Source organism: Trichosurus vulpecula, chromosome 4 (genome assembly GCF_011100635.1).
Source record: "Trichosurus vulpecula isolate mTriVul1 chromosome 4, mTriVul1.pri, whole genome shotgun sequence".
Taxonomy (NCBI): Eukaryota; Metazoa; Chordata; class Mammalia; order Diprotodontia; family Phalangeridae; genus Trichosurus; species Trichosurus vulpecula.
In genome coordinates this window covers 258,067,768-258,211,946 of record NC_050576.1, presented here as the reverse complement: position 1 = coordinate 258,211,946, position 144,179 = coordinate 258,067,768, and the positions used below count along the sequence as shown (strand labels likewise).

Here is a 144,179-nt window from a genome sequence, read left to right as displayed (position 1 = left end):
AACAAAATAAAATAAACAAAAAAATCCAAAGCCTTTTAAGTTTAAAAGAGGAAACGCATACATTTACTTGTCAGATCATTTAATTCCTGTGGTTGATGTGGAAGAGGAAGTATCAGGTAGTGGCCATAGTGGGGTCAAGTCCTTCCTCAGGCACATACTGGCTGTATGATTCAAGGGGCTGTGATTAGCCTCAGTTCCTACAATCTCTGGAGCTTTGGGGGAGAACTACTCGCAGCTTAGGTTTGGCTCTTGTCTAGCCTATTCTCCCTTGTTCCCCTCCCCCAAAAGGAGAACGCACAGTGTAGATCAGGCATAAACCACCTTTTCCTCCCCTCCTATTAATTATTAATTAATTAATGCTTATTACTCACAGAATCTATGAATGGGTATTGACAGAAAAACTTACACAGGAAGCAGTAATTCTGATATTCTCCTGGGAAGTTGATAACTTAAGCTATGGACACACTCAGGATCTCCTGAATTCTCAATCTCATGAAGTTGCCTCCAAAGTCAAACATGTTCGCTTCGGGATTGAAGCCCAGTCACCAATGCCCAGGGAAGAAACAGAAAACGTTAGAAGCAATTAGGTCTTTGAGATCCTGTCTCAAACTTAGCTAACTCCGTCTATGTGCTGGCTGCCATTTGTGAAATGGTAGGCTAGGGAAGGAGAATTCCTGGTCACCCTTAGAGGCTCTAAGGAGTCTCTGAATCATGTGCTGACTTGCCTTTTTAAAGGATACATGGAGGGTACCATCCAGAGTTTGCCATAGCTTATCAAGTCTTTCACCATTGCCACATATTTCCCTGGAAGTGGCCAGGGCACAGGCTTGGGGACCTGGTGTGGTACCCCTTCCCCCCATTATACCTTTACTACTTATCTCCCAGGGGTATTGTGAAGAAAGTGCTTCATAAACCTTAGCTATAAAAATGGGAGTTATTTATTATAATTGGAAATGTGATATCATTGGAGTAGGAAATGTCTAGTAAGGGAATAACTTTATATATATATTATAAATTATGCACACACATTACATATGTGTATGTATCTGTATTATGTAAGTGTGTGTGTCCATGTATGAGGGCAGGGGGTGAGCACATAAAATATATACACAGGGTGCCTGAGATACGTACGTAGACACACACATACATAATACAGATACATACATACACGATACAAAGATAAAACTGCACTCAAACATACACATACACATACACACGCAGAGTTCCTATTATTGGGGTGTTGTTTCCTCTATTAGATGCAGGCTTTCTTAGGGCAAAACTGTTTCATTTTGTTTTTTACCTTTCTTTGTAACCACAGTGTTCAGCAGTCTATGTTTAAAGAATGATAGAAGCAAAATAGCTAGCCATAAATTCCTTCTCTTCCCCCCACCCCTTGTGCATTCTCTCTCTCTCTCTCTTTCTTTCTCTCTCTCTCTCTCTCTCTCTCTCTCTCTCTCTTTCTCTCTCTCTCTCTCTCTCTCTGTCTTACTCTCTCGTTTTCTCTCTTCCCATCCTTCTTTTTAAGGTACTACTTTGAAAAATCTCTTCCACAGCTTTCTCCTAGGAGTCCCTAAACAATACTAAAGGGCAGGGAGGAATATAATTGCAAAATACAAAGGAAAGGATGCCCAGAATATCAGAGGAACATAGCCTGTTAGAACTGGAAGGGACCTGAACGATTATCTCATGCATTGGCCTCAATTTTCGGAAGAAAACTTGAGTCTAGGAGAGTCAGAGATTTGCTGAAAGATGCATGAGCCTTGTCACTTTACTTAACGCTCTCGTTTTTTGCCTCATCTCCAAGACCACCAAACCCATCCAGTCTTCATGAATAGTGGAAAGAGGGCATGTCTCGGCTCTATCGATTTCTTGAAAAACAAAAACCACCACTAGGTGGTGCCATACTATTTATAATGTGCCAGGATACACTTTTTGAGCAAAAGCAGATCTTGAAGAATAGTTAGATATTTTGAGAAGTTTTTTAAATTAAAAATGTTATTATAAAATATTATATATATTATTAAATTAAAATATATATTATTATATAAAATATTATATATATAGTGATTCTAGACATGGTATTTTGCAACATACTAGATATCCAATAGATATTTATTGGTTTTATTTTGGTAATTAATGTGAATTTTGAGAACCAGTTTCCTTCTTGAGGTAAACATTTCAGATGCTACCTGGATTTTAGTTTGAAGGTCATCATTTCAGATGGAAATTTCAATACCTTTTCACCCATACAAGTACTAACTGTTTATTTTCCATTAGTTTGTATATATTCTAGAATATCATGGTAATTTATATTAATATAACTTATATTAATATCTATACATATGTATAGATAGCTGAAGCCAAATATACGCCCCTCCTCTCCAATCTGGTATTACTTGCAGTTTTTAATTGACAGATAAAATCTTTTGTGGTGTTTAGAAATGGAAGTAGAATCCCCGAAGATTAAAAAAAAATAGCATAATTGTAATAAAAATGTGAGGATGAGATGTTAATTTAAATGTATATTATACTTTAGAGCTTACAAAACACTTTTCCTACAACCGTTTTATGAAGTAGCAGCACAAATATTAGCCCCATTTTTTTAGATGATAAAGCCGAGGCTTAAGTTGCATATTTCTCTATAGCTAGTAGAGCTCATACTCCAAGTCCACTGTGTTAGTGAAAGAATTCTTTAAAAAATAATTTTTTTTTCAGAAAATATAACATCTCTTTGTTATGCTATTCAATGTTTGTTCTTTTGTGGTTATCCTCAGAAGCTTTCCTAAATTAATTTTCATTTGGTTTCTTAAATGGAGTTTGTACTTTCAAATTCTGCATGGAAAGGTGAAGCCTGCTGAGGAGTTGAGCTTGAAAGGCTTTGAAAATGGTCAGTTTTAGCTGTTCTTAAGAGTAGAATCATGAAGGGCTTTTATTTTCATTAATGTTAATGACTCTCATGAGACATCTGGTATGAATCCCATTTCTGTGGTGCCAAACCTCCATTAGTGCCCCCGAAAAAAATCTAACCTGCCAATAACATCATCTCTCTATTTCCTAAACAAATAATGGGAATCTCACATGCCCAGATTGTGAGCACTCTGCTAGAAAACATGTGTAGGTCTTAGCATTTTTTTTTTAGTTTATATGTGTCTGAGGCTTTTAGACAAGGTGGGCAGAGAGCTGTCCGGGTCTGGTTTTCCTAGGTGACCCCAGAAACCCTGTGTGACATGCTATGAAGTAAAAAGAAAGAGCCATACTCTCTTTGCTTTTTTAATGCTGAATTCTAGTTGGCTTGTATGTAGCCAGTCTGAAGATACATTTATTCATTCAATAATTCAACAGATACTTATTAAGCATCCATTATGTGTTAGGGATACCAGTGTAAAACAAAATTCTCCTTGGTGTCAATGATCTTACATCTTGTTGCAGGGATGGGACACAGATAATTAAATATAAAAAGTAATTTCCTGGAATTAGGGTAGGGGGGGTGGCACCAGCAACTAGTAGTGGTGGGGGATCAAGATAGGTTTCCTGCAGGAGGTATCATTTGAGCTGAGTCATGGAACGAGCTAGGAATTCTGTGAGGTAGAGATGAAGAGGGAGAGCAAAAGGTCAGTTCGGTTGGAAGATAGAGTGCGTGAGTGGGAGTTTTATGAAATTCTAGGAAGTGGAGAAAAATCTACTGGAGCCAAGTTGTGAATGATTCTAAATTATTTCTAGAAGCAGTGGGGTTTATTGTCAAGGAGTAACATTTTGGCAACTTTGTGGAGTGGGGAAAGACTTGAGAATGGGGACCTATAAAAAGGTTATTGGAATAGTCCTATTGGGAAGTCCTGAGGACCAGAACTGGGTGGTACAAGGAGAGGGAAGGGGTGAGAGAGCCAGATGAGACAGATGTGGTAGAGGCAAGCTCAGGCAGACTTGGGCTAAATGATCGAACAGGGGTATAAGAGAGGTGAAAGAGTGGAAGATGGCTCTGAGGATGGTGATGCCTTCCGGAACAAAAGAGGAAAGTTATGAAAAGGGGAAAGAAAGGGAGTTCTGCTTTGGGTGTGCAACCAGGTACCCTGGAGTCTAGTAGCTTTCCACCACCACCGCCACCACCATCATCATTTATGAACATTTAATTAGAGCTTAAAAGTTTGCAAATCACTTTCCAAATATTATTTTATCCTCATAACAAGCCTTTTACAGATGAGGAAACTGAGATAGACAGTGGTTAAGTGACTTGGCCAGGTTGACACAGCTTATAGATATATTGAAGCAGGATTTGAACTCGGGTCATCTGAGTCCAGGTCTAACTGCTTTACTACCTTGGTGCCTCAGTGAGCCGTCTCCTGAGAAATAGCTGAGAGCAGCCCTGAGGTAGGATTTTGTTCTGCCACTTCCCATCCCTGGTATAATCACGAGGAGCCAGTCCTTTGGGGAAGATTCATCCTGATGGCAGCAATGAGCCTTGACCACTGCCCTAAGCTTCTGACTTAGGGGCTGTGGGAAAAGGAGAGCAATTGGTTCTCCCTTTCCCTGCTCTTCCATGGTGGCTCTTCAGGAATAAGGGCACTTGGCTTTAGTCACTAGATACCATTCCTAAGCAGAAAGATGTTCATAGTTCCTAAAGAAAGTTGAGGAAATTGTTATTGTCAGGTATACTTAAACAAGGAAGGAAGGAAGGAAGGAAGGAAGGAAGGAAGGAAGGAAGGAAGGAAGGAAGGAGGGAGGGAAGGAAGGAGGGAGGGGAGAGAGAATCTTGTGGTGTCTTATCGATTTAGTGCATTTGATTCGTTGTTATCCCAGTGAAATATTGTCCTGTTCTGTGAATATCACAGCATTGTATGGCCATAGCTTTACAGCAGCAAAGAACCAGAGAATTAGTCCACCCCTCCCCTATGTCATTTTAAAGATGAATAAACCAAGGACCTGAGAAGTTAAATGACTCGCCCCATTCATACTGAAGTATAAGATCCTTAAAACAGGAGCCTTACTCAGTAAGGACAAAGCCAAACTGAATTTTAATAAAGAAGGAAAAATCTGCTGAAAAGATGTGAAGAATGACTTTAGGTCCCAGTGGTTACTCTTATGCCATATTTCCTGTGTTGACTCAATTTAATGAAACCTCTCTTGAGTATTGACTATGCTCAGGGACCAATAAAAGGTGCTTTCCCTACAGGGATTGTTTTGCAACTTTAGGCACAGAGCCTTTGTTGTACATAGTAAATTCTTAATAAGTGTTAACTTTAATTATTAAATTTCAATAGAATAGTAATAAATTTTTGTTGGCTTTTAATAATTACTTAATAAATTATTAAGACAACATGGTGTGGTAGAAAGTACACCAAATTCAGAGGCAGAGAATCTGGATTCAGATGCTGGCTGTACTGCTTGTACCTTGAGGAATCCATATAGGTAATCGAAATGTTATTTTCTTCATTTATAAAATTGCGAAGTCAGTCTCGATAATCTTTAAGGAGTCTTAAAGTTTATGATATTATGTCACTCTGATTTAACACTTAATATTAATGAAGTTACTTTAAAAATTTTAATTTAATCATCTTCCTTCTAAAATAAAGAGAAATTCACAAATAGAGTACAGATGAAATATACATATTCCTAAATTAGATTTTGATGCTGAATGGTATTTTGTTTGACATTTCTACATACACAAGACTAACAACTCTATTTTCAATTATCCTTAAGGAGCTTGATGTGAAACTCAGCTGTGAAGGATTAGGGAAATCATGTCATCCCCACAACCCCACCATACTTGATCTCTCATTGTAGGTCTTCTACTTCAATTTTTTTTTTTTTTTTTTGCTTTTCATACCCTGTGTTGGTGCCATATAATAACCAAAGATCAGAGAACTGAAACAAAGGAGAAAATAAGCAACTGTAGAAGATAGTGGAGAGATCTTCTGACTTGGAGGGGAGGAGAGGCAACAGTTCCTGTGAAAAAACTTTGGGGGGGTTTTCGCTGACCAAAGGTTCAATATGAGTCAGCCATGTGGCAAGGGAACTATTCACAAACCAGAAACAATTGCATGAAGGGAGACTCATAGCATTTGGAACTGAAGAGGAAGTGAGTTCTAATGTACTTTGCCCTGGTCAGACTTAATCTGAAATACTGTGTTCAATCTGGAGTGCCACAGTTACAGAAGGGCCGAGACAAGCTGTCTGAAAGTGGACATCGAAGTTGAGTAGAAGACTGGACACCATGATGTATGAGTATTATTGGAAGGACTGGCTGAGTATTTTTAGCCTAGATGAGAGAAGAATTGGAGAGGGCATGATAGTTGTTTTCAAATATTTCAAAGACTACTCTATGGGAGTAAAACAAGACATGTTCTTGTTAGCCCCAAAGGCAGAAGAGGACCAGCTGTTGGGAGTTTCATAAGGGCAAATTTAGGCTTGATATTAGGGGTTGAAAAAAAAAACCAAAGCAGACTTCCCAGCACTTAGAAGGAGAATGGGCCTCTGGGAGCACCCAGAGGTAGTGAGTGGATTTTCCCTCAGTCATGTTCTTCTAGCAGATGTTGGGTGATCTCTGTTCACAAGGGTGTTACCGAGAGGATTTTTGTCTGAGGTAGGCATTGAGCTAGACAGTCTGAGCTTTTTTCTCTTTCTCGGTTACTATGTTTCACTAAAAATATAGTTACTGTATTTCATTTTTCTTTTCATAAGCAGTGACACACTCTTTCCTCTCTCACTTTTTTGACTGTGAGACTAAACACTAAATGTTTTCTCTTTCATCCTTATGCCTTCTTTCACAGTCTCATTAGCAGTTAATTGTGAGGGGCTAGCAGTACACTGGCTTATTTGCCATGGGCTTTGTCGTACAAAGAATGCAACCTGTTCTTCTTTTATTTATTTATTTATTTATTTATTTATTTATTTTTTTGGTGGGGGACACTGAGTCCTCCATCACATCCAGGACCAAAGTGTAGCAGTCAGTCATGGATTTAGTGCCCCAGCTGATCAGCTTTTACTTGTTCAGTTTCTGATCTGGAGCAGCTCATCTCCTCCTTCATGAGCCTGGTTGACCCTTTTCTGCGGGGAGGGTGAAGGGAGAAGACAGGATTTAGTGTAGACCTCAGTCAGCTTTAGCCCTTCAGCAGCTCAGGACTTCTGAACTAGACTAAGCCTCGCTTAGTAGCAGGGTTTATAGACATGCGATCACTTATATTGGTATCTCTCCATATTGGTGCCTGATTTAGTTTAACACTCATTTTATCCTTACTGTAGCTCAGAACTCTCAAACTTGCGCAATTCACCAACCTCCCTTAGTAGCAAGAATTATAGACTGTATTACATAGTGGTGCTCAATTTAGTGCAACACTCATTTGACTTTAACTCTATTATAGCTCAGAACTCCTGAGCTCAGGCAATCCACCAGCCTTTGCCTTCTCTAGTAGGGATTATAGGTGTGTCTCATCATGCTTGGTCTCTTTTTAAATTTCAAGATAAAAATATAAAAACTGATAATTGAGATAGCTCAGTAGTGAGTGTCTATTACCAGTTAAGTACATGTTACTAAATCATAAAGATTTCCTTTAATTCTTAGTTACCAACTTAGTTTTGCACCTACCAATATTTATTATGTATTCTATTGTATAATAATAATAATTATCATTATTTTAGTAGCAGCAAAAATGCAGAGAGGTAAAGGAGAAAGATGACCAGGTTTGATTCCTGGCTCTTAATTATTACTTGTGTGACAATGAGGCAGATCTTCAGCCTCCCTGGGCCCTGCTCCCTCTTCTGTGAACTACTGAAAGGCCTTTTGAGGTCCCTTCTACCCCTAAATTCCATGATCCTTTGACTCTATCAAGTTTTCAGTTACTTTCAAGTTCGTATAGATTCCATTTATAGATTCCATTTTTGTTATTTTAAAGTATAATATGATGTTCTCAACCCAGATGTAATCAAAAGAAGTATTTATTTACACTTTTTACAGAATCATTACATATAGAAAGAAGGTTTTGTAATGTCACACATCAGTATATTCATAATAAATGCGTACTTCTGACCTCCTGACACTCTGAAGTGACCGGATGCTTTCGCTTCTTGTTCGGATATTTGATTTCTTGAACAACCTCCGTGAAAACGACCGACACATGAAAAAGTAAATGATAGGGTCCAGGCATACATTGCATGCCGACAAGAAAAGTGTCATTTCTTTGCAGTAATAGAGAATTACGTGTCCCGAATCATCTAACAGCCTGTCCAAATGGCTAAATGTAAACGGTATTCGACATAAATGATAGGGCAGAAAGCATGTGAAAAAGACAGCCACCACAACTCTGATGCTTTGGTTATGCTTTCGTTTTCTGCTTGATTGACTAATAAATTGCTTGCTAGATTTCTGTATGTACCTGGATATTGCAATGTAACATCCAATCAGTATCACTAGGACGGCAACGAATAAACAGCTGTTCACATGGGTGACTGCCTCGTGCCATTTCACGCCTAGAGGACTTTTAAGTTTTGTGCATTCATTGATGGTTTCCACCGTCGGTTGACCATTTGTGAGGATTATGTTGGGTAAGGCCAGAAAACCCATGACCACCCAAACACAAGCAGACAAAACCTTTGTAAAAGTGATGCTGTACATCCTAGAATCACCAAATGGCTTCACCACCTTAAGGTAGCGATCGATGCTGATCAGTCCGAGGAAGATGATGGACGTGTACATGTTTGCATAAAAGAGAACAGATGAGTAGCGGCAGAGGAAAACGTTGAAGTACCATGGCCCGAATCCTGTATCGCGAACTATCCGGAAGGGAAATGTCAGGGTCATTATCAGGTCTGCAACCACGATGTTTTTGAGATAGAAAATGAAACTCGTTTTGTTTCTGATATGGAAGAAAATCCACACCGCAAGGCCATTGAGCAGAAGGCTTGCTACAAATATGACAAGGTAAAGAACCGGTAGGACTATGGTGACAAATTCCTTGTTAGCGGTTGTGTTCTTTGCTTGCAGATCGCTGGAGTTACTTGAAAAAGAATTGCCTTGGTTCAGTTCATCATCTGTAAAAGAACAAATAGCCCTTAGTGGTGATGGTCGTGACCAATATTGCTTTGCTTTTTTACATTGGCAGTGTCTACAATATCAGGGATGAAAAATACCCACTCATTAGATCACAACCAGGAAGCAAAGTTTTGATCGTGTCTATACTAGTGTTCATCTCAGGGCAGCTGGGTGGTGTGATGGACAGAGCGCCACAACTGGAGTCAGGAAGACTCGTCTTCCTGAGTGCAAATCTGGCCTCAGACACTTACTAGCTGTGTGACTCTGGGCAAGTCACTAAACCCTGTTTGCCTCAGTTTCCTCATCTGTTAAATGAGCTGGAGAAGGAAATGGCAAACCAGTCCAGTATCTTTGCCAAGAAAACCCCAAATAGGGTCAAGAAGAGTTGGACACAACTGAAACAACTGAACAATAAGAAGTGTTTATTTGGTTTTGTGTGTGTGTGTGTGTGTGTGTATGTGTGCGCATGAGCACATGTGCACGCTCTGGTGGCCCATCCATCATGTATCTCTTATATTTTTAGTAGATAGAGCACTGGACCTAATGTCTGAAAGACCTGAGATCAAATCAAGCCTAATATATTTACTAGCAGGATGACCTACTTGACCTCTGTTTGTTTCAGCTTCCTTATCTGTAAAATGGGGGTCATAATAGCACCTACTGGGATCCCGTGGTTATTGTGGGGATCAAATGAGATGATATTTGTATTATGCTCTGTAACCCTTAAAATTCTATGTAATTTTGTATATAAAATTCTCTATGTAAATATATATTCTCTATATAAAATTCTATGTAGTTCTATAATAATTCTATATAAATGCAAGCTATATTTCATATATAAAATATATAAATGTATTATTAAGTATTATAAATTTTATATTTTATATTTAACTACTTAGACACCTAGGGGTCGGGAGGCAATTGAACTGGTAGGAAACTTGCAGTATATTGCTCTGGACATGTTTGAGCCTTTTAGAAAATCAAGTTCTAGACAGTTATGGAGCACAGGTCCTCAGAAGCACTAATTTCTTTAATAATAATAATAATAATAATACTCTTGCTTCCGAGGGACTATGTTTACATCACTGGGCAATGACTAGCTTAGTGCTATTTCATCACTCATATATGTGTTAGAATCTGGCAAAGCTTCAGGTTTTTTATGGGTGTATAAAGTTAATATTGTCATCTCTATTTATACGTTTGAGTGTCTTTTGCATGTATATATGTCTGTGTCATGTAATGCACTAAACATTTAATGAGTGCCTATTTTGTACATGATTGTCTTCAGAAGTAAACATAAGCAGATAGTCCTTTAGAAATTTAGAAAATATGTTTTGCAGTAATCCCCCCCTCCTTTCTTTTCCCTTTCCCATCCCTTTTTTCCCTTTCCTCTCTGTCCCTCTTCCTTCTGCTTCTTCCTCTTCCTCCTCTTCCATTAATGACTCTATTTCTTCTTGACCCAACTCTTTTTCAGCGAGTTATTTTTCAGATATGGGCTGGAAGAAATAGTTACTAACAGGCAGCTTCTCTGTGTCATATTTAGAGTCATGTCTATCCATTCATTCGACAGAGATGTGGCAAAGAAGTTGTTTATTTTTTTTTCAAATTGCAAAACAGGGCCCCTTAATTTTTGCCTGAGTTGAAAATCTAGACTTTTCCTACATCATTTGTTTCCTTTCCTTTATATTCTTTCCCTCTCACTCCATGCTGTGAATTGTTTTTTTTAATAACTAGTTTCCCCAGCTCGAAGGCCCTTAACACAGGCTAGTAATTTCTCTCTGGACTATCCTGTTCTAAAACCATAGTATTAATTAGCCTTTATGAGTTTGAAATGCCTGATTCAGCTCCCATATGCGTTGTTATTCCCCATTGTGAATGTTCTCTACAATTGCCTCCTAACCCACCCTTGCTTAAGGAAGTGTCCGAGCAAGGTCTGTGACCTAAGATAGGCTTATGGTCTCCTCCCTCTGGTCCCTTCCCCCCAGCTTCTTTCTTAGTATTAAAAGTACCTTTGTAAATGTATGTTTTTACTGGACTGAGGCATTATATTAGGCTGTCAGGAAGATGGGGTTTGGAGGAAGCATGAATTAGATTATGGATTTAGTTTATCCTGGCTTTCTATATATAAACATCACCTGTTTATCTCATCCTGACCCTGGGTTCTCAGAGAACACACTCTGACAAGTCCTATGGCTCTGGTAGGCTTTGAGATTGGTCCCACGTTGGACTATAGACCTGCTGTTTGTCCAGTGACCGTTCAGAGAGAATTAACACCTGGGGGATTGATTTATTGTCTATAGAAACTCTCCTCTATGACCTAGTTAGTGACTCACCCAGGGTCACACAGTATGTGTCAGAGACAGTACTTGAACTCTCTTCATCTCCAAGGTCAGCTCTCTATATCCTGCTTCATGAGGACTTTCATTATTATTTTTTTAAGAGTTAGTTTACCAACTATCTCACTTTCTTGATTTTTTTTTTGTTCAAGAGGATATAACTTGCATGATGGCGTATTCTCAGAGCAATGCATGCAGCATTCCAAAGGCTTTTATGAAACAGCTGCTATTGTGGCAGGGATTACAGAGATAAAACAACCAAATGCCACCTGCCTTCAGGAAACTCATAGTCTACTAAGAAGATATAATACTTAAATATAATAGTATTAATAATAAGAATAATACTGATACAATATAATTAGCATAGACACCTTACAGGAGATGGTCCCTGAACTGAGTCTTGAAAGAAAGCTAAGTTCTGAGAGACTGAATTGATGTAGGAGTCCATTCCAGCCCTGGGGAAGAGCCTGAACAAAAACAGGCTGACCTTGGGTGCTCAGTGGATGGAAAGCTGGATGTGGAGTTGAGTTTGAATCTTGCCTCAGTCATTTATTAGATGTGAGACCCTGAGCACTTGCCCTGCTGAGTCCTGAATCTCTCTGTCTCTCTATCCCATTTTTAAAATGAGAAAGCTGAATTCTATGGCTTTTAAGCTTCCTTCCATCTCAAAAATCTATGAATCAAGAGAAAAATAATGGACTAAATAAGAATTGCTGACATTTGCATAGCACTGTCAAGGAAGTATTTTGTACAAAATAGTCTGACACCCTCATAGCAAAGATCCAAGCAGAGAAGGGTAAAGAAATTCATTTAAGAGGAGAGCTACCCACTCTTGGAATGGAGTTCCTGAGTTCCGACAAAGTTAGATCACCACTGTGGGTGGTCAGACAGGTGGAGGAGGAGGAGGAAGAGGAAGAGGAAGAGGAAGAAAACTGAAACAATTTTCAAAGCACTTTTTAAAAATTCTTGTTCTTAAGATATCTCAACTTTGTCACAGAGAACAAACTATTAGATGTGAAGAAAGATTATGGTCATAGAATCCATGTAAATTAATTCTATTATAACTAATGTGGGAAAATATATTTATAATTAATATAAATAAATATGAAAAAAAGTAATAGATGTGCCTGACCAGAAAAAGAATGCTGGTGGGTGGTGGTTCTTGAATCATCTTGTGGTTTTGAGACAAGTCGGTGTTGAACTTGGTTATGTCTATCTTGGTGTTATCTCCCACTGTTCTGGCAATCGACTTTCATGCGCAATGTTAACCATTAGTGTAAAGGGAGAGCTTCTGGTTAATGCAGAAGGGATAGGCCTAGACCTGACTGTTTGCTTATGTAGTCATTCCAAAATCTGCAGCTCATTTTTAGTCAAATTAGTTGTGACTTAATTTTAAATATAACATAATGAGAGAGAAAAATCATGGTTCCAGAGAAAGACACAAGAAAGAGGCTAGTTTCTAGGGATTTCTTTGGTATGTTCTCAAGGATCGGCCCTCCATTTCTTCATCCTTTTCAGCTCTCACCCTTTGTTTTTCTAAAGAAATATCTCCCCCCCATTTCTCCAAAAACTTGTGGCCCTAGCAGCTCTTATTTCCCATACTCAACTTCTCCTTGCTGCTAGTTAGCGGCGTGACTGAATAAATCAGGCACGAGTAATTGAATGGAACCTTTTTTTTTTTTTTTTTACTACCCCAGATTGTGACATGCAGTATTGTTTCCCCCATCTGTATGTAAGAGTCCTGCCCAGGTAGAAAATCTTATGATGACACCAGCCTTGGTGATTCAGTTAAGGAAATACCAGCTGCTATTTCTCCTCTCTTGGCAAATTAAACTGGTAAGCTACTTGAGGTTTCCTTTTTATCCATCATGCACATCCTGCCCGATGTTTTGCGGAGTGTTCAATAACTGTTTGCTGATTAATGTTAGTTTTATTTATTGGATTTTTGGTACTGATTCATAAAGTCAACGCTGTCAAGAACTCCCACCTCCCAGTGTGTGATCTCCCTGCACTGTTAGAGATCAGCGGCTCATATGTAACTTAATCTTAGAAAGTTGCCTGGGAGGTTAAGTCCAGGGTCATATAACCAGTTTATGGCAGAGGTGATATTTGAACTTGTTCTCTTTGTTGGTAGAGCTTTAAGGGTTTGGAGAAAGAGAGGGAGAGAGAATGGACTTTTTTTTTTTTCATTCTTCTTCCTCCTCTATCGCTGTCCAGTCTCCCAAAGTGTCCCACAAAATTTTGGGGGGAGTTCATTAACTCTACTCATGGGAAGGATTTCATTTGACTTTCTTCCCTCGCTGCAATTCTCTGAGCTACGTTAGTTTTTATTGATTTGAATATAATGCCAAGGAAGTGATAGGTACAGGATTTGTAGTGGGAAGCAGTCGTTGGTGCTGATTTTAAGAGGAGTGGGAGGCAGGGAACGAAGGATTCCTTTTCTTAAGCCATCACGTTGAAATTCAATCTTGTAGTTGGAAAAAGACCATATGGCATCGTCATATCTGTATCTGAGAGCGATATATCCTCTTTGATTATCCCCCAACCCCATGGGTGATGAATTATTGCTCATCAGGGGGTGGGGCTTTTTGGCTCAAAATGTGGAAGTATCAACAGTGTGGCTCCCTAGTACCCGATAGGGTGGGAACCAAAAGCTGAAGTAATGCAAATTATAGGGTGTTACTCATTTTGGCTTAGGAGCCTAAGCGTGAGCATTTTCTAAATAGTTACCTAGGGTGATAGGGTGACATTGTCTTTTGCCTTTCTTGGGAATCTCAGTGAATCTGGTTTTAAAAAATTAAATCTGGAAAATAATATGTCGTTGGTTGCAGTTTTAATAATGCTTCTTACATATATGATTATTTTCATCCTAAGCATTATTTTGGGGCTGGTCTGTCATGAGAAAAAAAAGTACCTTAAAATAAAGTGAGACAAGTCAAACATATCTAAATAATGCCAACATATGGGTTTGCTATTTTGATTCGGGTGTGCTTCTGGTGATTTAAAAGTTATTGTCTTAGGCTTTTATTTAAAAAAAAAAAAGACATCCAACAGTAGAAACAAGATACTTGTGGACCACATGAGACTTCCTTGTACTTTCAAGTTTCTGGTTTTTACCTGGTAATTTCCCGCGCAGCAGGTTCAGCCCCATTCTTTAGCTGGGATAGATTTTTAAGCCAAAATGCTTGTCAGGACACACACGGATAAGACTGAGTCTTGGGTTCAGCACAGGCTGTGCCTGTCTGCCCTCCTAGGCAAAAATGAAGGTGAAAAATAAAAAAATAAAATAAATATTTCAATAGGAAGGAATTTCAGTTTCTCTCTCTCTCTGCCTTTCCCCTCCTCCATCCTCCTCCCCCTTTTTATGAAAATTTATTTTCATAGTCTCTTAGGCTTAGTCACCCATCTGGATATGAAGAATGGAATTACCATGTTACTCTCCTAAATTTCTGTTCTTGTTGAGTGTTGTCTGTTCTTGCCTACCCTGGCCTGCCACGGAGCACCTATGAACTCCTGCAAACAAGGGCAGATTTCTAACAAGGCCCTGGGCCATTTTACTACTGATTTTTGTGGTTTTGTGTCCACCTTGCAATCCTATACTTAATGTTGGTCACCTTCTTACTCTTGTCTCAAAAGAGCAACAACAGCATAGTTGGAGTGACCACGGCAAGAACCAGCTGTTGACACTGTCCGCAGACAAAACTCTTTCCTCATAACACACCAGTGATGTAGTTGTATGATTATTCCCATTCCACAGATTCAAACAATGAGGTCCTGAGAAGCAAAAAGAATTGTCCGGAAACACAAGCATGATCCTGAGACGTGTGCTGGCATTTTCACTTACTTATTTCTTCTCAAATGTGAAATTCTACTTAATTTTGACTTGTGCTTGGGGCAGTCCTTCTCTATGGTAAAAATAGTGTGTGAATAGCAGGTTTGGTGTCTTCTCCGCACCTCCCCCTCCCCCCACCCCCGACAGTCTCCAGAATGAGAGTTCTAGGAGACCTTAGAAATTAGGAGTCAGTACCTCCAGTGAGGTAAGTGATGCCCAAAGAAATGGAGTCTTCTTCAAGGTTGCACAAATTACAAGTAGCCAATGTGGGCTTTGAACCCAACTGCCTTGGCTTCAGACCACTACTGGCATACAGGAGAATGACTTGGGATTGTGGAAAATAAACAGTAAATTCTCAGATATGACTAAAAAAAACCAAGTCCACAACATCTGAGATTAGTTAGCGTGGTGCCTGGCACATAGTGAGTGTGTAGTAAATGCTTGTTGCTTGGCAAAATTCCACTTAAGAGCTTAATTGTAACTAGAGGTCTGGTTTGGTCAGACCCAGAATTGCCTGGTCCCTTTATGAGAATGAAATTGGCCTCTACCAAGAAACAGTATGGACAGGATTGAGGACGGCGTAATAGTTTCAGAATCATCTCAGTTGGAGTCTTGTATCTGATGCTTAAGAATTGGGGGACCATGGTAAAGACATTTGTGAACCTCCATTTGATCATCCCTATCATGCAGATAATTATACCTATAGTATTTCTATGATGGGGTACTTATAAGGGGTCAAATGAGATAATGAACGTAAAGGGCTCTACAAATGTCACAAATGACAGTAGTTGTGGTTATTATTAGTATTATCATTGTTACTACTAGTACTACTGCACTGGATCATAGGTTCGTAATATTACTGTTGCATTGGAAGATTGAATCAGAAAAGGAATCTGTTAATACTCACACTCCATCTTTGGAAAATTTCCAAAGTCCTGACTCTTTAATGTTTTTTCATTTTCCATTCCACCCTTAATCATAGGAGGGGCAAAGTCACTATTTTTAGAAATTAAGAGAATATAAATGAAGAAGGGAACCACTTTTGGGTGGCACATTCTCACAGAAAAACTCATTCTAAGAGGAACTAGGCCCTCTTGGGTGATTTGAAACCACATAGGACTTTCATGACCCTTAATAATTTTGCTGTTCATGTGGTTAGTCAACCTTCAATCTAGCCCAATTGACCCCCCTCTCCCTTGGCATCCCTTCTCTCCTTCCCCTCCCTCTCTTCCATTCTGTGTCTCTACCTCTCTCCCCTTCTCTGTCTCTCCCTCTCCTTCTCCCTACTTCCCTTTGTCTGTCTGTGTCTCCACCAAAATTACCACAGGAAATTCTGGTGAATGTAACAGACATTTTTTTCTAGGTTGCCCCTTTGCAGCTGGCCAGGCTTTAAGAGATAATAAAATAAAGAATTTTATTGGTGAAAAAAGAGTTTTTATAATATGTCTTGTCTTCCATAGCAAATGTCATCCCCTTTCCCCTACCATCATTGCTTAAGATATTGATATGAGATTCCATGAAAGATGGGCATGACATTTTAGGTAACATTTTAGGCAACCAGATCATAAGCCCTTTTTTGAGATAAAGGACCCTATTTTTAACCCCTTCTTTTTTTCCCCTTGTGCATGGCATATTTAGGTGCTCACTAAGTGCTTGTTGGTTGACACATCTCTTCTTATTTGGGATTTTTCACTGTTGTTCAGAGTTGGAATAAGGAAAAACTGAAGTGAATTAATTTCACATTTTAGTTTTCGGTTTCTAATGAAGTATGAGAATGAAAGGGGAGTGAAAGTTGTAACTATTAGATACAAGAAATCTTGATTACTTTTGTCAGTGGATTTAAATTACCTTGAATAATTAAGCTTTGCTGGTATAGAAATGGTACTTTTAAGGAAACAAGTGGGTTTATAGTGTCTGAGAACCTTCACTAAAGGCATATAGTTCCTCTTCTGGCTTTTATCCAATACAACAAACATATAGTAAGCATCTGTTTTTGGCAAGATCATGCCAGGCACCATGGATGCTGCATACAGGGTCAGAATGGGGGAGAGAGTAATCCACCTTGACTGGAACATGGGTAGTGAAGGTAAGTAGTATGAGACAAGGCTGGAAAGGTAAAATTTGAACCCTGTTGTCAAAGACTGAATTCCAGAAATGGGAGCTATATTTTATTCAGTGAAAAATGCAGAGCCACTGTAGTTATTTTGATAACCGAATGACATAATGAGAGCTTTATTGACTGTTACTTAATGTAGAACTAGACTTGCTAAGAATTGTGTACGTCCTCAACCCTGGGAAATTTGGAAGCACCAACCTACAGAGGGGATGTGTAGATTCATGTAGGGTCTTATGTTATTCTGGTAGTGTGACACTGGTGGGGGTGGAGGGTGGGAGGTAGTAGATAGAGTCCTGGACTTGGAGGCAGGAAGACCTAAGTTCAAATCCTGCCCCAGGGCTTTTACTACCTTGGGCCTTTTCCCACTGTTGAAGGACTCATTATATTCTAGAGCCTTATGGTCACAGGATTTAGTATTGGAAAAATTTAGATGTAGTTATCAATTTCAACTTTGTTGAGGTGAGTTCAAGTGATTTCCACAAAGTCACATAGATATTAAGTTGTTTTTCAGTCGAATCCAATTCTTTCTGACCCCATTTGGGGTTTTCTTGGCAAAGATACAGGAGTGGTTTGTCATTTCCTTCTCCAGCTCATTTTACAGATAAGGAAACTGAGGTAAAAAGGGTAAAGTGACTCTCCTAGGGTCACACAGCTAGTAAATGTTTGATGCTGGATATTGACTAAGGAAGGTGACTCTTCCTGACCCTAGGCCCAGTGCTCTCTCCACTGTACCACTAAAATTTGAAATCAGTTCATTCATACCCTTCTTCTCTTTTACTGCCCCAAGATATCACTGCTTTGGGTGCTCTCTCCAGAGATGCAGGTTACAGCCCCTCTACAGGTCCTCAGTCGTGCAGCATTTTTTTTACTTTCTTTCCATCAGTTTTCCACAAGGTATTTACCTGATGTTCTAGAAGCCTTTGGTCATTGCTTAGGTACTCATATGGCAAGTAGGCTGCTGTACCCATTATCACTCACTCTTCTCTTTTCCCATCACACTTCTCTTACACCAATTGGCTCCACAAGTCACTGTTGGTAATATGTTGTAACCTATTTGTGTTCTGGGAAGGTACTATGAGAGAGAGAACACTTAGGCTTTGATGAGGTAGAGTTTTCTCTCTAACATCCTTCCCCCAAATCATACTAGCCCCCTGATTACAGAACTGCCAGAAACTTAGACGGGAACTCCCCTCTTCCCAAAGGAATTACACGGACCTGAAATAGTCTTATTTTCTTGCTTTTGCAACCATTACCAAGCATTTTAATAAGAGCTAATAGCACTCTAGGATTTTCAGATATTCTGCGTATATTTACTCATTTGATCATCACAAAATCCTTGGGAGGTAGGTCTTATTTTTATGCCCATTTTATGAATGATAAACTGATACTGAGGGAGGTGGTTAAGTTACTCACAGGTAATAATTGAGGCAGGGTTCAAACTTGGGTCTTAGTCCCCAAGACCAGCATTCTTTCTATACTAGTTGCCATTTTCCATAGAGTTCTTATAGTGTTTCTTTAAAATCTGAGAGCAAAAAATTATATTATTTTATCATTAGTTATATTTTTTATATCATTTAAGGTTCTTTTAGCTGTGTCTTTGGGGAAGGAATCTATTGGTTTTCTCTCTCTTGCAATTTAGAGATGGGAAACATCCCAGTTGATTCAGGTTCCTGGACCATTCAGGCAGCCTCTGGGATTGCTCCCCTGGTCGCGGTTAGATTGTTAGCTTCTACTTCCATTTTGGGAAATGGACTTTCTTTTCTCTATAAAGGATAAGTGTCGCATCTTGTGACCTGTGACATTTGTCCTTTAAAAATCTCCATTCTCAAGAGCACTTAAATTATGTCATTTCAGTTATTTTAGAAATAGTGTTGAGTACTAGGCATGGTTCTTAGGTGCTGAACAGAGCATAAAATTAAACATGGTCCCTTCCCACCATTGAAATCCATGAAATTACATCTTAACATGGGTGGAACAAGTGTGAAAATGGCTGTTTTGCTAAACTACAGGAAGACTCCCTTCCAAACAGGAAGAGCCAGCAGACTCATGCAGCCGTGAAATAGAAATGTGTTTATTTCTTTGTCCTTTAACACTCCCTTTATTTCAGGGTTCAATTAAGTTTGTTTGGTTTCTGATGAAAAGATCTTAGGTTCCTATGGGTTTCATTCAAAAGTCATTCCTTAGACTCTAAAATCTAAAGAGGTGTGTGTGTGTGTGTGTGTGTGTTAGTTATTATTAAAATAGTTAGTTAGTATTAAAATAGTTTAAATCTTTTGGGACTCATTTTAGCTTGGTTGCTAACTCCCATACACATCTCGTACCAAAAGTCCTGAGCTCCTAGGCTCTCATGAGGCTGAGCCACAAATATGAGACAGACCTGGGATGGGATGGATTCCTCTCATACCTGGAGTTGGCCAAGCAGTTTTTGTGTCATGTTCTATGTTTGTTGACCTTGATCAAGTAGTTAAATTTTTCTGAATCTGAGTTTCCTAATCCATAAAAATGTGGGAGCTGGGCAAGGTGATCGCAAAGGTCCTGTCCATGAGGTATTTTTGTTCCCCTTGGAGTTGGTGTTAGAAGATAGGAGATTGTGTCCAGTGTGGATGACTCATGTAACCATGGCCTTTCTTCACTTCTGCATCTGTAAAATGGGCATTGATACTTTCATTACCTACTTTACAGGTTCATAAGAATTGTAGATTTAGAGCTGAAAGAAGCCTCAGAGGCCACTTTAGTTCAATTCCTTCATTTTATAGCTGAAGAAACTGAGCTGGAGATTAAGCACTTTGCCCACGCTCTCATAGGTGGGAAGTGTCAGACATGGGAGTTGAACCCAGCACCTCTGGTTGTTGTGGGGTAAATCCTGGGTAAATTTTAGAGTATTATGTAAATGTGGGCTATCATAAATTCGGTATGCCAAGGATCCATCAATTAGCGTGAATTTAGTAGGTACCTACCATGTTGTTTGATGTTGAGCATATAGAGCTAAAGTGAAAAACAGTCCTGTCCTCAAGTAGCTTATATTCTGTTTGAGAAGATAATAGATTCATATGCAATAAATAAAAGGCAATTGGGGATGGGGGTGGGGTTGGGAGGAGGTACTAACAGTAGGCTAAATCAGGAAAAGGACAGGTGGTTTTGGTGTGGGTTCTCCGTCTATTAATCCAGATGGCCACTCAGCTGTAACTAAGTATTAAATCTTATCTCCTTTTTGGCAGTAACTTGTCTGTGGTCCCATAATTACAAAGTTTCCTGTGTGACCTTGGGCAAGTCACTTAACCCCAATTGCCCTGCCTTACCCCCTGCAAAAAAAAAAGTTTCAAAAGCAGCATTTGAATCTAGGTCATTCTGATGACCAATCCGTCACTGCCCACTGTCCTCCACTGTTAATTATTATTTTTTATTAAATTACCATCATTAAGGCTTAATAGAGTGGATAGAGCTCTGTCTGAAGCCAGGAAGACTGAGTCCTGCTCTGACACACACCAGGTGTATGCTCACGACCGATTTATTTAACCTATCAGTGCTCTGGGCAGCTCTTTAAGAAAGGGATTCTTACTTAACCATTCTACTGTCATGGATACCTTGGGCAGTTTGGTGAAGCCTAGTGATCTCCTCTCACCATATTATTTTCAAGTGCATAAAATAAAATGCTTAGCATTGCAAAAGAAACCAAGTATACTAGAATAGAGTTTAAAAAAATTTAAATCCAATTCAGAGTACAGGTTAAGAACCTCTATTCTAAGTCTGTAAGGTACAAAAGCAGGTATCAGCCTGCAATGATAAAGAAGTTCCATACTTCAGAGTTCCCTGTGTCATTGAAATCTAGTTTAGTTCCTATCTTTATCATCATCATCATCATCTCACATAGTGCTGGGTACCCAGTAGATGCTAAATATTTGTATTGATGAATCGATTAATAATGGTGCCATATTATGTAAAGATTAGTGGTACTTCACTAATGGCCCCTTCTTGCCCCCAATTTCAACATATTTTCCAATACTTAAAACTTCACGATCAGCAGAGGCTTTCCTTATATCGGCTCAGTAATTTCAACTTTCCTGAGACCCGTCTTTGAAAACTTTACTTTTATTAAATTGCAGATACCTTAACTTTTAAAAGTATCTCATTTTGGGAGATCAGGGTAAGAATAAGGAGACATGAGAGCCAGGAGAGGGAATTTCTTTAAAAGAAAACCTACTTTGTTGGCCCTTGAAGCTTACTGAAAATACATATTAGCCCTTACAGCATGGTATAGTGGATAAAACGTTATTACTTTAGAATCGGAAAAACCTTACCTTAAATCTTACCACTGATGATAACCTACCGGCTGCGTAATAGTGGGTAAGGTATAAGAGACCCTGGAATGGATGAAGTGGGAAAGGTCTTAAAAGATATTAGGGTTAGGGTCACATCTACCTCTCTCAAAGGGTTTTGTGTCCTTTAAAACACCGCTATTATTACTATCATCATCATCATCATCATTATTAGTTTAAAGTCAGTTAACTTCTCCAGGGATAAATTCCTCCATTACTTAGATAATCCTTTGCAGTTTAAGCCCTTAATTACATCTTGTTTCTTATTGTTTCATTTGCATTATTAAAGTTCATAATAAGACTTACAGTAATACTTATGTTGTAGCCTTAAGATTTGCAAAGCATTTCTAAAATGCTCACTGTACGTTTAAAAAAATCGATTTATCTTGCCTTTTCATCTAGTTCTGAGCTTTTCTAGGGCAGGGACTATGTATTTTTTATTCCTGTGCTCCTTCCATTAAGTTTGTACCCTAGTAGCATCAACTCAAATAGAAATGGAAGCCACTAAGCCATATGTAAGTCTTTCTGTGGATCACACATCGACTTAATACAATAAATATAATATATTTTAAAACTAACTTATTTTGTTAAATATTTCTCAATTGCATTTTAACCTGGCTCATGCCCCACTTAGGAGTATTGTGGCTATGTGTTTGACACCTCTGAATGGTGGCCATCGTCTCCCTCTAGGCCTTTTTAAATTTCAAAGGTACTAGTTATCCAGCATTTGGAAAACACATGGGATTGACCCACCTCCTTTTTGATGATACATCTGCTTGATGTGTTTTCCCACCTCTCACTTCTCACGCAGAGGTCATTTTGAAAAGGTCATTATTGAAACTATATTACAGTCAATTTTGTATCTAGTCTATTGCCTTTTGGGTCGCCTGTAATTTTGATTCATTGGAGATTATGGTGTCCCATTATTCCCAGCTATTCAGCATCACCATGTGAATATTAGGATTTTTTTTCTTTTGAAGATGAATTTTTGGGCCAGAGAATAATTTTGAAGCTTAAAAACACGGTATCGTTTCTGAAATGTGAGCCACCCTGATCTCTTTATCTTGTTTCATTCTAGGCCACTATGCAATTCCTGTTTCAGATATGTATTTACCAGCATAGAATGGAAATTAATTTAAAATTAATGCAGATCTAGAAAACAAACCACAAAGCTACATGAGTTTAAGGAGACCCAGGTAGAATCGCTTGACTACTGTTTTCAAGTCCACAAGCATTTAAGTGTCTACTGTGAGCCAATCACTGCATTTAGGTCTTATCTTGGAGATACAAAAGCAAAAATGAAATAGCCACTGCCTTAAGGAGCTTACATTCTGCTACATGTCACTTCCTATAAATAAAGGTCAAGGTGGGAAGCTAGGGGGCACACAGGATAGCGTGCTGCCAGGCCTGGAATCAGGAAGACCTGAATTCAAATACAGCCTCAAACACTTACTAGCTTTGTGACCCTGATCAAATCATTTAATCCTGTTTGCCTCAATTTCCTCACCCGTAAAATGAGACCACTCCAGTATCTTTGCCAAGAAAACCTCAAATGACGTCACGGAGAGTCAGACGCGACTGAAATGACTTAACAGCAACAACGAGGTGGACAGAGATGGGTCCTGAATGTGACTAAGAATGTAAGGCTGGCTTCCTTAAAGCAGTTACTCTGTGCTGATAGCATCCTACACAACTCTCCTTGATGCGTACTATGAGCCTGGGAATGGCATTCACCATTCCCTATACTCACTTTGACCTCTCCTATCTTTGCTCTCCCATTATGTGGGCCTACCTGCCTTTGAACTTTGCCTCACCTCCGCTCATTGTTCCCTATTATCTCCAGCGTCAAATAAAAAGTCCTTCATTTGACATTTAAAGCTCTTTACAGCCTGGCCCCTTCCTTACTTTCCAGTCTTCTTACACATGACACCCATTCATCAAACTCTATGATCAAGCCACACCAGCTAGGTTATTGTAACACATACGTGGTGCTCCGCGTGCTGTCTCCCTGTGTTTGTATGTTCTGTCCCTCATACCTGAAATGATTTGCTCCCTTACTTCTACCTATTATAAGTCCTGACTTCCTTCAGGAGACAGCTCAAAGGATACCTTCTTGTAGGAAACCTTTCTCAATCCCCAGATGCCAGCACCTTCCCTATCCATATATTCTGTATCTCGAATATGCCTATTTTTAAAAAACAGTTTTTGATGTCATTTTTCAATGTCACGTAATTTCCCCTAGTATTCTTCCATCTCCCCTTCCCAGAGAGCCATCCCAAATGTGCCCGTTTTATCTATACATTGTCTACCTCATTAGAATATAAGAATCTTGAGGGAAGGAACTATTGCAGTCTTTGTATTCTCAGTGCTCAGGAAATAATAAGTACTTAGAAATGCTTTTTGATGTATTGATTGAGGTGGAATTCAGAGGTCACTTACTCCATAAAGCCTTGAGTCCACCAGCTAGAAATGATCCTCACAATTCTTACAGCACTTTGATCTCAGATACACTTACATTTGCATGTTGTGTTCTGCATTATCCTCATTTGTACATCTGTCTTTCTTTGGTACCTTAGCACTAAGAGCTGGAAGCTGTTTGAGGAGAGAGCCCATGTTTTATTTCATCTTCGTATCTGCTAGTCTCTTACACATAGTAGGTGGATTGGATAGAGATTTTTCATCTTGTGCTCAGTGAGGAGTTCTTCTTCTATTGCCTAGCCTTTCTTCTATTGCCTAGTCTCCCTGAGATTTTCTCTCTTCATCTAGGCTCTAATTGCATAACAAATCCCTCCTTAATTATACAAAATAGAAAGCTCTGTTTGCGAATACAGCCCCTGTTTAATGGTGTTGAGCTTTGCTTCTGACCCTGGGAAAATGAGATAATTGAACCCTCTGGCATTTTCCTGTCTCCCTTGCAACTCTTGCCCGGCTTTGACCAGAAACAGGACTCTATCCTACCATGTTTGTTATGCCTGGATGCTAAGTAGGTTTGCTACTTAACTGCTGACCCAGGAAAGGCTCTGCTTCTCCCACATACACTTACTCTAGAGTGTGGGAGTGGTTAGCATGGACTCTGATGAATATGAATGTACTTGACTTTCTTCCCCAGATAGTTTTAAAGAAAAACTTGTATCTCCTTTTGGGTTTGGCTTGATCTGACATCTTATCAAACATAAGGTTTCAGTTTCCATTTTTCAGTCATGCTCTTTCTTATCTTTAGGTGATGACTCTAATGATTGCTAGGTGGTACAGTGGACTAAGTGCTGGACCTGGAGTCAGGAAGACCTGAATTTAAATCCAACCTCAGACACTTCCTAGCTGGGTGACCCTGGGTGAGTCACTTAACCCCTCTGACTCAGTTTCCTCATCTGTAAAATGAGGATGATAATAGCACCTACCTCTCAGTGTTGCTTTGAGGATCAGATGAAGTAACATATATCAGGTGCTTAAAGCGCCATATAAATGCCAGCCATGATAATATTGATGATGATGACATTCTATGGAACTTTGCAGAGTGCTTTATGTACATCTGATTTCATTTGTGCCTTATAACCACCCTGTTAAGATAGGAAGTCCAGATATAATTATTATCCCCATTTAAAGTTGAGGAAACTGGGACTCAGAGATTTCCCTATGGTCACATAATCAGTTCTAGAGTTGGGATTCTGGATTCAAATTCTATTCAAGCAACATTTATTAAGCCCCTTTCTTCATACAAAGACGTGGTGCTAGATGCTAGAGATACAAAGAAAAAATGAAACAGTCCCTGCTCTCAAGAAGCTTCTGTTCTGCCAGCAAGATGTCAGCAAAAATCATCACCAAGCATTTATTAGGCACTTACTGTGTGCCAGACACTGTGCTAAACACTGTGGATACAGAAAAATGGAAGAGAGGGGTGCAAAAACAATCCTGCCCTCGTGGAGTTTATAACAAAATTGGGGATACAGCATGGCCTATAACTGATCCATGTGTAGTAGATGGATAGTAGTGCAGGTTTTTCTACCTCTAAATTCTGTACTCTTACCCTGCTCTAATCTGGAGCGTAGAATCATGGGAGTCATAACTGGAATGGACTCCTCACCCCCTCTCCCCCTGTCCCCCAGTAATATACTTAATGAGTGGCTGTAGAAGAAGAAAACAAGTCTTAAGTTGACTTATCTAAAGTCATATAGGTAAAAAGTGACAGAGTTGGAATTTGAATCCAGGTTCCTTTGACTCCAAATCTAGTGTCCTTGCCTTCCCTTCCCTTCCTGATAGTAATAATAATAGCTAATATTTATATCATTCTTTTAAGGTTTACAAAGCACTTTATAAACATTATCTCATTTATCCTCAAAACAACTGGTAGGTGCTATCCTTGTTCCTTTCTTATAGATGAGGAAACTGAGGCAGACAGGTTAAGTGACTTGCCCAGCATCACACAGTAAGTGTCTGAGGCCAAATCTGAACTCAGGGTTTTCTGACTCTAGATATAGCACTTTATTCACTGAGCCACATAGCTGCCTCTGTTAATCAGAATATAAAAATAATTTTTTTTAAAAAGTCTGAAGTCTAATGGAACATAAAGTACTTGGACAGAAGACAATCCTGTAATGTCAGTAAGACATCACATTTTAATTAAAGCTCAGAGTTAAGAGATTTGCCCACGGTTATACCTCTAGTTAGTATTGGAGCCAGGAACAAAAGCAAGTTCTAGCCTGGGTCCCATGCTCTTGACTATCCTATAATGCTGCCTCCATTTGACCAATGCTCAGTGTCATTAAAGCCAAAATGCCCTAATTCTGTACAAGAGTTGATTCTATGTATTTCTTTCATTCTTATCCCCTTAATTATATTCAATTCAATAAATATTTCTTAATCATCTACTATATGTAAAGCACATTTGGGTTCTGGGAACAAAAATGTCAAGTGCATGTGAAACTATGTATGGTAAAAATGAAAATGATGCCTGGCAGCTGGCAGAATGAGGGCAGACTTCCTGCAGAACCTGTCACTTGAGCAGATTCTTAAAAGAAGATGTGGTTTCTGAAAGACAGCAATGAAGAGGAAGTGTGTCCTGGGCAAGAGAGGATGGAGGTGTAAGAATGAAGGACTAACCTGCGGACAGGGAACAGCTGAAGGCCTATTTCACTGGTGTATGTGAAGGGAAGAAATGGGAAGTTACAAAACAAATACAAAAAACACATTAAAAAACTAGCGTGTATTATAGGATGCCGTGAAAGGCACCATGGGTAAGTGTGATTGGATATGACATGTACCAAGTATAATACCAGGTAGGGTGTGATGGGGAAAGGAGAGAGCCAACCAAAATGCTCTAGGAAAATTTGAAGAAGAAATTTAAGCTGGAAGACCTCATTGAGATGGTGGCCTCTGAGCAGATCCTTGAACATGGAGAATTCTGGTAGGCAGAGTTTAGGAAGGAAGGAGCCTCAGGCAAGGCCCACACAAATACATGGAATTTAGGAGCTGGCAAACTGAGTGTGGGGGCAAGGAGTAATCCAGTTTGGCTGTAATATGCAGTGCATGATGGAGAAGATTTTGAAATAAGCCTGGAAACTTGGTTTGGAGACAGGTTGGGGAAAGGCTTTAAATACTGGGCTAAGGAATTTGTATTAAATCCTAGGGGTAGTAGGGGGGCCACTGAATATGTTTGAGTAGAGGAATAACGGGTTCAGATATTCATAAGATAGTAAGGTCGTTTCTGGCAGTTGTATGTGAGAGAAAGAAAAGGTGCCCAATAAGGAAGGCTGTTACAATGGCTTAAAGAAGAAGTGGTGAGGCCCTGGACTAGGGAGATGTCATGATGAACAGAGAGAGGAGTGGATAGAGGTGGGGCACTGTGGAAGTAGCCTGAACCGGATTTGACCACCAGTTAAACATGTGGGGGACTGTGAGGCAGTGAGAACAGAGAAGTGTCCAAGAGGATTCTTGAGGTTTCAAGCATGGGTGCCCAGGAGCATAATAGTAGCATTAGCAGAAAGGGAAATTGGGAGGTGGGACAGATCTTATTTGGAATGATAATGAGTCCAATTTAGGGTACAATGAGCTTGAAATTACAAGTTTCTGAGTTCCATCTTGGGCTCTGGGTACAGCATTTGGGGATTTGAGGTTGCCAATAAGGGGAAAGATGATGGTGGGAGGCACAAACTTGAGAGTCCTCTCCATGGAACTGGTCAGTCAAACCATCAGAGTAGATGAAATTAACATGAGAGAATACAGAAGGTAAAAGAGTCTTGGTCGTACGGGAGTTGAAAGACTTGGCTTAGGTGTGGGGAGAAGACACTGAACCGGTTAAGGAAACCAAGAAGGAGCATTGAAACCAGGAGGAGGAGGAGGACCAGGAGACAGCGATCCATAAATGTCAAAAGAGAGCAACCGTATGGAATGTTGCAGAAAAGTTAGGCATGTGCACCAAGCCCTGCCCCCTGTTTTTAGGTTACAAGCCCCAAGTGCTGCAATTAATCTTGAGTTCTCATGTATCCAGCATGTCTTCTTCCTGGCCCTCTTCCTTGCCTTTAATTATAGCTTTTAGGATTCTTCATTGTTCTCTGAGAGAGCCTCGCCAGGCATCTGATATTCCCTGACCTAGCAAGCATCCAGCTGGCCCATGTTGAGCATGTGGTCCAGGGGTGCCTCGGATGGAGCGCATTGAGGCATCAGCAGGTTGCTACTTAAAGGAAGGGAAGTGAAACACGGAGAACTCAAGGAAGGAAGGAAGGAAGGAAGGAAGACAGAACCTGAAAGGCAGACAGCCACAAACCTAAATAAATCTAATCTTCTTCTAAATTAGTTTCCCTCCTTTGACCCACATCCCTAAATGTAAATAATTCTCTTGCACCCATTTCTCTTGGTGAGTTCTTCCTTCCTTCTCTTTTAAAACTGAGGTTGCACATGCAAATCAAACTTTTGAGTTGCTATATAAATACCAGCTGTATTTACTGCCACGACTACTACCAGCACCATTACTGTTACTACCACTACCACCACCACTACTACTACTAACTGTATTTACTACCATTACCATTACTATTATACTCTACTACCACTGCTACTACTACTACACCACTACTACCACCACAACTAAATCTACTACAACCACTAAAACCACTACTACCACCATACTACTAGCTGTATTTACTACCATTACAACTACTACTATACACTACTAACATTGCTACTACTACTACCACCAGTACTACCACTAAAACTACTACTACCACACTACTACTACTATTACTACTACTGCTACCAGCTGTATTTACTGTCATTACTACTACTGCTATATATTACTATCACTGCTACTCCTACTATCACTGCTACTCCTACTACCACTAAAACTATTACTGCCGCCACCACCAATATCACCTTTCCTTTCCTTACCACCACCATCACTACCACCACCACACCATTACTACTACAACTCCTCCTCCTCCTCCTACTACTACTACTACTATGCCTAATCTCATTTTATGGCTGCTGGAAAAGTCACCTAATCTGTGTAGCCTCAGTTTCCTCATCTCAATGGGTATAATATTTTATCTGTAGCACTCAATCTCCTTGGATGGTCACAAGACTCAATGTTGCTTGTTTTTATTACCATAGAAAAGTAGCCAAACTGCTTTTTTTTTCTTCTACACCTACACTATGAAAACACAAAGGCAATGATGTTCTGAGGCTAAAGATAAAATTTATTTTCGCTCTCAACCTACACTTTTTAGGGTTAGAAAGAAACAATGGCTACTAAGCCCCTGAGGATAATGATGTAAACTCTCGGAAAAGTCAGCTAACTTCCTTTTTTAAAAAGTAGTCTGGAAGTAAGTGAACATTTGTTCCCATTGAAATCAGATGCTTTCGACTTCTGAAAGTCATTATCAAGACACAACACTCAATAGAAACTGCCCTCTTTCCATATAGATTATTTCACTCTGCTATGTAGGTCACATTCTTCTTCCAAAGGCAGCATTAATGGACCATTCCATTGCCTATTCTCTGCCAGGCAATACCATGTGAGGGTGAGCTCTGGCAGATCTTATCAAGCTAGGAAGGCTTCAGGTGTGGGCCTGGTGATGGGTGGTTTGCATGAGCACCAGCCTGGGCACAACTATTCATGAAGACTGTCTCTCTACTCAGTCTACTCTCAGAACAAGAGGTTGTGTTCTGAATTGGTCCATACTGATTAGATCCCAGATCCTTGTATTAAAGTATGTGAATTTGTACTGAAAGTACAGTGGACTATACCTTGAATCTCATGCTTTTACTTAATTTCAGCTATTGATTTTTACCCATTTTGGGTGGTGGTGATGGTGGTGGTAGAGATGGTGTCTACTAATGAAACGAGGACTTTAAAGGATTTTACTTCCCTATGATTATAATCCATAGATTTAAAGCTGGAAGGGACCTATGTCCACCTAGTCCTTCATCTTACAGCTGAAGAAACTGAGATTTGGAGAAGTGCAAGAACACACTGGGAATGTCAGAGCACAACTTTGAACCTAGGTCTTCTGATGTCAACTTAAGAGATCTTCCCAGTATGCTCTGCTGTCTCTAAGTGAAAATGAAAGTCAATTTAAAAAATTACATGTGAGTAATGTTTAATAAGTTTGAAAAATATGAATGAAGATGACCCTAAGAATACTGGCTTAGAAATACCTTAAAAAATGTCAATGTGGGGTCTGACTGGGAGCTTCAACCTTCTTCTTGTCACTTAAGAAAGCCTCTCCTTTTCTCTGACACATGCATGCATGCATGCACGCACCCACACAAACACATACATGTTTTATTTTTATATATACATACACATATATATAATACACATGTTTTGTTTATATATACATATGCATATATACATAAATATAATACACACACATACATATATATATATAACACATATATATTTGCTTTTTTGTGTTTTTCTTATTTTTAGCCAGCTTTTTCAACTGCCCAATGAAATGACAAGTTTTCAACTTAAAAAAAAATAATAAAACATAGTACGGTTGCTAAGCTCTTTGTCGTCGCTATGTAATTTTCTCAGTGACTCTTACCTGACATGTTTTAACATGATTCTGAAGAATCTGAATGAGGATTACCCTGTTCTTTTATGGTACAATGAAAAGAATGAGAAGGCTTTTTTTTTAAAAAGACATGAAAATGAAAATATTTTAGTCTTTTTTTTTTCTTTTTTTCCTTTTCAGATAAATTGCCAGTTTGGGTAATATGAGATACATTTAATTTTGGCTTTCCATTGCAAACAGTTATTAAAAAAAAAAACAACTTAGGTTTTATTCATTTGGTCAAGTATCAGTTAGTAGGAGCAAGTACCAAACCTCATTCCTTTCTTTTGAAAAGCGGACAGTGCAGTTTACATTGTAAGTTACCCTGCTTTTTTAGCTCTCTTGGAAATGGTAAAAACCCGGCAAATGGTGATTCCTGCCTATAGGTCAGTGCCTTTTCCTTATTTTGTTCTGCTGACATTCCAGCTCCTAATTTTTCACTCGGATTTAACCGCAGACCTAATTAAAGTCTTAACCAGTGCCTTAGCCACCCTGTGCAAGTCAATTTCCCCCAACCCCCCGCCCCCCCAAACCATTTACCTGTCATTGTTACCTCTTTCCATTGGCCAGGTGAGTGTCTCCAAATCATCAGGCTCGAATCTCAAGAAACTAATAAAAGCAGAAAAGTCGGTTTTTTGATAAAAAATGAAAAAGGATCATTTTCTTTTTCCTTCTGATAAGGTAGGTGCTCCTCTTTCAGTTGTCCTCTGGGACACCCTTTCAAATTCCCCAGACCAGGAACAGCTAGAGCAACTCCCTTGGTTGTGAATAGAAATGACTCACCTGTAAGCGTAGGTGAGGTTGGCAGGCTGAGAACCTCATTTCCTCAACCTGAAGGAGTACTACCGAAGGAAGGGATTAGACAGTGATTCACCTGAAGGGAGCCTATTGGATCGGTGCCCAGAATGACAGAAGCTGCCGTAAGGAGTAATGGCTGCATTTTAAAGACTGCTGAGACTTGTCCTGTCTCTTTGGTAACTTTTTTTTGGAATTCCTATCACTAAAACAGCACTTTTTAGGTTTCTGCATATGATTGCCAAACTATGTACGGAGTAACTTTTGTTAGCTACCGTTGTTTGCAAAATGTCCTCATCTCATTTTTTTTAAGCATTATAACTATTCTGTCCACTCACATACAACCTCATCATGTTTTCCTCTTCCTTCTGAAGCTCCCATCGAGTGTTCCTTTAAAGCTGCCTCCTATTTTCCCTGCAAGTAGGTCATACAACAAAAGTTTTTGTTATATAAGAAAAAAAAATAAAGCTTCAAAAAAAATCCCAAATAATCAATAGGGATTCCTGGCAAGTTAACTTCATATTTAGGACAGATAATGAAGAATTTTGAGGTGTTTTTACTATTCTAAAAAAAAAAGGAAAAATATTCTACTTGCTACCAATAATACTTGGTGACAGTTCAAATGCAGATTCATTTTTAAATGATCTCTTTTTTTTCAAACAACAATGAAAGCCAGTTATTCAAATGGAAGTCTTCAAATTCTTTTTTCGCTGGCTTATTCAATTTTCAGTGATATTTTTCCTAAAGATTTATTCTTTCTTTTTTCAGGTTTCCCTATAGTTTTTTCTAGAAGAATTTCAGAGATTACTAAAGAGCAGGTGCTATCAACATATTCAGTTTCATGCAGAAATGATGTTTCTTTAAATCATTCTTGATCTGTCTGCATGACACATTAGATCACAAACTTTCTCTGTGTGTAGTTCTCAGGGAAATATTGAGGGCAAGTTCCCTTTGGCACCTGCTTGGAGCAGTTTGCTTTCTGAAACATGATTCTCTCACATTCTTACATGAGGCACTTTCCCCAAGTTTTATTATTATCATCTTTATTATTAATTACCATGTTTCAGAAACAAAATTTATAAAAGAACATTCTGTGATCCCTTTGGGACCTAGAATTCCTTAGAAACAATGTAATAGCAAGGCATTAAAAGAGAAATTAAGAGAAAAAGACTAATATTTTAAAAATAAAATTTATTGATATCTTTTGTTTTTTATCACCTAAACTTCTCCTTATATTCCTCCTCTTTTGTATTCAGAGAACATCCCATGTAATACATTTTTTTTTAAAAAGAAAGGAATAGGGTAGGGGGAATCAGCCAAACTATATATACATATATGTTCAAAATAAGTATATATATTTTCAAAATATATATTTTTTGATATATATTTTCTATGTATGTTCAAAATGTATATATTCTATGTATGTAAATCATTCATTATATGCAGTGTTCTGTAGCCATTGATCACACACACACACACACACACACACACACACTCACTCACTCACTCTCACACTCACACTCACTTATCCATTTCAGCAAAGGAGTAGGAAATTGTTCTTTAGGGCAAGGTTTTTCAAAAAGAAAAACTCAAGGGAAGAAGATTCTGACTTGTATTTCTGCAGTACACATGTAATAATAGTAACCTAGAAAAAGAATTTGAAGAGAAAAAAGAATTCAGAAAATAATACCTTAACCCCAGGCTATAAGTAGAAATTTTATTCAAATCTGTAAGATGGGGCAGATCTATTTCCCTAGTGCAGTTTTTTGTTTTTGCTTTTTGTAGATTCATGCTGTGTGGTCTGATTCATCATCTTCACAGATCTCTGGAAACATTATCGCCCATTTAGGAGAGAAAGGTGATGCCAAGTCCTTCTTGACATCCCTGGCAAAACTGTTCTAGTGAGCCCCCAGACTGACCTTTATTTTCTCCATCATGCCTCAAGAGCTTTATGTCTTATAATGTGTCCATGTCTCAATTTATCAAAACCTGCTCTTCCAGTAAGGGTTTGATAAACTCATTCACATTTAGGATGAATGGCATCCTCCCTCTCATTTGCATTTTGATAGTGGACAAAATCCAATTCTGGATTTTCAAGAGTTAATTATGTCTATTGAGATAATACTTTGGTAGAAAGCAGAGGGACTGCCTCTTGTAGAGAACAGGAATGATACCCTTTTATGTTACAAACTCAGTAAAGCTCTTTTACTTTCCAAAAATGTGTTTGTTTACCAGATTGTTAAAGTAGTCAAAATTCAGTCCCATATTGCACATGTAGGTCAGACAAGGTCGATACATTGGTTGAGTTTTTAGTGATTACTCATCTAAGGAGGTAGAAATCGATGACCTTCGATTCCAGCACTCTAATTATATTATTAATACCAGTGAATATGTAAGGTAAGTCCTGGGGGAAGGGAGATGGAAGATTGGGGGTAGAATTGAATTTGTTTTTCTTTTTAAAAATTGATGGCTTATATTTAAATTAGCTTAATTTCTGAATATAGTCCTCCTTCTCCCCTACCCAATGCATGTTCATATGTGTGTGTGTGTATAAACACAAAGCATTTTTTTAAAAAAACAGTTCAGCAAAATCAATCAAGACGCTGTCTGATGGTATATGCACTGTCAAACTGGATTTTATTACTTTAGCAATCTGGTAAACAAATACATTTGATTAAACTGAACAAAATTATGCTTTGTGTAGCATAAAACTTTGTTAGCGTTCATTGCCACTGAAGCCAAATAATGAAAAAGTTAATCTAAGAAAGCCTTAATGTATTAATCATGCCTTGCTAGTTGTCAAGTTGAAGCTTGTTAAAGCTGATCTTCCCCAACGTTATTAAAAAAAAAAGACAGCAGCGCACGTTGAGTCACGAAAGAATCACACGGCTTTGATGAAAAGAACAGCTCTAAACCAGCCTATAACTTTCTTATTATTGAAAGAGAAAACCTACTTCTTTTTTTTTCCCTACCCTGGTGATGTTAAAGCAATTCTTCCAGGTCATAAGAACCCAGATGATTTCATTTTAATAATTATCTTGCTGCACAGTACTGTTAAATGCAGAGAAGCTTTTAAAAAGAGTCTCAGGTTTGACCATTTATTACTAACTCCAAATTTATTTTTAATATCTGTCAGCCTCCTGGGTAGTGCTATTGTGCTATTGAAATTTCTAAATTTCTTTGAATACATTCTATTGTAATTTGATTTTGTCGTGCCGAATTTAGTCTCTGGTGAATACAGAATCGAGTTCAGCCCAGTAACCACGTATTAAGTGCCTACTACATGCACTGTTCATGTTGGAGAGGTGTTGAGGGGGCGAAGACAAAATGAAATGGCACTACTCCCCAGAACCTTATCTTTCACTGGGGAGAAGGGAGATACAACACATTTGAAGATGAATAGGAGAAGGCAGTTTGATAGGAGAGAACGCTACCAGTTGGCCAGTGTTCAGGGTTGGTTTTATGGAAGAGCCGACTTCTGAGGAGAGCCTTAAGGGAAGATAAAGATTACGAGAGGCAGGAACCTGCTTGAGTGAATGAACGAGAGAAGGAATGTTGAGTCCCAGGAAAAACGAGTAGCCAGTCTGGCAGGAATGTTGTATGACGTGAAGTTAGAGCTAGATGGTGAAGGGTCCAGAATTATAAACCAAAGCAGCCGTAAGTTTGCCAAGTAGAGTTTCCGAGACAGGGGTAGTGGCCCTGGGGAGGATTCCGTTCTGGGTTGGGCACAGCAGGCATAATTTAAAGTCTCGCTTTTGGACCTGCTCCTTTTGAAATGTAAAGATGTCTCCCATATTAATGTAGGTGGAGATTCCAAGGTCTTTGGTGTTTTCTGTTTCTGCTAGGAAGAGGTGTATTAAAGAAATAGTGGTGTGTATGAGCTGGGTGATCTATGAAGAAGGAAGTTGGCCTGACTCCAGAGATCTGATATGGAAGTGTGATACTACTTATCTCCTGATGGAGGAGAGGAGGGGAGGAGGGGAGGGTACTGATGGGCTCATGGTGCAGAAGAAGACATGGCAAATACGTGCATTTGTTTAGCTTGACTATGTTTATTAGTTGAAAGGACTGTGACTTTTAAAAAATTCCATATATTTAAAAAGTCAGAAGAATCTATTTCCTTGAAGAGAAAACAAAACTGCATTAATAGGAAGTGGAAAGAAAACAACTTTCCCCAGTATGTTGACTCACTACCACAGGCTTAAAGACAAGCATAGATCTGAGTGCACCGTAACACGAAGAGGTCAGTCTGTCTTATCAACATTGACCTCAGGCATGCTACTACAACAAAGATAAGGCATTTTTAGGTAGGATAATAGAAACATTGGCTTAGAGATGGAAGGGGCCTTATAGGTCAGCTAGTCCAATCCCCACATTTTGGAGAAGAGCAACCTCCAAGAGATGTCCCACACAGGTGGTAAGTAATAGAGTCAGGATTTAAACTCAGTCCCTTTGATTGCAAAGCCAGCGCATTTTTCACTATACCTCTCTACCTTTCTGTAATTATTTATACTGTATCTGGGTCATCTCTTTCTTCTGCCATTTTTCTCCACGTGTAAAGCAATTGGAAAAATGCCCAGTACCCTCTTTCTGAGCTTTTTGTTGTCTTGAGTTGATTCAAGCCTTGTAATTATCCTGGCTATTGTGAGACAATATTGGGCCGCATAGGGACATTTTGGTATCTTTTGGAGGGGGGGGGGGGTCAGGGCAATTGGGGTTAAGTGACTTGCCCAAGGTCACACAGCTAGTATGTGTCAAGTATCTGAAGCCGGATTTGAACTCAGGTCCTTCTGACTCCAGGGCCGGTGCTCTACTCACTGCACCACCTAGCTGCCACAAACATTTGGTATCTTAGTATAGAATGTGTGGAGCCACCAGGAACTTCTTTGGCTCTGATGATATACCCCAGCCCCTTCAAGATGACTGGTCTCTATGGATCAATCTGCTTGCTGGTAATTTTTGGAAAATGAAATGGACATCATACAGGATAATTAATAAACAGTGAATGTACTGGAGAGTACTCTGAAGGTGAAAACATTTTCCCATGTGCTACTCTTATTAAACAGGAAGGTCTGAGTATACCTTTTGTATGTTTTTTGATAACTGTATTTCACTTTCTTTTATGAGCCTATGTGTTTTATTCTATACATCCAAAAACATTTTTTTTTCCTGAAAAGGGGTCTGTAGGCTTCATCATATTACCAAAGGGATCCATGAAAAAGGTTAAGGGCCTGAAGTTTAACCAGTTAGAATTGAAGGCCGCTAATAAACTATGGCCTTGGAATATATTTCTTTATACTGACTCCTCCCCAGTCCAACCTTCCCCATACCTAGAATGCATTCTGTTGTTACTCCTGCCTCTGAAATCCTTCACAGTGCTACTTAAGCACCAACTTCTACATGAGACTTTCTACAATCCTCTTCTCCTTAGAGAATAGTTGCACTTACTCTCCAATCCATATACTGATATTGATATTGTATACGTTTTAACCTGTATACATTTCTCCCGTTATAGAATGTAAGTTCTATGAGGGCTGGGATTATTCTAGTTCCATGAACGTGCTAGGCACATAGTAGGTGCTTAATAAATGCTTGTTGATTTATTGATACACTTGTGCCCATACACAGTGACTTCACAGAGGCCTAGCTTGGTGTAGCAGAAAAAGTGCTTGACTTCAAATCAAGAGAGACCTGGTCTTGAATCTCACCATAGACACTTAGCTAGCTTTGTGATGATAGGCAAGCTTACTCGGCTCCTCCAGACTTCAGTTTTCTTATTTGTAAAATAAGGATACAACCTGTAGTCCTTAACCACAGCCCTGTATGTAAAGCATTATATTCCAGAGAGAAAGTGTGATATACGAATGTCATCTATCCAAGCAAATAATTTTATAAGTGAGATGATCCTTTAAAAAATAAATTTGTAATGGTGTAGCTTCCTTCCTTCCCCTGCCCCACGTTGAGATTCTTATTCATTTAGGAAATGCTTCTAATGTTCAGTTTACTTAGTTATTTATAATTGGAGAGAGATCTTTTTGAGGCATTATTTTCTGCCTGCAAAGTGAGCTGTCTAAATAAAGGTGGTGATCTCCTAGCTATCTCTTTTGTTTGAGTTTCGTTCTGGGCGTGGCAGAAGTTCATAGACTGAATAAAAAAGATTTTGTTTTCCCAAACCAGCTTGAAATAACTCAGGCTTAAAATAACTTCAGCTTCTCCTCCTTTCTGTCCTCTTCCTCTCCGTATTTTTCTTGCCCTCTTATTAATTTTGTTTTTTTCAACCTTCATTCTCTATGGATCTTTCTATTAAGATGATGGGAGTTTTTTTAAAAAAAATAGCACATATAGTCTTCTATAAAAGGTTGACGCACTTCTTTTCTGACATGAGCTAAGCTCAGTTACTCTAAGGTTACGCCCAACCATGTAATTTTTGTTTTACTATTATGCCTATGAAATATGGAGCATGTCTGCAAGTTACTAAGTGGTACCAAAGCCAGCGAGTTTAGTTTCTGTTCTTAAGATCCTGTGTAAAGCTTACTTTACAATGTATTTATTACTGAACCTACAGCTTTTTTCTCCATGTGGGTAGTTTGGGCCAGACTTCTTTTTTTACAGGAAGGTAAAAGAAATTTATTTTGCTTTCTGACATAATGGTCTATTTGCTTAGAGCTAGAGATGAACTGTTCGGAGCCATCCCATCCCATTTTTAAAATTTTGTTTGTTTTTTTATTGCTCAGTTTGGTTTGGTGTGCTTTAGTTTTGTTTTTTGAGACTGTCCTTATCGTACTGAGGCTGGACACACAATGACCACTCATGGTCCTGACCCAACTCTGACTTACTCCACTTCTGACCTAATTCAATTCATCCCCTCCTTGGGCAGTCTGGTAACCTGCCCTTCCCAGATGTTCACCATATTGGTGCCAGGCTTAAGTGTGGACACCTCCTGGGCTTTAGATTGCTACAGCTCAAAACTCTCAAGCTTAAGTGATCTACCAGCCTGAATCTCCCCACTATTAAAGAATACAGATGTGCCCCACCATGCCTGGCCATTTACTTTGTCACCGTTCATTTGTTTCAGTCATGTCTGACTCTTTGTGACCCCATTTTGGAGTTTTCTTGGTGAAGATACTGGAGTGGGTTTGACATTTCTTTCTCTAGCTCATTTTACAGATGAGGAAATTGAGGCAAACAGGATTAAGTGACTTCCTCAGGATCACACAGCTAGTGTCTGAGGCCACATTTGAACGTAGGAAGATGACTCTTCCTGATTCTAGACCTAGCACTCTACCCACTGTGCCACCTATCTGCCCAGAGTAAGGAAGACCTGAATTGAAATCCAACCTCAACCCCTTATTAACTGTGTGTCTCTGGGCAATCACGTAACCTCTCTAAGTCTCAGTTTCCTTATCCAGAGCATATACCTCCCAGTATCGCTCCAAAAATCAAATATGAGGATCAAATAGAAACCTTCAATCTCTGTAGAGCCCAGGGAATGTAATGAGAGATGCTAGAAAAGGGCCATCCAACCTTAGGTTTTTATTGAAACAGTAGACGATATATTTTGATTTGCCATTTTAGTGAGAGCTCTGGGGTAGCTCCGCTTCATTTACTACAGCATTTATGTAAATTTCTATGCTTGTAGGCGGGCCGCATAAATCTCACTGTGGGCCGCATTTTGGATAGCGCTGGTCCAGAATGGTAAGTTTCAGTGGATCAGAGCTTTTGTTTGAAAGACTGCAGCCTGAACAATGACTACAGTTCCTCTTTTCTAGTTTCATTGCGTGAGAAATTTTTTGTATCTCAACTGCTCGCTGTAACCACTAATTTTAGTTTTAGATCTTCGTTGAAGCACTAGTTCTATGTATTCACTTACTGCCAGGAATTTCCAGTCATTCCACAAGGCAGGGCATAGTCTATCAGTTGGACCCTAAGCATCTGTGGATGCCTTGAATATATGTGTCTGGGACCTGAGGGTATGGTGCTTGATTGAGTACTCTTAGAAAAGACCAACTTGGGGGAAAAAAAACCCCACAACCCCGTGTTTGGGTCTGACTCTCTCTTCAGGGCTTTATAAATGATTGCAACTACAGTTGAGCCCAATTCTCTGAATGACATTCAGCAAATACTTCTTCAAAGAAGGGAAAACTTCAAATATGAAATACATGTAAAATGAACATTTTTCTCCCTCTCAAGTTCTTGACGAGTATATGTTACAGTTGACTAAGTTCAGCGAGAAAAAAAAAATGTGTGTGACAGAGCCTCCACAATGCATTTTTATTAGTTTTTTTAAAAAATAAATTTTATTGCAATATTTTGTTTTCATGTAGCCTAAAATTTCCCTCATATCCATTGCCCTTCTCCTGGGGAAGAAATAGGAATGGGAAGAAATACTCCTATACACACTGCTTTTCAAAGGGATGTGAGTGAGGGCAAGGTACCTGTGCAGATATTACGAGGTTTTTTTCAGTCTTGATCAGTATTGCTGATTTTTTTTCTCCTTTTCTTTATCTCTTAAAAAATTTTTACCCATTAAAGTTTACTCAAAATTCATTTATGTACTGTGGAATGCTTCCTTTGTTTTTAAACTGGATATGAAAGCCCTGAAAAAAATATACAAACTTTTCTCTGTGTGCGGTTTGTTCCAGCTACTTTTGATAGTCTCCCAAGAATCTCAGGAGTTGAATTTCTCGGAGAACATCCTTGATGCTCAGAACATCTGATTTTGATGGGTTTTTCCTTGTAGGAATTTTCCCCTTGCTGTTCTAGGTGCAGAGCAGATGGGTGGGGTCTTTCTTTATGCTACCTAAGGGCAACACCCATTTTTTAGGGTTGTTGTTTTTTTTTTCTTCTTCTCCAAGTCGTACAGATGGGTAACCCCAAACCATTGTTGGCCAAGTCACTGAAAAGGAAAAAATACACCCAGCTTTGGGAAATTGTCTGAGTTTACAGTGTTCTCAGTTCATAAAAATGATCAACGTGCTGTGTTGAGATGCACTGTGCCAGCTGAGGACACAAAGACTGAGACAAAATCAGTTGTACCCTCGTGGTGCTTACATTCTATTAGGAGATAGAAGAAAAAGTAAGTTGAGGAGGGAGAGAACCTTTGCTAGTCTGATTCTCAGAATCACGTGTTTCAATGCATATAATTAAATACTTCATAGAATTACAAAGGAAACAAATTATTATTGAAGTGCAGTAATTAAACTAGAAACAAAGTTCTCAGATCCCAGGTTAAGAACTTCTAAATCAGGAAAGAATTTCTGTAGAAATTGGCACCTAGATAGACCCTCCCAGGAAGCCACAGATTCCAAGAAGTAAATTCCAGGCAGCCCATACCAATCCTAGGAGCTTGGGATAGAATGCTTAATTGAGGAAGTAACAAACAGATCCGGTTGGCTGGAGTGTTGGAAGTGTGAAGCATAGCCATCTAAAATGAGTCTGAAAAGCCGAAGGGGGAGCCTGAGTCCAGAGGACTTTAAATATTATTAAATCTTTTAATATCATTAAATTTATTTAATTAAATATTATTAAATTTAATACTCTAATATTATTACTAAATTTAATATTTTAGTTTATGAGTTTGTATTTTCTCCTAGAGACAGGAAGGAACTAACAAAGGTGACAGATCCTAATTTTAAGCCCACTGTTAAGCCCACTATAAGCCTACTTATAGTACCTTTTTTTCCCTTTTTAATGTTTTTATTTATTTTGTTAAATGCCAATTTTTTTTTAATTTTTAAAATTTTGAGTTCTAAATTCTCGCCCTTCTTCCCACCCCTCCCCTCTCCTTGAGAAGGTGAAGTCACGCAAAGTCATGCAAAACATATTTCCGTATTAGTCAAGTTGCAAAAGAAATCATAGATTAAAAGAAAATAAGAAAGTAAAAATCACATGCTTCAGTCTGCATTCAGAATTCATCAGTACTCTCTCTGCAGGTAGATAGCATTTTTCATCATGTGTCCTTTGGAATCGTTCTAATCTACTTTTAAAAATAACTTTTTCCATGGCATTAAATCATCTCCTAGGTATACTTAAGTGAAATATGCATATATCTATTCCATGCCTGCTGTGTGCCAGGGGATACAAAGAAAGGCAAAAGGCTACCCCTGCTTTCAAGGAGCACACGGTCTAATCGGAGAGACAACGAAGCAAACAACTATGTACAAACAGGGTATATTATACAGGATAAATGGGAGATAATCTCAGGAAAGGCTCTGACATTAAAGAAGGAACCCTTAGCTCATGAAGTATCTTCCCAGATTATAACTTAACAAGGCATCCAGCCAAGTATTAAGGACTCCATTTCTAGAATTTATCTTTTGGCTATTCATCTTCTGTCTATAGTCATTTAACTATTTTTTTTTCCTAATTTGATTTAAAAATACTCTTATCAGTTTGATTTTAAATATGATGAAGTCTGTGTGAAGTGGAATATTTTATACATATATTAATTTTCTCCCTAGTGCTACATAGGTGCATTAAAGTTGCATGGGGGTAGAAACAGTGAGATGACTCAGTTCAGCACATAAATGAGGATGGGAGCTGATGAGATAATGCCATTGCATCACACCAGGTAGCTCATTTATTTGGACAAGTGTGGCTCAGATTTAATTATTTATGGTAATATTTGAAGCATACCACTAAATGTGTAATACACTTGGGAAATAAAGGGAATGTAGGCTTCTGAATGCCATACCTCATCCCAGTTATCTTGATTGAATCGCTGTGGACAGCTAGACCAGCACCATTTCTGCGGGCTTGTGACAGGGAACAGGTAAAATTTAATTAATTCTCAGGGAGAATTTTAGTGATTTCAACTTAATAGAATTGGAACATTTAATTAATGATATCATCTGCGAAGCTCCAGTAGGGGTATTTTTTAATCGTGCTGCCCACAAGGCCATTCAGTAGATGACCTCGACACATACTTATGTTACTTATTAAAAGAAATTCAAGTGTCCTCTTCATAACAGTCATCAATCAATAAAAAAATTAAATGACTCCTGTGTGCCATGTTTAGGGCAGCTAGGTGGCGCCATAGTGCATGCTTGAGTTCAGATCTGACCTCAGATATTTACTAGCTAATGTGACCCTGGCCAAGTCACTTAAGCCTGTTTGCCTCTGTTTCTCCATCTGTAAAATGAGCTGGAGAAAGAAATAACCAACCACTCCCAGTATCTTTGCCAAGAAAACCCCAAATGGGGTCATGAAGAATCAGACACGACTGAAACAACTCCACAACAATAACATGCACTGCATACTATTATTACAATAATTATAGTAGATTGTTGCCTAACACCTTAAGATTTGCAATGCGCTTTAGCAACATCTTATTTGACTCTTAGCCACAATCCTGTGAGGCATGATATATCATACCCATTTTGCGGATGGGGAAATTGAAGCTCAGAACCATGAAACAACTTGCCTGGAATGACTGGTTATAGTTACATGCTTTTTGAGTTAAGTTCTCACCTGATTCCAAGACCAGGGTTTAGTTCATTAAACTTCACTGCTGTGTGGAGCTCATTTGGTCTCTGTCTCTTTCCCAGTTAGGTAATTTTAGATTCCCCCTGACAAGTAAAGCTTGTGTCTAAGGCAGTAGCAGATATCACAATGACAGTTTATTTTAGGTTGCATTTTTTTTACACCATAAGACAAAGGCAATTTTTCTGCAATCCTTGAAATTATTTTTAGTACCTGATTGGTTAACATGTTATCTCTATGTTATTGCCGTAGACTGCTTACTGTTTTCACAGTAACAAAGACAATACAGTACCACCATATTATCACAGGCCATTGCTTTTGCCTTTGCATTCTCCAGAATATTTTACTAGTGAAGAGAAAATTTCTTTGTGCTTCTGGGTGTGTGTGTGTGTGATGGGGGGAGGAAGAAGAGAGAGAGAGAGATTTCCTAGCTTACTGATCATTTCCTTCTCTTCAGACACTAATCCATTCCAATACAATTCAACAAATGTTTATTAAGTACATAATATATACACGTTATTACATTAGGTTCTGGAGATATAAAGAAAAGCATTGAAAGACAGTCCCTGACCTTAAAGAATTTACACAGTATCTAGGGGAGAAGGGGAGAGTGGACACAAAGGATTCAACATGTAAAGATCTGAAGTTAGGAAGACTCATCTTCCTGAGTTCAAATCTGGCCTCAGATACGTACTAGCTGTGTGACCCTGGGTAAGTCACTTAACCTTGTTTGCCTCAGTTTACTCATCTGTAAAAATGACCTGGAGAAGGAAATGGCAAACCACTCCAGTATCTTTGCCAAGAAAACCCCAAATAAAGTGATGAAGAATTGGATAGGACAACAACATGTATGGTCATTTGAAGAAGAAAAGAATGCTAACAACCGGGTTGTGGGGGTGGAGAGAAAGATCAGGAACGGCTTCCCATTGGAGCTTTGAAGCGAGTTAGGGATCCTAAGAAGTAGAGGTTAGGTTAAGTCATCCATTTGAGATTTGGAGGTTGGGAATAGAATACCTGATGAACTTCTTTCTTCCTCTCAATCCCTATGTCATTATTAAGAAGTCAGCTTCCCCTACACTAGCCCATTTGGGTTTTCTATTTCTTTAAAAGCAAATAGACCATAAACGAGAGTCAGCTTGGAGTAGTAGAAAAAGCTCTGAATCTTTAATCAGAGGACCTGAGTTCAAGTCCCGAATCTTCTTCCCCTTACTGGCTATTTAACCTTGGATAAAGTCTCTTAAGCTCATTGGGCCTGTTTCCTCATCTGTAAAATGACAGGGTTGCACCCAATGACATCTAAAATCCTTTATGAATCTAACATCCCAAGGTCTAGAATTGTCCCATTTTGTGGATTACAAAAATAATAAAGGATTTGGTCTCTTCTGAAATTTCATTTCCATTCATGCATAGTACTAGAGGGGCGGGAGAGAAAGATTACAAAGCAACTGTTCCTGCCCTCAAGGAGATTAGTGTCTAATAGCAGGAAAACAACACGTGGACAGATGTGAATATAGAAGCTGGATCATATGATCATAGGTCTTGAGAGGCAAAGGGTCTTAGAAGTCAACTCCATCTCCACTACTTTACAGATGAAGTAACCTGGTCCCAAAGTGGTTCAGTGATTTGTCCAAAGCCTCACAGGTAGCGTGTGTCACCAGAGGAGGAAGGAGTTGGGGGAAGAGACCCTTAACAGCCAGAGAAATTGAGGCAGACCTGCGCTTACGGGAACAGTACGCATGTTTATTAAACAACTAGAGTGAGAAGTTTTTAGAGAAGTAATTATACCGCTGGATTCAGGGAAGTGTAGAACTGACCACAGATAACAAAGTCATTTGTCCATAACATATGGATTCATCAGAAGTGCCACCAAGGGGAAGTAACACACCAAGGGAATTTCAAAGTTTTAGAGAGAACATGATGATCATACTAGGGGTATAAATCTCAACAAACTAGGCCTCTCCCGGGTATTTTAAAGCTGTTGTTTTAAGTTGGAAGTAACCTTTAGTGGTCAAATACTCTCTTAAGAGAATGAGATCTTTTCATAGAAATCAACCCTTTCTCAGATGGAGTAACTTTTTTTTTTTCCCTCCCAAGTCTAATGAACAATTCCTTTCATTTGAATCAACCCTTTCTTCATATGTAGCATTCAGAAGTTAAAATTAACTGTATCTTTTCTGTTGCAACATTCATGAAAATCAAGTAATAGCAGAACACGTACATCCCAGTCATATCATCCCCTTCCCCCTGCCCCAACACTTTGTTTTAACCCTTAAATTCCATTTCCCCAACCAAAGCGGGCAAAACCATGCTACATTTCTTCCAAGCCCACAGGCTTGATGGGAGTTACTCACAAATCCTGTCAACTCAAAGTTATGTTATCAGTTTGACTGGTGTGATTTTCTTGGCTGGTCCTTTTCATTTTTCTCACACAGGGCAGTCTTTCTGTGAATTTCTTACATAAGAATATGTAGATCAGGGGGTCCATGCAGATGTTGGTAGCGGCCAAGAAAAGAGTGGCTTCCTTCGCCAGGAACAGCTGGTTCTGAACAGCACAGTCGGTCTTACTATTGTTGGTCTGGCTCTGAGTGTAGGGTACCCTTGCAAAATGGAAGGGGGCAAAACATACAAAGAATACGGCCACGACAATGAACACTTTGCCTTTTAGATTTTTGTTGCTTTGAGCATCTTTACTTTTGGATTTTCTGAAGGACTCATATACCTTCTTGGCAATCACCACATAAAACAGAAGCATTAGAGAAAAGACAGTCCAGAAAATAAACTGACACACATAATTGACTACTTTGTGCCACTTAAGGCCCCAGGGGCCCTTTAGGGAAGCACACTTTTTTACCGACTGCGGTGTGGCTTCCTTGTTAGACAGGATCATGTTCGGCAAGGAAAGGAAGAATAAGGAAAGCCAGACCAGTACAGAAAGGATTTGGGCAAAACCGGGCTTCTGCACACGGAATTTCCCAAAGGGCCGGATGATCTTGAGGAAGCGGTCAAAAGCAATGAGTCCAAGTAAGATGATGCCGATGTACATGGTCTCATAAAAGATCACTGCTGAGAAACGACAAACAAAAGCTCGGATTTGCCAGGGTCCAATGTTTGCATCCGAGAGAATTTTGAAAGGGAGTGTCAGAGTCATTATCAAATCCGCCACGAGGGTATTTTTAAGGTAGACAATGAAAGTAGATGAGCTGGGAATCCGAAAGAAAACCCATAAAGCCAAGCTATTCAGAAACATCCCAGCGAAGAACACAGTGGTGTAAAGGGCTGGGAAGACCAAATGAGTAATCCTGTTGTCTCTGGGGCAACGATCAGTGGAGTTGAGAGATCCATTGGTGAGCTGAAGGAATGTGGCATTCATGGTTCCCTGGGTCAGCTGTAAAAACAGCAACAAAGTGGAAGAGAAGTTAGTGATTTCGAAAGTCACATATGCGCTACAGACTGACTGCTCTTGGCTGAGTGTTTTCTGCCTTGCAGTTGAAAGGCCCATTAAACTGGAGCTGGTGACCTCAGGCACCTTCACCTTCAAAACAAGTTCTTTCTAGGAAAAGAAAATCTTGTTACCTAGCCAGGCAGCAAATATATCCAAGTTAATAGAATAAGCTGTTTAGCTCTAGTATTCGTATCTAACTTGTAGCTTTATAACTCCTCACAATGATCATTGTTAGATGTCAATATGGTCCATTTATAAGGAATAACTCCGTACTATCCCAATGACCCTGGTGAAGAAACAGCAATCCATGCAGGTTCCTCCAAAGGAGCTACATTTGTACCACCAGTCTTTGTGGATTCATGCCACCAGTCTGTGGATTGTAGAATGTTAACTCTACAACATTTTTACTTAAAGCATGTTACATACTTTATAAACATTCATAATTGCAAAAAAAGTTTTAAAAAAAGTAATCACCTTTTCTTGAAGGCGTGTTGTTTGGCTATATCACAAGGCAGCAGCGGTTTCTTCAGGGAGAGGAATGAAGTATGCAATGAAATTACTTAGTCTGCTTTCTTATACTGGGTTTCCTTCCTCATTTGTACCCATGTGTGGCCTTGTCACTGGGTCTGTTTAGTTTTTTTAAGACCAACAAAATTTTGGATTATTTAAAGAAGAATTATGCATATTTCCCATGTGCCACCAGTATCCCAAGAAATCACTAATTTTGAAGGCATTTTGTTGTCATGGGATCATGTATTAGCAATAGTTTGTTCCTATCTGACTCTCAGAGAGGGGGCACAGTAGATAAAGCCCTGGGCCTGGAATTCAAATCCAGCCTCAGACATTTACTTAACCCTCTTTGCCTCAGTTTCCTCATCTGTAAAATGAGCTGGAGAAGGATATGGCAAACCACTCCAGTATCTTTTCCCGGAATCCCAGATGGGGTCACGAGGAGTTGGACACGACTAAAATGATTGAACAACAACAACAACAACCGACTCACATATTTGTGACCAACAAAGGGGAATATCTGAACAGTCATTGACATGTAGCATTGCAAGCCTGAGTTCTTTAAGAACTCTCCCAATTTCATCCTAATTCTTATATTATTTCTCCCACACTACCCCAAAACTTTTTATCCATTCCTTCATTCATGACCAATTCTGTGCATGAACAGAAATGGAGGAAATAATAATCTTCCTGACTGGGCCCACTACAAATTTATGTTATTTAATCTCAAGCGAGCCTTCACTGCAGCAAGGCAATTCTGTCATTCCTCCCTAGTGTATTCACTATCTTAATTTTCAGGGTATCTCTTCTCTCCCCAGCTCTCCCATGGCATCCCCTACCACCTCCCTTTTTTAGCTGAGCACCTCATCACTTACTTAAGCAAGCAGCAGTAATAACCACTGAGACCATTGGTCAATAGCTCCTGCTTTCTCCCCTCCCCCACCACATCATTCATTCATATTCCCACATATTTTCCTCCTTCATCTGAGTCTCAGATGAAGAGGTATTCCTTCTTTTCATCAAAGTTGACCTCTTTACATGCACTCTTGATCTCATTGTGTCTAGTAGCTGTCATAGTTAGTCATTCCAGCCATGTCCTACTCTTCGTGACCTCATCGGGGTTTTCTTGACAAAGATACTAGAGAGGCTTGCCTTTTACTTCTCCAGCTCTTTTGACAGATGAGAATACTGAGGCAAACAAGGTAAAGTGACTTGTCCAGGGTCACATGGCTAGTAAATGTCTGAGGCCATATTTGTCTGCCTGACTCCAGCCAGGCCCAGCGCTCTATCCACTGTGCTACCTAGCTACCCTAGACTCTCTCTTTAGCAAATGGTATCCTTCCCCTTCTTTCTTATGTTCAACCTTTCCCTTTCTATCGGCTATTTCTCTGCTGCCATCAAACTTTCCTGTGTCTCCCCTGTCCCTCAAAAAACTTCCACTTGATCCTACCATCCCTGCCAGCTCTCACCCTATGTGTCTCCTCTGCTCATAGTAGCTAAATTTCTTAAAGTCATCTACATTCTTCCTCCTCATTCTCTCATTCTCTTCTGAATCATTTTTAATGTGACTCTGACCTCATCATTCAGCTTAAATGGATCTCTCCAAAGTGAAGAACGATCTCTCAGTGGCCAGCTTTAAAGCCCTTTGTTCATCCTTCTTGACCCCTCCTCAACATATGACAGTGTTGATCACTTTCTCATCCTGATTTTTTTCTCCTGTCTAGGTCTTCACAGTTCTGTTCTCACCTGGTTCTCCTCCTATCTGTGTGATTGCTTTTTCTGTCTCCTTTGCCAGCTCATCATCTGTGTTGTGCCTGCTAACCAAGGGTATCCCAAAAGGCTCTGTGCTGGGCCCTTTTTGCCCTACGCTATCTTTTCAGCTTCCATGGGTTTAATTACCATCTCCATGCAGGTGATTCTGAGATCTATATACCTTGCCTTGGCCTCTGTATAGTCACATATCTCTAAATGCCTTTTGGACATCTCAGGCTGGATGTTCCACAGGTGTCTTAAACTGAACTTGTCCAGAATCTATCTCAAAACCTTAAAACTTTTCCCTTTCCTAAACTTCCCTCATTACTGTTGATGGCACAGCCATCTTCCCAGCCACTCCCCTGCCCTCTCCTCTGCCCAGCCTCATATCTTAGGTCTCAGTCTTGACTCTTTACCATTATATCACATATCCAATCTGTAGTCAAGTCTTGTTTCTACCCTGAATATTCAGTTCACTCAAACTTTACAATATCTCTTGTATATGGCACCTTCTGTCTACTCTCACAGCTATCACCCGTGTATAGGCCCTGTTTCTCCAATATCATTTTAACTCATCCTTAACCTCACCTAGACTTGTTTCAATACTGTTTTTAACTTGCCTCCCTGCTTCATCTCTCCCCACACCAATGACCATATCACCACCCTGCTCTGAAAACTCTATTGGCTGCATTCAGAACTCTTGCATTTCCAGTCTCCCTATACTTTATTCCTCTCCATGTGCTTTTTCTGTGATCCTTCACACTCACTTCTTGCTCCATCTCCCACCTCCATTACTTTCCCTTGGCTATATCACTCATGCTTAGAATCCTCTGCCCTCTCACCTCTGCTCCTTAATTCCGTGGTCTGTTTTCAAGACTTCATCCTAATCCCACTCTCTGTAGTAGGCTGTCTCAGCCTCAGTTGCTAATGCCTTCCCTTTCAGGTTACCTTCCATCTACTCTGACCTGAACCTATTTATGCATATGGAGTTCTCCCACCCCAATCAAATGTAAACTCCCTTCCTGGTGTCCCAAGTGCAAGCCATCTCCAGTTGTCCTGATCTATATCTGGCCACTGGATCCACATGGCTCTGGAGGAGAAAGTGGGGCTGGTGACTTTGAGCAGCCTCCCTCACTTAAATCCAGTTCCCTTTCATGTCATGGTATCACCTCCCTGATGTCATGGTCCTCTTAGAGAATGAAGTACCAACAACAGTGCTTTCACACAGTGTCTAGTATATAGCCGGCATTTAATAAATGCTTGTTGATGGATTACATGGCATTGTACTGAGAACTGAAAGCTCCCAGCCAGGTTCCTATGATGCTATGCTCTGCATTCATTAATCACCATGTATAAGGTATATAAGACTTCAGGGGTTCTCTCAGCCTTTGGCAACCTTAGTTCTGTAGAATTTGTCCTTCACATCTCATCAAGCTCCAAAAAGCTAGCTTGGACTGTATCCTGAGCACAGGAAGGCCTATTAGGGAGCTCTTGTGGGAAAAGAGCAAATTGCTTTGCAGAATAAAAGGGAAGAGAAAGTCAGAGGATCTCTTAGGGAAGTGTGGAGCTCCGTAATCTGTTTCATTTTGTATTTCTTGAAAGCAGATATCAGTGGCAGTATGAAAGGGCACAGGGACTGTGATCCGACTGTGAATTGCCACCAGTTAGTACAGGAAGCGTGTCTGGGTTTGATTCACATTGTTTCAGGGATCCTCCAAGAATTTTCAGAGTGAGATTTTAGTATTTCACAAGTTACTTAAATCTTACTGATCTCTATGTTCAGCAGGATGAGGCATATAAGTGGTATAGATGGCTGCCTAGTAGGTGGGGATGGCCTTTGAAGGGTGCTATTAATGTTTGACAGTTTTTGGCCTCAAGTAATTAGGTAAAAATATTTTGGTTTAAAAATAGGGTGATAACATGACTTTTAAGCTTTTGTTCATTTTTTATGAAATATAGAATAAAATTATATTTTGCTCTGAAGGTGCTAGTTTTAAAACTCTTAAGCAGGTAAAGGAATGAGCATTGTAAGCCACCCACCCTCACCATACATCCCAATTCATTAGGTCGTTGAATGACTATAATTTCGTTCACTGTTCTAACAGGAAATCCTGTTGAAAATGCTTTCATAATTTGGAAAAAAAACGGGGAAATCACATTTCAGTCACATTTCAAAATGCCATAGGGTGGGAAATGGGCCCTCAAAAGAGGAACTAACTCAAGGGTCATTATCTACAATAGTTTTGGGGGATAACTTTTAAAGTGAAGGCATACTCAAAGTATTTCTAAGCCAGTTGGGCAGTAAATTGGACTCTTTGCTTTTATTATAACCCAGTTAATAATGACCTAGTATCTTTCTGGCAGGGGTCCTTAAAAACTGATGCATATAATGACCAGTTAGGATTCCACAGGACATAAATGCTACTTACCACCATTCAGTATCTCAAGATGCAGAATATGACATGTTTATTTTAAACATGGCCAATACAGGAATTTGTTTAGTTTGACTCCATATGTATATGCATGTATGTCTGTATCTGTATACATACATACATACATATGCACACATGTATATAAAAAAGGGGTTTTTTTCTCCCCCCCCCTTTTTAGAGGGGGAGGAGCAAATGAGAGATAGAGTGTAGATAGGAACTGAATAGTGAAGTAGAGAGTCATTGAAGCATCTTTCTTAAAGAATGTGCAGAAGAAAATAGACAGCCAGAAAGAATCACAGATGAGTAGAACTTTGAAAATTATAGGTTGAATTAATTATATATTTTAATTTTTTAAAAAATGTAGCTCCTTGAGGGCAGAGATTGTACTACAGTGCCTCTTGTGCTTAATAGATGCTTTTTGATCCATCGTTTTATGTGTATATGGGAATATAGTCAACTCACAGTTTTCCACATTTTGATGATTCATACTGGAAATTTCTAGACACCAGTACATCTTCTCTCCACTTGCAAACAGTTTACTGGGCCTAACCCTAGTAGTTCATTAGAGATGAAGGAAATGCAAACAGAACTTATATGAGCCTAAGTCGTTGACTCAATTCAGTGCGCATTCATTTAGCACCTACTGTGTGCAAGGCACTAGGTAAATCACAAAAGATAAAAGTCAAAACAATTTCTGCTTTCAAGAAACTAACATCTGGGGGGAGGGGCAAGGAAGATTAGGTTATGACAACAGAACAAATAGTTCAGTTTAAGGGCATTTGTAGAGGGAGAGAGTACTACCAGCTGGGGTAACAGGGAAAGACTTCTTGTAGGAGGCCTGACTTGAACCTTGAAAGATGGAAGGCAAGGATTCTGAGAGATTGAGATGAAGAGGGGAATGCATTTAAGCAATAGGGAATAGTTGGTGGGAATGCACAGATATGCAAGATGGAGGCTTAAGTTCACAGAGCAGCTAGTAACCCAGATGCACCAGAACATAGATGTGAATGACAGTCACATGAAATAGGGCAGAAAAGTTCATTAGGGTCAGACTGTGGTTTTGAAGGCCTTGCTAAGAAATAGCCTTGAGCCAGTGAGTGTCCACTAAAGGTCTGAGAGGGCACATGGTCTGACAAGTGCCTTTAGAAATGATTTTGACAACTACATAGAGGGTGGGTTGGAGAGAGGTGAGATTGGAAGCTTGTAATTGTAAAGAAAACAGTGCCTGAAGGAGGGTGGTGACTGAATGGAGATGAGGAATGGATGTAGAAGTCTTTGCAGTGGGAGGCTGGTGGAGTGGGGAGGCAGGAAGAAGAATCAAACAGGGCTCTGAGGTTATGAGTCTGGGTGACTATGAGGATGCTGGGCTTGAACAGAAGTGGGGAATTACCAAAGAAAAGGGTGCTACTCCCTAATGCTGAATGTGAAAGAAAGCAAGGAGGCCAGTTTTGGTTTTTGTTTCTTCCCCATCCAAGTTCAGAGATCCCTTGAAATCTGCCCATGGACTGCTGGGGGTTTTGGGGTGGGGGGTGTTGGAGGGAATCTGTAGACCCCACGTTAGAACCTCTTCAGTCTAGTTCAAGGTCAGCAAAAATAGTAGCTTGAAGTCACGATCAGAGTTGCTTCCCCATATTTTTTTAAGGGGGAGCAGCGTTAATCTTTAAAACCAATAAACAGAAATCTTTATTTAGACATTCAAAATGAAACTGCTAACCAGAGATGTCAAACTCACAAGCCCGTATGGTCCACAGAATCCTAGAATGCCTGCCAATCAGATTAAAATGTAATTGGGAAATGTTTAGCAGAATAATTAAATAATACAACAGGGATGGTGTTAATTTGTGTTTTTCCAAGTCAATGTGTGGCCCACAGAGATCTGCTTCTACTTGAGCCTGGCTCAGCTGTCAGTTAAACAAACCACTGTCAGGTCTTCTGGTGGCACCAGGATAGGCTTCTAAGGAGCTCACACCTGCTGGGCCATTGTACCCATTAAAGTGTTCACCTTGGGAGGTTCAAGGATATCTTTGACTTTATCGAGTCAGATTTTCCCATGGATTTAAATTATAAATTTTTGTTTATATTTATCTTTAAATATATAGGTTCATGATGCTATGAACCTAAAAGAAGGACACAGCCTTAATATTTGTTTTGGAAGATAGGAAGCCCAGTCCTTCTTGCTCATTCTCTCATAGGCCTCATTTGAAGATTTGGCTTGATTCATCATCAGCCATGAGTTTCACCTTTGGAACTCTGAGAGCATCACTCATAAATGTTATTGTTTTCGAAAAAAAGAGATCAGGGAGAAGTAGTTAACAGTTCAATGTAAATCAGTCATGTTACATACCTGGCTTATAAATAAGATATTTTTCAGTTCTTAAATAAAAAATAAGGTAATCCTCTGAATTCCCTTATAACCATTTTTAATAAACATGTATTTTTGTTAATATCTTTTATTCTGAAATCAACTAGATTTTCCACTGCATCTTCCCCTTCCCTCCTTTAACTCAGTGAAACAATATTCTCAGTTTAATTATTGATATCAGTAATTATCAATTGTAACAACTATCTAGAAAACTCCACAGACCTGTATTCCTTTACCTTTAATTAAAGTTTTTTTTTTCTTTCAAAAGAAAGATCATTGAAAATGGTTTCTTCATGGTACATTTTGATTTACTAAATGAAATGATTTGATTTCACTAAGAATTAAAATATTAGGCCGTTTTCCCCCAGACTATTATTCATATTAAATTGAAATTTAGATTTCAGAATTGAAATCTCATGGGCATCTGTGAAGTATAAAAGGGGACATAAATATTTTGTAGTAAAATGGCATCTAAGCCAGGGGTGGGGAACGTGTGACTTTGAGGCCATATATGGCCCTCTAGGTCTTCAAGTGCTGCCCTTTGACTGAGTTCAAGTTTTACAGAATAAATCTTTTTATGAAGGGGATTTGTTCTGTGAGGTTTGGATTTAGTCAAAGGGCCATACTTGAGGACCTGGAGGGCCACGTGTGGCCTCAAGGCCACAGGTTCCCCACCCCTGGCCTAAGCGGCACCATATTGGTGCTTAGGCAAAAGCTCAACAGTTCATATTTTTCCATCTTTTGAAAATGTACGAAGTCAGATGAGATAACCCACTGTCGTATTAGTCTAGTGAACTGATTTGTTTTTCACTTATGGTACTTAATAGGCAAATGCTTATTAAGTTGAATTATTTGACATCATTTTCAAAAGTCCTACGAATTGTTACCCATTCCTATTTATAATTTCGAATAGTCCTTTGTAGCCAGAATGGACTTTGTTTTCTTTGAATGACTCAGCTTGCCTCGTTGAGCTTCCCTGGACGCTGGGGCTTGCTCTTCCGGGGCAAGAGGCCCAGCGACCATGCCAGGGATCGGAGAGCTTCCTGTGTGATGAGTCGTGGGGCTGGCTGAGGGGAGGTGTGTTAACGTGGTCTACGCTAGGGGGAGGGGCCAAGTCAAGAACCAATCGGCCCTGGTCGTTCAGGCGGCGCTTGATGATGTCAAAAACTCTATAAGAGGGGAGAGGACAGCTTGAAGATCCTCCTTTCCTTTTCCGGTTGGAGCCAGAGAGGCCTACAGCCGAAGCTGAGCTGCCGGTAGCAGAGCTGACTAGAGGCTAGTGGGTAATCTTCTTACCATAGAGGGGAAGCATGTATACGATTTTGCCTTATACCATCCCACTTCTCTGTGGCCTCCTGGTTACCCTTGTGAGGCGGACTTATTGGGCCTGGAAGCTTTTGATGAAAATATGAAAATGGGGACGCTGGTTTGTGGGCTTGTTATTGTGGAGTGTAAATACATGCTTTAGTTCTCCTGCCTTCTGCCTAGAGAATTCCTTATATCCTGCGGTTCCGGGCCTTTTAGGCACATATGAGATTCTCTTTGAAATCATAAATTCTGCCTTGCTAATATATCCTTAAGGATTGGATGTTATGGTAAAACAACTGGTGAGGCAGATGTAGAGACACATTCAGAAATCTGAGGTTTCAGCAGTATAGGCGTCCCCTCCACCTCTGCAGTCTCCCCCTAGGAGACCTTCCATTTCTCTTCATCAGTTACTGTCCTTAAAAAAACCACATCCCAATTTTTGATCTTCTCTGAGCTCAGCTGGGTTGGTTCTTTCAGCACAGACAGTAGGTACCAGGCCCTTAAAAAAAGCCTTTCCATCTTGTTGTGAAACCTGCCAGAGGCAAACCACATTGGGTTAGCCTTTGGTTCTTCGACATCACCCCCATGCCTTGATGAGGTCTTAGAGAGGAACATTTTTGTATACACACGTATTTAGATGCAATGTTTTTACAATTAGGAAAAAATTGTAGAACAGATTCATGTGTAATTTTAACTGCTGTTTTATCATTTTCCGTTAAGCCGGCTTTACCTTTGAGTTACTTTGCATAATAGTATGTAAATAAGGAGCTAATGATGATGACAATTACCATAAGACAGTTACATTCTTTATGATGGCCAGGTGGTGCTTCAGCAGAGAAGCTGAAGAAATATTAGACAGAGAAATAGCCATGGAATCAAACATTTTTTGGAAATGAGCCAATTTTCCTAAGCATCATTAACAGTGTTTTATCCCATAAATACAGTCAGAATTATAAGCTAAAGTCTATTTCCAGTTTCAGAACACTTTGTACTTTCCTGAATTGCTTTAATGACTGAATGTCAATCTACTAGAAACACCTGTTTTCCTTCTCTAATGTCTCTGCTCCCATTAAGTGAAGGACACATTCTTTAGAAATTGAGAAGTTTATTTACTTAATGCTGATTTAAAGATAAAATTCATTTTCATTTGTGTTACACCAGTCAAGTTAATGTTCATAGTTCACTATCAGGATATGTACTATGACCTTTTTTTCCCCTTTATGACAACAAAACTACTTAAATATTTAGGTCAGTTACTGAGTTAGGAGTTAATATCTTAGCATATGGAAGTTTTGTTAAGTAATAATTATTGTTCAGAAGGTGAACCATTCTTTTTCCGTTAATAAGGGAACCTTATCAATAAAAAAATCAAAGTAGATAGTGTATAGTACTTAATTCACTATATAATCTTGGAAAAACATCTGTTTCTTTCTGTGATGCACTATGACGCTATTATACGGTAGTTTGTTACATGCCTTTCCGTTAGGTTACTTCCCTACATATTAACAATAGCTTAGAATACTGAAAAGTCCTAACTGAAGGTTAATAAAGTATTTTGTTGGCTTTTCTAAAAAATTCTTTGTTTTGGCGGATTTGGCCATCAACTCACCTACTTCTCAGTAAGCAATAATACTTTTATTTCTATAGTGCTTTTCTTCAACAAAGTTTTCTCAATGCCTCTTTATTCTATAATGGGATATCTTCTGATGGGCTGCTGTTGTCCTGCCCTTTGTTTCTGATTTCCTGGGGTGAGAACATGGTAGGAGCATTTCTGTGTCTCAACATGCCCATCAAGGAATTCCTAAAGGATTTGCAGAGGTAAAAATATATGAATGGATCTAAGCATGCATTCAAGGAAGTCAACCACAGGGTACTCTCTTTCACATAAAATAAGGTATTCTCAGCAGTGCAATCAAAAACATCTCTCGTTTGGCTTAGGGTGTAGGGAATTCTGGCAAAATGAAAAGGCACAAAACAAATGAAAAACACTGCAATGACAATAAACACTTTGATGTTTACCTTTTTCTTAGGTGCTTTGCCCACCCCCCTCGTTCTTACATAGGATCGATAGAGCTCTTTCGTGATCAGTGTGTAGCATACGATTATAATGAGCAAGTTGATCCAGAAAATGACTTGGCAGATGTAGTTGACAATTTCATGCCACACCAGGCCAAACTCTGACTTGAGAAAAGCACATTTTTTCACGTTTGAGTGCCCTGGTTTCTTATTCGTTAAGATCATGTTTGGCAAGGACAGGAGGAACATGAATATCCAAATTACAGCGGAAAGAATCTTGGCCCCAAGCAGGTTGTTGAGGTTGGATGTTTTAAATGGCCTGGTGGTTTTCTGGTAACGGTCAATGGTGATCAAGCCAAGGAAGGAGATGCTAATGTACATCGTGAAGTAGAATATGACTGAGGTGACCTGGCACACAAATGCCCTCAGCGGTCCTGCTCCCAGCTTTGCATCGCTGAGTATTTTGAAGGGGAAAGTCAGTATCATGAGAAGGTCAGAAATGACGGTGTTCTTGAGGAAGATGATGAAGTTAGATTTGCTGGGGATTTGGAAGAAAATTCCCATTGCCAGACTGTTCATGATGATCCCAACAACAAACAAGACCGTGTAGAGCAGGGGGAAAAGAACTTGGGTGATTTTGTAATCTCTGGTACAGAGACTGTAATTTCCAGTTCCATTGGTGAAGTTGTAGAGGTCACTCATTTCCCGATACTTATCTTTGGAAAGAAAAAAAATAAAAAAATATATATTCATACATATTAAATAGATCTTATATAAATATGTTATATATTTGCATGGATTGTAAACCTATATTACATGTTTACATATATAAATAGATGAGATAGGTTGTATATTTACATTTATAAATATTTATATAATATATTTATAATATATTATATATTGTATTATATATACAATATATTATATATATTATAATATATATATATTGTATTCATAAATATATATATTTAAATTACATTATATGCAATATAATATATAAATAATCTATACAAATATGATGCAGTATATAAATTTATACTAATGTATAATATATTATTTTTACATAAATACCTATTATATTAAAACCTCGTGAGTGTGATTTTGCTTAGACCTGTAGGTTTTAACTCTCCCCTTTAGCAGAAATATTTTGAGTTTAAGTTTAAAAGTTATCTATTTTTAGAAGTGGACTATCTTGTCTTTTCCTTGTCATTACATATTATTGAGAAGTGAGAAGTTAAATTCATGGTGACTGAATCGTTGATTTATTTTAATTTTTTTATTGGCAGATCAGACTTTATTTATTGCCTCGGATTATATTCCTGAGAATTTATAGAGGAAGCCATATGGTTTTTTTGTATTTCGTTACTTCAATTTCTTTTTTTTTACTAATAGTATTTAATTTTTCCCAATTACATGTAAAGATGGTTTTCAGCATTCACTTTTATAAGATTTTCAGTCCCATATTTTTCTCTCTCTCCCAATTGTTGATTTTTTTTATATACAATGTGGCAGTTTGAGAGAAAGACTTTTACAAGGAGAGTCATTTCCTATCTAATGATGATCACAGGGTGCAGAACTCTGCTTTAGAGGAAAGTTCTTTGAACTGGGATCATTTTAATTTTTTTTCCTCTCAAATCCTGAGGTTTTTTTGAGGCACTTTTTCTTTAATACATACCATTAATCAATTTTTAATTCGAAAACAGGTAAATGATGAAATAATGAAAGAATGGAACATTTTTAATTTGGAAACTCATGAATATTCTGGAGAATTCTTTGTTTACCTCATTCATCATGGAGCAAAATGCTTTCCACATATGGTTTTCTGAGTTGTCTGTCATTTGTTTTCCTCTGGACCTGTGATTTCATCCCTCTCACCCAAAGTAGTCAATACTGCCCCCTGGGGGGCATTGTAATGATCCAAGGGGCAGTAGTAGCCTCGGCTGCAATTGTACACTTAATCTGAGACCTCTTTCTTAGTTTGTAAGATTTCCAGTGGGGCACTGAGTATTTTTTTTTGAAAAGGGGGCAGTAGGGCAAATAAGTTTGAGAACCTCTTCAAGAGGTTAATGTTGAGAAATGACCCCCTGCCACTGCAGATTACCAACTGCTCAGTGATTTATAGTTACCTGGGGCACCAGCAGGTTAAGTGCCCCAGATTGTCCCAACTAGTATGTGTCAGGAGCAGAATTTGAACCCAGGTCAACCTGATTGTCTGAAGCCTGCTATACTTCTCTTCACTCTGCCCTGCTTTCTCTTAACATGTCTGCTATAGAAAACTTTAAAAGGAAAAAAAGAAAAGAATCATTTGTATGTGTAATCCGGTACCCTAGAATTGAAATACAAATGAATTTCTTCTTTTGCATAAAAAACAAATCAAGCTCACCTTTTTAAATAGCTTTATGTTTATTGATAAACTTCCTCCACCATGTGTTACTCCTTCATTTATGTGCTATTCCCATGATTCCTAATGATGAAGGTGACCCCTACGTTTCAAAGGCAGTGGGAATGTGGCATAACCTCTAGCATGTCTAATGAGGCTGGGCCATTGTTAATCAGTGTGTCAGTGAGTACCAGTATGTATCCAAGGTCAAAAAGAAACTCCTCACCAGTATGTTCAAAAGAAGATGAACTTTTAGACCACAACTCTCAAAGACCTTCTCCAAAGTCATGGAGGGAACTTACAAGCTACACGTTGAGGAAATCATGCAACTTTTAAGTCATGGGGGTTGAGCCTGTAATTTTATTGGTATAGTTAACTCCCTGAGGAGGAAACTACATCCACCAATGCAGGTCAGCATCATCTGCAAATTAGTTGTCTTGAGCAATAGTCTTCAAATGTTCTTATTCTCAGGACTCCTTTACAGTCTTGAGTATCACTGAGGACCTCAAAGAGCTTTTGTTTATATGGTTTATATCCATCTGAATTTACTGTATTAGAGATTAAGACTATTAATTTGAAAAACATTTTTTGGTTCTCTTAAATATAACAAGAGTAATAAACACACCATATCTTAACCCAAATAAGAGATTTTTCTTTAAATAAAAAAAGCAAACTACTTTCCAAAGCAAAAAAATTAGTGAGAAGGATTTTGTAGATCTTAAGATAGCTTGATTCCTACATCTCCTTCTGCATTCAATCAGTTCTTTGAGATATTGTTTTGGTTGAAGAAAATCCTGCCTCACACGGTTATGTAGTTGGAAAAGAGAGAAGTATTTTAAAAGGCATATAACATCTTAGTATTATTGCAAGAATGACTTTCAACCTCATGGACTCCTTGAAAGGGTTTCAGAAACCCTCTGTAGGTCTTTGGACCGCATTTTTGAAAGCTGTTGGTCTAGGTTACTGAGGGCATCGAGGTCAGTCAGCTGGTATGGCCAGAGCTAAAACTTGAACCAGAGGTCAGCCTCTATCCACTGGGCCTGGTGCTGATAGCCTTGAAGCATCTATCTATTTATCAGATAGTGACATATTGGGAAGTCGTAAGTTGAAGTGTTTCCTAATCTTGTAATGGTAAGATTTTATCTTTGTCCTCTACAAGAGCTTGACATTTTGCAACACGGAGAAGTCTGTTTTTTTTTTTAATTGTCGTAATAGAGAATTCTAAATCATTCTTATGTGATTTCAAGCCTAGTTTAGATTTCTAAAATTAATCCAGTTATGATAGTCACATAACAATTCTAAACAGGGATTGTTCTCAGAGCTTGGAAATACAAAGATCAATTCCTTACTGAAAAAGATAGAGTACAGCTCACTCTATGCTTCCTTGTCTTGGAGATATCATTGACATCTGTATGTGACCCTGATGGCAGAGCTTTGAACAATTCAACTTACTTAATAATGATTCCAATCAGAAGTAAATAGACTTTATATTTTTAAAAATGCATTCAAAATATTACCAACTTCCTTTATTATTTTGATGTATCAATCTCAGCCATTTTTCTGATGTTAAAATAAGCTCTTAACCTTTTAAAAGAAGACTCTTGAAGATTTCCTCCAAAACCACAGAAAGAAACACAATACAAACTTGTATTATAATTCACTTCTTTGTGTCTGCATGTTTACATCACTGTTTATCAGGTACCTTATAGAGTAGCAGTACATACAATAATAGCATATAGATATACTTGAATATATATTATATATTTATATGTTTACATCATAAAAGCTATTCTAAAACACATGTTTTATTTTTGGCAACATATATATTGCAATATACTTCTCAATAGAAAGTTACTCACTCTGGAAGAGGGCTCAGAAGGATCTGAATTTATTCAGTCACTGGATGTTAATCCTGCTTGGAGAGAAGCATCTGTTCTTTTGCTCTTTATTTCTTCCTTCCTTTTTTTTTTTTAAAGATGACAAAGCTTGTTCAGGATACAGATGTTTTCATTGGTCTAATCATGGGTGTTCTAGAGAGAATGAGATGACTTCTTAGTCTCTGAGATTACCTTTAAAACCAAATGTGCACAAGCCACACTAAGGCTTTGAGCGTCCACTGGACTGTTTGTCCCACTTCTGCTTTTATTTCCTGGAGAAAGGAGGGGTTTGGCGGGTGAATGGGTGGGGGGAAGGGAGGGAGGGAGTTGAGAGGTCATCATTGAAAAAGCCATTTGAATTCTACAAGCCTTTTACAGAGGCACTTTGTCCGGATGATTCTTCTTGTATTTAAACTCTTCTGACAGTATTTTTTTTTTCAGTTTGAAGATAAATAAAGCCCGTTTCTTCCAGTTTGTGGCCTTGGCTCTTTTAGATGATTATTTAACTGAAAGTGATGATACTGCGTTCAAATACTGTGTGATCCATTACCCTGGAGCACATAATGACATTAGCTCAGCATTAGGAGTGCTTGTGAGGGATGTTAAGTCTTTTACCTTTGGTTTGGGGCCTGGCTGCTAATGTCATTACCCTGAAACAGTGTTTCATGAGCTCTTTTATAAGCAGAACAGTTTCCCCACATTATAGCATATCAGAAGGCCCAATCACATTAGGAAAGAAAGCCTTTTCTATCATCACTGTGCTTATTGTGTAAAGAGTTTTTCTCTAGTTTGGGGGAATAGAATTTAACCATGAACACAGCATGTACTTATTTCTTTCTGTTTGCAAGGAGCTTAATTTGGGGGGGCTGGAGTCAAAGTAGGGGTGAGAATAGGGGGATAGGGATAGGATCTAGATCTAGTACCAGAAGGGCCCTTGGAGGCCTTCTAGACCAAACCACTTAGTTTATAAATGAAGAAACAAAGGGCCAGGGACTATGTGACTTATCCAAGGTCATACACGCAGTAAGCCACTATCATTTTAGGACATTCCATATTTATTAAATGCTTATTAGTAGATTAATAGGAATTAAATATTTACTAATTTTTAAAAGGGGATGAGATAGGAAGATGGGATAATTTGAAGAAAACAATGCTATTTCTTAACATAGTAAAACCTAACTGATTTGAGAGAGTTATTTCCCAATGTTAAAAGCAGAAAAGAGTTGGAGTAACCCTCCCCCTGTACCTCCACCGCCACTGGAGTAAACGAGTGGCTTTGTATTAGAAATGGATTCTTTCTAAATTTGTGTCTGTGTATATGTTGAACATGCTTCTGTAAAAACCCTTAGGATAGTCTGTTAATATTAGGCAACTGCTATTTATTGTCATGCCTTTTGGAGTCACTTGAGATAAGAAAGAATTCAGACCATATTAAGTCCATATCTTTAGTTACATAATGACTCAGTTTTGTGGTTATTCTCTAGAGGAATACATTTTGCACAAATACACAGGCACACAAAAACCACCCTGCAAAGCAGCAGCCCCCTTGCTTTCCCACCAATAATACCACTAAGTATCACACGCAAGACACCGTTGTGCGATTTGGGTTTTCGGCTCTGGATTAAGATATTTTTGACAAAGATGCAATTTGCGCTGCTCCCCTAGGATCTGCAAAGTTTCCCCCAATGTGGACCTGCCAGAGAAATAAACTGTACTGGTAGCAAGCATGTCTTCCTGGATTTAGAGTTAGAAGGACCAGGGCTAGCTTCCTGGCCCTAATCCTGAGCCTTATTTTCCACACCTATAAAATGAAAGGGTTAGAGAGGATGCTCTTTTGGGTACTTTCTAGCTCTGAATCCACGATCCTATGGGCTGATGCTTCCACACAGATCAGTACTTTCTAGCTCTGAATCTAAGATAGAACTTTATTTTCAAGTATCCATCTGATTAGACAACCCTTGGGAAATCTGAGTCTTAGTAAATAAAATGAGATTAAGTGTACCTTAAAGAGTAATTGCAAGCTCTAATTAATGTTTATAAAGTGCTTCAAGATATCCAGATGAAAGACAACACTTGAAAGAAAATCATTATAACTTCAACAAGTTTAATTTGCCAAAATGAAGTTGAGGTCTCTAAAGAGAGCTGAGATCCTTTAAGTAATCAGTTAGACTTTGTACATTTTTTCTTTATTCTATTTTATTTTTAATAGTAATTTTATTTTTTCCAATTACACATAAAGACAATTTTTAACATTTGTTTTTTCTAAAATGTTGAGTTCCCGGTTTTTCTCCCTCCCCCCCTTCCTAAAATGGAAAGCAATTTGATACAGGTTATATATGGGCAACCATGTAAAACATATTTCCATATTATAGACTTCCTTTATTGAGACTTTGATTGGTGGGAGAACCTTTCCAAATTCTTACTCTAATGTTTGAATATAGTTAATTGAGAAAAAGAACAGCAAACAGGGCTGTGCATATGTCATCTACACTAAGATTTGGTTAATTTAGTCTTTCTGACAATCACAAATCAACAACTTGTAACTATGGAATTCTCAAAAAACATTATCTCAGTTTAAAAAAAAATACCCTGTCTTATTTGAGAATACTCTTACTAAAGAGGCTCTACAATACAATGAACTGTGCATTGTCACTATTTTGGGAGGGAGGGAGGATCTGGCTTGATCAGTGTCTCGTTTCTAGTTAGAATTGAATCTTGCATGGCTACAGGATTTCAGTTCCAAGTCTGCTTCTGAAAATAACTCTACCGAGCCAAAGAAAGAAACAGAGTCTTTCCACTGCGTCTAGGGCACCAAATACTTTCTAATAAACAGAATATTTTTTCAGACTCAGAGAAAAGAATTATCTTCAATTTGACTATTGAACTTACTTGCTTCTATGGCCAGTAAAATTGATTAGAATACTGAAACCAGTCACTGCCTTTATCCTTTGGGGAAAGGTCACCTCATTTGGGGTTGCTGCTAGCCTAGGAATTTAGTTATTGAAGAAAACAGTAGCTGGTACCTGATAAATGATACCTAAAAACCTGCCAGTTTTTCAGTGATGTAGTATTTCCAGGGAAGAATCATGAGGAGCCTCAGTGGTCAGAGTGCTAGTCTGAGTTAAGAAATCTGAGTCTGCCTTCAACCAGCTTATGTGATTGTGTGTCATTGGTTCTTGAAGTCCTAAAAGCCTCTGACACAGGAGCTCTGCGGTCACGGGCAACTGACCTGAGTTTGCAACTCAGAAAAATAGGGACGATAATATCTGTAGTATCTCCTTGTGGGCAGCTAGGTGACACAGTCAGTAGAACGCTGGAGTCAAGAAGATCTGAGTTCAAATGTGGCTCCAGACACTTACTGGTTGTGTGATCCTGGGCAAGTCACTTAACCCTGTTTGCTTGAGATTCCTCAGTTGAGCTGGAGAAGGAAATGGCAAATTGCTTCAGTATCTTTGCCAAGAAAACCCCAAATGGGATCACAAACAGTTGGACATGACTGAAATGACTCAACAACCACCGCAACAGTATCTCCCTCTTATTTTGAGGGTTTTTTGAAATTCAGAGGAGGAAATACAAATAAATCACTTCACGTCACTACATATAAGTGTTAGTTGTTATCACGAAGCCATCTGTCATCTTCCCAGGAGACTGTGACCTTGGCCAGCTTGGATTTTTTCATAGCCCTCTGCCATAATAACCTTTCTTCAACACTAATACTTAATCCATTCTTCCCATTCCATAGTTATTAATGTGTATATTTTATGTGTACATGCTTGGTAGACAAGATACACATATTGGGTCATAATTTCTCAGTCAGAGGAAAGGGACTGTGCATTAGTTCATTTTTCATACCAAGTGCCTAACATAGTGCTTTGCATGTTGTTAGTAGAAAACCAGAGTCTGAATCAAATAGAAGAGAATTTATAGTTCCCTTATTCTGTGGAAATTAACCAAGCACCAATCATTCGGTAGTTCCAATGAAAAAAATCTGTATCAAATGATTTGTTCCTCAGCTAAAATCTGTAATACAATCTATCTTTACTCACTGTAGGGCCAGAAAGGTGGCTCAAGTAGGAATAAATCAAAACTTCCCTAAAGTAAAGACTTTGGGACCTTGTAAAAATTTGTAAAACTTTTGTAAACATTTTTGTTGTAAAAAATTGTAAAAATTTCATCATGGAGATTCTGATCTCTTTCATCAGAAGTCTAGAAAGGATCCTTAAACGTCTGTCTTATATTTCTGGGGCATCTTGCCTGCAGGCCAAAAGATTGCTCTAAATAATCTCTTGATGCTCATCTTAACTCATTCGTCCATGATATTTTCTCCCATCATAAAGACATAATTTCAAATGCAATCTCCTCTAATTTAAAAGATGGTGTAAAGAATTAACTGTATAGGTTTAATTGAATTTCTATACTCTGTGTTTTGAGGAATAGTTGGAATTATCCAACTATTAGTATTAATTAAAAAGCTAAGCATTAAATTGACGTTAAAAACAATAGCAATAGCAAGACGAAAATATTATAGATATGGTGGTGAAGGGGATATGTGGCAGAGGGTAGGGTTCACTCTAGGTCTCTAGTTAATTACAGAAGTATTTTATGGGTCAGAGTCTTCCTCAAACTGTACTCATACAACTGCATTGATGTGTTTTACGTCTTATCGGTCAGCCTTTTGACATATTCCTCTCACTAACAAAGACATTTTTGGTTAAATACTAATGAAAACGAAGTGATACCATAATAATCCCCCCATAAACCGAGCATTTTACACAACTGTAGGTTGAGAAAACCTTTTTAGGAATTATTTTTAGCATTTACAGGAAAGGAAACATGTGGCCAAGATGCCTGTGAAGGGACTGGGGTAATCCGTGTGGGAGAGGACAGTCCCACCTCCTGAAGTACAGAGTTGCTGTTGTCGTTGGCCCCCTCTGAGTAACACTCTTGGCTCCCCTTCCAGTCATTGCCCTTCATTCCAGCCATTTGTCAACAACAGCTGGTTCTCCTCTCTAGCCGTTCATCAGTGATGGCGATTGTAAGGGTCTCCTGATGCTTTTTACGGCTTCCACTGCCTTGTTTGAATTCTTTCAGTTACGTCCGACCTACTTTGGTTATTAATAAGCTCTTCCCCATCAGGACCTTTCCTTTTTATAAGTGTTTCATTCTGCTCTGTCAATTTTTAAATTCTTTTTTTTTTTCTTATTAACAAACACCAAAACTTGAGCATTTTTCTGTATGAGGACATCAGATGGACTTTCTTTGAAACTGTGAATCTGTATTTCATCTAACCTAAGTTTAGGCCCTGATTAATGCAAATAATGAAGTGGTCATTATTCAAATTTGGGCTGAATATTTCCGTTAAGCTAGAACCACTTACCATATTTTAGATAATTATAACTTTGTATAGGGTGAATTCAGATTTATGTGACCACTTCGGGGGATTTGTTATCCAGCAACTCCATGGTTCTGTTTGTATCTGGCCTCTTTTGAACTTCTGCTCTCTTCTATTTAAAAAATAGGTTATTCAGGTTGGATTTTTTTTAATTATTATTTTTTCATCACTATGACTACCCCCATTCCCTCTTAGAAATCACACACACACAGACACACACATACATACACACATGCACGCGCACACACTCACACAAAGCCCTATTTTGTAGCTAATAAGTATAACTGAATATAATAAAGCCATCCATTGTCCATTTCCGAAAATGTATATCACAATAATAGTTATCAACTAAATCTCCTTTGAGCCTCACAACAACTCTGGAACATAGGGAATAACATGATCACCATTTTAAAGATGAGGAAACGGCACCTGAAAGAGATCTGTTGACTTGCCAAGGGGTCACGCAGCTAGTACGTGTCTGAGGCAGAATTAGACTGGCTGCCTATCTGATGGACTTGTCATTGTGCTCTCTGACTGCCTTTATTTTCACCTCTAGTCTATTACCACCTCATTGCCTGCCATGGGGTGGTAAGCACAGTTCATCACCAGACTTCTAGAGTCACTGAATCTTTCATAGTTGTGAAAAGTTGTTTTTCTCTTTCCCACTTTTTCCCCAATATTTCCCTCAAGATTCTTGATTATTTGTTCCTCCTGATTCATTTAGTTGTTTTTGCATAATTCTTTAAAGTAACCCTTCACTAGTGAACATCTTTAACAGTCTCTCTGTGTCGCTCTCTTCTTTCCTCTGCCTTCCCACCCTCCCTCCCACTCTTTCATTTCTCAAGTCTACCGTCAGCTAACTTAGAGCCAGAGGTCCCATCTAATTGTTAGCATTTGTCAGACTTATGCCTAAGGTAACCACTTCAACTGGAAAGCAATTGAGGTACACTCTGGTAATCTGACCTTACCCCAGCAGTTTGTCTGTTCTATGCAAAGTATCACCTACTATGCTGGCAGGGGAATTTTGAGAGATGTTACAGGTACTGTATTATATCTTGGTAAATATTAACTGGAAGGCATGTTTGAGGTAGTAGAAAAGATTTAAATAAAGCTCATTTAAAAGGAGAAATTTGAAAGCAGAAAAAAATGCTTCCTTGGAGATAACTTTTTTTTAATAGATTTATGGTGGAGATTTAATAGGTATTTCCCATCAATTCAGTTAAAAATAAATTTCCTTATGTTTTATAGAGGTGAAATAGAGTGAATGATTACTCTGTGTGTCTTGGTTTCACATTTGAATTATTTATCGTAGTACCTTAAAGAGTGATGAGAAATGTGGTAGTTTTCTTCTTGGAAAAGAAAGATAATTAAAATATACTTTTATCTATTTTCTATTACTGGTAAAAGGAAAAGAAGTATATTTTCCAATTTCAAGTAGTTCTCCTTTTTTTAAAAAAAAATCTGTTTTCTATGAGTTTTGATACCATTTGGGAAGGTACCCTGAAAGACGTTATCTCATGTTGGGCACTCACTGAGAATGGAAGGCTTTTAACACCTGGATCATCTTATTGCTGTCTTTGATTGGGCTCCACAAAGAGAAAGCCCATATAATGGTCTAAAGAAGGGGTACTGGAGTATTACTTGTGAATGATCTAATATCGAATCTGCCTTCTTCTAGTAGCAGGAGTAAGGACATGATTTTATTCCCTATGGTCTGAACAGTAGTAGGTGTGGAGTTTGGGATATGAATTTAACTGTTTAGTTGATCACGCATAGCATTGAGGCTATGAAAATATCTTTGGGTTGTCAGAATAATTGATCGGGAAGAGGCCTTTAGAGAATGTATATTTGTATCTATGCCTTCTTCCTATAAACTGATCACTTAGATTCCATAAACCGTTTTTGTACCTCAGTAAAATAGAAGCCACAAGAATTCTGAGAAGAGTAGATTTGCGTTATTGAATTAGTAAATTCAGATTAAGAGCACTGCTTGTGCCTACCCATCTTAAGGGAGCGTTTCATGGTGGAAATCTTTAAATGCAGCATTCCTTGTTTTTCTGGTTTTGACGGCATGCTCTGATTTGGGGTATAAATGGAGCTTTGTCCATTTTCTTCATGTGAAGCAATTTCTTTTTTCTCTTTTCTTTGGGGAGGCTAAGAAAATTAGCTCAGGAATCAAGGAATTTGCCTTTTGGTAAGAAACAATCCCAAGTATGATGGAATCTCAGAATTTTCTTTTAAAAATAAAGATATCCATCCATTATTTAAAGGAAGGAAAAAAAGCGCCTTCTCACCTTACTTGCCAAGGTAGTGGACTAAGAGTGCTGAGCATTGTTACACTGTTAGATCATGTTGATGGGTTGATTACTTTTGCTGCTTTTTCTTTGTTTTTTTCTAAGGATAATTTCCTGGCTAGAAATTTTAGGGAGGACACATTTGGAAATAAAAACAAACACATACACTCAAACGCATATATATGACATATGTGTGTGTGTGTAAATTTGAAAAATGTTGAATGAATAGCAATTTTCTAATAGATAAGAGATGAAAAGTCCTACATTAAAATCAATATTTAGGCTCTTGACTTTTGGCTATTATTTTATTTTATCAGGCTTATAATTGTTTTTATTATGATGTGATCAGTTATTTGCAGTTCTTCTAGTGGGAGGAGAATATAGTAACAAAAACAACGTATATGCTCCTTGATTAGGGAATGGCTAAACAAACTGTATGGTACACTGGATAGAGCACCAGGCCTGGAGTCAGAAAGACTCATCTTCCTGAGTTCAAATCTGACTTCAGACACGTAGTAGCAATGTGACCATGGGCAAATCACTTAATCCTGTTTGCCTCAGTTTCCTCATCTATTTAAAAAAAAAAGGAGAAAGAAATGGCAAGCCACTCCATTACAATGGCCAAGAAGACCACAAATGGGGTCACTAAGAGTTGGACATGACTGAAAAATGACTCAGCAACAATAAATTGAAATCATGAATGTAATAGAATATTAGTGGGTTCATTGGTTTATGTATTAGAATAGGTTTTTTAATTCTAGATAATCTATTTAACTTTATAGATTTTAGTATTCTGTTGATGTGAACATACTAGAAACTAGGTCTCATGAATCTCAATGTGGGGCTGTTTCAGTAGAGTCACACACCATTTTGCCGTAGAGAGAATGGCATCATGGTCTGTCTGGTAGAGGGAGTCCTGAGGCTGGAGTCAGCCTCAAAGGGCCTCAGTTTGAATTCAGGTTCCTGTGCTTGGTAGCTGTGGACTCTGAAATAGTAATTTCCCTTATGGAGGGCTCTTTCTAATACTATTGGCCTGACTGTTAATATAAAGGAAGGGCTTTACAAACTATAGAACATTTTATTTACATTATGTAGTATCTTACAAGCGTCCTTTGGTTAAATTAAAAAAAATCCAGCCCAAGTTCTCAGTAAGTATCTAAGCCATAACAGGGGTGGGGCCACTGGCGCTTTGTTGAAATAGAGAGGTTGCTTTGGCAGATAGAAATAACTGATTTTACAAAAAATTAATTAATTAAATAAATTAAATTAAGACAGGAAGCCTCCTTCCCCAGGTGGGTCACATCCTGGATGAACTTCTCATCAGTCTGGCCTTGCTCTGCTTCTCTTATAAATCTTCCATGGCTGTGGCCTTAGTGTCTAGGGGTCCTGGTCTCCTTTTTTAGGGAGTTGTTTCAGAACCTCTCCATTTCTTGAGTATCCACAAGTCTCTCCCACTTCACAAATGAATTTGCCTTAAAAAGCAGTGATAGTGCCTCTCTTACTGTTTGTCTTGCGTGCATTTGGTGGTGCCTGCCTTGGATGACAGAATTGCTAGTTATAAAGGTGTTTTGTGTTTATTTAAGAATGCAGTCTTAGTTATTGCCCTACAAAGGAAAATAAGAGTTCTCATAATTACTATTTACTTTACGAAATTAATACTGGGCAGTATCAGTTAATGTGGAGATAATGCCATATTGTACCTAAATGTAATTTCCATAATCAGAAAGTAGCTTTTACAGGACACCTGGGCACACATGATTAAATGCCTGGATCCAAAAAGTCAGTGTATCTGATGGTTTTTTTTTTGGAGGGGGGAAGGCAGGGCAATTGGGGTTAAGTGACTTGCCCAAGGTCACACAGCTAGTAAGTGTGTCAAGTGTCTGAGGGTGGATTTGAACTCAGGTCCTCCTGATGCCAGGACCAGTGCGCTACTCACTATGCCACCTAGCTGCCCCCCATCTGATAGTTTTTGACTAGAGCAACAAGGCTGTTGAAAATGGAGGCCGGCATGTGTGAGCAGGGATTGGTGGGAGAAATGCAGTTTCACAGGTTTCCATAATGACAGCCTGGAGCTGCTGCCCTTAATGCATGCAGTGTTGTGGCTTCGGTCCACTCCCACCCCATATATAACCGTTTCCCAACACGTGCTGTCATTCACAGGATGAATCTTCAAGTCATGAATGTAACCAGCGGACAATTCTGCTGTATGGGGTTGGGAAAGAGCGGGATGAGGCAAGACACCAGCTGAAGAAGATTACCAGAGATATCCTGAAGATCCTGAACAAGAAGAGCACACCGGAATGTGGGGGTAAGATGGCCTTAGTCTGTGCTATGGGGTCCTGGATGCAGCCTTGGCCAATTTTCATCCAAGCTACTATCAACTGAGCAGGTCAAGGTAGAGAGGTAAAGTGTCTCTTCATAAGTACTTACTCTGGGCCAAGTGCTAGGGATACAAACTCAAGCACGCCAGACTACCCCTGCCTGCCCACAGGGAGCTTACATTCTGAATTACAGCTGTAGAGATGTTTTCTCTAGAACTATTGTGCCTTTCAAAAATAGACGTTGATTGCTTTTTTTATTTTTACATTGCCTACGTTTCCCCTGTATCCTCCTCCTCTCCTTCTAGAGAGCTCTCTTTTATAGCAAAGAATTAAAACAAGCAAAGAGAAATAGAAGTAAAAGTGGAAGAAGCAAAAAGGAAATCAGCAAAAACCTGTCAACACAGAAAAAAGAAATCTGACATTATATGCTGAGTTCCACTACCCTTAGCATTTAAAGGTGGCCCTTGGCCTGCAGGGAATCTTGAAAGGCCACATTCAGGAAAGGACCATTTTCAGGTGTTTTTGTCTTTGTTTTTCTAACAAAGTTTAGTCGTGTGTGTGTGTGTGTGTGTGTGTGTGTGTGTGTGTGTATACATATATATAGAGAGAGTATGTATCTGCATACACACATATACACATATATGGTTGGGTTAGGGTTATATATATATGTGTGTATATGTGTATTATATATATGTAAATGCGTGTGTGGGTGTATGAGTATATATGTGTACCTGTATACGTATAAGCACGCATATGTATACTCACACATATATCTGTGCCCACACATTTCCAGGTGCCACTGGAATCCTTGACCTTTACTAGGACCTCTGGTAAAGATTTCTTTCCTTGTATAATTCAGAATAAGGGACTTTTTGTGCTGGTTTCTTTGTTTTTAAAGACTACCTGCTTTAGTTACACTTTTTACTTTCTTATTAAACTACCAGGGTGATTATGCCGATATTGTATTTCAGAGCAAGAATACCGTGACTCCGTGTTTCTCTGATTGGTTCTAGTGCCCCAGAGATCCACGGTTGGGCTTGTCCTGAGTGAGGGAGGTGAATGGAGCTGTACAAATGGCACAAAACAGGGAGGCACACCCATAGGGTGGATGATAGAGTCATATTTTGGAAATAACTATAACAACAACAATAATAATAAATAATAATAATAATTAATATAGCATTTAATAGGTGCCAGGCACTGTGCTAAGCATTTTACACTTACTATCTAGTTTGATCCTCACAACAACCCTGGGAAGTAGGTGCTATTTTTACCCCCATTTCACAGCTGAGGAAACTGAATCAAGCAGAGATTAAGTGACTTAGCCAAGGTCACATAGCTAGGAAGGGTCTGAGGCCAGATTTGAATTCAGGTCTTCCTAACGCCAGGCCCAATGCACCACCTAGTTATCTTGGGTTTTGAAGGACCATCACATAGAGATTTAATTTTGATACAATTGATCTCCAAAGGATGGAGCCAAGAGTAGCTGTGAGTGCAATTTGCCCACACCCTGAAAAAAATTAGCTTTTTATGTATTTATTTATCTTTTTATATGTTGCCACCTGCCCCCAGTAGAATATAAATTTCTTGAGGGCAAAGAGCGTTGGATCTTCTTTTCTATCTCCAGTGGCTAGATCCTGCCCAGCACATGGTAGGTAATTAATTGCTTGTTAATATGAATTTAGCAATGGGTGAAAGTTTAGGTCAATTTAGACCTGTTGGGTGGAAGAGAATCAATTTAAAGGAAAAATCTCCTTATAAATGGAGCCCTCCTAAGTGGAACGAGGGAATGAGCTGATTGAAGAGTTCAGGGGTCCCCTTTCAATAGAGGTCTTTACATGGAAGCCAAACTCTATGTTCTGCATGTTCAGCTGGGAATTCTGGTTTAGGTGGGAATTGTATTAGTTCCCTGGTGGCTGTGTGGTTCAGCACAAGTATAATTTTCCTTCTCATGACTACAATTCCCAGTTTGAGTTTTCTCAATGAAATTCAAACATTCACGAGCTAGTAGCATTTTAGGGCTTATTCATTTCTCTTCTGCACTCATGGCTAAAATATGGTTTGGTTATAAATAAGAACCCAGACAGTGATGTCATTGAGAAGACAGTGAAAGAGTGAGCATATAGATGCTAGGAAAACAATACTTATCCTACACATTGGGCCTCAGAGGAATGGAGTTCAAAATATCTCTAGAACACCCAATGACCTTCCCAATTTTCAATCCATAAAGGATAATTTTTTAAGAACCTCTCCACCAGGTTATAATGCTTATGCTTAAAACAGAACCGGTTCATCAGAGATTCCTCCCAAATCACTCTTGACCTGAGATTTGATATACCATATTAATATACATATTAACATATTGAAATACACTTCTTTCTCTCCCCCATCACCTGGTGTCTACAGAGCTGCATCACCCCTCTGGGAGGAATATTTGGAACAAGAATGGATAAATCGTGGTCCAGATTGCCATTCTTTTTACAGTGTCCTCATTACCAAACTCCCCACCCCCCACCTTCTGACCTCCTCTGTCCAGAGCACCTCCCATTCCATTCACCCAGGTTCCACCCTCTCTGTCATCTCCAGCTCTTCACTGTCCCTTACCCTGCATATCCAGTCTACTGCTAAATTTTGTGACTTCTCCCTCTGCAACATCTCATAAAAACATTGTCCAATTAGTTGCCAAATATACTAGTGCTTGGGTCTACTTGCCCCATCTTTTACATCTGGCCTCTTCTACTCACACAGCCACCATCCTTTTCCTGACCATCATGATTTTGTGCCTAGACTACTTCAGTAACCTTCCGATTGGCCGCTAGTCTCTTCTCCACTCAGCTGCCAGAATGATGGTCTTAAGGGACAGATCTGCTTATACCACTTCCTTATTCAGTAAAGTCCAGTGGCTCCTCATGACCATCAGTCATTAAGACATTAATTAAACACGTACTATTTACCAGGCACTGAGCAAAGTGCTGGAAATAAAAGGAGGCAAAAAGACAGTCTCTGCCCTTAAGGAGTTCACAGTCTAATGGGGAAAATATCAAACAATTTTGTATAAATGAGCTATATACAGAATAAATAGGAAATAATTAATAGTGGGAAGGCACTAGAATTAAGAGGGGTTAGAGAAGGCTTCCTATTGAAGGTGGGATCTTAGTTGGGACTTGAAGGAAGCCAGGGAAGCCAGTAAACCAAGATGAGGAGAGAAAATGTTCTAAGCATGGGGGGCAGCCAGAGAACTGAGAGATGGAGTGTCTTGTGTGGGGGACAGCCAGGAGGCCATTGTCACTGGACGGAAGAGTATGTATTGGGGAGTAAGGTGTAAGAAGACTGGAAAGGAAGGAGGGGATTAGGTTTTGGAGGGCTTTGAATGCCTAACAGAGCATTTTGTATTTGCTCCTAGAGGCAGTAAGGAGCCAATGGAGTTTACTGAGGAGAGGGGTGACAGGATTGTACATGTGCTTAAGGAAAATCACTTTAGTGGATGAATGCAGGATGGATTGGAGTGAGGAGAGGCTTGAGGCGAGCAGACCCACCAGCAGGCTATTACAGTAATCAAGGGGTGAGGTGTTGAGGGCCTGCACCAGACTGATGGCAGTTTTAAAAGAGAGAAAGGAGAACATTTGAGAGTTGTTGCAGAGGTGAATCAACAGGTGTTAGCAACAGATTCGATATGGGGAGTGAGTTAGTGAGGAATCCAGAATGAGTCTCAGACTCTGAGCCAGAGCAACTGGGAGGACATTACTGTTGCCCTCCACAATAATAGGAAAGGTAGGAAGAGGGGGCGGATTTAGGGGGAAAGATGAGTTCCATTTTGAAGATATTGAGTTGAAGGTGTCTACTAGACATCCAGTTCGATATGCCTGAAAGGCAGTTGGAGAAGAGAGATTGGAAGTCAGCAGAGAGGTTAGGGCAGGAGAAGTAGATTTGAGAATCACCAGCATAAAGATGGTAATTAAATCCATGGCAGCTCATGACTGGTCTCCAGGAGGAGTATCATGGAAGGAGAAGAGAAGAGGGCCCAGGAAGAGCCCTGAGGGACACTTAGGATTAGTGGGTATAATCTGGATGAGGACCTGGGAAAGAAGACTGAGAAGGATCAGTCATATATGAAGTAGAACCAGGAGAGAGTGGTATCCTGACTCTTCATCTTTGTCTCATCCTTTTCAAATTTGTACTTTATGTAAGTTTTATAAGGCACATAAATTACTAGTATAGCATTGTGTACACACATTTACACAATTTATGTATACATTTGTACATAAACATATAATTGATAAAATATATACAGTGGTGGTATGCGCCTAAAAATTATATAGTGAGTGTAAGTTTCTTGAGGGTGGGGACTGGTTTGTTTGTATGTCTGTGTCTCCTATTATCCTGCACAATGCCTGGGAGAAAGCTGATTTTAAAAAATGCTTATCAACTGATGGGGGGTGGGGTGTGGGGTAGTGATGCTTACTTATTACAAGCTTGCATTGAGGAGACAATGGCTCCCAACCTCCTCTTCACAAGCTTGCATGGAGCTGGCCACAGGACTTCTCCCCCACCCCCTTATTCTCCATCTTTTTCAGAGCTCTTCCCAGTCTTGACTTTGTATTTGGAAGCCTCCCTCATCCCCTTCTCTATACGTCCCCTCTCCATCCCTTCTTCCTTTAAATCTTCTCTCTCTCTTTTCTCACCCTACCCTTCCTCCCCCTTGCTGCTCAACCCCCAGTGAACTTTGTTTTTAATTTATTTTTTATTTTTAATTTATAACAGTTCCACAAGTTTTTGAGTTTCAAATTTTCTCTCCCTCCCTCTCCTCCTCCCTTCCCCACCAAGACACATGTAATCCAATCTAAGTTCTACATCTACCTTCACATTAAACTTATTGACACAATAGTCGACCCCAGTGAACTTTGGCCTGAGCATTGAACATTAGCAGACTGGGATTGGGAGTTCATTCCCAGCCCATTGGCCAATGCCCTCCACCTTCACAGCTTCTCCCATCAGGCTTCCTCTACTACTACAGTCTTCCATCCTACCACCTGCGTGGCCTCCTTATGTACCCTCCATCCTGCCTACCCTACCCCTCAAACTCCTGCTAGATTAACCTTCCTTTCACATAAAGCTAATGTTGTCACACTTCTTTTGAGAAACCCAACCGGGTTCCTCATGTCTTCTGGGAAAATTTCCAGTGCCCTCCTTTGCTGGTTCATCATCTTCTCTTCCCACCAAGAGTCTTTCCTTATTCCCCTTTCTGTCTCTGAGCTTTCTCACTGGCTGACCAGATCCTTAGGCCTTTGATTTTTCCATCCTTAGAATTGCTCAAAGTCTTGAGAAGGAGCATCCATTTTTGCCCATCTGGTAGAGTACGAAATTATCAGTCTAAGCATCAGGAAACTCTGAGGATGTTGTAACTTTTCTCACAGCTATGTACGAAGCTATTTTTCTGGGATTTTCTAATTTTATGGTAACTTGGCTCATTTGAGGTGAAAAGTGAAAAAAATCAGAATATTCCAGTATCATTTTGCCAAAGTTACTTGGCTAGTTAGAGAGAAGACTTATTTTTGTTAATAAACCGATTGATCAACCTTACTCTCTCTCCCCAGCCCCCTTCTCTTCCACAGGACAGAAAGGAAATTAGTTTAATTAGGGCTGAAAATGAGGTTAGCTGTAGCTTTCATCTGCTACTGAGCATTGTCAGAACCTGTGAGAAGCTACCAAAGAACATTTTAAATTGCTTTCCTTATCCTTTAAAAATTGAGAAAGCAAATATTTCCCTTACATTTGGGGGTACAAGAATTTTTACTAAATGACACCTGACTATGACCATATTGACTTGAGAATTTCAGACATTTAATGAAACCCAAACAGATTCATTTGCCAAGGCCCATAAGCAGTTTACAACTTCATATTATAAAAATAAGCAGTTTGAGAAATAGAAGTCTGTCAAATTTTTTTATTATTTTTCCTCTTTTTTTCTTTTTCAGAATTTTTTCAGGTGGCTGTCTGGGTGGGATAAGGAGAAGAGATACAGGGGGAAATGTAGGCGATAGATATTAGTAAAAAAAGGTTTTTTCAAAGAAATTCATATGTAAGAACATATTTTATGACCTTAAGAATTCTTTTCCCTAACCTACATTCAGCCTTTAGGATGCTCAGACAACCTGGGTTCAAATCACACGTTTGATGCTTTCTGCCTGTCTGACTCTGGGGAGGGTGGCCAATAAAGCATTTATTAAGTACTTACCATGTTCCAGGCATTGTGCTAAGTGCTAGGGATACAAAAAGACAAGAAAGATAAAAAAGCTCCCAGTCTAATGAGGGAGATACCATGAAAATGATGTACAAACAAGATATGTACAAGATACATTGTGGTTAATCTCACAGGGAAGGCCCTAGTGTTAAGGAGGAATCAGGAAAGTCTCATCAAAGGTGGGGTTTTAACTGAAACATGAAGGTAGCCAGGAAAGCCAGGAGGTGGAGGTGAAGAAGTAGACTATTCCTGGCATAGGAAGTGTCCCCATTTTGAATACCAAGTATTAGTAGGAAGGTATAGAAGACTGCAGAGGTAGTAAGGGCCATATTATAGAGTGCTTTGAATGAAAAGCAGAGGATTTTATATCTGATCTCAGAGATGATAAATAGGTTCCTTCCAGCTCTAAAACTGATCTCTTCCCACCTGATACAGCTTTGCTGAAGCGCTAGCCAGGGGTGGGTAACCTGCAGCCTTCTAGGTCCTTGGGTACGACCTTTTGACTGAGTCCAAGTTTTACAGAACAAATCCTCTTATTGAGGGGATTTGTTCTGTGAAGTTTGGGTTCAGTCAAAGAGCTGCACATGAGGACCTAGAGGGCCACATAAGTGATAGGTTCCCACCCCTGGAGTCAGTAAGTTATGCAATAGACAACAATTGGTCCTAGTGCTGGCACCTATCATGACTTATAGTGGAAAAGGACTAATGTTTCTAAATAAAGCCATTACTTGGACCATTGAAAATGTATATATTTTAGGATTCACTCTATCCAACTTCTTTCCCAGTATCTGATATTATTACTATTTTTTTTAAGTTAATGAATTTCTAGAATGAAATTCTTAATGAAATTAAACCCCCATATATGGTCATAGAATTCTAGCTTTGGAGTTAGAAAAGACCTTAAAAAAGCCTATTAGTTCAATCCCTCATTCAAACTGAGGCTTAGATAATGTCTCAAATTTGTCAAATATTTCTAATTACAGAATCCATGTTTTAGGAGAGTCTTTAAAAGTCCAATCTAGTTTTCCACTTATGTTTTTAGTTTTGTCTTTTCATTGTGTTCCCCCAATTTCTCATACTGTAGAACACTGGTTTTCAAAGTGTGGTTTTTAGGAACCCCTGGGGGTCCCCAAGACTCTTTTGGTGGGTATACAAGGTCAAAACTATTTTTGTAATACTAATATGTTTTCATTTCTAATATGATAAATAAGAAAAAAGCTCTTTGGAGAAGTCTTTCCTCAGTAGTTTTTAGTAGTGTAAAGAGGTCCTGAGAGCAAAATGTTTGAGAACTCTTGCTGTAGCGAATGCTTCCCATTTTGGGTTTTTTTCCTCCCATGTCTCTATATCATTTATACTTTGATGTGATCTGATTCATACACAGCTGTTCCTCATAAAGCAATAAAGCATAGATGTTTCTTTTCTATTGTTAAATCTTCAAGGGAGAATACAAATTAGACATTGCACCATTACAAATGTAGCTTATAGATATATTCAAAGACATTGAAAGTCTGGTCTGGTACTGCTCTTCAGCTTTCATTAAATACAAAATGACCAAACTGCTATTTTATTTTATTTATTAAGTTGAGGATGAAGGACAAAAAGCCAGAAAAAGCAAACAAGAGAACTTTCCGACGCTGGAGACCGTATTCACAAAACTACAACTCCTCTCATATTTTGACCAACATCAAGTCACATCTCAGGTACTCCCTACCAATGAGTTCAATTTGATGCTGTTTCTACTACCTCAACACATCTGTTGGGGGCAACTTGCCTTTTCTAGTTCTGCTAGACAACTTTGAGATTTATTTAGACAAGATATATAGTCTTTACTATGATTTTATATATATATATATATATATATATGTTAGTAGAAACTTGGTATAATCAATGGTCCATACTTTCATTTATATTTCTTTCAAATGTCCTTCTTTGGAGGAATGCTTACATATTGTTTTCATCATGAAAAGTCTTTAGCTTCTGATTATACTGTAGGAACATTTAAAAGATAATTAAACTAATCATGTAGTGAGATTCTGTTATCCCATTGCAACCAATGAGTAATAGGTATTCACAAACTAAATAAAATCCCAGATCAATTGCGTAATGACCTACATCAGTGTGACATTTGATACCCAACTCATGCTGTTTAAAGACATCAGCTTTCTTCCTCCCAGTTTTGGTCTACCAAGTGAAATTTGATATTAGTTTTGAAAACAAAGTAGGGTTTGAATTTAGAGTATTTTGGTCTGTTTGCTAGTGCTATGTTCTCTTAATTAATGTCCTATATGAATGCACGTTTCTTCCATGTTATTCAGAATACATTTTTTTCAATGAAAACTAATAGTAGCTTTTTCTTTTAACCAGATCTCTAGCAATGTACTGGAACAGATAACCAGCTTTGCTTCAGGGACATCCTACCATCTTCCCTTGGCGCACCACATTCAACTTATCTTTGATCTTATGGAGCCAGCCTTGAACATCAATGGGCTTATTGACTTTGCTATCCAGGTACCAAAGGAATCAGTCTAATGATAACAACAATAACAGTAATAACAAAAACTTGCAAGCCATTTTCCATAGATTTTCATATTAGATTGGGAGAGAAAAAAGCCTCCTAAACTTAGATAATTTCTAAACTTAGAGGAGACTTCTGTTCATTGTCAGCTAGGTGGCACAGTGGGTAGAGAACTGGTCCTAGACTCAGAAGGACCAGCCTCAGACACTTACTAGCTGTGTGACCCCATTCTTGCCTCAGTTTCTTCTTTTGTAAAATCTCTCAGGGTCATTTTGAGGATAAAATGAGATAATATTTCTAAAGCGTTTTGCAAACCTTAAAGTGCTATATAAATGTTAGGTATTATAATATAGGTATTATATAACATAGGTATATAATATAGGTATTATTAATTAATAGGTATAATATTGGTATTATTAATATCATTATTATTCTAACCGTAATCTCATAATAGCTCTCCTTTATGTGCTGATTTAAGGTTAACAATGGGCTTTTCATTCAGTTGCCTTAGTTGATAAAGTACTTTATAGTTTCAAAAACATTTGCATGTCCTCTAACCCCAGTAGAACCAATAAATAAACATTTAATAGACCTTAATATTTGTCAAGAGTTTGTTCTTAGCTTCTGGCACAGTTCCTTACAAATAGTTGACACTCAACAAATGTTTTTTGAATTGGAATCTTATTTTATCCCCATCTCAGCCTTATGACATAATTAAAGCAGCTATTATTATCCCAATTTTTGAAAAGAAATAAATAAGACTCTGGGAAGATAAATTATTTTTCTCCAGGGTTAGCTAACAAGTGGTAGGCCTTAGGCTTGATCCCAAGACTTTGGACTCCCAACCCTGTGCTTTTCCCACTGCAGCAGTACAGATATAGTGGTTGTTCATTAGCTATACCTTCACTTGTTTCTTTTTAAAAAGTTATATGTGATAGCGCAAGAATATTTCCAGATTCATCTTTTTAAGTTGAGAAATAGCTCTCTTTTAATAATGAACATGGTATTTTATCTGATTTGTGACAAAGCATTTTCTAGGTTAAAACAAAACCATTATTTAAAATTAGCCCAATGTGTTTGTAGAACACTTATTAAAAATTTATGCTTCTAGAGAGTGGTCCAGTTTCCCTTGCAATTTCTAGTAAAGTATTAAGTTTCAAGAGGAAGTGAAATCTATATTCTAAAGAGTATTGTGATTATCTCAATATATAAGGCAGGCCTGCAAAGTTACTCTCAGGTTTCAATTACTATTTCAGTCATAGATACTTCCTGGTGTTATGCAACACAATGTCTAGACAAAAGAAAGACCTTGACAGAGAAGATTTTAGAAACAACAACAAAGTAGTCTCCCTGTTTTCTGCTCCCCATTCTTTAGGTCTTTTCTTTCTTTCTTTTTTTATCTTGGGACATGGGATTGCTATATGTATGTGAGTCCTTTGGGAAGGCAGGAGAGGAGGTAAGGGCATTAGGAGTAATTGGTATAGATTATTTCTTTTTTAAAAAATGCTGCTTCAGCATGTGTCCCCTTGTGTTTCAGCTGCTCAATGAATTGAGTGTGGTCGAGGCAGAATTGCTCCTGAAGTCCTCCAGCTTGGCAGGAAGTTACACAACAGGCTTGTGCGTGTGTATTGTGGCTGTGCTGAGGCGCTACCATGCCTGCCTCATCCTGAATCCAGACCAGACTGCCCAAGTGTTTGAAGGGTTTGTAGTCCTGAAAGGCCATGTCTCTATTTAGTATGGTGGGGAAAAGTGGTGATGACCTTGCAAAGAGCTTAACGGGTAATGTGTGTGGGCTTCAGGTACAGATATACAGATATCCCAGCTGAAGAGCCCTTTAAATACTCGAGTTAGGGTACCAACTATATTGTCCTTACTACAATAATAACATGTCAATTTTCCCAGTTTTTCAGAAGAATTTTGTTATTCTTTTTAAAATCATCTGACTTAGACGTGTTCTTTTTCCTTTTCCCCACAATAGTGTTATTTTTTAAATTTTTGTCTAAATTTTTATTTTTAGTTCCAAATTTTCTCTCTCTCTTCACTCTCCCCCCCATGTTGAGAAGGTAAGACATATACCCATTATGCATATGAAGTCATGGAAAACATATTTAGTGGTTATTTTTTAATAGTAGAACCTATAGGTACTAACAACCAGTTGCCTTATAAAATCCTTCCCACAAGAACCCTAGGACATCCATATTTTGAGTAGTAGAACCTCCAGGTTTGTGGACAAGGATAACTGAAAAGTGTATTCCCCACATGAAGTACTTTTAGAGTAACTATAGTGCCATCAAAGAAGATCTCTGATTTCAAGGATAATGATGTAGTCAATGTACCAAAGGCTATTATTTGGCTACCTTGCTCCCTCTATTTATCATGAAGAATTGAAAATTGCCTAATTGGACATATCGGATATATAAGAATTTTTATATGTCATTTTTATATGTTTCAGTTATCAAAACTCAAGTTAGCCAGTATTGGGTACCAGACTGAGACATTTTAGTACCATTGGTTCCAAAAACAGAAGAAAAGAAAATAGTCACTTAACATTGACTTCATTATTTTATGAAGAGGGGCCAAGGACAAGCATTTATTTGCTCCCGAGACTTTATTCCTGCATTTCTTTTCTGTGTTGTTTTAAAGTCAGACCTTGGTACGAGTTGGTCTGGGAGTAGTGAATCTTTTTCCCAACTTCAGAGTCATTGATTAAGGTCAAAAAAATTTCCCTTAGTAAACGTAATTGTGTATTTTTTCCAGTCCATAAAGAGGAAGAGAAATTCTAGTTGGCAGTGGTGAGGAGGAGTAAAGGAAAAATAGAAGAAATGGATACCTGTTTGGTCCCTCCAGTGTTTCATATGGCTGATTGTTAGGGGAGTTGGGGAGGAACCATTTCTATCCTACCAATTAACTTAGAATCTTTACAGTTGTATTTGAAGCAAGTTATGTCCTACTTCCTAACAAAAGATAAAATTTCAGTAGAATGATGAGGATGGGAATGAGCCTACAACAAGTAAAAGCCTAAAGATATATTGAAGAAGAGAGAGAATAATTACTGAAACAAGGTCCTATAGAAGACAGGATGGAATGGAATCTGGGGCTCAGGTAGTAGAATTAATGAAGAATGGAGATACTACTCCTTCTGTGACCAGGCAGAAGAAGGAAAGAATGAGTAATGCTAGTGAGAGATTATGAGGAATGAAAGAAAACTAAGGGAGCTCATGTCAGATGGCCTCCATCTTCTCATCCAAGTAGGCAGCCAACAGCGTGAGGTCATGAGAATGATCATACTTTACTAGCACAACATTGCCTTTGCTAGAGATAGAATATAAGGCTGGTTGGATTCTAGGCTGCGATTGCAAGTTCGACCAAGTTTTTAGGTCTTATGTTCCAGTAGGCTTTTTCTATGAATGAAAAGCAACTTTTTTCACTTAGTCTCAAACAACTACAGAAGTCATAGACAGTCACCACCATAAATTGTAATGATGAGAGGGCTCTTTGGTTGTTATGTGATGTATTCCTAACAATTCACTATTTTTGAAAAACATTAAGGAGGAAGTTTCAAAAACTTCTTGGGAATTCAGCACATTGCTTAATGATCAACCACTCTTTTAAGTGAAAGTAAAAGTTGCAAGGAACTTATATGAAATTTAAAGCTCATCCTGCATAGCTAACCGGAATTGCAAATCTTGGTTGTGGCTAGAGCTTACCCATTCTATTACCCTCACCTTGTTTAGTATGCATTCATTTGAGGGTGCTCCAGAAATTTCCTAACTTCTCCTCAAATTTATTTTTTACAGAGTTTAATGTCTTGATACTTTGCCTTTCTAATAGTAGACTAGGAAACAATTTTTATATTTCATCCCAATATGTCAAACTCTTTGATAAAATTACCAATTTGAGCCATCCGATTTTTAAAATGTTTTTCCCTTTCTCCTTTACAACTCTTCTAGATTGTGTGGTGTTGTAAAGCATGTGGTCAACCCATCAGAATGTTCCTCCCCTGAAAGATGCATCTTAGCCTACCTCTATGATCTCTATGTGTCATGTAGCCATCTAAGAAGTAAATTTGGAGACCTCTTCAGGTGGGTGTATGAAAATAACATTAAAATGTTCGTAAGAACTGAGTTGGAAGTCTTTAAAAATATATGCCTGTGCTGTTTTGTCTTTCTCAGTTACTGAAATGTCATTTCAGTGAAAGCTATCTGTGATGGAGTAATAGCAATCATAGAGAAAAAAAAATTCAGTGGAGAAGGTGATATTTTTAGCCAATTATAAACATGATCTTAGTCACCCACAGCACTTGACATTGTGATGTTTATTTCTATCTGTCTTACTGAAGATGTGCCTGCTTTATTTTCCTATGGTAACTTTTTTTATGGTAAACATAGAAGTCTTTCATAATGATTGTTATCAAATATCTACTTGAAGTTAGTGGGACACACTAATTTGACTTTCAACAGGAATTCTTAGCATTATTTAAAGACAATACAGGATTATTTTTCCTTCTGTTAACATGAGAATGTATAATCATGGTGAAAATATATAACATTCTCAATGAAATATGTGAAATAATGTAATATAATATAAGCATGGCAAACTTTTTAATTTTAATAAACTGTCTTTTAAAAATATAAACCACCATATTCAGAAATCATCTAGTTTTGACTCTTAAACTTCAAGAAAGAATAGCTCATCAATAACCCTTATCAATAGCATCAAGAACTGTTCCTGTTGAATTCTGGCAGGGTTCATTTCAAATAAGCAATACTGAAATTTACCTGGGTGCCCTTAAATTTAAACAGAAAAAAATTAATTCCAGGAGTTACCTCCTATAAAAAGTATCATTTTTTAATTCTTCTGCCTTGGTGCTACCCTCATCAGCAGTTCCAGACACATAGTAGATAGTAATTTTTCCTTAAGATTCATATATTTCTGATTTTTAATTGGCTTTTCTTTTTGCATCATGATATTGCCATTTAAAAATTTTATTCTAATTGACTCATGGGAAGCAAACACTGGGAAGTTATTGTTGTTTTTTTTTTTTTTTAAGATTCTAAACCAGGGCCTCGAGCCCATGGGTTCCCCATCCCTGCAAACTCTTGCGGAACTTTTTAAAATGAGATACACAGGGTTTCCTTTTCTACTCTGTTCTTGAGTAGGTGCTATGTGGGGATCACTTCCTAATCATTTCATTTTGAAAAAATTGTTTCAATCTTTGTTTAGCAATACTGGGACCAGAGTCATCAAACACAGAAGAAACTTCGGTTTGGGGTTCCAGCCTTTTTAGAAGATGCTTGTCTTGTTTTGTGGTTAAGGCTTCCTGCTTTCTGTTCACATTCCTGAGTACTTTTCACAGATTCTCTCTTCCTCAAATACCCTAACCTCTCAGCTCCTCAACCTACTTACTTTCCATGAACTACATCTCTACTCAATAATCATCCACACATAGAGATGCTTATACCATTGATTTTGCCATCAGGAGCAAATGTCCCGCCTTTATGTTTAAGAATTCTGAAATCTCCTTATCTAACCATCTTATTGGCTTTTCTCCTTTGCATAACCTTACTCTTCAACCACACTGTGATTTCCAAACTGTTGACATCTCGGTTCTCCCCCAGACCTTCTCCCCTGCACTAGCCACTCTCTCTTCATCTCCCCATCTCGACCCTTTGGTGAACCAATTCAGTTATACACTGTCCTCCTCTCTAGAATCCCTATTCCTCTTATCATGCCTCTGATTACATCCAGCCAGGCCTCAAGCTTGGATCATTCCTCCTACTTGCTACCTTCCCTCCTATACACTTGCTGCTAAATGAAAGTGGGAAAAAAAAAACATGTGACTGTTCTCACTAGGTCCACTCCAAATTTAATTTTGGAATGATTGCCAAGCAGCAGTGAGGCCCCAGTTGAGGCTGTGTAACATAAATTTGGAGGCTTATAACCTAGCCCTCTCCTACTTTTCCAGTCTTCTTAAACCTAACTCCTCAACAGATACTCTTCAAGCCAGTGATGCTGTACTCCTGGCTGTTCCAGGAACAAGTCAATCCCTTCTCTCAGCTCTGGGCATTTTCTCTAGCCATCCCCCATGCATGGAATGCTCTCTGTCCCCCTCTCCTGGCTTTCTTTATGTCCCAACTAAAATCTCACCTTCTCCAGGAAGGCTTCCCTAATACCTTTTAATTCCAGTGCCTTTCCTCTTTTAAATATTTCCGTTTTATCCTGTGTATAGCTTGCTTTATGTGTATTTGTTTGTCTGTTGTCTCTTCCATTAAATTATAAGCTCCTTGAGGGCAGGGACTGACGTTTACTTCTTTTTGTATCCCCAGCTCTTAGCATAGTTCCCAGCATATAGTAGGTGTTTATTAATTGATTAATTGAGAGAAAGCCTAGATGAATCACTTTTTGGAAGAGGGTTCAGCACGCTGCCTGAGTCTAATTCAGGGGTTTTTAACCTGGGATTTAGAGCCTTTAGGAGGGCCCGTGAATTTTTTCACTAACCTCTAAATGAAATTTTTTATTCCCTTCAGTTATTTAAAAACATTCTTTTGAGAAGGGGTCTGTAGGCTTCACTCAACTCCTAAAGGGGATGATGGTGGCATATGACACAAAAAAAGGTTAAGAACCCTTGGATTTGTGATTGTGCTTTTGGGTCTACCAACTTTATTCCTATTAACTGGAATGATAGGGACTCATTCTTTATTACAAAAGGGATGTGTAACATACAAAACCAATAGCTTTGCTATTTCTGTGAAACCTCTCGCCACCCCCATCTCCAGAATTCAATGACCTTTCTATATTTGTATTGATTGATTTGTATTAATTAGAATTTTTTTAGCCTATACAATTATATCCTTATGTTATGTATTAGACCACATCAATATATATTAGACATCTGAGACAAACCCGTTAAATTCTTTCTCTGTACATCAAATTAATCACATACCACTTCATAAAAATTTCCCAAGGTATTAAAGAGATTATACAAATGACCCCTTACCTGGTGATATTAGTAAGAATTCAGAATTGCTGATCTTAATCAGTAGTTAGCTGACACAGTCCATAGAGTGCTTGACCTGGAAAGAGCTTAAGAGCTTAAAGTAGGAAAAAAAAATTAAGAGAGAAAGAAGCCATTTATGTTGAAAGATCCACAGAGAAGAAAGGAAGGAAGAGGGAGGGAGGGAGGAAAGAAGAAATCACAGTAACCATGGAGTGAGTATAAAGATGGCAAAGAGACTTCATTTTAGGGTTCTTAGCTACTTTGTTAGAATAAATTAAGAAGTTGGACCAGAGGAGGTATAGGAACGTTTGTAACACCAAGAATATTATTACTGTGTAAGTATTTGATGTCATCCCCCATCTTGTATAATTGGAAGTGGAGAAGAATCAGAGAGACTTAGGAAAGCCAGAAGAACATTTGAAGAATGATTTCTTTTTTGGAGGGGAGGGGGTAGGAGAAGAACCAAATAATGAGTCAAAGCAAATGCTGAGAATGGCAAAGAATAATCATGAAGGTGGGAGAGATCATGGCAGGTAGTGAAGAGATTGGTAGTTAATAATAGCATTGAAGATTTAGGCAGAGAATTTTTTTTAAAGGGTGTGAAGTAAAAGACAATAAAAAGTTGGCCGGGGGTCATGGAGAAAGTAGATTGAGCAGGAGGTGATAACTGAAGAATGGAAAGGAAAAGGATAGAAGATGGGTATCCCGGCCAATCTGATACAATGCACTAGGTCTAAAACCTTGGACTTAGTCCTACAGATAAAAAAAAAAACACAAATCAATCCCTGGTCACCTGCTTAATCATTTCATGAAACATAATTGAAAATGTCTTTTTTCTTAATTGTGACTATTTTGAGTCACAGTTTTGAGTATTGCGTAAAAAGGGGGCCACACTTGGGTAATTGTGTGGCACTGCCATCTAGCGGATTACTGTCACCTCTGTTAATTTCATCCTTTCCATTCTGTGAGTCCAGTAAATCAGACTAAATTCTGTGACCGCTGTGCCGTCTCATGGGGCATGATTCCTATCCATGGGATGAATGGGTGCAGAACATATCCCCTTTGCTGAAAATCCCCAATCAGCTTTATCTTATGTAACACCAGGGAGTGTGTCATAACCAAAGACTGAGAAGGTAGATAGATATCCCTGGGAAATTTAGTCTTTAGTCTTTTCTGTTGGAAAATTCATGTAAGGAAGGCCATCTCACTGACTCACACATGAACTGCAGTGCTCTCAGAATGTCTTCAGAGACTGAAGATGCCTGTTTAACAGCCTTAAAGGGTCAGTTACAGTTTTACAGCAAAATGCTCACTAGTGACACCCACTGTCTGATGGGGACATTTTTGCTGACTAAATCATAGGACCTTGGGATCCAGGTGTGTCTGATCCACACCCTCACATGGTTTATCTGTAAATAGCAGTATTTCTGAATACTAATCAGAGTGAGAGAGGAAGAGAGGGGAGAGAGGGAGGGAAGAAAAGGAGAAAGAGGAGAAGGAGGAAGAAGAAGGAAGGGGAGGAGAAAGCAAGAGGCAAGCTCATGAGACTGAATTCAGATCCTGCACCTAACATATACTAGCTCTATGACTACAGACATATTTGTTGTTCAGTCGTGTCCAACTCTTCGTGGCCCCATTTGGGGTTTTCTTGGCAGAGATACTGGAGTGGTTTGCCATTTCCTTCTCCAGCTCCTTTTACAGATGAGGAAACTGAAGCAAACAGGGTTAAGTGACTTGCCCAAGTTCACACAGCTAGTAAGTGTCTGAGGCCAGATTTGAAGACTCATGAACATGAGTCTTCCTGACTCCAGGCCCTGCACTGTGTACACTGTAGCACCACCTAGCTGCTTTCATTACTGGGAGGCAGCTCTCTAAGATTCTAAGCTAGAACCAACTGTTCTAATAGATATCAGGGGGGGATTTTTTTCCACACTAGGAGCTCCCTACATTGATGACATCACAGGTCCTATGTCATAGGAGCATAGCTTTGGATGTGGAAGGGACCATGTAGGTTGTCTAGTCCAATTTTATTCATTTGACAGGTGAAAAACTAAAGTTAGGTGACATGCCCAAAGTCACTAAAAGCCAAGATTTTAATCTAGTGCCTCTGTATCAAAATCCACTGTACCATGCTGCCTCCTTAACAACAACAGTGACAGCAACAACAATCATCATAATAATAATAATGAAAAACATTTCAGTGTATTGGTACCACAGAGACCTGAGTTCGAGTCTCCCCCTCGAACGTATTGTCACTGAACTGTGGGACAGTGGATAGAGCACCAACCCCGGAGTCAGGAGAACCTGAGTTCAAATTCGGCCTCAGACACAACACTTACTGGCTGTGAGACCCTGGGCAAGTCACATAATCCCATTCGTCTTGCCACCCCCCCCAAAAGGAAGGAGTATGGTCAGAGAAGGAAGTCTTTATTAAATGCCTACTATGTGCCAGGCACTGTACTAGGTGCTTTACAAATATTACCTCATTTGATCATTACAACGACCCTGGGAGGTAGGTGCTATCACTATCCACATTTGACAGTTGAGGAAACTGAAGTTAACATAGGTTGAGTGATTGGCCTAGGGTCACTCAACTACTAAGTGTCTAAGGCTGGATTTGAACTCAAATCTTCCTAATTCCTAGTCCAGTGCTCTTCCTGCTGCCCTACCTAAGCTCCCTTCAGGCAGAGAGAGAAGTGGGAGGAAAAGTCATAAATCTAGGGTCAGGACTTTGAAGGAGAAATGTCCTTCCTTTTGATTTGCAGGGAGGCCACGGCAGAAAGTCAACCAAGGTAATGGAAAGCCAGCTGGAGAAACCTTCTGCCTGGGTACTATCCCAAATCTAAACCAGAGGTGTCAGATGTCCTGCAACACACTGAGTGTGGCCTGAACCTGGTGAAAATGTAATTGGAAAATATTTGACAAAAAGAAATTTCAAAAAATGCAAAACATAGATAACATTACATTTTAAAACTAAACCAATGTGAGGCCTGCAGGGATCTTTATGTACGGATTTGTGGCCACTGTTTCTTTCTGAGTTTGACAGCATTGCTTGGAAGGGCTAAGACTTTACATTTCAGAGAAGGTACCGACCTATATTGGTGGAAGGCCTTTCCTCACCTGGGAATTCCATATTATACCAATGAAATCACAGGTCTGACCAATAATAAAAATGATAATGAATAAAGGCATTTTTGTTTATAGCCATTATATAATAGTGTTAACAGAATATAGGTAAGTGACTCCTATAAAGTAATGTGTGATTTTTTTAAAGTTCTGTTATTGAATGTATCCTCCAGTGAAACAGCCTATTAACTTTGCTCGGATGTTTATTTTTCACAACTTCCCCATTTTTTTTTAATCCTCAGTAGTGCCTGTTCAAAAGTAAAACAGACCATCTACAGCAACGTGCAGCCTTCCAACTCCAACTTACTGTGGGACCCTGAGTTCATGTTGGATTTTATCGAGAATCCTTCTGCTCATAATGTCAACTATTCCATGCTGGGCAAGATACTCAGTGACAACGCGGCCAACCGCTATAGCTTTGTGTGTAATGCACTCATGAATGTATGTATGGGGCATCAGGATGCAGAGAGGTAAGATGCTTTCTCTTGAAGTTCACCCTGCATGAAAGCACTAGCATTCACTGAATATCTGCTGTCTGCCCAGCCTGGTGCCAGAAGCCTTTTCATAGATAGAAATGAAGAAAGTCTGATGATTATTTAGCTAATTTAACATGTTTCCTTTCTCCTATTTCATTCTATTAGATAATTATAATTATATTTATATATATATTATATATTATATATATATATATATATATTATATATTATATTTATATATTATAATTCTATATATATATTATATATTATATTTATATATTATAATTCTTTCCCTAAAATGAGAGCACCTCCTTAAATGAAGAAATGTCCTCTGGTCTGTACCAGAACTGGTAGTTCTAAACAAATGTGTATAACAAATATGCAATTTACAAATTGATAAGCCTAAATTTAACAAATGGAGAAGCAGACAAAGCAAGTATACAATTTACAAATTGACGAGCACAGATTTTACAAACGTAGAAGCAGATATAACAAATATAAAATCTACAGATTTATAAGTTTTATAAATGTAGAAGCAGGCATAAATTTTAAGTGTTTGCTATATTTTGATCACATCTGGACTAAGGAATCACTTTGTTACTGGTTTTCCTTAATTTAATTTTATATTGTTTCTTTAAAACTCTATGTATGAAAGACTTTCATTTTTCAGTCCCTTTAATAAGAATTTATTAAACTTGTACTGTGCACCAAGACCTAGGCTTTCTTCAGTACTCTTAATACTGTTGTTGGATACTGTCTTCCTCATTGTCATTATTTAATGTCATTGGGCAGTCAAAAGAATTTAAGTCATTATGTTCTGGCTCTAATTTGGAGATACACTGTTTAACAAATGCTAGAGAAGCCATTGAAACCATCTGGTATTGGGCAACTAGGAAGCTCGGTAATAGTGGTTTAATTGTAGCCACTGAGGGTATTTTACAGATTGAGGAAAAAGGATCTTTTATCATGGAGTGCACAGTTTAAATTTCAGGACTTTATCAATTTTTATAAGATTTTTTCCCATAATGAGACTCCAATAGCCCATTAACTGCATGTGTGAATGAATGCTTTCTCTTTGTGTGACCTCACCGCCTACCTTGTGTTTTTTTCTTCTAGAATCAATGACATTGCCAACCTTTGTGCTGAACTGACGGCTTGCTGTACCGTGCTCAGCTCGGAATGGTTAGGTGTTCTCAAGGCCCTTTGCTGCTCTTCCAATCACGTTTGGGGTTTCAATGATCTGCTCTGCAGTGTAGATGTGAGTTTTCTATTTTGCTCTAAAAAACCGAAAATTTTAGCAGCATTTAGTTATTTTTCTAATCAGCCCTTAACTGCCCTACTGAAAAAAAAAATTGTCTCAGTTAAGTCCTAAATTACAAGATAAAGATCTGGTTTAAGTCATAAACCACAGGTACTTTGGATAGAAGAGGATATTTGGAGTGAAGAAGTCCTGAGTTTGAATCCTTCCTCATTTACTAGCTGTGTGACCCTGGGTGAATAGGTATCTTCTCCGTGCCCCCATTTTCTCAGCCACAAAATGATTATGATAATAGCACCTACCTCACAGTGTTGATGTAAGGACCAAATAAAATAACATGTGAAGCCTTTTGCTAATTTTAATGCACTATCTAAATTTGAATAGCTGCTATTATTGTCATTAGTAATGACAATAATAATAATATTAATAATGAGTATAGCTGTGAGGGACTAATCTTTTTACAGAAAGATGAATTTTTATCCTATATGCAGGCTTTTCATTTATATTCATTAAAATCAGTAAACATTTATTAAGCGCCTTATATTATTATTATATTATTATTAAGCCATATATTAATATGCCAGGCACTGTGCTAAGTGCTAGGGATACAGAAAGAGGCAAAAGACAGTCCCTGCCCTCAAGGAGCTCACAATCTAATGGGAGAGACAGCAAGTGAACAAATATGTACAAACAAGCTCCATACAGAATAAAAAGGAAATCATTAAAATAGAGAAAGCACTGGGATTAAGAGAGGTTGGTTGTACCCTTGTCTACTCTCATTTAGGCATAGAAACTCCTTTATCAGTGTCTTTTCCCCCGCTGTTTCTGCACAATACCCTAGGTTACTCAGAATGTGGAACATAAAAGCATAAACCACATGAATAAGCTTTTTTTTAGATCATGTAAACATGAATATTAAGGAGTTGTATGTGGGAGACTATATTCCATAAAAACCAATTCTGTATCCAAATTAACACTAGCTTCCCTTATTATTGTAATTAGCAGCAACAACAATAATAAAAATAATAGCTAACCTTTTTAGAGTGGAGCCAGGTATGATGGCGCGCACCTTAGTCTCATCTACTGGGGAGGCTGACGTCAGTGGGTCATGTGAGCTCAGAGTTCAGAGCTGAAGTGGACTAAGCTGACTGAGCGTACTCACTAAGTCTAATGTCAATATGATGAAGACCAGGGAGTGGTGGGCCACCAGGCTGCCTAAGGAGGGTTGAACCAGCCCAGGTCAGAAACAAAACAGGTCATGCCTCCCACAGGAGTTGAGTCCATAAGTGGCTGTTATACATCCAGGCTGGACAAAAGAGGGAGACCTAGTCTCCGAAAACAAAACAAAGCATTAATATAGGGCTTTAAGGTTTGCAAAGCTCTTTACATCTGTAATCTCACTTGAGGGAGTGCATCGCCTCAGTACAACCTTTTTCTTTTGGATCCTTTCAGAACCCATTTATGTTTTCTGCCTCTACTATCTAGTACTGTGCTAATATGTTTTTGTGTAGCTTATTTTCACATCTTCAAGGACTGGACCTTTCTCACCATCCTACTTGTTGATGATTTGTCAAAACAATTATATAGTCACTCTATCTCTGCCTCCATCATATTCTTGTAAGCTCTAGCCAAACCTCCCATCATTTTCAGCATTCAAGGAAGAAGAGCCTAAATTTTTCTTTCTCTGCACTTATATGAAAAGCTTTTCTTTCCCTTCACAATTCCACAAACTTGTCTGGCTCTTTTATGTCTCTTCTGAAGTGCTTGTTGGTTGCTAATTTCTATTTTACATCTATATTCATAATAAAATATTATTCTTTAATTCAATGGATCCGTCAGGTTCTTTCTTCGATGGTTAAGTGTCCTGTGGTATTAAATCTTGTGAAAGACTCTCTGGAGATTCCCCCTTTGTTTCTTTGTAGCAACAGCCTGAAGCTCAGTTGCCTGGCCTGTAGAAACTGCTTAATAAATCCTTGTTGAATCAAACTGAATTGTGGGGGTATCATATAGATTAATCAGCATCGTCTTCTTACACGTGACCCAAAAACCGGTCAGAGCACAAAACCTTTTTCCCCCCTTCTAAATTCCATTAAGAACCCTTGAGGGAGGTACAAGAATAGCATGTAATAAACATTTAAAATATGTCAAATTTGTGACTTAGTGTGATAATTGTAGCAGGATAGCACCAATTAGCCAGTATCTCTTTGATAATAATCTTACACATGACTAAACAGGTAGGAAAACATGCCAATATTTTCTCCTGTTTTGCTTTTCTTCCTTGAAGGTCAGTGACCTCTCGTTCCATGATTCACTGGCCACCTTCATTGCGATTCTGATAGCCCGGCAATGTTTTTCCCTGGAAGATGTTGTCCAGCATGTAGCACTTCCTTCACTGCTAGCAGCAGGTAGGAAAATTGTGATGGGAAATCCTTTTAAATCTGTAGCATATTTGCTGACAGGTAGGGAATGGCATCGAGATTCAAAGGGTGGTTTTGAAGTTTGGGGTTTTTGTAAACTATAGATCTTATTCAAGATGTACTAGAAATTTTTGTCTCCAGGGCAAATTTGTTTGCAAAAGTGATGGTAAAGTGGGCAATGCCCCCAGAGTGGGCAGCCCATGACCTTGTATAATAGTTTACACTGTCCAAATCCTGAAGATTGGTGGAGAGTTCTATCAATGGGGGAAGGCAGGCCTCATGAAAAGGGTGCCATATTGATGGGATCCTAGAGATGGTCTCCTAAGCCTGGTTTAGGGAGAAAGGACTATTATGCCATATATGATGGACATTGAGGAGACAGCATCCCTCTCCCTCACACCATGTTAGCAGCCTGGGACAAAATGCCAGTCATCTGGCTTTCACTTCAACTAAAAAAAGTCTAATAATATATTCATCATCTGGGTATTAATAGAGTTGACTTCTTCTTAAAGCTAAAGATTCTTTGGTAACTGTTTTTAGAATTAAACAAGCAAACAAATGTTAAATCCATAATCTGAGTAATATCAAGTGTTTAAAATTTTTTTTTATCGGGTTTAAAACCTGGGGTCCATGACCTTTTTTATTTTAATATTTTGACAGCTATCTTTCTGTATGACTGGTTTCTGTTGTAGTCCTATGCATTTTGTGTTATGAATTTAGATAAATATTAATCTGAGTAAGTGTCCATAGACTGCCAAGAATCCATGCCACACAAAAAATTAAGAACTCCTGTTCTAGATGTGTTTCCTTAAGGCCATTAAGGATCTAAAACAAAAACAATGTGTTTTTTAAATATATGCTAGAAGCTTGGTATGAGAGTCTTTTTTTTCCCCTTTAGCTTGTGGAGATCCAGATGCTGAGCCTGGAGCAAGAATGACATGCCGATTACTTCTTCATCTCTTCCGAACACCGCAGGTCTGTTTGTTACCTCAAGCGACAGGTAAGTCAGCAGCTGAAAATCACCTACTGGGAGCTTGGTATCAAGCTCCCAAAATCGCCCAGTAGACAGCCTACTCTTTCCTTCTGGTGTTTTAGTGGGCTTGCTCAAGGGTTGATGGGGCAATGAGGTAACTGATACAGAAGTTGGGAACATCTTTCATTAAAATAATAACCAGGATGTATTGAGAAATTCAAGTGAGCAATTAATGAACAATAAAAATACCTTGACTCTTGGTAAAGCAGGTGGGCGGTAGGCTGCCATACAGTAGTGTGTTTTTTTTCATCATGGAATAGGATTCTAGCATAGCTTTTCTTCATTTTTCTTTCTGGTAAGGGAAAATCACCCGAATGAGACTTCTTGAGGGCATCAAGGGAGTGGGTTGGAATTCTCTTCCCAGTGCATTTTTAAGTTTGCACAAGTATTCATTTATAAGCTGTGGTGTATTCAGGACCTCCAAATGTGACAGTATAGGAAGTATTCTTTGTACTAGATGGGACAAGGACCTATCTGTTTATGTTCTACGGTTAAGAAGCAAATTAGTAATCAAAGCTGAAAGACTTCAATTCCAAGTAATGGTAATGTTTCCTGATGACATATGGCCATAACTCTGAAGGCTTGCTAATGTCATTTAGATTCTCCAGATCGTCAGTTGACATGACTTGCATACTCTATAGTGTTACACGATGTACTGTTCATTGTATGGAGATAATATTATTGATGCTGTCCATGGTTCACTGTCCCCTCCTAGGGAAGCCTTTCCCTGGAATTCGTTCTTCTTGTGACCGTCACCTTTTAGCCGCTGCTCACAACAGCATCGAAGTGGGAGCTGTCTTTGCTGTCTTAAAAGCAATTCTCATGCTTGGTAAGGTCATTCAAAGACTACACTTTTTGGTTAAATACCCAAACTGCGGAAAGATTGTTGTTAGCCTGAACATTGTTTGCATGAGAGATTGAAAGCTGCTTGTGATCTTATGGAAGTCCACGTGCTTGTTGTGGGATGCTGGTGGCTGCCTGCCTGCCTTTTCCCGACTAGTGCAAAGACAAAGTGATTGCCCCCGGTGGCTCCTGATGGAAACCTAATCTTTTTCTGTGGCATTTTTAATTGCAGGATGTTGCATTCAGAAATGTAAACTGATTCTGTAGATAATTGTTGCTTCTCTGTTTGTAATGTTGGCAAAAGAGTCACTCTGGAGAAAATAGCTTGTGTGCCAGAGGGGAAAGACACTCAGTGATCTAAACATCAGTCTGCTTTTGGCAGACTGCTTGGCACCAAGGGTTTAAATTTCAGCCAGATTAGAGCCCTGGGCTGGAAGGCAGGAATCCTGGGTTACAGTATTGGTGTTCCTTTAGTGTTTGAATGAGTGGCCCTGGGCAAGTTAATCTCTTGGCTTCAGTTTCTATGTGAGTAAAGTCATGGTAGTGGAAATTACAGAAGGAGGAGGTGAAGGAGTTATGTCCCAAGATTAGAACTGAATCATTGGGATGCTTTAAACCTTAATTATGTGAGGCCTATAATATTCCTCAATGCCATTAGAGAGAGGCAGAATAGTGCTAGTATTACTGTTTTCTGTCTAAGGCATAATTCCCAGAGATGATTTTATATTGTTAACCTCAGATGTGCCAAATAAATCAGGGGTATAGGGCAAGCTTTCCTTCCTTCACTTCATTCTACCCAAGAGCAGCATTTGAGTTATCTGGTAGCTGGCCCAGACCAGGGCTTCTTAAAGAAATTTTTTTGTGTGTTACAAAATTCTTTGGCAATCTGGTGAAGCCTATGGGATCCTGCTCAGAATAATGCATTCCAACGTATAAAACAAAATACATAGGATTACAAAGGAAACCAATAATACTGAAATACAGTTATAAAAAAAAAACAATTAAGTTCACAGAGTCTGGCTTAAGAACCTTTGAAGTAGTCTAAGACCTAATGTGTTTTAGCCAACATGAGTAAGCTAACCACGTTGCAAATTTTGAATAGAAACTTCCCAAAGATTTACCTATTGAGTCTTACCTTCATTGGCATCAGAGTGGGCTTAGTACCATCCTTTGTAGGATGCTGTTTAATAGATATTATTTGATGATTAAAATAAGAAAAGATAATTATATAAAATGAATTACCCAAAAAAACTAGAAGTGCTTTGTATAACGCACAGAAATTATAGAAATTACCCCTTGGTCTCTTCCTCAGCTTTCAACAAAGAATCAAAAGATACTGAGAAATATGGTGGGTTTCACTTAGCTTTCTGTGAGTACTTGTGGGGAGGGACACAGGGGGAGATTTAGTTAAGGTCAAAAACAAATGTGGAGAGCTTCACTTACCTGATCTTCCTTGATAAAAAGGAGATAAAAAGGAAATTAAAAAAATTCTATCCTGAAGGAAGACATCATGCCACATACCCATTAAGAAAACTTCAATTTCAATGAAGAAAACACTTCTATGTTGATTTTTAATCAAAGTAAGAGTCAAAATCCACCCAAAGAGTGCCAATTGGAAGAATTTCATAGAAAGTGTGAACCAGTTCCCTAAATTTTAGGCATGATTTTAGACCCCATTTCACTTATGCTAACCTATCTGCGTATTTGGATATTTTTCATATCTTATCATATTTTTTCCTGCCTCTAAAGAACCAGCAACTTTTCTTTAAAGTCAGTTTAATTTTAATTTGTTTTCCTGCACCTTCAAAACCTACCACCATTTCCAGAAGCACATAAGCCACATGGCATTCCTTGTGAACCAGAAATAGCAATATAACAAATTCAGTATCAGTAGTCTTGAAAATCCATATGTATGAATTTTTATATACTTTTCAAGAAATTAGCAAGACCCCTTGAGAAACTATGTGTCTAAAGTCTTAGACTATTGAATATATACATATATATGTATTGAATGCATGTATTGAATATATATTATATTGACTATTGAATATATACACATATGTATATAAACATACATTTGCAACAGTCTGAGATTTTATATAGAAATAAGAATATATACATATGCATGTGTATTATATTTGCATGTTATATATGTGTATATACATACATATCCAATAGCCTGAGGCTTTACATAGAAATATGAATATATGTATGTACATTATATATAAAATATGTATTTATAGATGCATGCATATGGATATACAAAAAAATACTTATGAATTTTGGATATTTCCCACTGGGATGCCTAAATTCCTGATGAACATTACAATGAAACCACAGTTAAGTTCAACTATTTGGGGATATCCTAGACACTTTAGACTTCTGTTGTTCATAGGTGCTTTGAAAGGGGAATTTTATATGGTCAAAGTCAGTTACAGAAATCAAGACTCCTCATGTTCAAAGGTAGTCCAGAAAGATCCCAGTGAAACTTTGCCACACCAGCCAGCCTTGATATGTTTTCTTAGGTCTCAAGATCACTGAGAAACATTTAGATTAACTCTCATTCTTGTAGATCTACCCTGGACTGGGAGATAGTGTAATATCAAATTAAGCTACATTTCCCCCCTTGTGATTTTCCTCTCCTTTTTCCTTGGCTCTCATAAACACTTTAATAGTTGTATATAGTTCCCTTTGATCTAGACCTGTAGTTCTGGAATGGTTGCTGAGACTCTTTTGACCCCACAATCCCTCTCATCCTCTCTCTCTCCTCCCTTTCATATTAATATTCCTAGAAAAAAAAATGGTCTTCCCTCTTTGCCTCCCTTTCATCTTCTCTTACTTCCCAAGCCCTTGCAATCTGGCTTCTGAGCTTATCACTCTCCAGTGTTACCATTGATCTCTTAATTGCACGTTTAATGACTTTCTCAATCTTCATCTTCTTTGACTTCTCTGCAGCAGTCTGGATACTTCTCTCTTATATTGCTTTTATTTTTAAAAATTATTTATTATCTTATTTTCTATTATATTTATTTGCTTTAAAATTATTTTATTTTATTTATTTATTGTTTTATTTGCTTTTGTTTTTGCTTTCTCTTGGTTCTCCTCCCACCTTTCTGATCACTCCTTCTCATTCTTCTTTGCCAGATCACCTTTCGTATTCCACTCCCTAACAGTGGGTATATCCCAAGATTTTCTTCTCTCTCCGCATTTCATCTCTTGGTGATCTCTAAGCTCTCTCAGGTTCATTTATCAATACAAGTAACAAGTCTTGTTCGCCAATTGCCTGTTGAACATTTTCAACTGCATCCCACAAGCATATCAAACTTAACCTGCTCAAAAAGAAATTAATCATATTCTCAAGTCTTACCCCTTCCTAAAGTTTCCTATTTCTTTCGAAGATCCCATGATCCTTCTAGTCACTCATGTTCCCAAACTCTGTGGCTCCTCACTCTTGGCTCCTCACTCAGCCCGTACATCCAAATGCAGGCTAAATTTTGTCATTTCTAAATCAAAAACATTTCTTCTATCTGCACTCTTGTCTCCTCTCACAAAATCATCACCCTAACTCAGGCTCCATTATGTCTGGCTTGGATGCTATAATATTCCCCCTTAATTTTTCTTTCTGCCTTTCTTCTATCCAACATATCTTGCACAGAACTACTGTAGTGATAATCCTAATCCATGGGTCTGATCATGCCACAGCACTGGTCACTAAATCCAGTGGTTCTTGTTGACCTCTGTGATCACATACAAATTCCTCTGTTTGCATGTAATGACCTTCATCGCCTTTCTCCAACCTTACCTTTCCAGAAACTATTGTACATGATTTCTTTTTGTGTATGCTACAATCCAGCAAAGATGACTTTCTTGCTGTTCTTCCCATGCTATCAGCCCATTCCATACCTTTGCACAGGCTGAGAATCTCTAGTTTCCTCTAAAGCTCATTTCAAATGTCACCTCCTGACATGAGACCCATCCCTCACCACCATTAATTAACTTCTTCCTAGTTTGTATATATGTACATGCATGTATTTTGTCTTTGTATCTCCATCAGCCATCACAGTGTCTGGCATCGATGCTTAATGAATGATTATTCATTGATTACGTATCATCTCCATAAGCATTAGATATATCCTGTAGGATATGTGCAACTATATACTGGCATGCACTCCTTCCTCAGGTTAGTCTCAGAGAATCTTTGGCTTCTTTCACAGCTCAGCTCATGTGCCATATCCTATGATGAGAGGTCTTTCCTTGTTCCCTTAGGTGGTCCTCTTTTCCCTTCTCCAAAGTAATGAGAGAGAAAGAAAAAGAGAAACTTAATTGTTTAAATGTTGTACCCTCCCCTAGTAAACTATAAGCTCTTAATGAGTATGGATTACTTTCTAATTTGTCATTTGTACCCTTAGCAACTAGCATCATCATGCCCTACACATGGTAGGTGGTTAATAAATACTTGATTTTGTAGAACACAGAACATTTTGGAGTCACTATAAAATTGTTGTGCCCTCCCAAATTTCACACCCCTACTTTAAGCTTTAATAATTCAATAATAATTTAAGTGCATTTTAAGTCTAACTGATTTGCCGGTGGTTTCTGGCAGGGGCATTGCTCTGTGACTAGATGTGATTGGCTGGAGGATTTTTGTCATCTAAATCAGAGCTTGCCTTTGCTTGAAAATGGTAATTTTTGAAAACTTCCTCAGCTTAGTAGTTAATGCTAATAGATTATCTTGCGGCTCTTACCCTGTGAATAAAAAAATAAAATGAAATGAAAAAACCACAGTCCTGCTGGGCGCAGCAGCCATTGTGGCATCCTTGTTACCAATTCAAAGGAATGATTTACTTGGCAAGAACGGCTGATCCAATTCTGTAATGGCCAAAAAAAGTTTTCCTATTTCAAACTCTTCAGAGTTTGTGTCAGCATTTAGGCAGTCCTGGCCAAAAGTATTCTTTCCTTCTCTCCCTTTCCACCAAGAAAATGGTAAGATTTCTCTGAGGAGTTTCTTTTGACCTCTTCTGATTTGTCTAGTGATTGGCCAAAAGAAAAGTGAATTAATTGCCTTGGGTATTCAATGAGTGCTCTTCCTGACAGGGCTTCCTTAGTATGCCTTGCCCCTTTCCATTCCCAGGGAAATAGATCTCTCTTGTCAAGAAGTTCATAGTAAGGTGGGCTAAGGGTGCCACCAGTCAAAACTTTTCTCTTGATCCATGGAGAGAAAATAAATGACTTTAAGAGGGAAGAAATGGAAAAGGGACATCTAGAAAGGTGAGTAACCCATTTTCTCCTTGTTTATAAATCGAATGAATTCTATAAATATATATTGACATTTAAAATAATGGGGACAAATGAACATGCTCTAATTTTTTGTGTGATTATTGTTAGCAAAACCTGGAATGTATTTTTTTAAGTTCTGGGGAAGGATCCTTAATATATATACCAAGCAAAATTTTCCATTTCTATTAGAAAATACACTCAAGGTCTTTGTTGGAACGTTTTTCTATAGCTTCGTAACTTAGTGGATCCTCTGAGATGTGTGATCTCTAACTACTTAAAAAGAGAAATGTTCACTTTTAAACTAAGATTTGGCACTATGTTTAACTCTGTTCCATAGGAGATGCCGAAATCGGTAGCAACAGTAATGCCAACGCCTTAAAAAGTGAGGACTTCACTATGAGGGGGTTACTAGATGACATGAATGACGATGATATTTGGAATGCCTCACAGTCTATGAAACCATGTGGGAAAGCGGTTTCCATCGAAACCGCCAGCTTGAGCGAATACGCTCGCTACGTTCTACGAACGATCTGCCAGCAGGTACTTTTCCAGATTCTGTTGCCTAAAGTGTATTGCATACTCAGACACCCTTGCAAGAGAGAGCAGTTCATCGGGAAAGGAAGTTCCCTTTGTGGCTCTGATGCTTGTCCAATGTGGCTGTGGATTTCTTCCCAGTGTTTTTCCTAGAAGACACTATGCTGATATCTTGAATCTAGCAATGGTTCTTCCAAACAGTGGGTATATTTAACTCCTGACATTTATAGCCTCTAGCTATCTGAGGCACACACATCAGCCCAGAGCCATAAGACAATTGGCGTTCTTACAAGTCTTAAAAATATAATTAGGGGATAATCCTAGGAATCAGTCAGTCAATAAACATTTATTAAATACCTGTGCACCAGGCTCTATGCTAAGAGCTGGGGATACAAAGAAAGGCAAAAGAACATCCTTGCCCTTGGGAAGCTTACAGTCTAATGGGGGAAACAATACGCAAAGAAATATGTACAGTTTAAGATCCCATGTAGAACCTTAAAGATGTTTTTCAGTCCCCTGTTTTGAAAGGGAAGAGATATAAGGTAATTGTCATCATCTTATTTTTTTTAAATATCGCTACTTTCTTAAGGTTAAATTTTTTCCATATTCCCACTTACTAATGGAATTTAAAGAGAAAAAAAAACCCACCTTTAGTCTTAGCTCTGAAAGAAGTATACCTGTGTACATATCAAATATCTATATGAAAGATTTATAGATGAGAAGCAATGGAGGCATAATGGGTAAACTACCATCAGGACATGGAATCAGGAAGATTTGAGTTCAAATCTCTCCTTTTATATACTTCCTATGTTCTTCTTGATCAGTCACTTAACCAATCTGTGCCTCAGTTTCTTTCTCTTTAAATGAGGAAGCTAGACTTTTTGTTCTCGGGGGATTCTTTGGCTCTGAATCTATGACTCTTGGAATATCTCCAGCTCCACTGGTGAGTTGAATTCCCAGACTTGGCTGTTGTCCTGCCAGCCAATATGCCCTCACTCTCTGTTTGTATATAATGACCTCTTATCCTCCTATTACATTCTTTCCAGGAATGGGTTGGAGAACATTGTTTGAAAGAACCTGAGAGATTGTGTACAGACAAGGACCTTATATTGGACCCCGTTCTTTCCCACAAGCAAGCACAGAAGTTACTGCAGCTGATCTGTTATCCTCATGGCATTAAAGAATGTACAGAGGGTGACGACGTCCAAAGACAACATATTAAGCGCATCCTTCAGGTAAATGATAGACATTTGTTCAGACTTGGCCAGTGATACATGTGGCTATTTTAGATATATTTTCCCTTGTTTTAGAATGACACACAAAAGTTCCTTCCTCATCTTTCTTTTCATTTTTTTTTTCCAAATGGTGAACCCAGTCTTACTTTAGATCAGCCAGAGTGTCTCTATTTCCAGATTCCCGTTTTAACATAGAGATACTCTGTTTAATTCAAACACAGATACTCTCAAGCTCATTGACTTACCAGGGGTGCTGGCTGACATTCTAAGAATCTCTTTCTACATTGACAGCCTTCTAGCTTTCATCCTGGCCTATCCTTTCTCCTGGTGCCTTCTCTTCTTACCATCCCACCTCCCTACACCTGTCATTGGGTGCATAAACAAAACAAACTAATGACCCCCTTCACTAGAATGCAAACTCCTTGAGGGCAGGGACTGTATTTTGGTCCTCTTTGTATGTGCCTGGCACATAGCCTCTTAATCTGTGTTTGTTGACTCATTTTAGTATTCACTTAAGCAGAACATTAATCTCAAAGGTAAAGTGTTTACAGTAAAGCCATCTAAGGTGTTCCAAAACCAGAGAAAAGTACTTTTCTCTTCACCATTTGGAGATAATGGAGCTCCCACTAATCAAAAATAAGGCATATACAGTTGGGACTGAAGCCTTATTTCCTTAAAGCTAATACAGACCTCAAAAGGACTTTTGTATCAAAAGGAACCTGCTTTAAAAGTGTAGACTTGTTTTCTATTTTCTCCAATTAATAGTTATCAGAATTTCACTCGATGAGATATGATTTGACTTAGAACAGATAAGTTGTTCAAAAATGTCATTTACTAAATTAAAGATAGGACAGGTTCTGGATCATCTTAAGCTTTAAATGTACCTTTTATACATGGGAAGGGAATACTTTGATCTAAATGATTACTTAACAGGGCTTTGGAGTGATAGGATCAGGGTTCAAAACCTGCTTCTGCCTCCTTCCATGTGACAGACCACTCACTTCAGCTTCAATTTCCTTATTTGTAAAACAAAATGATCCTATTTTGTTACTTATTTTAAAAAAATCAGCAACAGTAGTATTACTTTGTGAAATATTTGTTATGTATATTAATTCCATAAATTTTACCCAGAATCTAGACCAATGGACTCTCAGACAGTCCTGGCTGGAACTCCAGTTAATGATCAAACAATGCATGAAGGAGCCTGTGAGTATTGCTTTGTTTTTTGACCTTGATTTTTATTCTCATGATTTCCCGTCAAGTACACCGTGTTCGGGTTTGGTCTTGGATTCAGTTAAACCTGCCGTGAGTGTGCTAGCTTACTTATGTTTCACTGTAGGGTTCTGGGTCTGTGGCTGAAATGAACTGCTTGTTGGATAATATTGCAAAGACGACAATAGAGGTGTTTCAGCAATCCGCTGATTTAAACAATAACTCTTCTAACTCTGGTATAGGCCTCTTCAACCCAAACGCTATTGGAAATGGCGACACAAGTAACACAAGGCAGAATGGTAAAAAGACATTCCTAAGGTATTTTTCCATGGCTTTTTTTTCTACGATGTGTAACAGATCTGATTGTTGTAGGCAAAATCAATTGTAACCAAGAGAGGACCACCTTGTCCCCAGAAAAAGGGACAGGAAGAAGATTCAGTGACTTGGGAAATAAAGTGGCTAATTATATTTACCTAATTGCTAGGGGAACTGGTAGATAATACTTTAGGGATTTAAATATGAACTTGAAATATAGGAATTCTGGTGCCTTAGAACCACAGCTTAAAAACCAATATTAACTAAGCCCGTTGGGCTCCTTGACTGAATACCAAGTATATTGTTGTCCCCATAGCTTATAGTTGGTTTTCTTAAAATGATACATGCATATCTAGCCCCACAGGGTATTATAAGATTTGAATGGCTGAATCACTCAAGGAAAAAAAAATCCATTTTGTAGTTTTTCAAGGCAGTGCCTTTATTCAATTTTCTTTGAAAATTCATTATCTATATTAAAATATAAAATGAAGGCATAATGGAAGGGATGATGGCAATGGAGACCAAAAGACCTAGGTTCACATCAGACACTTAACCAGGTCTGTGACGCTGTAGGAAATCACCTAAACTTAGTGAGCCTCTGGCAACCCTTTTGGGACCTATCCATCAAGACCTAGGTTAAGGGTAGGGAACCTGTGGCCTCGAGGCCACATATGGCCCTCTAGGTCCTCAAGTGTGGCCCTTTGGCTGAATCCAGTTTGGATTCAGTCAAAGGGTCAGTCAATTCAGGACTAGTCAGTCCAGTTTGGATTCAGTCAGAGGGCTAGTCAATCCAGTTTGGATTCAATCAAAGGGCCAGTCAGTCCAAGGCCAATCAATCCAGTTTGCATTCAGTCAAATGGCCAGCCAATCCAGTTTGGATTCAGTCAAAGGGCCAGTCAATCCAGTTTGGATTCAGTCAAAGGGCCAGTCAATCCAGTTTGGATTCAGTCAAAGGGCCACACTTGAGGACCTAGAGGGCTGTGCTCTCCAAACCACAGGTTCCCTACCCCTGACCTAGGTGGAGTAGTCTTCTTTAATGGAGGGAGCTTCCAGGAGAGGAGTTTCCCAATCTGAATGAAACCCAAGTATTTAAATAGATATACATGTGAACTCTTTTTTTAAACTGGCTGTTTGATTGAATTAGCTGACAGAGACTTTATTCTGCTGAAGAAAGAGAATTTCAAAATCTCAGCTTCTGAAAAAAATCGTGGGGGTGTGGGATAAAACAGAAACATTCCCAAATCTTTTTTTAATCAGAAGTCATTCTTTCCCTCAGATATTCTAAAACATTTTGTGTGTTCTAGTAGCTAGTTACTGTCTTCTTTGACTTGTATTTTCCATCAGAGAGGATGGGTTGAACTCAGATGTTTGCTTAGCATGATTCAATTTAATTCAACAAACATTGAGCACCCACTATGTGCAAGGGACTGCCCAGAATATATAAAAGACAGACAGGAAGGCCCTTTTTTAATATCATGATGTGGCTTGGGCAGCTTGACTGGGGCTCTAGCTTTGTGTTTCCATTATGACTGTAGCAGAGGAAAGGAAGGTGACTTTTGGAATGTGGTGATTTACAATTTTCTTGTGGTTTTTAGTTCTTCTGAACGCAGGGGTGTATGGCTGGTGGCACCCCTCATTGCAAAGCTGCCCACTTCCGTTCAGGGTAGGGTGCTAAAAGCTGCTGGGGAAGAACTGGAGAAAGGACAACACTTGGGATCGTCCTCAAAGAAGGAAAGAGATAGACAAAAGCAAAAAAGGTAAGACTGGATAGAATACCTCTTCCCATCAGAATTCCGAATCCTTGATAGACAGACAGACAGCAGCCTGGCCTCCAACAGACAGTGATTGAAAGGAAGAGGTTTACTGGAGTATTTGTCTGTTGACCCAGCTCCTCCAAGCCAAAGATCCCAATGTAAGAGGCAAGAATAGAAAGGGGTGGAGAATTCTGAGCTGCTGAAGCCCAGTGGATCATAGGGAACCCTTGCAACTGTTGAATCATAGTTCAACTACAGAATGACTCATATTACCTTCAGCTTTATACTTCCCAATATTGTTCTCAGTTCCTCTTTTTCTTCAAAATAAGATGATTTAAGGTAATTAGATTTGCAAAATGATAGTATGGCTGAGAAATGAAGACTCCTAATACCAAAGGCAAGAGAGAATTCCAAAAAGCAGACAGAAGACCATAGGGTTACATATTTGAGAGCTTAAAAGAACCTTTGAAGCCCTCTCATTATTCCAAAGAGGAAACTGAGGCCCAATTTAAGTGACTTGCCCTTTGTCACACAGCTAGTGTCTATGGCAGGGTTTGAACCCAGGTCTGCTTGTCTCTAAGTCAAGCACCCTATCCATTATACCATTCAACTGCTGCTACATTAACTGTGTATCCATGGGCAAGTGACTTTTCTGTAAAATAGGGAAAATAAGACCTATATTGACTTCAAAGAGTTGAGGTCAATAAAGTACTTGGTAAACCTGAAAATGCTGTATAAATGTGACCTGTTATTATTACCACTCAAAAAAATCCAGATACTAATTTCACACAATTGGAAGAAATTTCAGGACCATTCCCTGCCCCTACTGTACCAACATTCTCTGTAGTACTTTTCACATTATTTTGCCTGAAGAAAAGACAGTTCATATGTTTCCCCTCCTCAGTTTAAATCTACTCCCAACTCCACCCCAAACCTATGTGTCAGTAGACTCTCTAGAAATGTTTTTTAGTTTGTAATTCAAGGGTAATTGAATGTAATTTGGTTTGCAATTCAATGCAATAAATATTTATTGAGCACCAATTATGGAATTCCTACAGTGGCGTGTAATATCTAAAATTATTTTACTTAGTGTGCAAATTTGAGGGTTTTTAAAGATTATTTATTTTTAGTTTTTAATATTCATTTCCACAAGATTTGGAGTTACAGATTTTCTCCCCATCTCTCTCCTCCCCAAATTTGAATTTTTAATGTGCTTTTCTATGTACAGGGTGTTTTCTCACAACAAATCTAAGGTGTAAAGATTATTCTGACAAATTAACAGATGAAGAAATTACAGTCCAGAACATTTGAATGACTGGCCCATAGTTGAGATGTAGGCCTGTGTATAGTGAATCCAAGCTTAAAATTTTATACCATGATCCTGCATCTTGCCATTGTACAGTTTAAAAGACTAGCACCTTTGGAAGTGGTGGGCCTGGGTTCAAATCCCAGCCCTCCCATTTTCTATCTGTGACGTTGGGCCAGTTATTTATCTCTCTGCATCACAGTTTCCTCATCTGTAAAATGAGATAGTTGCATTAGGTTGCGCCTCGTAAGGTGCCTCCTAGCTCTAAATCAATGATCTTTGATCTCTGTGCGAGCCATCCTTTGGACAAGGTGAAGCATTGCACAGATGTTTAAACTTTGATCTTATTTTAGCAACGAAATGAGAAGAATGAACTTAGTAATGTGTTATGCAGGCCTTCAGATTGATCATGTGACCAGATTTGATGAGCTTTGTGAAGAGACATTGGTTAGTTTTGTAGTTTTGCAAATAGACTAGAGCCCTAAATTTAAATGTTTGTTACAACTGGATTAGTAATCGCTAAGGTCCTTTCTATGCCTAAAATACAATATTCTCTCAGTTTTAATCTGAAAGGCTATGGCTTCATCCATAATGTTTCGAATGTGGATCTTTTAATTCTGTTTATTAAGTGACATGTTAATTTCCCACTTACCCTGCCCTCCTACCCATTAGGAATCCAATGAGTCTTTTATGCTCTGCCATGTCAGGACATATTAAACTCCTGAAGATATTGTACTGCTTCTAAAATCTTATTACCAAAGATTTACATAAATCCCATCTGCGTTCCTCCTCTTTTCTTTTTAAGAGTAAAGCAAATAAAAGCAAACAACCAGAAGGAAGGAATTATATTGAGACAGGAAGCGATAATCCATTCCCCTAATTTAATCTGCTTCTTGTGCTTCCTTTATAGTATGTCTCTCTTAAGTCAGCAACCCTTCCTCTCACTGGTACTTACCTGCCTTAAGGGACAGGATGAGCAACGGGAAGGACTCCTAACATCCCTGCAAAACCAAGTTAATCAGGTAACAGAAATGTATGATACTGAGCCAGACAAACTTGTATTCCACAGTCATCAATTTCCTGGTTCTCCTTTTGAACCTTGGATTTTAAGATGGTTATCAAGCACAGAGTCACCCGCCTTCCCTCTCTTCCAGCTATCTTTATCTAAAGCAAAGATTCTTAACTTTTCAGCATTCTGGGGAAATTTATGGGACCCTTTCTCAGATCAGTGTTTTTAAATGCTTGAAATAAAATGAAAGTTACAAAGAAAACCAATTATAGGCAACTAGGTCATACAGGGCAGCTAGGTGGCAAGGTAGATAGAGCACCAAGCTCGGAGTCAGGAAGAACTGAGTTCAAATCCAGCTTCATACACTTACTAGCTGTGTGACCCTGGGCAAGTCACTTAAACCTGTTGCCTCAGTTTCCTCATCTGTAAAATGAACTAGAGGAGGACATGGCAAACCACTTCAGTATCTCTGCCAAGAAAACCCCAAATGGGGTCACAAAAAGTAGGACACAACTGAAAACAGCTAAACCACAACAGGTATAGCAGGTAGAGCATGGGAACTGGAATCAGGAAGACCTGAGGTCAAATCCAGCCTCAGACACTTCCTCCTGTGTGACCCTAGGCAAGTCATTTAACCTCCATCAGTCTCAGTTTCTTCATCTGTAAAATGAAGCACTTATCTCCAGGGTGGAATAATATTTGTAAAGCGTTTTACAAACATTAAAGCACATATTAAAGGTAGCTGCTATGATTTTTATTGCTATGGTGAAATACAATAATTGTTAGAAAAACAAAATAAGCAATAAAATGAAAAATTGACTAGTTCTTTGTCATTCGAATGAATAAAATTAAAACATTCTGCCAACAGATTTGCCTAGCTCACAACCCCAAACCATAACACAACAGACATATAAATACAGATTGATTTCAAGCTTGATTCCATCGACAGATAACCTCAATAATCAAAATGATTAATCAACTGATTCATCATATTAACTGCAGATGATCTCAGTAGTCAAATAACGCATCTCATCATTTTTCCCCATAGATGGAAGAAAAGTCCAATGTATGTATTTGTAAGAAGAGGACTTATGTAGATAGAGGCCTAAAAGATGTCCTTTTATTTTTTCCCTAACTTTGGCAGGGGTTACCATAGGTCCATGAATGTGGTCTAAAACTTAGCAGGTTTAGAAACACAATTTCACCAGCTCAGATGATCTGGCTCTGAGGAGCTGAATCAGGCTGTTCAAAATAGTCAAGATCCTAATTTTTTTAGGCGAAAATGTTAAATTATGAATTTATAGTGAAGGGATGTATATTTCTAGCACTCCTTTCCTGGTATCAAGGTATCAGAGGAAACAACGTCACCATCAAAAGGTTTCTTGGTGATCATGGAAGCAGAAAGAGTGGGATATTGCGGAAAGCACTGGACAGGGATTCAGGACGCTTGGTTTTATTCCACTTTCGACTGCTGTCTGACAGTGACCCTCACTTTCTTCTCTCTAAAATAAGGAGATTGGGCTAGATCATTTCTTAGGTTCATTTCCAGATATAAATGCAGATGGTTAGTCCTATAGGACATTTCATCTGATTATGTTAGAATCTGGAATGTTTACATTTCTTCTGCCAAAGAATACATCACACTCATTCCCTCACCTCTCTTTCCTCTCCTCTCTCTTGATTCTAAACCTTCTGCAATCTGGCTTCTGACCTGGTCATTCAACTGAAACTACTCTTTCTAAAATTGCCAGTGAGCTCTTACTTGCCAAATCTAATGGCCTTTTCTTTGTCTTTTTTCAATTAATTAGGTCCCATCTTATCTGACAGGAATTACAGCTTAGACATTCTTTGTATGATAAAGACTTGGGAAATGCTTCAGTCCCTGGATAAGTTTGGGAAATACCCTAGTCTCATCTGTGACGCATTTCCAGATGTCCCCTCTGAGTGTGATTTCTGCAACTGTCTAATTTCTTCCATTTGATGTTCTCTATTAGATTCCTTATCAAAGAGCTTTTTATGTATTTATCGTTGTCCAAATTCTCAGAGAATAAACTATTTGTGGCTTTGATATCCACTCTCTACTGACTAGTCTAATACGATGAGAACACACCTCTTTAGTTGTTAGAGTGTTGGGTCTAGAGTCTGGAAGACTTATCTTCCTGAGTTCAAATCTGGCCTCAGGTACTTACTTGTGTGACCCTGGGCAAGTCACTAAACCCTGTTTGCCTCAGTTTCCTCATCTGTAAAATTAACTGGAGAAGAAAATGGCAAACCACTGCAGTATCTTTGCCAAGGAAACCCCAAACGGGGCCATGAAGAGTCAGACAGGATTGAAAATGGCTGAACACATACCATATGGAAGGAAACTTCAGAATGCATGCTATGCCAAGGTTATTTACTCTTTTCTGTATTTAAGAAGGTTCAAAAATAGGTTCCTTGATTAAGAACCAAATACAGTCGTGCCTCTGGATAGGCTAAGATAGGACAGGGACCAGACCTCTGATTTCATTGGGGAGAGGACCTCCTGGGTGAGGAAACTCTTTTGGCCAGTGCAGGTCACCCCCTCAGAGGGCTGTCTATGGCACTGAGAAATTAAGTGACTGACCCAGTGTCATGCTACCGTATATGTCAGAGACAGGACTTGAACCCAGGTCCCCCCTGACACTCCACTGCCTCCTGGCAAACCTTGTTCCCAGAAACATACTAGTCCTGCTTCTCCCACTACACCTGCTAGAAAGCATTATTTGGCACTTGGGGCTGGAAACTCCAGATAACAAGCACACTGATAATCACAAGCAGCCTTTTAGTTCACCAATTGTTGAACTTTGGGAGCCCAGGGCCCCATTATACTTTTAAAAAATTAAGGACTGCCATCCCCAAGAGCTTGCTCACGGTCACACAGCTAGTGTGTGAGGCCAGATTCGAACTCACAAAGTTGAGTCTTCCTGACTCCAAGCCCAGCACTCTATTCATTGCACCACCCAGCTTCTCCCATTACTATTTACTTTACTTGAAATTAAAACACCTTATTGTTATTATGAAAATAATTAAGGCCTCCTTAAAGGATCTTGGGGACTCACAGAGGTCTCTGGACCACATTTTGAGAATCTTTGTTTTACTTTGTATTGCTTCCCCTGCCCTTAAAAAAATAACATTAAAAAACCCTTATTATCAGAAGTGTTAAGAGCGAGTGAAAGTGACTAATTTGAATTTCGCTTCCTCCACCTGCCCCTGCTCCTGGTCAGAGAAGCAGTGAAATTAGCAAAATTCTTACATTAAGGAAGAGGAAGAGGAGCTAAGAGGAAAGCAAATTAGTAAGATAAAATAAAAGAAGATAATAAATTTTAAAGTATAATGTTGTTTTTAAACAGTTGTTGTTCTCCAATAAATGCAGTTCACCAAAGGGTCTGGAGTTTGCCATTGGAGGACAATGAAAAAATCGTTTTAGTATTATACAAGAGAAAAATCTAATTCTAACAGGAAAACATTTCTTTTTCAATCTTAGATTTTAAGTAACTGGAGAGAAGAACGTTACCAAGATGACGTCAAAGCAAGGCAAATGATGCATGAGGCGTTACAACTACGTCTTAATTTGGTAGGAGAAATACTTGGAGTTTGCTTATTTCATTACTTAAATCAAATTAGAAATTAACCAGATGAAAATGACTTTTCATTTCTGGTCCTTCGTGCACACTATGTAATACAGAGTGGCTCATTCCATTATCTCTTTGTATCAACTTTCATTGTTACTTTATTAGGTTTCTTTTTGGCTTGCCTCCCTTCCCTAGGAGGTCACAGCTGGTATTTGAGACTATTGTCTAGCCTGGGAGTCTTGAACCTGATCGAGTAGGACAATGAAGAGGACATTGCAGTTGCAATGGAAAGCCAGTCAAGGGAGTTCTAGTCCTAGTTTTAGTCTGCCACTGACTTAAGGATGAGACCTCTGTGGGGTCTCACTTTCCTCATCTGTGAAATGGAGAGAATGCCAGGCAATCTCAAGGGGGAGGAGGGAGGTGGTTTCTGGCTGCAAAATGATTAGGATGGCTGCTTTGAAATGGCTTACTAGCTTAGCTCCGGTCTTTCTATGTCCCTAAAAGCCCCGAGATACTGATTATAAAATTGTAAACCAGACTTTTCCTTAGCTCAAACTGACCTCTCATTTTCTCCTCTACTATAACTTGGCTCAGATTTTCCAAACATAAAGAATCTTGACTCTTTTACAGTTTATTGCTTTTCCCCAACAAATGAGGAAAGGGAAGCCAGGGAGAGAGCGGGAGGGGAGAGTGACCAGGACAACCTGCCAATGAATCAGACCCTGACTAAGCCCCATGGGGTGCCGAGAGTAATAGTGGTGGTGTTCCCTCTTGGTTATCTATAATGCAACCTTCTATTGTATTTTACATGCTAGGTAGGAGGAATGTTTGACACTGTGCAAAGAAGTACCCAGTGGACCACAGACTGGGCACTTCTGCTCCTTCAGATAATTACTTCAGGAACTGTTGACATGCAGACTAACAAGTATGTTTTTTTATCATTTCAAATTTCTCTTCCTGCATGTGTGGCGTAGTCTTTTTATTCTGCAACAATCTCTTTTCCTGGGTACATTAAAACATCTATACATTGAAAAAAAGCAATTGAGAATGTTTGACTAACTTATGAGTGTCCTCATTACTCTCCTGAGATGAAACTTACTATCATTTTTTTAATCTTTACCCCCCTCCTAGTGAATTATTCACCACAGTTCTTGACATGTTGGGTGTCCTGATCAATGGAACCTTAGCCTCTGACCTGTCAAGCTCCTCCCAGGGTGGAGCCGAAGAAAACAAGAGGGCCTACATGAATCTAGTGAAGAAATTGAAAGTACGTTTGTCATTTACAATCCTTATTATATCTTATTTGCTGCAGAAAAATGATTAAAATGATACATGCTTTGAATTTTGAGCCCATCCCTCTGATGTATGGCCTCCAGAGACTCTCAGGATTCTCCCTCTGGCATAATTTCTGTTTTTATCGCACAGAAGGTACCTTAAGAAGAACTGCGCAAATAAACAAGCAGAATGTCAAAATTAGCTTGAGACAGATGGTACTACTGTTGCATCTGATAAGAAATTATCATTCTGCTAGGAACTTCTAATATCTGTTTTCTTTCATTAACCACAAAAATGATTACTTCCAGTAAAAAAAAACCATATCCAAAGAACAATGCCTCCCCCCTCAAAAAATCAGAACACTCAAATGCCTTACCAACAAAAGGACCGAGAGGAGCTTGGGGTTGGTCTGCCCTCATATGTGAGAGAGCTTTTCAGGGATCGGCGCCTGTATTCTGATTTCTCATGGTACCCTGTGGCTTTGGTCGTGTTAGTCCTGTGTCGTTTATTGGACAAGAGTGCCTTGCTTTTATTTATGTACTGTTTTTTTGCCTTGAATTGAAGAAATGAAAAAAAAAAATCAAAACCGAACTAACAATGCCCTCCCCCTCTCCTTCCCCCCCAAACACACACACACACACACACACACACACACACACAACTATTTAGTAATGCAGCATAAAATAAAGTTCTTAAGAACATCTATACACAGGAAAACGAAATATTGCTTAATGGAGCTTCCTCATTTCTTTTCTGCCATCCCTGTAATGTTCCTTCCCACTTCTCTTTTCCTCTAGAAAGAGCTGGGTGACAAACGGTCAGAGAGTATCGACAAAGTTCGCCAGCTGCTGCCTTTGCCCAAGCAGACGTGCGACGTCATCACTTGTGAGCCTATGGGGTCCTTGATTGACACAAAGGGCAACAAAATCGCAGGATTCGACTCCATAGATAAGAAACAGGCAAGAGTAAATGTTTTCTTTAAATATATATACCCCGTCTTTCTTTTCCAGCTTTGCCTTGGGCTTATGAAAGGCATGCACTTTTGGATGAGGCAATACCAGGGGATCCCAAGTAACTGGTGAAGTCTTTTAATTCAGTAGGCAGCGGAACATGACCCTCTTAGGATACTTGGATACTTTACCTATTGGGTTTTTATCCTTAAATTGCTTAGTAATGGGAAAGGGGCTGAACGCCGTACATTTGGGCCATGTGTTGGTTTGTTGAACCTCATTCCTAAATGGTGAGGATGAAGATGGAGGAGGGAAGAAAGCTTTGAAAGTTAGGAGGCAAAAGATCTAGTTCTGAATGCCATCTCTCTGATGGTCACCATCTCTGAATGCTCACAGGCATGTCATTTACCTAAGCCCTGTGTGTTTTTCTCTCTGCAAAATGGAAATAATACCCGGTCTCCCTTCCTTCCTATGTCATTGGGATTTTAGAGACAGGGCTAGGGACTTAGGCCTGTGATTTTCTTAGGATAAGAAATTCCCAGGTAGGAAACTCCATATCTGTGACTGAGGCTTAAAGAGCTGCCAGAACACTGAGAGTTTTAGTGATTTTCCTCAGGTCACAGATCCAGTGTATGTCAGAGACAGAACTTGAACCCAAGTCTTCCTGGCTGTAAGACCAGCTGTCTCCCATGCTATGCCACCTTTGCCCAAGTTGTTCATGAAGATAAAATGAAATAATGTGTGAAAAGTACTTAGTGATCTGCAGATTTGCTGTAAGACTGTCAAATAATGGTTAGAGCCAAGTATCATGTTTCAAGTCAGTCAAATTCATAGGGCAGTCTACAAATAAGAGCATGAAGTTAACACACAATTCTAGTTCTATACAAGACAATGGTAAAGCTTTATCTTCAAACTTTGCTTGAAATCAGGCAGAGTTGTTCATTATCAGCAAACATTTAAGAGCCTACCTTAAGGCCCTGAGACAAGTATTCTAAAATACAGAAAGGCAGATTTGTTATCATGGGAACTGGTTTCAAATCCTGACTCTTCCACTTAATACCTGGGTGATGTTGGGCCAGGCACTTTAGCTCTTTGGACCTGATTTCCTCATCTATAAAATGAGGGAATTGGATTAGATGCTGTTTACCAACATTTGTTTGCAATTAATCGTTAATTAATTATGATTATAATGACTTTTATTATATAAATAATTCTAATTAATGATGAGTACTAATTTATTGTATACTGTTATATTATAGTTAATTAATAATTGTTGGTTAATTGATAATTATTATTGTTAATTATCAATAAATTAGCAAACATGTCAGAACCTCCTATGTTCAAGGAACTGAGATAGATGCTCTAAAATACAGAAAGGCAGAAAGAGACAGCAGAAGAAGGTGCCTTGAATTTGTCATCACAGGACAGGAGTTCAAATTCTGACTCTTCCACTTACTGTCTGTGTGACATCGGGCAAGATAATTTAGCTCAATGGGCCTCAGTTTCCTTCTTAGTAAAATGAGAGGGTTGGATTAGATTCAATCTTCCAGCCCTGATCTGTGGTTCTAAATAATGAGTATATTATTTTTGGTATAATTTAGACTAAAATTCTTTTGCAGACTTCTCAACAAGGAAAATATCAAGAGACTTAATGTTTGTTTGTTTTTTTTCTCTCCAGACATACCATAAGCCATTCTATAAGACTGGCAGAAAGGGGTTTGTGCTCTGAAAAGGAGTTGTAGTGAAATTAATGGAAACCTCAATGGAAATTAAAGGAAATTTGGTTCTCATGATACTGGAGTATCTGACAGAAATAACTAATAAATGAATCCATAGGTGTTTAATAGCCTCCCTTTGTTTGAAAACATTTTTATTGAAGTGTTAGAGGTACTTTCAGTGAAATAAGGGGGCGGGGGGAGTGGGTTTGTTTTCATTTCAAAGAAAATTAAGTGAAAGTGTCATTTTGGGGTGGGTGTGTGTGTGTGTGTGTGTGTGTGTAACTTCTATAGATAGGTAACGAAACAAGATGTTCAATAAGCAGTTATTTAGCCCCTACATTGGGCCAGGTGCTTTGCTGGGATACAGATACAAAGAATGATACAGTCCCTACTTTCAGTGACCATAATATTCTAATGAGGGAGATCACAAATGCATGTAGAAATACACAGATCATAAATATGGAGTTAATAAATACAAATATGTAGACAGGAGGTAGGTATAAGGGACTTTGGGAGAAAGGAGTTTGGTTGGATCAGGAAAGGTTTCATGCAGAAGATGGTGCTTGAGCTATCTTTTAAAGGCGGAGAAGGATTCAGTGAGGTAGAGGTAAGGAGCGAGGGCATTCCAGGCATGGGGGAAGGCTGGTGCAAAAGCACAGAAATGGAAGATTGAGTGAGGATCCAAGAGAAGGCCAGTTTGGCTGGATCTTTAAGAGTCCAGGAAGAATCTGGTGAGGCTGGAAAGATGGGTTAAGGCCAAGCAATAGGTGAGGTAGAGGTCAGGAGGAAATGTGTTCCAGGTGGAGTGATAGCCAAAGAAAAGTACAGAGATGAGTCATGATGTGGCTTCATATTAGTATAATTTGAGTATGTGCACAAATTCAAAGTGTGATTGGAGTATGTCCTAAGTAGGGGGCAGCTTGGGGGCACTATAGTGCATAAAGCACTGGCCCTGGAATTAGGAGGACCCTGGGTTCAAATCTGGCCTCACACACTTAGTAGCTGTGGGACCCTAGACAAGTCACTTAACCCTGATTGCCTCAAAAAAAAAAAAAGAATCTACCCTAAGTGTATATGCCTTTTAATTTTCAAAATTAATTGTATTTAATGAATTTAATAATGGATTGTGTGTTTAAATTTATTTTATTTAAATATTTTTCTTTTAATTTATGTTTTGGCTCTGATATGTTTGGTGACTTCATAGACCATTCTTTTGCAAATAGGGTCTCCAGGTGTCCACAAAACAGAAGGTATCCCCGTGGGACTTATTTGAGGGTCACAAAAATCCAGCTCCACTCTCTTGGGCCTGGTTTGGGACTGTTCGAGTGGACAGAAAGGTGATCAAATATGAGGAACAGCATCATCTTCTCCTCTACCACACCCACCCTACCCCCAAGCCCCGAAGCTACTACCTCGAGCCTCTCCCTCTGCCTCCTGAGGAGGAAGAGGAAGAGCCAACCACACCAGTCTCTCAGGAACCAGAAAGAAAATCAGCTGAGCTGTCAGATCAGGGAAAAACTGCAGCCGATGAGGAGAAGAAAACAAAAGGAAGGAAGAGAAAGACAAAATCAAATTCAAGAGTTGATGTGAGTATAACAGGGTCCACTCAACCTCCTAGGAATTATTACACAGATTCCTGAATATGGTGGTTAGTGCATGTTGCCCTGAAACATCTGAGCTTGTTTTAGCATGGCTGGTCCAATGTTGGGCATTGGTCCCATCCCCTGACATGAGAATTATCAAAGATTTCCCTATAATTTAAATAGCACCACCCAGAAGAAGGACCTGTTGTTTGGCCGTTTGGTACACTGCAAAATAAACTGTTAGATTCAGAGTTAGAGAACCTGAATTCTACCAGTTACGGCCAATGTGGCCACAAGCAAGAAGACTCATTTTCATGAGATCAGATCTGGCCTCAGACACGTACTAGCTGTGTGACCCTGGGCAAGTCACTAAACCCTGTTTGCCTCAGTTTCCTCGTCTCTAAAATGAGCTGGAAAAGCAAATGGCAAACTACTCCAGTAACTTTGCCAAGAAAACCCCAAATGGGATCATGGAGAGTCAGATGTGACTGAAAAACAACTAAGCAAAAACAAAATGGTGTTGACTAAACACAACCATTGGTGACTTGTTGTTCTCAAAACCTAGACATTCTATCTATACAAATTTTTTTTTTTCTGAATGTCATTAAACTATAAATTATTGCAAAATAATTAATAATGATTCCCACCCTTGAAAGTGGAGGGAACCAAAACATTCTTTTTGGCCTTCGCTCCCCTTGTCGTTTTAATTTTAACTTTCCCAACACTTATCTGCTTCCACACTGCTCCACATTAGGGATGGTCCAAGTCAGGCCCTGCTTTGTTTGCCCAGAAAATTTGAGCCGAGTTTTAGGTCCGTTTGGAATTGGCCTATGTTCTGGGGTGAGTAATGGAGCATACTTTTACCTCTACCTTGTGTTCATTATCTGTCATTTGATAGCATAAAAGCAGAACACAACACAGTGTATTTTAACTAAAATCTTTCCCTTCAGCCAATTTTTGAAACAAGGGGAGAGATTTGCAGAGAGCACGCTAACTAGCATTCTCTCTCCTCTTTATGTCTTTAAAAATAGCGTTGCAGCCTGCAGGAGGACATGTCTCAAATAACTTTGTAGGAAGAATCTGCATAATTTATGTTGTATGTGGATTGTAATAACGTTTCTTCTTACCATGTACGTTGCAGGACTATCAACAGAACAACTTATACCGAGTGCCTCCCAATTATTCACCAATTTCCTCCCAAATGATGCACCACCCTCAGTCGGCATTGTGGGGTTATAACATTATGGGACAGCCGCAACAGCCTGGCTTCTTTCTGCAGAATCAGTCACTTGCACCAGGTAAGTGAAAGATGTAGCAAGATCATGGTGCTCATTGGTGAGATTTGGTCTTTTCCTCCATTCTCTAAAAGATTTTTTTTCTTTTTTTACTTAATTTATTTAATATTTTTAGTTTTCAGCATTGATTTTTCGCAAGAGTTTGAATTGCAAATTTGCTCCCCATTTCTACCCTTCCCCCCACTCCAAGATAGCATATATTCTGGTTGCCCCATTCCCCAGTCAGCCCTCCCTTCTGTCACCCCACTCCCCCCCATCCCCTTTTCCCTTACTTTCTTGCAGGGCAAGATGGATTTCTATGCCCCATTGCCTGTGTATCTTATTTCATAATTGCATGCAAAAACTTTTTTTTTTTGAACATCTGTTTTTAAAACTTTGAGTTCCAAATTATCTCCCCTCTTCACCCTCCCTAAGAAGGCAAGAAATTCAACATAGGCCACATGCATATCATTAACCCTTCCACAATACTCATGTTGTGAAAGACTAACTATATTTTGCTCCTTCCTATCCTATCCTCTTTTATTCAACTTTCTCCCTTGACCTTGTCCCTTTTCGAAAGTGTTTGCTTTTGATTACCTCCTCCCCCATCTTCCCTCCCTTCTATCATTCCCCCATTTTTATCTCCTCCCTCCTTCTTTCCTGTGGGGTAAGATACCCAGTTGAGTGTGTACGTTCTTCTCTCCTCAGGTCAAATCCGATGAGAGCAAGATTCACTGATTCCCCCTCACCTGACCCCTCTTCCCTTCCTACAGAACTGCTTTTTCTTGCCACTTTTATGCAAGATAATTTACCCCATTCTATCTCTCCCTTTCTCCCTCTCTCAACATATTCCTCTCTCATCCCTTAATTTTATTTTGTTTTGGATATCCTCCCTTCATATTCAACGTACCCTGTGCCCTCTGTCTATATGTGTGTGTGTGTATGTATGTATGTATGTATGTATGTATGTATATTCCCTTCAGCTACCCTAATACTGAGGTCTCATGAATTATACACATCACCTTTCCATGTAGGAATGTAAACAAAACAGTTCCACTTTCATAAGTCCCTTATGATTTCTCTTTCTTGTTTACCTTTTTATGCTTCTCTTGATTCTTGTGTTTGAAAGTCAGATTTTCTATTCAGCTCTGGTCTTTTCACTGAGAAAGCTTGAAAGTCCTCTATTTTATTGAAAATCCATATTTTGCCTTGGAGCATGATACTCCGTTTTGCTGGGTAAGTGATTCTTGCTTTTAATGCTAACTCCTCTGACCTCTGGAATATCATATTCCAAGCCCTTCAATCCCTTAATGTAGAAGCTGCTAGATCTTGGGTTATTCTGATTGTGTTTGCACAATACTCAAATTGTTTCTTTCTGGTTGCTTGCAGTATTTTCTCCTTGATCTGGGAGCTCTGGAATTTGGCAACAATATTACTAGGCGTTTTCTTTTGGGGATCTTTTTCAGGAGGTGATTGGTGGATTCTTTCAATTTCTATTTTAGCCTCTGGCTGTAGAATATCAGGGAAGTTCTCCTTGATAATTTCTTGAAAGATGATATCTAGGCTCTTTTTTTTGATCATGGCTTTCAGGTAGTCCAATAATTTTTAAATTATCTCTCCTGGATCTATTCTGTAGGTCAGTAGTTTTTCCAATGAGTTATTTGACATTGTCTTCCATTTTTTCATTCCTTTGGTTCTGTTTTATAATATCTTGATTTCTCATAAAGTCACTAGCTTCCACTTGGTCCAATCTCATTTTGGAAGGTAGTATATTCTTCAATGGTCTTTTGGACCTCCTTTTCCATTTGGCTAATTCTGCCTTTCAGGGCATTCTTCTCCTCATTGGCTTTTTGGAGCTCTTTTGCCATTTGAGTTAGTCTATTTTTAAGGTTTTATTTTCTTCAGTATTTTTTGGGGTCTCCTTTAGCCAGTCATTGACTTGTTTTTCATGGTTTCCTCGAATCACTCTCATTTCTCTTCCCAATTTTTCCTCTACTTCTCTAACTTGCTTTTCCAAATCCTTTTTGAGCTCTTCCATAGCCTGAGACCAGTTCATGTTTTTCTTGGAGGCTTTTGGTGTAGGCTCTTTGCCTTTGTTGACTTCTTCTGGCTGTATGTTTTGATCTTCTTTGTCACCAAAGGCTGAGTCTGAATCTGAGTCCGTTTTCGCTGCTTGGCCGTATTCCCAGACAATTTACTTGACCCTTGAGCTTTTTGTCAGGATATGACTGCTTGTAGAGTATAGAGTACTTTGTCCCAAGCTTGAGGGGTTGCACTGTTGTTTTTAGAGCTATTTCTGTACAGCAAGCTCTGCCACACCAGTGCTCCTCCTCCGCCAAGAGCCACCAAACTGGACCAGACTTGAGATCTAAGGTGGCTCTGCACTCATGCTCAGGTCCTCCACTTAATTCCTCCCACCAGGTGAGCTTGGGGCTGAAAGCAACTGCAGCTGTAGCTCTGTAAGCAGCCTCAGAGCTGTACCACCTCCTCCGCCCCCGGGGCAGTGGCCAAACTTACCTGATTTTGTGTTGACCAATTTTTACATAGCTGGGGCAGATTAGATAATGATGCTGTGTGTTGGACACCTTGAAAGTAAAGGCATAATTTTAGTTTCTGCCTGTACAATTTATTTAACATATATTCTCAATAGTCTGTTAGGCTTAGACATTGATTGTGGCTATTGTTGGACATTTTCACCGATTGAACACTTTACTGCTTCATAGTTATCCTTATTATTAACCCCCCCCCCAAAAAATTGTATTTCTTTTCCATGAGAAGAAAATGTTTCTGATCAAGGAATAGCGATTAACTTCTATTTAAATATACATAAAACATATATATATATATATATATATATATATATATATATATATTTTATGGACGAGACAGTCTGCTTTATAGAGTGGATAAGCTTTGCAACTTGGAAGGTGTTTTCTGAAGCAACATTTTGCCATGTGATATTAAGCAATTTTGATTATATTGGCCTCAGACATTCTTTTTCAGGGTTGTAAGAGGTTTGTTTTAAAAATAGGAACCAAGAAGTGCTGAGTTCTCTTTTTAATACATTGACTACTTCTGGTTTTGGGGTGTGCCAGAACTTTCTTGTCAAAATCTTTGAAATGTTGCTAAGCCTGATGTTCTATGATTAATCCATCTCTCTGACTCACCAGTCAGAAGCAGGATTGCATAAATCAACCTAAAATACACCGTAGATGTTAGAATTGGTGTTAGAGTTCCTCTTTTGTTTTAACCATAAAATTTCATTAATGAAAATCGTTAGGTGACAACTCTGTGCTAGACTCACTAGATTTAGGGTATTAAAGGTGAGTGCCCTTTATTTAAAAATTGCCATAAAGACCAGGGATTATTTAATTGCTGTTTATTCAGCGTTATATTATCATAGAGTCACAGAATTTTAGAATGGAAAGGACCTCTGAGGTCACAGGATCATAGAGTTAGAGCTGGGAGGAACCTTAAGAGGCCAACTAGTTCAGCCTCCTCATTTGACCAAAAAGGAAACTGAGGTACAGAGGTTTTTTTAAGTGGCTTACCCAAGGTCACTATGCTAGGTAGTATGTTGCAGAGCTGGGCTTCAAACCTAGGGCCTGGATCAAATTTCAAACGAGGCACCTTATTCACTATTCCAACTCATACCTGAGCAAAAATCCTCTCAAATACATCTTTATTAAATGACCACCCCAAACTCTGCCTGAAGACCTTCCATGAGAGAAAATTCTTCCCCTCCAGAGGGAGGCCATTCTGTTTTTCAGACAGCTCATGTTGTTATAAAGCTTTTTTTTTTTTAAATTTTCTTACATTTAGCCAAAATCTGTTTTTTTATGCAATTTCCTCTATGACTCCTTGAGGCCAAACTGTTAGGTGTGGCCTTCCAAATCATCCATGACATTTATTCCTTGTGTTATGAGCTCTTTGAAGGCAGGGACTGTCTTTTGCCTCTTTGTCTCTGCAGAGCCCAGCACAATGCCTGGCACATAGTAGGTGCTTAATAAATGTTTCTTGATTGCCTCTCCCACCCTTCTTCCTCTCTTCTCCTCAGGCCCATCTCTAGTCTAAAATATCCTTCAATTCCTGTTTAACACCATCAGTAGTTCCTTCTGCATTTTGCTCTTCTCCTGGAGATGATTAGGCCTGTCAATATCCTTCCTCAAATGTGGTACCTAGAGTTGAACACATTACTAAAAATGTGATTTGACTCGGGCAGAGTACAGCTGAACTTTTGGGACATTCTGTGCTTCTCAGGGCATTGTGGCGTGGTGAATAGAGACCTGGCCTTGAAGCCAGAAAGACCTGAATTCAAGTCTTGCTACTGATCCATCCTGGCTGTGTGACTCTATTGAATCTCTAAGACAACTCTCTAAGATTCTGAGTTGAAAAAAAAATGGTAAAAGAGATCTCAACAAGAGTGCGGTCCCTATCTTTGCTGCTCCTATTGATGCCACCTAAGGTCAAATTAGCCTTTCAAAAGTGTCATGTAACACCACTGGATGTGAGGCCACAATTATTGTTTTAAATCTCAGGGAGGGAAACTTTTGAGCCTAGTAGTAACTTGAGAGTGGGATTGTACCTCTAAGTAAATTTGTAAATGCATATTTTGGAATTACAGGAGAGAAATCTCTAGTTTGGGCTCTGGAATGGAGAAGATATAAGAGGAGTGTTTCCGTAATAGCAGAATACATTCTAGACTGTGAGCTAAAGGGAAAGAATGGCCGTGCCAACAGGAAATGGCAGAGGCAGGGCTGTATCCATCCAAGCAGTCATTCCTTCATGCTCAGCTTTAAAGGCCTGGCCCTCGATTCAGAAGGAGGGCATGACAGATTTACCGGGGCCATTGGGAGCTTATGTGACTTGTTTAGGATTACACAGCCAGTATGTCTCAGAGGCAAGACTTCCTGTCTACATCTTGCTGATAAAGTGACCCTCTCCTCATCTGCCTTTCCTTTTAGCCTTTAAAAAGTTAGAATCACAGTGAACTGGAGTATTTGAATTCTCAAAAACCCCTGATCAGTCCTAGAACCACATAGGCTAACCTGAGTTATTTATTCCCTTTGCTTTATTCCCTAATGCTCCCACCCTACTCTCATTTCTGCAAAACGGACTCTCTTCCTCTGTTATAATAACATAACTCAAACCCATAAACATTGTTTAAATGTTCCCTTGTTTGGTTGGTTTCCAAATTCCTTCCTGATTCTAAACTTGACAGAATAAGTCTGTATAGTTCTAGAGGCTTAAGGTTCTCCACTGCACATTGCCCTGGTATGCAGGATATTAAGAAAGCTCCCTATGTGTGTAATTCCTTCTAGGTGGCTCCCGACTGGATCCCACAGGTTCCTTTGTCCCCACCAACACAAAGCAAGCCCTTTCCAACATGTTGCAGAGACGTTCGGGTACCATGATGCAGCCTCCCTCCATCCACGCGATCACGTCCCAGCAGCAGTTGATCCAGATGAAACTCATGCAGCAGCAGCAGCAGCAGCAACAGCAGCAGCAGCAGCGGCTCCTCAGACAACAAGCCCAAACAAGACCTTTCCAACAGGTTTGTCCAAATCCAGCACACAGAGGGTTGCACATTTCAGTCCATCAGTAGCTAGTGATGTGCTGTGTGTGTGTGTGTGTGTGTGTATACAACATGCACTTTGCACGTGTGTTTCTCCGTGTACATGTACATGCACGAGCTTATGCACATATGTCTTTCTTTATACATAATGCATAAATCCCAGTATGTGGATACATTCATCCCACCACTCTATAGTGTCTAGTAGCTTCAGTAAAAGAGACATTCTGGATAGTTTAGATTTATTAGCATATGCAGATATATTTAGATTGCTTTAAAAGTAGATGATATTCCCTTGTTAATCACAAGATGTGAAATGAGAGGCACAATCCTTCCTGGTATAGCCTTCCCTGATTAATCCTGCCTCCATTCTACTCCCTTCCTTGCTCTCTATCCCTTCAGCCCTTGTTAATTGTCACGAAAATACTGTTTTTACCTTTGTAGCTAATGCTGCTATGTAACTATTCTCAAATGGTTTCAAGTGTATTTGTTCACCTCCCTAGCTAAACTGTAAGCTCCTTGAGGTCAGGGTCTAATCTGGTATCTCCATTTGGATCACTGTACAGTGCCTTCCACTGAAATTTCGATATAGTAAATATCCCATCAACATCATTGACTTACTCTTCCATGCCTACAGGATGCATGAAACTATACTAGGGTTTGTGGGATTTATAGAGTTTGAGATAAAGACAGTCTTTTTTAAAAAATATATAGGAAATAAAGATGGAAAGAGTTAAAAAAAATTCCATGCTCAAGAGGAGGCATAGATAAGGACAGTTCTACTGCATGTGAATAATTTGGATTTGGCAAATTAACAATAGAATTGTTTATCAGGCTGGATCAGGGAAATAAACAATAGAAAATGGATATTAATATATATAGTTGTATGTTGCTATAAGAAACCTTCAGATAGTAGAATCAAACTCGGGAAACAAGTAAAACAGACAATAAGTCATGTTTCTAAAGCATTCAGAGCTTTGCAAAAGGATTCGTCAGGGCCTGTTTGAGCAGCATGATTGATGTCTGAAGTATATCGTGTGACTTCAACTTTGTGACTCAGACAGCTTTTTAGCTACACATCTACTGTGTAATGCTGGGGTCTGGCTCTGCTTCTGTAAACAAAGGGGGAGTTTTCATTAAATTCTAATGAAAAAAGATTAGAAAGAAGATAGAATCATTGAGAAGAAGGAGCTCAATGGGGTTTTCTTGGTGAAGATACAAGAGTGGTTTGCCGTTTCCTTTTCCAGTTCATTTTATATGAGGAAACTGAGGCAGACAGGGTTAAGTGACTTGTCCAGGATCACATAGCTAGGAAGTGTCTGAGCCAAATTTGAATTCATATCTCCCTGACTATAGGTCCAGGGCTCTATTCTAGCTGCCCAGAAATATGTGCCAGAGATAGGACTTGATCTCTGGTCTTTCTGGCTCCAAAGCTGACTCTCCATCCATTATGCAATGCTGCCTTTCTTAGTTCTATCATGCATTCAATGAATGGTTATTAAATTGCTACCATGTGTAATTCACTATACTAGACCCTGGTTGGGGGAAGGGGGGAATCAAGAGATAAACAAGGCATAGCTCTATTTGAATCAATAGGACTTATCAATAGGCAGCTGATTGGGTGATGGAGAAGGAAGAGTCAAAAGCTCACCCCAAGCTTAGAATGGAAGAAGTGGCTCCATCAACAGAGATAGGAAAGTTAGTAAAAGGAGAAAGATTTGCAGGAAAAGAATAAATTTAGCCTTAAACATCCTGAATTTGTGGCGTTGGTACCATGTGCAGTAGATGTTCAGTGGGCGATGCTTTGGAGAATGTAGAAAGCCTTCCTTGAAGCCAAGGATGATTTCATTTTTGTCTTTGACCCTCTGGTAACTAGCACAGTGCCTGGCAGTGGGTGCTTAATAAATACTTATTGATTGGTAAAAGAAAAAGGAGTTAAGGCTGGAGATGTGAATGTGGGAGTCATCCCTATAGAGTTGATAGTTGAGATACTTTTTGAAGTCATTAAAGCTAAATTCTTAAAGTTTGAATGTGTCAAAATGCCTTCTAATGGCTTTCTTTTTTAAAAAAATCTATTTGTAAATTAAAAGCAACTTGACGACTCTCTTGCTAATATACCTCTTGCAAAATATAGTTGATCCCCTCTGACTATTTGCAGCTATGTGAAAAATATCTACATATGAATCATAGCATATAAGCTTCTTTAAAATTCATTTTTATGGGATGTAACAGGATAATGTAGACAATAGCAAATCTGGGATCAAGAACAGCCTCATCAAAGGCAGTGGTTAGTTGATTTAAGCTGTGGCCAAAACATCACTATTAAGGGACTTGAAATTCTGACCTTTGTCACATTGCCTGAAAAACACACTAGTTAGAGATGAAGTAGTGTCAGAGGAGTCCAGAGCTATAGGTTATAGCTGACACCTCTGAGCTTCCAATATGGACAAGCATCACATCATATCACATCACATCTCAGGAGATGGAGCTGAGCAGGGACATGTGACAGATGATAGAATGGGTTCCAAGCCCGTTTCTCTTGCACCTCTCTCTCTGCCCCCTTCTCTCTCTCTCTCTCTCTCTCTCTCTCTCTCTCTCTCTGTCTCTCCCTCTCCCTCCTATTCTTACCAAAGTCCATGTACATTCTTCAAATTTAGGATGTTAATTATTCACATTAACGAATATTCCCCAAAAGCCCATGTACATTCTTCAAATTTAGAATATTAATTATTTGCATTAAGCAAATCTTCTCCCAAAGTCCACGTAGATTTTTTAAATTTAGCAGAATTCATGGGGCATAGGAAAAGACAAGTAGCTAGCTTCCTGGCTTTTTAGTAAGAACATTCGCTGAAGTTAAGATTTCAGGGATTTTCACCTCCGTACATGTATTGCACATATACACAGTTCAGTTCATTATATCACATGCTATGTGCAAGGCACTGTGCTCAAAGCTGGGGGATCCCTGACAAAAGCCAAACATCCTCTGCCCTCAAGGAAATTACATTCTACTAGGAAGATATACCATGTATGCAGATAAGTCAAATACGAGATAAGAGCAGCCTGGGAGAAGGTGATCAATGTGCCTAAAGAAAACTGGCCCAGAGGACTTTCCATGGAACTAGCTGGCGCTTGAGTTAAGCCTGTCTGTAGCTTTAGCAAAAGTACATCTAAACTAGTTCAAAACAAAATACTTGAAATAAAGCGTCATGTCTTTAAGGAGATGTTTATTTCAATAATTTTAGGTTTTGTTGAAAACACAATGTTTTAACAGGACACCTGAGAGGCAGAGTGGCACAATGGATAGCGTTGGTGTTGGAAGAGGGAAGGTCTGTGTTCAAGTGCTGCTTCAGACCCATATGAGCAGTGATGCTGGACAAGTCTCTTAACCTCTTACTGGCTAGGCTACTCTCTGAGGCTGTAAAGGTACAGAGAAATGACAAATCTGCATTGGTTAGAGAGAGTTTCCATGGCATAACTTCCTTTGCCAATGAAATCAGAGGTCTGGACCATAAACAAAAAGAAGGAAAAGAAAAAAGAGAGACCCAGGAGTTTTGCCCCTTGGATCAGCTTAACTAAAAATCTATGACCTTATGTCTAAGCATTCTTGTAAAATAAATTAATCCTTTAGCCGTGAGCTTGTATAAATAGTGAATGTATAGTCTGCTGTCAAGTGTTTTGGTTGTTTTTTTGAAAATGTTGGCTTATAAGTCAAGGGGGAATTAATAGACCCCCCACTTCTAATGTGAAAAAAACAAAAATTTTAATAGAATTTAATTTTTAAAGGCCTTATTCTGCTCACTTACTCCCAAGGGAAACATATCAACCTTAAATAATGTTGAATGAGTGAAACTTCACATGAATAAAGTAGCCCAAGCTCAGCCTAAAGGTCCTTAGAGAAGTTCACAGTTACATGATGAGCCCAGACCAAGCAGGCTTAGAGGTGTGAGTGCTTTAAAGAGAGGTAGATTGGCCTTTCCTGTGTCTCCTTCCAAAAGGCCTTGAAGAAAAGGTACCCAGAGCACCTGGTTATTTACTGTAGTTTTCTGTAAAAAATCTGCATTTGCACTTCCCACTTCCTTCCTCCAAACAAAATCGACAACCACAACAATCCTTCCCCCCAAAATGTTATACTAACCATCTCAACCAGACCCCCCAAGGTTATAATCAGTCTCTACCAAGGTCATAGTCACCCCCCAAGGTTATAATCACCATCGTAACCAGTCCCCCCCAAAGTCATAGTCACCCCCAAGGTTATAATCACAATCTTAATCAAATCTCCCCAATCTTATGATCACCTTCTTAACCAGCCCCCTGATGTTATAACCATCATAACCACCCCATTCCCCCCAAAGTTATAATAACCATCTTCATCCATCCTCCCAATGTTGTTATCACTATCTTACCCAACACCCTCCCCCAATGTTATGATAACCATCTTAACCAACCCCATTCCTCCCCCCTGAAAATGTTATAATAACCATCTTAACCAACCAGGGTATTATTTGAATAAAATCATGAGACTGCTGCCGTGGGTATATTCTTAACAGACAGACCAGTTTTGGTCCAGATCCATGATTTCTTTAGCAAATCATCAGCTCATCTGAAGCTTACATCCTTAGAGAGTTGTCTGGGGATGCTGAGAAGTTTGGTCACTTAAAAAAATGAGGACTTGTTAATCTTCAGAATATCTTATATAATAAATAGCTCTTTTGTATTAGATAAAGGTTTCCTCTTCTGCTTCACGCTTTTGTAAACTTTACTCTGGAGACCAAAGAAATTCCTCTCTTCCATTCTTTGCTTATGTCTGATTGAAGTGGTTCTATCACCCAGCACATATTTTTTACATACCAGGTACCAGGCCCTGTGATTTCTCAGGAGTAGGAACATAAAGAAAAAGCAAAAACTTCCCTCACCCTCCTGGAACTTGTATTCTAATGGAGGGGACAGCAGTCACTCAATCAATAAGCCATTACTATATGCCCAGGCACTGTGGTAAGAGCCAGGCATACAATAAAGAGGCAAAAAACAGTCCCTGCCCTCAAGGAACTTACAGTCTAATGGAGAAAACACCATGAAAACAAATATGTACAAAGCTAGCTATATACAGGATAAATAGAAAATAATTAACAGAGGGAAGGCCCTAGAATTCAGAAGGGTTGGAGAAGGCTTCCTAGGAAGTGGAATTTTAGTTGGGACTAAAAGGAAGCTAGGGAGGTCAGTAGGCAGAGTAGACAAGGGAGAGCATTCCAGGCATGGATAATGGGCAGAGAAAATGCCCATTTGGGAGGTCAGTGTCACTGGATTAAAGAGTACTCACTGGGGGAGTAAGGTATAAGAAGACTAGAAAGGTAGAAGGGGGCTAGGTTATGGGGGGCATTGAATGCCAAACAGAACATTTTGTATGTGCTCTTGGAGGCAATAGGGAGCAACTGGAGCTTATTAAGTATGGGGAAGGTGACAGGATCAGACCTGTGCTTTAGTGGCTGAATGGAGGATGAATTGGAGTGGGGGAAGACTTGAGGCAGGTATGTACACACACAAAAAATGGCACATACAATATAACAGTAGATGGACCTTGTGTCATAGAGAAAATAATTGAGAGTATCCATCTTGAATTTCTTCTTTCTTCCATTTTTGCATCTCACAAGCCCTCCACATCATCCCTGTTTCACTCCTTTGCTTCAGTTTGGGGTAGAGCCGGCTCTCCTTGTCGACGCCAACCTTTGTACTCATGTCCCTGGCACCTCCTTTTGAATCTTGCCACAATCGTTCACGCCCTTGCTTTACTTTTCAAAGCCTCCTTATCCGCTGCACTCTTCCAGGATGCCTTTGCAGCCATTCCCAGATCTTCGTGCCTTTAACAGCACACATGACCCCCTTCACTGTCATCGCTGTTATCACTGTCTTTCCTACCTCCCACAGTCTGACTCCTACAAAAATCCATCTGTGCTTGCTGCCTTCACTTCCTTACCCTCCACTCATTCTTGACGTTCTTGAATCTGTCTCTGGCTCCCACGTCTTGACTGAAGCCCCTGGATCGCTCTCTACCAGATCACCAGAGACTTTTTAATAGCTAAACAGGATGGATATTTTTCAGTCCTTTATCCTTTGCCTCTCTGTACATGGTGACACTGTTCAGCACCCCATACTCCTGGCTACTCTCTCTCTCTTGGGTTTTGGTGATACTGCACCTTCCTCCTTCTTTTCCCCCAGTGTAAAACACCCCTCTCAGTCTCCTTTGAAGGATTTGAGACATCAAAGTTCTTTGGGAATAGGAGCGTTTTGTCATTTGCATTTGCATTCCTAGTATGTACCCAGTAGGTGGTTAATAAATGCTTCTGGGTCTTGTTCTCCTTTTACATTGGTTGTCTTGGGAATATCATTAGCTCCTGTGAGTTCAACTCATCTCTATGCAAATGACTCTGAAATCCACATGCACTTGGATGTACCATAGATACCTCAAGTCAAGTCAGCAAGCATTTATTAAGTACCTTCTGTGTAGCAGGCAATGGGATGTGTTGGGTGGGGATTCAAAGAAAACAGTCCCTCATCTGGGGAGCTGGCATTTTAATGGAGGAGACAACATGCAAGCCACTGTGTACAAGTAAGATGGAGAGAAGATAAATTGAAGATACTCTCAGAGGGAAGGCACCAGGGACCAGCAAGGGCTTCTTGAAGGAAGTGAGATTTTAGCAGAGGCTGGAAGGAAGCCAGGAAATCCATTGTTAGTGGATTTGGAGGATTTTTTGAGGCTGATTTGTTACCATTATCTCTCCTCTTTCCAAACTGTCCTCCATACAGATGCCAGATGTATTCCAGAAGCAGAGATCACTTCCTTGCCTAAGAAGATTCAGTAGCACCTTATTATAAATACAAACTTCTGTTTGTCATTTAAAGACCTTTATAGTCTTTCCCTTAAGCTGTTTTGCTGAAAGGGTTTCACACATCCCGTGTTCCAAACATACTTACCTAACTCATGTACCCTAGACAGAACATTCCACCTCCTTCTCATCTGCCTTTGTTTGGTCTCTCCTTCAAGCCTGCAATGCTCCCCCTCCCCATGTTTGCTTCTTAGAACCCCTAGTTCTCCTTCAGGCCCCGCCCACGTTCCACTTGCTACAAGAGGCCGTCCCTGATTGTCCCAGGCCTACCCCCAAATTTCTTTGTATATAGTTTATCTTACACATCAATGTATGTGTTTTTCCCCCACCACTCACCTTCTCCCCTACCCCCCACAGAATGTAAGTTTCTTGAGGGTAGGAACTATTCTCATTTTGTTTTTTGTGTGCCCAATATCTAGAGGTTTATTAAATGCCTAGAGCTTCATAGGCCTTTGATAAATAATGGCTGCATGAATCTCTCTCTCTCTCTCTCTCTCTCTCTCTCTCTCTCTCTCTCTCACACACACACACACACACACACACACACACATCACTATTTCCTCCACACTTTAATACATCATATTTAGAGGGCTAGAATTTCCTAAAAGGAGTCAAAAGAAATACGTGTTATCATATAAATATATATATGTATATATAGCATCATCATACCATCATATAAATACGTACTAAGAAGTTGTGATACTTTGTGATTTTGTCAGTATGGCCAGGTTCTGAACTGCTAAGATTCTGACCAAATCCAATATTACACAAGATAAATGATTCCTTTGGGCTCATATCAAGAGGCATAGTCATGAGATTATAGTACAACAATGTGAGTTGAGGATGTTTACAAAGAAGTTGGCCATACAGTGCCCCATATGTGTGCTTTTATCTAAGCTAGTTGCCTCACAATTAGGCCTTAAAATCTATTCTTCTTGAGCAGAACTGAGAAAGGGGTAGTATTCTCTCTATTTTACAAGTAGGATTTCTGTGGGAATATTTTCTTTCCCAAACAGTGGTGTGATTATCCGCAGTTAGGCAAGAAAATGTGTGATGAGTAATAGAAAACATTCTTGGAAGAAACAGTAAAATAGAGACTCTTTCTTAGTGATTTTCTCACTCAAGGAATTTGGATTTCGTGAATATGGCACATTCATTACTCATCCTCCAAAACTGATTTCCTGGAAATCCCAGCCTGCACTAAAGCTGTTTGAGTGGTTATTAAGATTTTGCAAGAGAGTTGCCCAGCTAGCCCTTAGTTTTTGGAGCTTCCCCTAGAAGTTCAGCTTTACTCCTTGGTTAGCAGTAGGTAAGCCTTGGCAGCCTGATACTGCTGTACATACCACCCCCTCAGTGCATCCTCCTTACAGTATCTGAGATAATTTCATGCAGCTGATCCCCAAGATAAGAATTTCTGGATCATGGAACATTTGGGGTTCTTCTGTAACTTCTTTCCCCATCTTGCTGGTAACATCACAAGTTAGAGCTAAACAGGCCTTATCTCTAACCTTTGAGGGCACATTTAGTAAACAACCATGCTCTCTCAAGACTGCATCTTAAACAAACCAACCTAAGACTTCATCACATAAGGCAGTGGAATCTCCAGTAAATCATGTAACTTTTTTTCCTGTGTACTTAATGGATTTAATTCTCTACTTAGATCAATTTGAGAAAAAATGTTGACAATGTTCAAATTATTTACTCGAGGACACAAAATATGTAAGCACAATGGTTGGACAATAGGGGGCACCTAAAACTGATTCCCCATTTATTGTAAATTATAGTTACATTACCATTTATCGTAGACTGTATTTACTGTTCATACGATGGTAAAAGCAGATGTTACTTACTCAGGGACTCTAAGTTGTTACACTAAATAATTTATAGGGTAAATTTGCCTTCCTATAGGGTGGAGGGGTCTTTGCCCCTCTCCCATCTGCAAGAGTAAGTGTGCAAGTTAATCTTGGCGTGTTGGTTGGTCCATTTACAGCTTTGGCATGACTCCAAAAATGACTAAACATGGAATTCCTTTAACTAACAAAGGAGCAGTGACTAACAAGTTATCAGTTGTCTTTATCTAAAACTGGCTCCTGGGTAGTACCGAAACAGTGCTGGTCTTGAGTTGGGCAACCGAAATGTTTTTCTTTTCTTTTTGTGGTTAATTGACTATGAAACTAAAGCTATGATCTAATTGAGTTTGTATTTTTAAAAGATAACAACCTATAATGTGCAGCCTGGCAGCAAATGCCATGATTTCATGGTTTTGCTACTAAAGTGTTACCCAAAAGAACCAAGGGCCCATATTGGCTGAAAGGAAAGGATTGGGCTGAAGGGAGTTTTGACCTCCTATCATGATATAAAATGTATTGGCAGAGTAAAATTTTTCTGTATTTTGAACAATCTCCATTTTCCCTTCTGTCTTTGGGCTACCGCTGAGTCTAATGAATTCTTAGAAGAAAAGTCCCCTTGTCTCCCATTAAAGAAAGTTGGGATCTTGCAAAAGTTTCTCTAACCATGTGAGAGATGTATTGATAATAAGACCCAAGTAGGGATTGGTTTATATTTAATGGTTAAAGTGAGAAAGTTCATATTTCATATGTATTGTAGCTACCAATCTGAATAGGAGAAAAGAAATCTTATGTATATTGTCTACCATTTTCTTGCTGTCCCCTTTCTATAGGACTTCTGTAACTCTGCTGTGCCCCTTCAGGATGGCTTTGACAACATAATGGTAACACCTGCTGTCATTTCCTTTTTATGTATATATATAACATATATATATACACACACAGACACACACATACACACACATACACGCGCACACACACACACAAACACACGCCATTTTATGATGACCCACTTAAACACCAAAGTGGAGAACAGAAGACTCTTCCTTTGCCTCTGATAGAGTGGAACCCACAGTTATTCATTTGAAATCTGCCTCAGAGTATATAAAATATACATATGATCCCATGCATTCTAGACTATGTTCTAATAGGCCTAGATTACTGCTTAGGGTGACTTTAATCACATTGGGCTTCTCATTGGCAATCAATATGATATTGATGAATATATGATTTTCATGCCTGGGCTTTGTAGCATGGTCCCTTCTGTGTACCTCGATTCATCACTCCGATCATTCTCTTCCTCTTTTTGTGACATTTTCCATCACTAGCAGAGGAATGCATGGCATGCTGCTTTATAGGCCAATTGCCAGATACTGAATGATATGTTATAAAAATAGACCCTTTCCGTCCCATACCGTGTGTCTCTACTTCCCACATACTAGACAGAATGCTTCAGATTTATTTCTTGTCCTATATAGAGAAGGAATTTTAAAAATTTTTTACCATGCATGTATATTTTAAGACCCCTACTAATACCTTACTGGAACAGATAACAATGCATGCTTTCATTAAAGTATTGGTTTCTGCAGCAGCTACTCTGCCAGTAACATGAACCCCAAGCCCTTTCAGCAGAACCAGAGCAGTTCTGAAGTGTGAGCATAAATTAACAAATTTCCATGGCTAATTTTGTGTCTAGTATATTTCATGTTTTTGTTTTGCTTTTATGACAGAGTGAAAAAATGTTCTAACTCTTTAACTACTTAGCTGTGTTTTATGAATTATCTATTGGTTGGAATATTATCTTTGACAGTTTATTTTTCCAAAGAGAGAAATTTGAAAAAAATTCTCTATAAACACCAATTGCTTATAACTTTTATTTTTTGACACTTTAGAATGTGCAGAATGCAGGTGAGGGTTCCATTTGTTTTTTAAATGGGGCTTAAAAGTCATTAAATTTAGACATATATTGGGACTGGCTATCTTTTTGCCTTATACTTTAATAGTTCAAGTCTTAATAAGGTCATTGGTGGGGGCAGAGAGGATGAAAAAATCTTCCCTAATTTAAGAGTTTGATGAAGTCTTGTGAATTTCTTTATATACCATTTCCCTACCACATTTTCAAGTTGTCAGATGTTTTAGTTGAACAGGCAAATTTTGTTATTGCTTTAAAGTGAACCCAAATTAAGTTTGAACTTATGGTTCTAATAGATCATTTCCAGTGGTCTTAACGTTCTTTGAAATTTTCCAGTGCTGTTGGGAACATGGCAGGATAAATACTCTGAACGAGTCAACATGTTCATTTCCACAAAGTAAAGGAGGGCCTCACAAAACTCCAGTGGCAGTCTATCCATTACATGATCTGATATTTTTGTTTTGGTCTTCCAGTAAAATCCAAAAGGATCCATGTCCCCAAAATTTATGTTACATTAACTTATTCCAAAGTTATGGAAACACCCTCATAATTTAAAGATTTTCCCAATAATAACAACATTTATATAGTGCCTACTCTATGTCAGACACTTTCCATGTGTTGCCTCATTCGAGCTACAACTCTGGGAATCAGGTTCTGTAATTCCCACTTTATGCATAAAGAAACTGGGGCTAAGAAAGATTTTTGACTTGCCCAGAGCCACACTAATAAATTTCTGAGGCAAGATTTGAACTCAGGTCTTCCCAACTCCCAAGTCCTGGGCCTAATCCACACTGCCACCTACCTGTCTCTAGGAACTTATTTGCACTTGCTAATTAATTAGACTCTAAAGAGATAGTTGCCCTGATAAGAAATTTTGATTTAAAATTTGATTCTGTATGGTGTAGTAGAAAAAAAAAACTTCTATCGCCTGTTGGGGTGCCTGGATTTGAATCCCAGCTTTGCTCTTTGCACTATCTGAGTGAATTTGGCCAAGTTAGTTGTCCTCTCTGGGTCTCAGTTTCCTCATCTGTTAAATGAGAGAACTGCACCAAATATCTTTAGTTCTAAATCCTTTGATACTTTACTTGTATAGATATTGCTTGGCTTTGGTCCCCATTGCTGAAATAGAATCACCTCTTATTCAGATAATCACAAATAAACCCGTGTCTACCCAGTAACTCATAAAATTTTGCCTATTGGGTTTCCCCAGGAGCCTTTTATTTTATTTTATTTAAAGTGTGTATGTGTTTTATGAACAGATGAATAGAATGCATGGTTTTTAGGTTACAGGTGCTGGTATAAAAAAGCAAATCACTGAAGAAAGATTTAAGACTTATCAATAGTGACTGACTCAGTGAGATGAGGCACCACTTATTTTTCCAAAATATTGAATTTTAATGTAATGCCTGTGGTCAGTTTATCTTATTGGACAACAAAGTCTCTTTTAGAAATTTCACTTCATGGTTTGCTCACTTGATTGAAGGAGCTATTTCTGATGGGAGAACACCTGGATACCTGATATTCTGAAGAGCAAATCTGAACATTTGTTAGGATTTATTATCATCAGATTTCTTGTTTATGAAATATCTAACTCTACTAAGTCAAAATTTTTCCAAAGTTAAAAGGTAAGAAGTAAAATGTAAGGGTTAAGAAATACATTTGAGATAATAAAAATAATAATTATCTTGCATTGAAGTCAAAAGTGAATCTGACAAATGGGAAAATAAAAATACCAGTGTTATGATTTAGTTGAAAGAGCATTGGCTAAGAGTCAAGAGCTCTGGATCCCACTGGCTGAGAGTCAAGAGCTCTGGGTCCCACTGGCTGAGAATTAAGTCCTAGCTCTGTCAATACCTAGTTCTTTGACCTTAGAGAAGTCCCTTTATTCCTGTGAGACTCAGTTTCTTCAGCTGCAAAATGAGGGAATGGGACTAAATGATCTCTAAGAGGTCCCTTCTACCTTTAAATCTAAATGTTTTCTAAGGTTCCTTCTAGCTTTGAAATCCCATTCATGGGTGAAACATAACTTTATGGTAAATCATGGTTTTAAAAAAAAAATAAATGAAACCAGCTTGTCTCTGAATCACTGAGGTAGCAGCATAAACGTAGGTCGAATTGACCCCAGGCCCCCTCCCCGATAAAATAATTGCTCACGTTGATATAGCACTATGGGGGTTTGCAAAATGTTTTCCCTACAATCTAAAAGTAAGGTAGATTCTGTAAGGGAGAAGTGGGGGAGATTGGTGAGCAAGTGAGTATAGCATTGAGATGGCTCTAATTGTCTGAGGCGTTTCTTTATATTGAGCCTACTTTGCCTTTTTATCCATCAGTCACTTTTCTGCCCTTGGGGCCAACCAAGCAGAACAAGGTGATCTGTCGTTCATGGACAGCCCTTAAAATGCTTAAAGATAACTGTCCCAACTCCCCCTAATCTTCCACCAGTCCTCAAATGGCACCACCTCAAGGTCCTTCATCCTTCTGGTTGTCCTGTCAATGTTCTCTGTGAAATAGGGTACCCAGATTTGGTCTGACCTGTACAGAGAACCATCAGATTTGATAGTAATATTGCTTTTCTTTGGTTGCTAATTTAGGGACTTTTATATGAAATGAGGGATTTTTGACCAACAAGCAGTTTAGATTTGCTTTTCACTAGCTCTGACGTTCCAGTGTTTGGAAAGACAAGGGACCAAATTCGTGACAGGTCTAGGACTCTAAATTTTTTCATCTCTGAAACAGGGCCAGAATTGTTTGTAAAAATTTTTGGCATGTTGAGAAAGTATTTCTCTACCAATTTGATTCCATACGTAATTTACACCTTTTTCCCTTCCCAAGACAGAACCAGAAATAGGCATATGATATTGTCTATATGACATGCCACTCAATGTTCACACACACACACACACACACACACACACACTCACACTCACACACACACACACTCACACTCACACTCACACTCACACACACACGCACAGTCTTCCATACTGTTTCAGGCATTTTAAAGAGACCTAATTCCTGGATCAGTGGTGTCCTTGAAGATAGTATCATAATGGTGATAAGAACATTAAAGATTAGAATAATTAGGCTTTTGAGGCCACTAGTTTCCATGTTTCTAAGTGCATGCAGAAGGCTGAGGTCATTTTTGTGGATCCAAGTGAAAGTTTCGGTAAGAGGGCTGGTCAAATGAATGGAAGTGAGAATAGGGGAGTAGGAAGCCAAAAAAAGATATTCAACATGGTGGCCTTGTGGCACCTTTGTGCAGAGAAGAGTAGAAGGGTAGCATCTTGATAGGGCTGTGATGGCTAATATTGGCCGGAAGTATTTTTCAAATGTCTGGTCTAGTATATATACTCCAACAAGTATTGAATCCCCTTTTGGAAAATTTTGTATTTTTCGAATATGTTTAAAAAAAATGACCCAATGAATAGCTCAAAGAAAACTTCTCCCTATCTATGAGCTGGATTTTGATGGCCATTCTCATTTAATTCTCTAATCACTGATGATTTTGAAATCAGGTTGTCCCTTTAATTTCTGATTGGCAATTTGAGTACTTAATATTAAGAATTAATTTTCCTCCTTTATTTCCCTCAAAAGAGAGAAAGCCAAGTGAGTATTTAAATGTTCTACTCTTCCATTTACATCTTCCTATGTATGGCCATATTCCTAGCACCACAGTAATCATTTTCTTATAATACCAAATGAAAAGCAGCTACCAAAGCACCCCCAAGTTCCTGAGAGCACTTGGCCATGAGATGCCAATAAGCTGTGGGCCTTACTGAGACATATCTGTTAAGTTTTTCATATCAGCAAGCTGGGGCACACATAGTTAGGTTTCTCTTGTTAGAGATGTTTTGTTATTTTCTGTGACCCCAAATCATTATTAATGGAGCCAAGTGAATAGACATTAAGTGCAGTTAGTGATTGGTCTTCGATCAACTGTTGCTCCAGTGGAAATTTTCATTGGTTGTTGGTTAATTCCTTCTTGAAAAGGTGCAAAGGATCAACTTTAGGCTTTGACTAGAAACAAATTACAAGTTTTCAAGGCAATTATGAAGCCAATTACGTTGAAATTTCAGTTTTACCAGTCTCAATTTCATCTTATTCACATTTATTAAAATCCTTTTTAATTCTTCTGGGCAAAAACCTTCAAATGGCTCTTGATGACTTCATGAGATTACTTTGAAAATTCTTTGATATGTTACTTATTTATAGTGAAACCGAAAATGGCAGTTAAGGGTGGAGTGCCTCTTAGACTCCTGACTTTCTTCCCTAATGGTATGTTGTGCTTTAATTGGGAAATATCCTCAGAACCACTCAGTTGAGCAAACAGTAAAAGTGATTTAGAGCACCCATTCCTTTCTGTGCCTCTCGAGGCTGGGTAGTCCATAGCCTTCCTCATAAAACTGCCACCTGCACAGAAAGTTGCTGATAAATATCTTTTGGGAAGAAAGAAGTAAAAAACCACAAATTCTTTTCATTTAACAAGCCTCTACTCTGTGACAAGGATTCTTAACCATCTTGGTCCTGGATTCCTTGGCATTCTGGTGAAGCCAAAGGGCTCCTCCTCATACTGATGATTTAAATGTGTAAAATAAAATATGTAGGATTAAAAAGGAAACCAATTGTGTTGAAATGCAGCTATCAAATTTTTTAATGTCACAAACTTTAGATTACAAACCCCTAAACTTTAGTTATCAGCAATAATGCGCAGGAATTCCAAATCAACTGTTACTGTTATGATGCAAACAATTGCCTCTGATTTCTTTTCCAGGGTCAGCCCCTAGACCAGGCTGCCATATTTCCTCCACAAGTGCGACCATCTTCCCAACTTCCTCAGTATTCAGGGTTGCAACAGGCACAGGTACCTACATTCCTTAATTCTTTAGACATCACCGATTTTTTTTTCCACAGGAGGATGTTACTTATTTTAAAACCTGAGATCATGCTTAGACTATAGAGCAAGTGTTCAGTTTTTATTGACCCAAGTTACGCAAAATATTTATATTCGACCAGTCTTTCCCCTGGGGGCCCTGAAGTTGACCCTGATGTCTAGAAGACATTGGTGAGAATTTCCAAAGCCTCGAGGTGTGAGGAGTAGCCAGTCAGAAGACATCAGTTCAAATCTTGTCTCTGCTATTTACTACCTACGTGACTCTACTAAGCTATTTTCATATTTGTAAGTTTGGGTTTCTTTATCTGCAGAATGAAAGGCTTAGACTAAGGTCCTTTTTGGATCTACAGTAAGATATATAGGTCCTTAATTGTATAATATTAGCACTAAAGGGGACTATAAATGTGATTTTGTTCTTGCTTCTTAACTGAATCTCAGAGACCTTTGCTAAAAGTTCCCAAAGCTAGTAATGACATAATTGGAAATCAAACCCGGATCCTCTCACACCAAATTTATTATATTTTCTACCATATTGATTATAATCAGTATTGATAATGTCTAAGATGCATATTTACTAAATGAAATCAGTAATCAGTGCCCTTCCTAATTAAACCTCCATTAGATCTGTGATTCATTAAACACAGAAAGGTTAAAATGCTTGTCTAAGGTCAATATGTAATGTCAGAAAGCACCTGGCTCCACCTTTTTTATCCAACTATATTTTTCATGGCTTCTCCTACCCAAACAATCTAGTCCAGTCACTGTCCCTTTCCATCCTACCTAAAACCCTGGCCTTTTCTCCTTCTTTCATGCATTTGCTCATGATGTGCTTCTGCTTAAAATATTCCTCCAATTAATTGATGGTGAAGCATGCCACCCATGTCTTGACAGAGAGATGATGGGCCCAGGATACAAAGTGAAACAGATGTTTCCAGACATAGCCAATGTGGGAATACATATATTTGCCAGTAGGATTTGTTTTTTTTCCTTTTTGTTTTTCTTTGGGGAAGGAAGAGGGGAGGTAGGAAGGAAAAAAGGAAGGAGGGAAGGAAAAAAGGAAGTAGGGAAGGAAGGAGAAGTAGGAAAGGAAGGAGGTAAGGAGTGAAGGAGGGAGAGAGCAAAGGAAAGATGGAAAGAAAGGAAGGAAGGAAAGAAGAAATGAAGGGAAGAAAGAAAAAACCCCAGCTACATGTTGAATTTATAAAACTTATATGAACTTATAAAAGCAAGATATACAAAAAGAGTCCTAGCTTTTAATGCAGGCCTTATATAAAGGTTCAATTTATTTGATGTTAGGTTTATAATAAAAGTTGTTTTAGAAAAGAATCGTCTTTGTAAGTCCACTTCCATTATCTTCCTGTAAGAGTCTTCTTTCAAAAAACTTTCCTTGACTAACTTATTTTTACTCTGATCACTTCCCTCTTCTGTTACCTCATCCATTTTTCATTCATTCATCAAATGTGATGTAATAGAAAGAATATTTGAATTTGGAGTCCAAAGACCTCAGCACTAATTCTGACTTGACAACTAACTACCTCCTTTTAACAAGTCACTTGATCTCTTTCATTCTCAGTTTTTTCATGTCTCATGTCTGCTCTTGTTCTAAAAAATCCCTGATCTTAAACATTAATTGAGCCCCTTCTGTGTACAAGGTGCCATGCTAGACAGTGAGAGGGATACGGAGATCAATAGTACCCATCTTTTTTCCACAGAGACCTCTGATTATAAAAGGGGAGGTGAGGTACACAGAGAAATAATAACTATAATTCACGATAGTATGTGATCAGTTCTCTTAGAACTAAGAACAGAAAAGTGATTATTTCCAGCTAGTGGGGTGGGATCAATGGAATCGGGGAAGGCATTTAATTTGGGTCTTAAAAGATGGTTAGATTTTAACTAGAGAGGGTAAGAAGTTAGGGAAGAAATTTCATATAACCTGACCTTGGACTCAGTTTCTTCATCTGTAAAGTGGGGATAATGATGGCATCTACCTCCCAAGGTTGTTGTGAGGATCAGATGAGATAATATACGTAAAGTGCTTTGCAAACTTTAAAATTCTATGTATATGCTAACTTGTTATGAAAATGATAGGGTTGGACTAGGTGGCCTCTGAGGTCCCTTCCATATCTAGAGCTGTGGTCCCATGTTTTTCTTCTTATATTTTCCCTGAAACTAAAACGGGGGTTGTCTTAATGACCCTGGAGTGGTCCTTTTACCATGGGGGATTCTTTTCCTTCCAGGCTATGCCCCATGGATATACTATGTACAGTACTCAGATGCCTCTCCAGCCACAGCAGCAGGCCGGCGGGGTGGTCCTTTCTCCTGGCTACAACCCAAGAACATATCCAGCCACACATTCCAACCCGGCTCTAATGGAACGGCTTCGGCAGATGCAGCAGCAGCCGCCAAGCGGGTACATTCAGCAGCAGGCTGCCGCTGCCGCCTACCTTCAGCCTCTACCAGGATCTCAGAGGTGAGACTTCAGTTGCCACACTGATGAAAAGAATGGCTGCTGACATGGTGTAGCTTTTTAATTCCATCTAGTACTTTATACCTGTTGTCTCCTATGGAGTCAAAGAGAATCTTGTTGCCCTGAGGGACCTTAGAAACCATTCAGTCCTAGACAGAGTCTTTGGGTGATTGTTTGGAACTTCAGGCTCCTAATCCCACCTCTTTCCAGCTGTGTGACCAACCACAGAGGTCACCAGCTACATTTCAGTGCCTTTGCTCTGTTCTGCACTATGTTGTCTCTACAAAGACAAAAATAAAAGTCCCCAAGGAACTTACATTCTCCTGGGGGGAGCCAGTATTTGTACAGTTAGAAAAATAGAAGATAACATGAGAGTCCCCAGAAAAGTCAATCAGTTTCCTCATTCTGTAAAATGGGTATGATTATATATTGCCTATCTCACTGAATAATACTGAAAAATACTTTTCTAACTTTGAGGTGCTGTATATGATTTTAATATTGTATTTTCATATCATAATGTTTAGTTATTTTGTAGATTAGGAAACTGAGCCCCCATCCTCAAAATAATTAGTTTATTTTTTTTTACTGAAGACTCTGGTCTTGATTCACAGATTTTTAAGGCAAAGCAAAAACATTTATCATGTAATTACTGTAGACTAGGCACTGGGGATGTAAAGACAATTAAAAAGAAAGACAATCCCTACCTTCAAGGAATTTATATTCTTTCACACTTAATTGAAAATGAAGATAACTTATCTAGCCCTAAGTAGGATATAGAGTTGTTGGTGGTGGTGGTGGTGATGGCAGTGGTTTAAGTATATCCCATGGCTAACTTAGTCCATGATGGTCTTTCTTTTGATGAAGAGCTATCTTTAAACTTCACTGAGAGTGGAGGCTTATTATTAACTTGGGAAGCAGTGCCCTATTGTGCTATAGCTTGTTGGGAGATAAAAGACCATGAGTTTCAGTAAGGCTGTGGTAGTGTTTGCGATCATGGTATCTTATAGATTTGCCATCGCTCTGACATTGGAGGCCCCATTAGAGATTTTTTTTTCATTGAAACAGTATTAAAGTAATAAAGCCCCTTGCACAGTGTCCCAAGTTAGGCCTTCCTTGTGAAGAATTTCCCATTTATAATGGGTAATATTAAAAACTCCACTGTATTAGATCAGGTATTCCATACAGTGGCTTCTAATACAGTATGATTATTTCAAAGATTTTTTTTAAATAAGCCATGCATATGAATTATTTGGCAGAGAAAAAAATCATTCATTTGAAAAATAAAAAATTGATTTTTTTCAAGGATCTGCTTCTTGAGCACTGAGCTTTTGTTTTACAAACTGCTTGTGGAGGGAATGATATGGTTAAGTGCAAAAGTGTAGTAATTGCTGTACTGATTAGGTTCAATTATAAAGCCTTAATGTTTTTAGAGCAAGGGATCTTCATCTTGAGAACACAGACCAAATTCCTCCAGTCTATAAAATTGTTGGTTTTTTCATTTTAATAAGTATATTTTAATATAATTGGTTTCTATTGTAATCCTATAATGTTTTGGTTAACATCATAATAATGTAAAAATACATTATTATGACTAAATCCTGTATTTTATTTTGGGTTTTTCCTCTGTATTT

General features: G+C 38.8%; 3 protein-coding genes and 1 long non-coding RNA gene across 6 annotated transcripts; 1 reads left to right on the top strand and 3 right to left on the bottom strand.

Annotated features, from left to right (window-relative positions):
- Positions 1-7,981: 7,981 nt before the first annotated feature.
- Positions 7,982-14,509, bottom strand: GPR87 (G protein-coupled receptor 87). The gene is made up of 2 exons (XM_036753242.1): positions 14,476-14,509; positions 7,982-9,021 (listed from the first exon to the last, which is right to left on the bottom strand). Exons 1-2 carry the CDS (start codon positions 14,507-14,509, stop codon positions 7,982-7,984), a joined length of 1,074 nt encoding a protein of 357 aa, XP_036609137.1.
- A 29,188-nt stretch (positions 14,510-43,697) lies between these two features.
- On the bottom strand, positions 43,698-46,926 carry P2RY13 (purinergic receptor P2Y13). Its single transcript, XM_036753248.1, has 2 exons — positions 46,865-46,926; positions 43,698-46,333 (listed from the first exon to the last, which is right to left on the bottom strand). The coding sequence occupies exon 2, from the start codon at positions 46,316-46,318 to the stop codon at positions 45,308-45,310; it is 1,011 nt and encodes a 336-aa protein (XP_036609143.1). The 5' UTR covers positions 46,319-46,333; positions 46,865-46,926; the 3' UTR covers positions 43,698-45,307.
- Positions 46,927-55,842: 8,916 nt separating this feature from the next.
- P2RY12 (purinergic receptor P2Y12) lies at positions 55,843-113,975 on the bottom strand. 3 transcript variants are annotated; one of them, XM_036753245.1, is made up of 3 exons: positions 113,827-113,975; positions 61,010-61,180; positions 55,843-57,486 (listed from the first exon to the last, which is right to left on the bottom strand). In XM_036753245.1, the coding sequence occupies exon 3, from the start codon at positions 57,470-57,472 to the stop codon at positions 56,441-56,443; it is 1,032 nt and encodes a 343-aa protein (XP_036609140.1). In that variant the 5' UTR covers positions 57,473-57,486; positions 61,010-61,180; positions 113,827-113,975; the 3' UTR covers positions 55,843-56,440. The 3 variants fall into 3 exon arrangements, with proteins under 3 accessions (XP_036609140.1, XP_036609141.1, XP_036609138.1); XM_036753246.1 differs by lacking the exon at positions 113,827-113,975 and adding an exon at positions 86,788-86,849; XM_036753243.1 differs by lacking the exon at positions 113,827-113,975 and having other exon boundaries at positions 61,010-61,288.
- On the top strand, positions 78,878-81,477 carry LOC118845351. Its single transcript, XR_005010114.1, has 3 exons — positions 78,878-78,975; positions 79,640-79,783; positions 81,328-81,477. It is a non-coding gene; the product is annotated as an uncharacterized LOC118845351 (long non-coding RNA).
- Positions 113,976-144,179: the final 30,204 nt, after the last annotated feature.

Coding starts and splice junctions, on each gene's coding strand:
- GPR87 (XM_036753242.1), bottom strand. CDS start 14,509: ATGGGGCTGAACCTGCTGCGCGGGAAATTACCAG. Junction 9,022..14,475: donor GCTGCGCGGGAAATTACCAG/GTAAAAACCAGA, acceptor GTTCTTTTACAG/ATGATGAACTGAACCAAGGC.
- P2RY12 (XM_036753245.1), bottom strand. CDS start 57,472: ATGAGTGACCTCTACAACTTCACCAATGGAACTGGAAATTACAGTCTC.
- P2RY13 (XM_036753248.1), bottom strand. CDS start 46,318: ATGAATGCCACATTCCTTCAGCTCACCAATGGATCTCTCAACTCCACT.